General features: G+C 43.5%; 1 non-coding gene across 1 annotated transcript; it reads left to right on the top strand.

Annotated features, from left to right (window-relative positions):
- Positions 1-57,947: 57,947 nt before the first annotated feature.
- Trnat-ugu (transfer RNA threonine (anticodon UGU)) lies at positions 57,948-58,022 on the top strand. Its single transcript has one exon. It is a non-coding gene; the product is annotated as a tRNA-Thr (tRNA).
- Positions 58,023-144,179: the final 86,157 nt, after the last annotated feature.

Below are 144,179 nucleotides of genomic sequence, written 5' to 3'. Positions count from 1 at the left end.
GCTATGTCGCGTGCTGCGGTATGCGGAGACACTAAAACCTCCATAATAGAACACAGAAGAAGCTTCTAAGTTGATGTGATAGCCAGTTAGATGCAGTACAATTCCAGTTTTAGCTATCGATTATTGACTTTTTAGACGGCTTAGGTGCCTTGGACATGAGCTAGGACCTTAAAATTTTGCATGAAGGGAGATCCAGCAGCCGCGTTGCATGGAGTAATGTGAAGAGTGTTCATATGTAGTGAAAACCTGATAAACCCGCCCGTTTTCTTCATTTGCTATCGAATCGACTTAATGCCAGATCGTCATATTGGACGTACTTCTCTCTGAAACGGTTACATTTATAGTGTGCGAAGCTATGTCACGTGGTGCGGTATGCGGAGTCACTAAAAGCACCATAATAGATCAAAGAAGAAGCTTCTAAGTAGATGTGATAGCCAGTACGACGCAGTACAATTCAAGTTTTAATTTTTGAGTATTGACTTTTTAGACGGCTTTGTTGCCTCTGACGCGAGGTAGGACCGTAAGATTTTGCATGAAGGGAGGTCTAGCAGCCTTCATGCACTGGGGAATGTGAAAAGTGTTCATATGTAGTGAAAACCTGAGGAATCCGCCCGTTTTCGTCATTTGCCATCGAATCGACCTAATGCCAGATCGTCATATTTCGCGCTCCTCTCTCTGAAACGGTTACATTATTCGTGTGCAAAGCCATGTCGCGTGCTGCGTTATGCGGAGACACTAAAAGCACCATAATGGATCACAGAAGAAGCTTCTAAGTTGAAGTGATAGCCAGTAAGAAGCAGTACAAATCAAGTTTTAGTTATCGATATTGACTTCTTAGACGGCTTTGGTGCCTTGGACATGAGCTAGGACCTTAAGATTTTGCATGAAGGGAGGTCTAGCAGCCGTAATGCACTGGGGAATGTGAAGAGTGTTCATATGTAGTGAAAACCTGGGAAATGCACCCGTTTTCGTGATTTGCTATCGAATCGACATTTGCCAGATCGACATATTTTCGGCTCTTCTCTCTGAAACGGTGACATTTATCGTGTGCAAAGCTTTGTCGCGTGCTGCGGTATGCGGAGACACTAAAAGCACCATAATTGAACACAGAAGAAGGTTCTAAGTTGGTGTGATAGCCAAAACGAAGCAGTACAATTCAAGTTTTAGTTATCGATTATTGACCTTTTAGACGGTTATGGTGCATTGCACATGAGCTAGGACCTTAAGATTTTCCATGAAGGGACGTCTAGCAGCCGCGTTGCACGGCGGAATGTGAAAAGTGTTCATATGTAGTGAAAACCTGAGAAATAAGCTCGTTTTCGTCATTTGCTATCGAATCGACTTAATGCCAGATCGTCATACTGGCCGCACTTGTCTCTGAAACGGTTACATTTATCGTGTGCAAAGCTATGTCGCGTGCTGCGGTATGCGGAGACACTAAAATCACCATAATAGAACACAGAAGAAGCTTCTAAGTTGATGTGATAGCCAGTACGAAGCAGTACAATTCAAGTTTTATCTATCGATTATTTTCTTTTTAGACGGCTTTGGTTCCTTTGAAATGACCTAGGACCTGCAGATATTGCATAAAGGGATGTCTAAGAGACGCGTTGCACGGGGGAATGTGATATGTGTTCATATGTAGAGAAAACCTGAGATATCCGAGCGTTTTCATCATTTGCTATCGAATCAATTTCAGATCGTCATATTGCACGCTATTCTCTCTGAAACCGCTACATTTATCGTGTACAAAGCTATGTCGCGTGCTGCGGTGTGCGGAGACACTAAAAGCACCATAGTAGAACACAGAAAAAGCTTCTAAGTTGATGTGATAGATAGTACGAAGCAGTAAATTTCAAGTTTTAGTTTTAGATTATTGACTTTTTAGACGGCTTTTGTGCCTTGGACATGAGCTAGGACCTTAAGATTTTGCATGAAGGGAGGTCTAGCAGCCGCGTTGCACGGGGGAATGTGAAACGTGTTCATATACAGTGAAGCAGTACAATTCAAGTTTTTGTTATTGATTATTTTTATACGGCTTTGGTGCCTTCGACATGAGCTCGGACCTTAAGATTTTTCATGAAGGGAGGTCTAGCAGCCGCGTTGCATGGGGGAATGTGAAAAGTGTTCATATGTATTGAAAACCTGAGAAATCCGCCCGTTTTCGTCATTTGCTATCGAATCAGCTTAATGCCAGATCGTCATATAGCCCGCTTTTCTCTCTGAAACCGTTACATTTATCGTGTGCAAAGTTATGTCGTATGCTGCGGTATGCGTAGACACTAAAATCACCATAATAGAACACAGAAGAAGCTTCTTAGTTGATGTGATAACCTGTACGAAGCAGTACAAATCAAGTTTTAGTTATCGATTATTGACTTTTTAAACGGCTTTGGTTCCTTTGAGATGAGCTAGGACCTTAAGATATTGCATAAAGGGATGTCTAAGAGAAGCGTTGCACGGGGGAATGTGAAAAGTGTTCATATGTAGAGAAAACCTGAGATATCCGAGCGTTTTCGTCATTTGATATCGAATCGACTTAATGCCAGATCGTCATATTACCCGCATTTCTGCCTGAAACCGTTACATTTATCGTGTGCAAAGCTAAGTTGCGTGCTCCGGTATGCGTAGACACTAAAAGCACCATAATAGAACACAGAACAAGCTTCTAAGTTGATGTGATAACCAGTACGAAGCAGTACAATTCAAGTTTTTGTTATCGATTATTGACTTTTTAGACGGCTTTGGTGCCTAGGGCATGAGCTAGGACCTTAAGATTTTGCATGAGGGAGTACTAGCAGCCGCGTTCCACGGGGGAAAGTGCAAAGTGTTCATATTTAGTGAAAACCTGAGAAAACCGCCGATTTCGTCATTTGCTATCGAATCGACTTTTGCCAGATCGTTATATTGGCCACTCTTCTCTCTGAAACGGTTACATGTATCGTGTTCAAAGCTATGTCGCGTACTGCGGTATGCGTAGACACTAAAAGCACCACAATAGAACACAGAAGAAGTTTCTAAGTTGGTGTGATACCCAAAACGAAGCAGTACAATTCTAGATTAAGTTATCGATTATTGGTTTTTTAGACGGCTTTGGTGCGTTGCACATGAGCTAGGACCTTAAGATTTTGCATGAAGGGAGGTCTAGCAGCCGCGTTGGACGGGGGAATGTGAAAAGTGTTCATATGTAGTGAAAAAATGAGAAATCCGCCCGTTTGCGTCATTTGCTATCGAATCAGGTTAATGCAAGATTGTCATATAGCCCGCTTTTCTCTCTAAAACCGTTACATTTATCGTGTGCAAAGATATGTCGCGTGCTGCGGTATGCGGAGACACTAAAAGCACCATAAAAGAATACAGAAGAAGCTTCTAAGTTCATGTGATAGCTAGTAAGAAGTAATACAATACAAGTTTTAGATATCGATTATTGATTTTATAGACGGCTTTGTTGCGTTGGGCATGAGCTAGGACCTACAGATTTTGCATGAAGGGAGCTCTAGTAGCCGCGTTGCTCGGGGGAATGTGCAAAAGTGTTCATGTGTAGTGAAAACCTGAGAAACCCGCCCGTTTTCGTCATTTGCTATCGAATCGACTTATGCCAGGTCGTCAGATTAGACGCTCTTCTCTCTGATACGGTTAAATTTATCGTCTGCAAAGCTATGGCGCGTGCTGCGTATGCGGAGATACTAAAAGCACCATAGTAGAACACAGATGAAGCTTCTAAAATGATGTAATAGCCAGTAAGAAGCAGTACAACTCAAGTTTTAGCTATCGATTATTGACTTTTTACCCATCTTTGGTGCCTTAGACATGAGCTAGGACCTCAAGATTTTGCATGAGAGGAGGCCTAGCAGCCGCATTGCACGGGAGAATGTGAAAAGTGTTCATATGTAGTAAAAACCTGAGCAATCCGTCCGTTATCGTCATTTTTTATCGATTCGAGTTAAAGTCTAATCGTCACATTGGCCGCTCTTCTCTCTAAAACGGTTACATTTATCGTCTGTAAAGCTATGTCGCATGCTGCGGTACGCGGAGACACTAAATGCACCATAGTAGAACACTGAAGAAGCTTCTAAGTTGATGTAATAGCCAGTAAGAAGTAATACAATACAAGTTTTAGATATCGATTATTGTGTTTTTATCCTTTGGTGCCTTTGACATGAGCTAGGACCTTACGATTTTGCATGATGGGAGGTCTAGCAGCCGCGTTGCACGAGAGAATGTGAAAAGTGTTAATTTGTAGTAAAAAACAGAGAAATCAGTCCGTTTTCGTCATTTGTTATCGAATCGGCTTTTAGCTAGATCGTCACATTGGCCGGTCTTCTCTCTGAAACGGTTACATTTATGGACTGCAAATCTATGTCGCGTGCTGCGGTATGCGGAGACACTAAATGCAGCATAGCAGAACACATAAGAGGCTTCTAAGTTGATGTAATAGGCAGTAAGAAGTAGTACAATTCAAGTTTTAGTTATCGATTATTGACTTTTTACCCTTCTTTGGTGCGTAGGACTTGAGCTAGGACCTTACAATTTTGCACCACAGAAGAACTAGCAGCCGCGGTACAAGGGAGACTGTGTTCACAAGTAGTAAAAACCTGGAAATCCGTCCGTTTTCGTCATTTGTTATCAAATCGACTTAAAGTGAGATCGTCATTTGCTATCGAGTCGCCTTTTGCCAGATCGTCATATTGGCCGCTCTTTTCTCTGAAACGGTTACATTTATCGTCTGCAAAGCTAAGTCGCGTGCTGCGGTATGCGGGGACAATAAAAGCACCATAACAGAACACAGAAGATGGTTCTATGTTGATGTAATAGCCAGTAAGAAGTAGTACAATTCAAGTTTTAGTTATCGATTATTGACTTTTTAGCCGGCTTTGGTGCCTTGGACATGAGTTAGGACCTTAAGATTTGACATGAAGGGAGGTCGAGCAGCCGCGTTGCACGGGGGAATGTGAAATGTGTTCATATGTAGTGAAAACCTGACAAATTCGGCCGTTTTCGTCATTTGATATCGAATCGACTTAATGCCAGATCGTCATATTGGCCGCTTTTCTCTCTGCAATGGTTATATTTATCTTCTGCAAAACTATATCGTGTCCTTCGCTATGCTTAGACACTAAAAGAACCATAGTAGAACACAGAAGAAGACTCTCTGAAGATGTAATCGGCCAGTACGAAGCATTACAATTCACATTTTACTTATCTATTATTGACTTATTAACCGGCTTTGGTTATTTGTACATGAGCTATGACCTTGAGATTGTTCATGAAACGAGGTCTGTCTGCCACGTTGCGCGGGAGAATGTGAAAAGTGTTCATATGTAGTAAAAACCTGAGAAATCCTCCCGTTTTCGTCATTTTCTATTTAATCGACTAATTGCCAGATCTGCAAGCTTATGTCGCGTGCTGCGTTATGCGGAGATAGTCAAAGCATCACAGTAGAACACAGATGAAGCTTCTCTGTTGGTGTAATCAGCGAGAAAGAACCAGTAATAAGTTGTACAATTCAAATTTTAGTTATCATTTATTGACTTATTAGCCTGCTTTGGTACCTTGGACATGAGCTAGGGCCTTAAGATTTTGCATGAAACGCGGTCTGGACGCCACGTTGCACGGGATGATGTGAAAAGTGTCCATTTGTAGTAAAAACCTGCTGTCGAATCGACTTATTGGCAGATCGTCACATCGGCCGCTTTACGCTCTGAGACGGTTAAATTTATAGTCTGCAAACATATGTCGCCTGCTGCGGTTTGCGGAGACACTAAAAGCACCACAGTAGAAGACAGAAGAAGGTGTTAAGAAGATGTATTCGGCCAGTAAGAAGCAGTACAATTCAAGTTTTAGTTATAGATTACTGACTTATTAGCCGGCTTTGGTGCCTTGGACATGATCGAGGACCTCAAGCTTTTGCATCAAACGAGGTCTGAACGTCACGTTGCACGGGGAAATGTGAAACGTGTTAATATATATTAAAAACCTAAGAAAACCTTTCGCATTTATTTAAGTTCCTTTAGTACAATAAGAATCTGTTAAAAAACTGACTACAATAATCATAATCTTGCTGTACAAGGGAAGTAGCTACTATTATTAACAGTATTTATCAACAGCAAATAAAACAAAAGGTAAAACAGAAAGATTATCAAACGTCTAATGGCACAGTAACGAAACTGAAAACAGTTCGTGACAATTTCTTCTGAAATTATTTCACCAGGAAACAACAAGAACACCGATTGAAGACTACTAAAGTTCCAAAATAAACCACTATACACAAACAACTAATTAGTACTTAGCTTTGGATGCGCCGCTACAGCTGCAACTGGTCAGCGCTGAATGTAAACACAGGTAAGAAGTTAAGTTGCTCGATACGAAACACTCGCAAATATCAGGTCACAACCCAAGAAAGGCGGAGGTGAATGAAGAAACCATTAATAAGTATCTTATATAGTAAATATTATCACAAAAACCGTTAAAATATGTATCTGAAACCTATAAATGTATGAAAACTTAGAGAGCGATTTCACACGCACTCACGCGCCTAATCGTAATGCCAGATCGTCGCAGTGGCAGCTTTGCTCACGGAACTGTTTACATATACATCTGGAAACTTACGTCATGTGCTGAGGTATGCGGTCGCACCACAAACAACAAAATAGGGGCTTCTAATTTGATGCAATCGGCAGGTAAGAAGTAGTACTACTCAAGTTTTAGGTATCGAAAATTCAACTGTAGGCCGGTTCTGGTGTCTTGCAGTTGATAGAGGACCTTGGAACATGCCTGTCTTTTTACCCCCCTCCCCCCTCGTAAGATGACTGTCTACGTACACCCGCCACCCCCCCCCCCCTCTCGTAATATGTCTGCCTACCTACTCAATCCTTCTGAAAATGTGTGTCTACCCACTTCCCCCTCAGAAGATGACTCTCTACTTATCCCCCCAACCGGAAAACGTCAGTTTTCCCACCCCCTCCCCCCTCAGAAGATGACTGTCTACCTACACACCCTCGGAAGATACCTATCTACTTAACCCCCCCCCCCCCCTCGTTTGGAACATGTCTGCCTACCTACCAGCCTCTCAAAATATGTCTTTCTATCTACATCCCCCACCCCCCTCAGAAGATCACTCTCTACCTACTCCGCACGTGGATGATGCCTGTCTCCCTAACCCACCCTTCAGAAGATGTTTGCCTACATACCCCTTCTTGGAAGATGTCTGTCTACCTACACACCTTTGGAAGAGGCCTGTCTACCTACCCCCTCCCCACCCCTTGGAAGATGTCTGCCCAGCTACCCTCCATCTAAGAAAATATTTGTCTACATACACCCCCTTCGGAAAATGTCTGTCTACCTACTACTGCTCTGATGATGTCTGTCTCCCTACCCCACCCTTCAGAAGATGTCTGCCTACCTTCTACTCCATGGAAGATGTCTCTATACATACCACCTATCGGGTGATGTTTGTCTACTCGCCCCCCCCCCCCACCCCATAACATGCCAATCTAACATCCCCCCCTGTGAAGATGCCTATCTATCGCCTAGCTCGGAAGCTACCCCAACTCAGAAGATTCCTATCTACCTGCACTTGGAAGATGACTATCTCTCCATCACCTTCAGAAGACTCTTATCTACCCCCTCAGAAGGTGGCTGTCTACATACCCCACCCTCAGAATATGACTGTCTCTGATCTCCCACACTATCTGTCTGTCTACCATTCTCACACATCGAGAGAGGTGGTACAGTGGTTAGCACACTGGACTCGCATTCGGGAGGACGACGGTTCAATCCCGTCTCTGGCCATCCTGATTTAGGTTTTTCGTGATTACCCTAAATCGTTTCAGGCAAATGCCGGGATGGTTCCTCTGAAAGGGCACGGCCAATTTCTTTCCCAATCCTTCCCTAACCCGAGCTTGCGCTCCGTCTCTAATGACCTCGTTGTTGACGAGACATTAAACACTAACCACCACCACCACCATTCTCACAATCAGAAACTGTCTGTCTACCTACCTCCCCCCCCCCCCGAAGATGTCTGCCTATCTTCCTAGGTACCGCCATTTAGAAGGTGTCTGCCTACCTACACCCACTTCAAAAGATGTGTAACTGACTACCCCACCTCCGAAGATCTCTGTCAAACCCTCCTCCCATCCCTGGAGGATGTATGTGTGCAGACCCCCCTCTTGGAAGACATTTGACAACCGAAAAAACCGCTTTGGAAGATGTATGACTTCCTACCACTACCCTCGGAAGGTGTATGTCTACCTAGCACCCCCTCGAAGATGCCTGTCTATCTACCGAACCACGGTATATGCCTGCCTCACCCTGTCAGAATATGTCTGTCTACATACCCCACATGGAAGATGTCTGTCTACTTACCCCCCCCCCCCCCTTGGAAGATGTTTGTCTACCTAGCCCCTCTTGGAAGATGTCTGCCCACATAAACACACACTCGGAATATGTATGACTAGCCACCACTCCCCTCGGAACATGTATGTCTACCTACCCCACCTCCGGACATGTCTCTCTACCTACGCCCCCACTCATAAGTTGTGTGTCTACCAACCCGCCATTTGAAGATGTCTGTCAACCTGGCCCTCCCTCAGAAAATGTCTGTCTACCTGCCCACCTTGGAATATTTATGTCTACCAAAACCCGGAGGATATCTGTCTACCCAACACCCCCTCAGAAGATGATTGTCTACCTACCCCCGGAAGATTTCAGTCTACCTGCACCCCCTCACTTCTGAAAGATGCCTGTCAATCAACCCCTCCAACAGAAAATGTCTGTCTACCTACCGCCCCTCGAAAGTTGTATGTCTACCACCCCTCCTCGGGAGATGTCTGTCTACCTACCCCCCTTCAGAAGATGTCTATCTACCTACCCCCCATCCCCTCGGTAAATGCCTGTCTACCCAACCCCCTCTCGGGAAAAGTATGTCTACCTATCCCCACTCGGAAGATGGCTGTCTACCTACCACCTCCCTCGGAATATGTCTGTATATCGAACCCGACCTCGGAATATGATTTTCCACCTAATGCATGGGAGATGTCAGTCCACCTGCACCCCACATTGTAAAATGCCTGTCTACTTTCCACCCCTTTGGAAGATGTCTATCATCCCACCTCGGAAGATGTCTGTCTACCTACCCCCCTCTGAACATGATTGCCTACTGAACCACAACTCAGAAGATGATTGTCTACTGACCACCCAGAAGATGGAAGCCTACCTGCCCCCTCCCACTACAACAGAAGATGACCATCCATCTAACCCCCTTGGTGGATGTCTGTTCATCTCCCCCCCCCCCCCCTTGGAGGACTTTGTCTTCCTACCCCCTCGGAAGATGTATGTATTCCATTCGCCCCTCAGAAGAGGTCTATCTTCCAACCCCCCTCAGAAGATTTTTGTCTACCTACCCTGCCTTGGTATATGTATGTCTTCCTACACCCCCTCATATGATGTCTGCATACCTACCCCCCTCGGAAGAAGTCTATCATCCCTCTGTTAGAGAATTTCTGTCTACCTTGCCCCCCCCCCTCGGAAGATATATGTCTTCATATCCTCTACCCTTGGTGCCTACATACTCAACCTCAGAAGATGTCTACCAACCTACCCCACCTTATAAGAAATCTTTCTACCTACCCCCCCCCCTCATAATATGTGTGTCTACCACCTCATGGAGGATGTATGTCTACTCCCCCCCCTCGTAAAATGTCTATCTTTCCCAGTTGGAAAGATGTCTATCATCCCACTCTTAGAAGGTGTCTGTCTACCTGTCCTCCCACTCTGAAGATGTCTGTGTACCTACCCTCCCTCAGGAGATATCGGTCTAATTGCCCACTGGGACTATGTCTATCTACATACTCTCAGCCTTGGAAAATACGTGCCTACCTACCCCACCCCCTGTAAGATATCTGTCTACCTACAACCTGCCCTCGGATACTGTCTGTCTACATACACCCTCTAATAAGATGTCTGTCTACCTACCCCACACTGTCTGTCTTCCTACCCCAACCATCCTCGGAAGATGTTTGTCTACCTACCCCTCCTTGGAAAATGCCTGTCTACCTAAATCTCGCTTGGAAAATATCTGTCTACCTACCCCCCATCCTTGGAAGGTGTCTGTCCACCAACTCTCCTGTCGGAAGATGTATGGCTACCTAACCCCCCTCAGAAGATGTCTGTCTATCTATCTGCCTGTGGAATGTGTATGTCTACCTAACTCCCTTAGACAATGTCAGTCTACATACCCCCCTCGGAAGATACCTGTCTACCAATACTCTTCCCTCTACATGCCAAAACTAATAAGATAGCTGCCAACCTAACCCACCTCAGAAGGTCTCTGTTTATGCACACAAACTGAACATGTATGTCTATCTACCCCCCAGAAGTTGTCTGTCTACCTGCCCCCTCAGAAAATGTCAGTCGACCTACCCCCCCTTGGAAGATTTCTGTCTACCTATAACACCTCACGGAAAATATCTGTCTACCAGCCCCCTCTCAGAAGATGTCTGTCTACCTACCACCCCCCTCAGAAGTAGTATATCTATCTACCGTACCCTTGGAACATGTCTACCTACCCCCCCTCCCAGTCAGCAGTTGTCTGTCCACCACCTACATAAGTTGTCTATCTACACCCCCTCGGAAGATGTCTGTCCAATACACCACCCTCAGAAGATATCTGTCCTACCCCTCTCGAAAATGTTAGTCTACCTACACCCCAGATAATGAATGTCTACCAACCCCACCTCGGAAGATGTTTGTCTACCTACCCCATGGAAGATGTGTTTACCTACCACCACTCGTAGTATGTGTGTCTACCTACCCCCATTGGAAAATATCGGTCTACCAACTGCCCTTGAAGGTGTATGCCTACATACCCAACACCCTCGGAAGACGTCTGGCTACCTAGCTCCCCCCCCCCCCCACGAAGATATCTGCCTTCATACCCACTTCTCTTGGAAGATGTCTGTCAACGGACCCAAATTCAGAAAACGACTGCCTACCTACACCACCTCAAAAGATGTCTGCCTACCAACCACCCCTCGGAATATGTATGTCTACCTACACTCATTCGGAATATTGCTCTCTACCACCCCTCCCTCTGAACATGTCTATCTACCTACCTCCCTCAGAACATGTCTATCTACCAACATCCCCCACCTCTTATGAAGTCTCTCTCACTACCCCCCCCCCCCTTCGAAAGTGACACCCTACCTAGCATCCTCAGGAAATGTCAGTCTTCCTACTCCCCATACCTCAGAAGGTGTGTCTAACTATCCCCATGGACAATGTCTGTCTACATACCCCTAGCCTCAGAAAATACTTGTCTAACTACACCCCTCAGATTATTTCTGTCTACCTACAACCCAGCCTTGGATAATGTCTGTCTACCTACCCCTCACTAATTGTCTCTCTACCTAAGCTACCTTAGAAGATATCTGTCTACATATCCCTCATCCTCTGAAGCTGTATGTCTACTACCCCTGCTCAGAAGATGTCTGTCTACTTAAAAACCCCTCAGAACATGTCTGTCTAACAACCCCCCCCCCCCCCCAGTTGTCTGTCTACCTACCCCCTTGAAGATGTCTGTCTACCTACCCCCAGTAAAATGTCTCTGTACCCATCTTCCCCTCAGAAGATGATTGTCTACCTACCCCCGTACAGAAGATGCACCCCTTTCAGAAAATGTCTGTCTACCTACCCCATCCACACACGGAAGATTCCTATCTACCCACTTTGGACAATGCCTTTCTACCCCAACTCAGAAATGTCTATCTACTACCATCTCAGAAGATGTCTGTCTACCTACCCTCCATTGAATATATCTGCCTACCCAACCCATCTTTGGAAGATGATTGGCTACCTACCCCATGGAAGATGTCAGGCAACCTGCCCGCTCACTTAGGAAGATGCCTACCTCCCCCTTGGAAGTGGTCTATTTTCCACCACTCAGAAGATGTCTGTCTAACTACCCCCTCTGAATGTATATGTCTATCAACTATGTCTGTTTACCTACTCCCATAAGATGTCTATCATCCCCCTCAGAAGGTATCTTCCTATATACTCCCTCTCCTTGGAAGATGTCTGTCTACATACCCAAACTAAGATGATGTCTGGCAATCTACTCCCCCACAGAAGATGTCTGTCTACCTACCACCCTTGGAACATCTATGTCTTTCTACTCCCCGGAAGATGTCTGTCAGTCTGCCCAACTTGGAAAATGTCTGTCTACGTGCCCTCCTTCGGAAGATGTCTATCATCCCCAGCCTCAGAAGAATTATGTCTATTTGTCCCGCACCAACAGTAGATGTCTGTGTACCTACCCCCTTAAGAAGAAGTCTGTTTACCAACCCCCCTTCAGGAGATTCTCAAACCACCCACCAGGAAAGTCTCTGTCTACCTATCCCTCCCCCCCCCCTTTGGGAGATATGTGTCTACCTACAACACAACTCGGTAAATGTCTGTCTACCTACCCCTCAGAAGATGTCTGTTTATCCACACCTCCACAGATGATGTCTATCTACCTACCCCCTGCCCCCATCCTCCGAGGATGTCTGTCTTCCTACACCCTCAGAAGATGTCTGTCTACCTACCCCCCTTGGAAGATGTTGGTCTACTTACCCCTCTAGATGATGTCTGTCTACGTACGCCCCTCAGAAGATGGCTGTCTACCAATCCACCAATGGGAGATGTCTGTCTACCAACCCCCTCGAAAGGTGCCTTTGTGCCTACCCCCTCAGAAGATTGTCTACCTACGAACACTCAGTAAATGTATGTATACCTACCCCCCCCCCCCCCTCGGAAGAAGTCTGTCTAATTATTCCCCACCCCTTGGTAATTTCTGTCTACATACCACTCCCTTGCAAGATGTCTGTGTACCTACTCCCTCTTGAAAGATATCTGTTTACCTACATCTTCTGTGGGGAGGTAGGAAGACACACATCTTCCGCGAGGGGTAGGTAGACAGACATATTCCAAAGCAGGGTACATGGTCAGACATCTTCTGAAGGGTGGTAGGTAGACAGACATCCTCCAAGAGGGGGGGAGACATTTTCTGTGGTGATAATGGTAGACAAACAATTCCAAGGAGGGGTAGTTAGACAGTCATCTTCTGAGTGGTTGTTTCTTAGTCAGACGTCTTCAAGGGGGAGGATTGGTAGACCGACAGTTTCCAAGGGGGGACACATTTTTCGATTGGGGCCAAATAGGTAAACAGATATCCTTTGAGAGGGAGGTAGACATTTTCCGGGGGGGGGAGATATTTTCGAGGGGGAGAGTAGATTGACATCTTCTGGGAGGGGGGAGATAGTATTCTTCCATGGGGGGAGGTGAGTTGTCAGACATTTTCAAAGGTTGGGGGGGGGTCGGTAGACAGACATCTTCCAAGAAATGTCGGTAAGTAGACAGACATCTTCTGTGGGAAGTGATGGTATGTACACTTACATCTTCTGATGGGTTCGGGTAGATAAACAGGCATCTTTCATGATGGGGGGATAGAGCTCCTCGAAGATGGGGTGTAGATGTCTTTGGCAAGGAGGGTAGATAGACATATTCCGAGAGGGGGTTAGATAGATTTCTTCCATAGCGGGGATAGATAGACTTGTCCCGAGTTTGTGAGGTAGACAGACATACAGACATCTTCCTAGAATTTGGAGGTAGACAAACATATTCAGAATGGGCAGTAGACACATTCCAAATGAAGGGAGGCTGTAGAAATCTTCTGAGTCTGGGATAAATGTTCTCTGAGAGGAGGGGCTAGATGGAAATCTTAACAGGGGTGGGGTAGGTAGTCAGACATATTCTGAGAGGAGGGGGTTGATAGACAGGCATCTTTCATGAGGTGAGTTATAGACATCCGCCTGGGGGATAGACATCTTCTGAGGTGGGGATAGGTATCTTCTAGTGGGTGTAGATATCTGTGGGTGGGGTAGATAGACATCTTCTGAGGTGTTGGTTGATAGTCACCTTCCTAGTGGAGGGATACAGATATTTTCCGCCTGGGCTGGGTAGATAATCTTCTGAAGGGGGGTAGACGTCTTCCAAGGGGGGTAGAGAGACAGCTTCTGAGGGGGGTAGATAGACATTTTCCAAGGATGGGGGCAGATACACATCTTCTGAGGGGGTAGATACACTTCTTCCGAGGAAGGTATGGATAGATAATCTTATGAGGTGGGTGTTGGTAGGCATCAGCTGAAGGGGGCTAGATTGGCATCTTCCGATGTGGAAGGGTTTAGGTAGGCATTTTTAGAGGGAGGGATTTCTTCCCAGGGGTTTAGATAGGCATCTTCCAAGTGGGTGTAGAATGACATCTCAGAGAGGGGGTAGACAAAATCTTCCGAGAGGGGGTAGGTAGAAAGACATCTTTCGATGGGAGAGTAGGTAAGCAGACATCTTTTGAGTGGGGTTGGTAAACTGATATCTTCCAAAGGGGCAAGGTAGACATATAGCTTCTGAGGGTGGGGCATAGGTAGACTGACACTTTCCGATGTGTGGTAAGTAGAATTACATCTTCTGAAGTGATGGGGTAGGTAGACAGACATTTTCCAAAGGGGTGTAGGTATACAGACATATACCTAGGGGGAAGGTAGACAGACATGTCCCGAGTGGTGGTAGGTAGACAGCCATCTTCCAGTTGGGTAGGTACACAGACATCATCCAAGGAGGTTAGAAGGACAGACATTTTCCATGTGGGGGTTGGTAGACATAAATCATCTGAGGGGGGAGAGACATCTTTTGAGGGGAGGGTACATAGACGGACATCTTCAGAGAGGAGGTAGTCATCCTCCGAGAGGGAGATAGTCATCCTCCGAGAGGGGGAGTAGATGTCTTCCGAGATGGGAGGCAGTTGTACATCTTCCACTGGTCTTAGCTAGGCAGACATCTTCTGAGGGAGGGTATGTAGACAGACATCTTCTGAGGGGGATAACGTCGACAGTCATCTTCTGATCGGGGTGGGTGGGTAGACAGACATCTTCCGAGTGGTGGTAGGTATGGAGACATCTTCTGAGGCTGGATTCGGTAGACAGGCATCTTCCAAGGGGGGGTGTTGGAAGACAGATATTTTTCAAGGGGTGGGAAACATCTTCTAAAGGATGCAGTTTGGTAAGCAGTATCCTCCGAGAGGGGTCTAGACATTCTGTGAGGGGGATAACGTCGACAGTCATCTTCTGATTGGGGGGGGGGGGGGTAGGTAGAAAGACATCTTCCGAGGAGTGTTAGGTATGGAGACATCTTCTGAGCCTGGGTGCGGTAGAAAGACATCTTCCAAGGGGTGGAGGGGGGTGTTGGAAGACAGACATCTTCCAAGGGGTGGGAAGCACCTTCTAAAGGATGCAGTTTGGTAGACAGACATCCTACGAGAGAGGATGTAGACATTCTCAGATGGGGAGTGTATATCTTCTGAGAGGAGTGGTAGATTGACATCTTCCGAGAGGGGGGAGATACTTTTCTTCCATGGCGGCAATAGATAGATATCTTCCGAGAGGAGGTACATAGATAGACATGTTTAAATGTGTGGTGAATGTACACAGACAACTTTCGAGAAGGGGGGTAGGTATACAGACATCCTCAGAGGGGGTGGGTTGGGAGACAGACATCATCCGAGATAGGGATAAGATAGAGACAAATCATTCAAGGTGTGGTAGATAAATATACAGATTCTGAGGGGTTTAGGTAAACATTCATATTATGACGGGTTGTGGGGGTAGGTAGACAGAAACCATCCGAGGAGGGGTATTTAGGCAGATAATGTCTGAGAGGGTTTATGTAGACTGGCATCTTCTGAGGGGTTGTAGGAGGACAGATATCTTCCAAGTGGAGGGTTGGTAGACAGACATCTTCAGATGTGGGGTGGGGTAGGTAGCCAGACATCTTCCAATAGGGGGTTGGTAGGCAGACATATCATGTGAGGGGATGGTTTAGACAGCCTTCTTCTGATGGGTGGGTGGGTAGACTGACATCTTCCATGATGGGGCGTAGGCAGAGAGACATTGTCTGAGGCAGGGTGACTATAGACATTTTTCGAGAGGGGGGGTAGTTAGACAGACTTCTTCTGGGGGGTTGTAGGTAAACTGACCTCTTCAGAGGGGTGGCGTAGAATGACATTTGCCAAGAGGGGTAGGTAGAGAGACATTTTCCGATGGTGGAAAGTAGACAACATCTTCTGATGAGTGTAGGTAGACAGACATCTTCCGAGGGGGATGTGTAGGTGGACATACATCTTCCGATGGTTGGTGGGTACATAGACAGACATATTCCAATGGGTGCGGTAGGTAGACAAACATCTTCCAAGTGCGGGCATCGTAGACAGATATCATACAAAAGTTCATGTAGGTAGACACACATCTTCTGAGGGGGTGTAGGGAGACAGACATTTTCCGAGGGGTGTACATAGACATACATTTTCCACGTGGGGTCTAGGTAGACAGACATCTTCAGATGAGGGGGTAATTAGACAATCATCTTCTGGGGTAGGCTGACAGACATATTCAGAAGTATGGGTTGGTAGACAATACTTTATGACTGGAGGGATGTAGAGAGACATCTTCCAAGGGGTGTAAGTAGGTAGACAGACCTCTTCTGTTGTGGGATTTGTAGGTACGCAGACATCTTCCGAAGCAGAGGTGTTGGTAAACAGACAATTATCATGGACAGGGTTAGGTAGGCAGACATCTTCCCAGTGAAGTTTTGTAGACAGACATCTTCCAACGAGGGGTTAGGTAGACTGACACCTTCTGAGGCAGGGTAGGTAGATAGTCATCTTCGGAGGAGTGTTTGGTATACAGACATCTTCCGAACGGGTGTAGGTATACAGACATATACCTAAGGGGGAGGTAGACAGACATCATGGGAGTGGGGGTACGTAGACAGACAGGTGGGTAGGTATACAGACATCTTCCGAGGGGGATTAGGAGGACAGACATTTTCCATTTGAGGGTTGATAGACTTACATCATCTGAGGGAGGAGAAATATCTTTTAAGAGGAGGGTATGTAGACAGACATTTCAGAGAGAGGGTAGACATCATCCGAGAGGGAGGTAGTCATCCTCCAACACAGGGGTAGATATCTTCCAAGAGGGGTGTAAATAAATATCTTCCAAGATGCGAGGTAGATGGACCTCTTCCGAGGGTTTTAGGTAGGCAGACATGTTCCGAGGTGTGGCATGTAGACATACACCTTCTGAGGGGAATAAGGTAGACAGTCATCTTCTTATGGGAAATGGGTAGGTAGACAGACATATTCCAAGGGAGGGGGGGTAGGTAAGGAGGAGATATATTCTGAGGGTGAGTTCAGTACTCAGACATCTTCTGAGGGGTGTTCATGGTAGACAGACATCTTTCAAAGGGGGGGAGACATCTTCCAAAGTATGCGTTTTGGTATACAGACATCCTCCAAGAGGGGTGTGGACATTCTCTGATGTGGGAGTAGATATCTTCCCAGAGGAGTGGTAGTTTAACAACTTCCGAGAGGGGGGGGGGGTTGGGTAGGCAGACAGATATCCTCAGAGGTAGGGGTAGGGAGACAGATATCTCCCACAGGAGGGATAAAATCGAATCATTTGAAGGGGGTAGATAGGCATACATCTTCTGAGGGGTTTAGGTAGACATTCATCTTATGACAGGGAAAGGGGGTAGGTAGACAGATCATGCGGGGGGGGGGGGGGGGGATATGTAGACAGATATCTTACGAGAGAGGGGTAGGTAGGCAGACATATTCTGAAGAGTTGTAGGAGGACGGACATATTCCAAGGGGGTAGGTAGACAGGCATCTACAGAGGGGGTTAGGTAGACAGTCTTATCAGAGGTGTATAGGTAGACAGACATCTTCTAAGGGGTTTGGTAGACCAACATTTCCTAAGGAGTGGCAGGTAGACAAACTTCTTCCGAGTGTGGGTGGGTATGTAGACAGACACCAGTAAGGAATTGTAGGCTGACAGACATCCTTTGTGATAGATGGTAGGTAGGCAGAAATATTCCGAAGGGAGGGTTGGAAAACATACATCTTCCAATGGAAGGGGTAGGTAGTCATACATCTTCTGAGGGCTGGGTTTAGGTATACAGAGATCTTTCCAAGGGGGGGGCAGGTAAGTAGACAGACATATACTCAGGGTAGGGGGATGAGAGACAGACATTTTCCGAGGGGGAGGGGTAGGTAGACAGACATCTTCTGATGGTTGGGTAGGTAGACAGACATCTTCCGGGGTGGACAGCTAATCGGACATGGTTTGAGGGAGCTTAGGTAGACAGACATTTCCGATGGGGAGTGTAGGTAGACAGACATATTCTAAGGGTGGGGAGATGAGAGACATTTTCTGATGTGGAGATAGGTAGACAGACGTCTTCTGAGGGGTTGTAGGTAGACAGACATCTTCCAAGCGGGAGCTGTAGGTAGACAGACATCTTCAGAAGGAGATTGTAGGTTGATGGACATATTTTGTGCAGGTAATGATAGATAAACAAATTCCAAGGGGTGGTAGTTTAACAGACATCTTCCCAGGGGGGCTGAGTAGATAGACAGACATCATCCAACGTGGGTAGACAGACATATTCCAGGTGGAGTAGACATCCTCCAAGGGGTAGACATCTTCGAATGGTGGTGAGGGTAGGTAGACATCCTATGAGAGTGGGGTTAGAGATTCTCTGAGAGGGAGGTGTAGATAGCTACCAAGAGTGGAGGTAGATAGACATATTCCGAGTGGGGGGGGGGGGTTGGATGGAAATCTTCTGGGGGTTGAAATTTGGCAGTTGGTAGACTGAGCTTTTCTGAGACTGTGTTTGGAAGACATTTTCCGAGGTGGGAGGTAGACAGATATATTCCGAGGCAGTTGGTAGGTAGACAGACTAATTCCAGGGTGGTTGGTGTGCTGACAGACATCTTCTGAGGGGGGGGGGGGGGTAGACAGACATCGCCTGAGGGGCTGGAAGACACCTTCCAAAGTTTGGGGGTCTCTAGACATCTTCCGAGACAGGGGTAAACAACTTCCGAGTGGGGGGGCTGAGTAGGGGTTGGGATAGGTAGACAGACAAATTCCGAGAGGGCAGGTAGGTAGATAGACTTCTCCTTAGTGTGGGGGGGGGGGGGGTGTTGAGAGACATCTTTCAGGGTGATAGACATCTTACGAGGTGGGGAGAGAGTTTTTGTGGGGGTATAGATAGACATCTTCACAGGGTGAGGTAGGTGGACAAACATCTTCCTTAGGGGGGTGAGGTAGGCAGACATCTGACGAGGGGGCAGGTAGACAGACATCTCCTGTGGAGAGTTACGTAGACTGACATTTTATAAGGAGCAAGTAGGTAGAATTACATATTAGGTGGTGGGGCAATGAGAGACAGACAGCTTTCGATGGGGTAGAGGTAGTATGAAATCTTCCGATGTGGGAGGTGTAGGTAGATATCATCTGAGAGGGGTAGGTACACAGACATCTCCCGAGGGGTGGGGTAGGTAGACATTCATATTCTGTGGGGAGGGGTAGGTAGTCATACATATTCTAAGGGGGGGGGGGGGTTAGGTAGACAGACATATTCCAAGGGTGTGGGTAGGTACACAGACATCATCTGAGGGGGGAGGGGAAGTGCAGGTTGACAGAGATCTTCCATGGATGGGTAGCTCGGTAGATATCTTCTGAGGGGGATAGATAGGCATATTTCGAAGGTGGGGTAGATAGCCACCTTCCCAGGGGGGGGGGGGGGGGGGCAGATCATCATGGGTGTGACGTCACGTGAGCTGCACTGCTGTTGAAATAGCTTGTTAATGTTTTATAAATTTTAGACTTCATTTACGTATTTTAAAGTTTTTTTGTGTTATTATTTTTGCCGTAAAAGCAAATTATTAGTGGATATTCATTTATCTCAGTGTTTCTTCCTGTGGTATTGACTCGAGTGGTCTATTATGTGTAAGTGTGCTTCCATGGTTCGTCTAAGCCTCGCGCCTCATCAGCGTGTTTACATTTTGCGGCGTGCACTGCATCTGCAGCGGTTATAAGCTAAGTACTGACGAACTTGTTTGTGCTCTGTAATACGTTATTAAACTGAATAGATTGCAGTGGTGTTGCTTGCCATTTTTGGCGAAATAATGACTTAATAAACCCTTGTAATCGTTCGCTCGCTGTGTTTTATAGAGTTTTCAGTGTGTTGAAGTCGTTTAGTAAATTTCGTGCTTTAGTTTTCAACTGGCGTTTAGTTTAAATTTTTTGGTTTTAGCCAATAATTTTGTGAAATTTTGCTGGTATTGGTATCGGCTGTGTTGTAGTAGTATTAATACAAGTAGCTGCTTTCTTAGTAGGCAGAGAATTTCGAGACCATAGTTGTTAGTTCTTAAATAGTGCTGCTTTTGTAACTGAACTTTGGTAACGTAGACGTATAGTTTTTTTTAGTAACTGTAAAATTTTATCGTGAGTGAGAAGTGATTGCTATGTCGTAGGTTTCTGAGTAGTGGATTAAGCTGTGGGATTTGTTCAAAGTATTTTCATTGGGGGGAATGCGGTGGGGAAGCCAGTGGTCATTTGAGGGTGATCCTGTCCTGGGAATGTAGAATCTGTAATAGAAACAAGTTAATAGAGGAGCAGGAGCGTAAGATCTGTGCCCTTCAGGTGCAGTTACAATGCGCAAAGGAGGAACTAGATAAGTTGAGGAGGGTGAAGGGTGCTGGGGAATGGGAACTGGCAGTTGACAAGAAGATAGATAGGAAAAGGAGGTAGTCAGACAGTTTTACTTTGCATACATGCAATAGATAAGACAAACTGTCAAAGTTGAGTGGAGAGGAGCCTCGTGTAGCTGTATATGGAGGTAACTTGCAGCCGTCCTCAGCAATTAGGAGGCCTAGGTTCTGCTGCTAGGTAGTTACCGGGTAGAGGTGTGGGCCAGCATTTGCAAGAAGTTTTGTGGAGTGAGTACCAGGTCACAAGCATTGTGAAGCCTAATGCAGGGTTGGCTCAGGTGGCTGAAAGCATAGGGGAGTTATGTAAGAATTTTACAAAGGAGGATCAGGTAGTGATAGTGGGTGGTGCTGGGAGCAGTCGCAATAGGGACAGGGGGTATGATGTCAGTGGTGACTTGGTTAAGATAGCTACTCAAACTGGTGGCACTAATGTGCTTTTCGTGCAACTGTTTCAGCATAATGATCGGCCACACCTTAATGCGGCTGTTGGGGGCGTAATTGTGGGGCTGGGGAGTGCAGTGATGGGAGAGGGCATGGATCACATCTCAGTGGTGCCAGTTGGGTCTATCAGTAGATGGGGTTTCACTAGGCATGGCCTGCACCTCAATAGGTATGCGAAGGAGAGGCTACCTAAGCTTATAGGTGACAGTGTAGTGGGTGGTGGTGGCGGTAGTGGTGTCACTCATGGAAAAATTCCTGTAGTATTTGGTGTAAGAGCTGCACCTTTTTAATACTGAAGTCAGCTGATTGGTATACCAGCTTAAAGGAAGTGCCTCTAAGGTTCAAAAATGGTTCTAATGGCTCTGAGCACTATGCAAATTAACATATGGGGTCATCAGTCGCCTAGAACTTAGAACTAATTAAACCTAACTAACCTAAGGACGTCACACACATCCATGCCCGAGGCAGGATTCGAACCTGCGACCGTAGCAGTCGCGCGGTTCCGAACTGAGCGCTTAGAACCGCAAGACCACCGCGGCCGGCGTGCCTCTAAGGGCTCTCCTCCAGAGGATGTAATGTTTCCAAGTAGAGAAGGAATTGGCATATTTCATCAGAATATAAGAGTTATTAGAGATAAAGTTAGTGAACTGCTAACAGATGTTAACGCTGAAATTATTTGTATATCAGAGCACCACTTCAATAAATTGATAATTTATAGGCTTCCTTTACCAGGCTACATATTACCTGGCTGTTTCTCAAGGAGTTCCTTGCGGGGTGGGGAGGTGTCTCCGTACATAAAAAACAGTACGTTATTTGAGTCCATAGACTTATCACGACACTGCACTGAACAGATATTTGAAAGTTGTGCAGCATTTGTTGAATTTAGTGAAACTCAACTTCTAATTGCTGGTGTTTATAGGGCCTCTAACTCAAACTTCAGAGCATTTTTGCTTAAGCTAGAGAGGGTTCTTGATTCACTTTGTAGGAAGTACCAGAAAGTAGTTATATGTGGGGACTTCAATATTAATTTTGTATATGATTGTGCAAGAAAAAGGGGGGTTGGGTTGTTTGGGGAAGGAGACCAGACAGCGATGTCATTGGTCTCATCGGATTAGGGAAGGATGGGGAAGGAAGTCGGCCATGCCCTTTGAGAGGAACTAACCCAGAATTTGCCGGGAGTGATTTAGGGAAATCACGGAAAACCTGAATCAAGATGGCTGAACGCGGGACTGAACCGTCGTCCTCCCGAATGTGAGTCCAGTGCCTTAACCACTGCGCCACCTCGCTCGGTCCCAAGAAAAATGATTTTGGTAGATCTCCTAAATTCATATGATCTGATGCCAACTGTGTTTTTTTTTTTTTTTTTCAAACTAGGGTGCAGGCGAATAGTAGCACAATTATAGACAATATTTTTATTCGTTCTTCAATACTAGATGGGCATCCTGTTAGTAAAAAAGGGAATGGCCTTTCAGACCATAATGCACAAATTTTAACACTAAAAGGTTTTTGTACTCAACCCAATGTCATATTTAGTTACAAAGAACCTAGGAAAGTCAATCCAACAGCAATAGAGTGTTTTTAAAACTTGTCAAGGAACAAGAGTGGCAAGATGTTTATAGTGCCAATAATACAGATGATAAATACAATGCTTTCCATGGCACATTTCTCATGCTCTTTCAGAGTTGTTTTCCACTAGAACATTCTGAATGGGGTACTAGCAGTAATAGACAGCACAGTTGGCTGACTAGTGGGATAATGATTTCATGTAGAACATAGGGCGAATTATATCAAAATGTTAGAAGTAGTCACAATCAAGCTAAATAAAAATTTAGTTTCAACAGGAAATCATACAAATTTCTACGCAAATACCTTTCTGAGATTGACGTCTGAAATACTCCTCTGTGATACAAACAAGAGAGAGATTGAGTCAATAACTATATCACTGAAGACTAAGGACTCTCATGGATATGATGGAGTGCCTAGAAGCATATTAAAGTACTGTGCTGCACATGTTAGCCCTGTATTTAGCCATATTTGCAATTTTTCCTTTAGAGTTGGTCAGTTTCCTGACCGATTAAAGTACTCATCAGTAAAGCCGCTTTATGAAAAGGGAGAAAGGGATAATATAGATAATTTTAGACCTACTTCTATGCCATCAGTGTTTGCAAAAGTTACCGAAAAGGCTGTGCATGTAAGGTTAATTGATCACTTGATATCACACAATTTGCTGTCAAATGAACAGTTCGGTTTTAGAAGCCGTCTGACAACTGAAAATGCTGTATTATGGCGTACAGACGTACTTTTATGCAAAATCGTAAGGTCCTAGCTCTTGTCCAATGCACCAAAGCCGACAAATAAGGGAATAACCGATAACTAAAACTTGAATAGTACTGCTTCTTACTGGCTACTACATCTTCTTAGAAGATATTTCTGTGTTATAATATGATGTTTTCAGTTTTCTCCGCATACCGCAACACGCGACATAATTTTGCAGACGATAAATGTAACCGTTTCAGAGAGAAAAGCGGCCAATGTGAAGATGTGGCAATAAAGTCGATTAGATAGCAAATGACGAAAGCGGGCGGATTTCTGAAGTTTTTACTACGTATGAACAGTTTCCACATTCTCCCGTGCAACGTGGTTTCCAGACGTGGTTTCATGCTGAATCTTTAGGTCGTCGGTCATGTGCAATGTACCAAAGCCGGCAAATAAGTGAATAACCGATAACTAAAACTTGACTACTACTGCTTGTTACTGGCCGATAACATCTTCTTAGAAGCTTCTTCTGTGTTCTACTATGGTGCTTTTAGTGTCTCCGCATACAGCGGCAAGAGACATAACTTTGCAGACGATGTATGTGACCGATTCAGAGAGAAAATCGACCAATATGACGATCTGGCGTTAAGTCGATTCTTTTGGCAAATGACGAAAACGGGCGGATTTCTCATGGTGTTACTACATATGAAAGCTTTTCTCATTCTCCCGTGCAACGTGGCGTAGAGACGTACTTTCATGCAAAATCTTAAGATCTTAGCTCATGTCCAATGTACCAAAGCCGGCAAATAAGTGAATAAACCGATATTTAAACTTGAATAGTACTGCTTCTTATTGGCTATTACATCTTCTTAGAAGCTTTTTCTGTGTTCTAATATGATGTTTTCAGTTTTTTCTGCATACCGCAACATGCGACATAATTTTGCAGCCGCTAAATGTAACTGTTTCAGAGAGAAAAGCGGCCAATATGACGATCTGACATTAAGTCGATTCGATGGAAAATGTCGAAAATGGGCGGATTTCTCATGTTGTTACTACATATGAACATTTTTTATATTCTCCCGTGCAACGTGGCGTACAGACGTACTCTCATGCATAATCTTAAGGTCCTAGCTCATGTCCAATGCACCAAGGCGGCAAATAAGTGAATAACCGATAACTAAAGCATGTATATTACTGCTTCCTACTTTCGATTATATCTTCTTTGAAGCTTTTTCTTTGTTCTAATATAATGTTTTCAGTTTTTTCCGCATACCCCAACACGCGATATAACTTTACAGACGATAAATGTAACCGTTTCAGAGAGAAAAGTAGCCAATATGACGATCTGACAATAAGTCGATTCAATGGCAAATGTCGAAAACGGGCGGATTTCTCATGTTGTTAGTACATATGAACACTTTTCACATTCTCCCGTGCAACGTGGCGTACATACGTACTTTCATGCAAAATCGTAAGGTCCTAGCTCATGTCCAACCGTGCGACTGCTAAGGTCGCAGGTTCGAATCCTGCCTGGGGCATGGATGTGTGTGATCTCCTTGGGTGAGTTAGGTTTAAGTAGTTCTAAGTTCTAGGGGACTAACGACCTCAGCAGTTGAGTCCCATTGTGCTCAGAGCCATTTGAACTGATGTTTAATGCACCAAAGCCGGCAAATAAGTCAATAGTATAGTTCTGCTTGCTACTTTCGATTACCTCTTCTTAGAAGCTTTTTTTGTGTTCTAATATGATGTTTTCAGTTTCTTCCGCATATTACAATACGCGACATACATTTCCAGACGATAAATGTAACTGTTTCAGAGAGAAAAGCGGCCAATGTGAGGATCTGGCATTAAGTCGATTCGATGGCAAATGACGAAACCGAGCGGATCTCTCAAATTTTTACTACATATGAACAGTTTTCACATTCCCCCGCGCAATGTGATTTCCAGACGTCGTTTCATGCGAAATCTATAGGTCGTCGGTCATGTCCAATATACCAAACCCGGCAAATAAGTGAATTACCGATAACTAAATCTAGAATAGTACTGCTTCTTATTGGCGATTACATCTTCTTCGAAGCTTTTTCTGTGTTCTAATATAATGTTTTCAGTTTTTTTCCATACCGCAACACGCGACATAATTTTGCAGACGATGGATGTAACCTGTTCAGAGAGAAAAGCGGCCAATGGGACGATCTGGCAATACATTCGACTCTATAGCAAATGATGAAAGCGATCGGGTTTCTTAGGTTTTTACTACATATGAACGCTTTCCACATTCTCCCGTGCAACGTGTCGTACAGACGTACTTTCTTGCAAAATCTTAACGTCCTAGCTCATGTCCAAGGAAGAAAAGCCGGAAAATAAGTGAGTAACCGATAACTAAAACTTGACTACTACTGCTTGTTACTGGCCAATTACATCTTCTTAGAAGCTTCTTCTGTGACTACTATAGTGATTTTAGTATCTGCGCATACCGCGGCAAGAGACATAACTTAGCATACGATGAATGTAACCGTTTCAGAGAGAAAAGCCACCAGTGTGACGATCAGTCATTAAGTCGATTCGGTGGCAAATGACGAAATCGGGCGGATTTCTCATAGTGTTACTACATATGAAAACTTTTCTCATTCTCCCGTGCAACGTGGCGTAGAGACGTACTTTCATGCAAAATCTTAAGAACTTAGCTCATGTCCAATGTACCAAAGCCGGCAAATAAGTGAATAAACCGATATTTAAACTTGAATAGTACTGCTTCTTATTGGCTATTACATCTTCTTAGAAGCTTTTTCTGTGTTCTAATATGATGTTTTCAGTTTTTTCTGCATACCGCAACACGCGACATAATTTTGCAGCCGCTAAATGTAACCGTTTCAAAGAGAAAAGCGGCCAATATGACGATCTGACATTAAGTCGATTGGATGGAAAATGTCGAAAACGGGCGGATTTCTCATGTTGTTACTACATATGGACATTTTTTATATTCTCCCGTGCAACGTGGCGTACAGACGTACTCTCATGCATAATCTTAAGGTCCTAGTTCATGTCCAATGCACCAAGGCGGCAAATAAGTGAATAACCGATAACTAAGCATGTATATTACTGCTTCCTACTTTCGATTATATCTTCTTTGAAGCTTTTTCTTTGTTCTAATATAATGTTTTCAGTTTTTTCCGCATACCCCAACACGCGACATAACTTTACAGACGATAAATGTAACCGTTTCAGAGAGAAAAGTAGCCAATATGACGATCTGACAATAAGTCGATTCAATGGCAAATGTCGAAAACGGGCGGATTTCTCATGTTGTTAGTACATATGAACACTTTTCACATTCTCCCGTGCAACGTGGCGTACATACGTACTTTCATGCAAAATCGTAAGGTCCTAGCTCATGTCCAACCGTGCGACTGCTAAGGTCGCAGGTTCGAATCCTGCCTGGGGCATGGATGTGTGTGATCTCCTTGGGTGAGTTAGGTTTAAGTAGTTCTAAGTTCTAGGGGACTAACGACCTCAGCAGTTGAGTCCCATTGTGCTCAGAGCCATTTGAACTGATGTTCAATGCACCAAAGCCGGCAAATAAGTCAATAGTATAGTTCTGGTTGCTACTTTCGATTACATCTTCTTAGAAGCTTTTTTTGTGTTCTAATATGATGTTTTCAGTTTCTTCCGCATATTGCAATACGCGACATACATTTCCAGACGATAAATGTAACTGTTTCAGAGAGAAAAGCGGCCAATGTGAGGATCTGGCATCAAGTCGATTCGATGGCAAATGACGAAACCGGGCGGATCTCTCAAATTTTTACTACATATGAACAGTTTTCACATTCCAGCGCGCAATGTGATTTCCAGACGTCGTTTCATGCGAAATCTATAGGTCGTCGGTCATGTCCAATATACCAAAATCGGCAAATAAGTGAATTACCGATAACTATATCTTGAATAGTACTGCTGCTTATTGGCGATTACATCTTCTTCGAAGCTTTTTCTGTGTTCTAATATAACGTTTTCAGTTTTTTTCCATACCGCAACACGCGAAATAATTTTGCAGACGATGGATGTAACCTGTTCAGAGAGAAAAGCGGCCAATGGGACGATCTGGCAATACATTCGACTCGATAGCAAATGACGAAAGCGATCGGGTTTCTCAGGTTTTTACTACATATGAACGCTTTCCACATTCTCCCGTGCAACGTGTGGTACAGACGTACTTTCTTGCAAAATCTTAAGGTCCTAGCTCATGTCCAATGCACAAAAGCCAGAAAATAAGTGAGTAACCGATAACTAGAACTTGACTAGTACTGCTTGTTACTGGCCAATTACATCTTCTTAGAAGCTTCTTCTGTGACTACTATAGCGATTTTAGTATCTGCGCATACCGCGGCAAGCGACATAACTTAGCATACGATGAATGTAACCGTTTCAGAGAGAAAAGCCACCAGTGTGACGATCTGTCATTAAGTCGATTCGATGGCAAATGACGAAAACGGGCGGATTTCTCATGGTGTTACTACATATGAAAACTTTTCTCATTCTCCCGTGCAACGTGGCGTACAGACGTAATTTCATGCAAAATCTTAAGGTCGTAGCTCATGTCCAATGCACCAAAGCCGGCAAATAAGTGAATAAACCGATAACTGAAACTTGAATAGTACTGCTTCTTACTGGCAATTTCATCTTCTTTGAAGCTTTTTCTGTATTCTAATATAATGTTTTCAGCTTTTTCCGCATACCGCAACACGCGACATAATTTTGCATACGATAAATGTAACCGTTTCAGAGAGAAAAGCGGCCAATGTTACGATCTGGCATTAAGTCGATTCGAACGCAAATGACGAAAACGGGCCGATTTCTCATGTTGTTACTATTATGTACACCTTTGTCATTCTCCCGTGCAACGTGGCGTACAGACGTAATTTCATGCAAAATCTTAAGGTTATAGCTCACGTCCAATGCACCAAAGCTTGCAAAAAAGTGAATAACCGATAGCAAAAACTTGAAAGTACTGCTTCCTACTTTCGATTACATCTTCTTAGAAGCTTTTTTGTTTTCTGATATGATGTTTTCAGTTTTTTCCACATATTGCAAACACGTGGCACAAATTTCCAGACGATAAATGTAACCGTTTCAGAGAGAAAAGCGGCCAATGGGACGATCTGGCAATACATTCGATTCGTTAGCAAATTACGAAAGCGATGGATTTCTCAGGTTTTTACTACATATGAACACTTTCTACATTCTCCCGTGCAACGTGGCGTACGGACGTACTTTCATGCAAAATCCTAAGGTCCTAGCTCATGTCCAATGCAATAAAGCCGCAAATAAGTGAATAACCGATCGCTTAAACTTGAATAGTACTGCTTCCTACTTTCGATTACATCTTCTTAGAAGCTTTTTTTGTGTTCTAATAAGATGTTTTCAGTTTTTTCCGCATATTGCAATACGCGACATACATTTCCAGACGATAAATGTAACTGTTTCAGAGAGAAAAGCAGCCAATGTGAAGATGTTGCAATAAAATAGATTCGGTAGCAAATGACGAAAGCGGGCGGTTTTCTCCAGTTTTTACTACATATGAACAGTTTCCACATTCCCCCGTGCAATGTGGTTTCCAGACGTCGTTTCATGCAAAATCTTTACGTCGTCGGTCATGTCCAATGTACCAAAGGCGGCAAATAAGTGAATAACCGATAACTAAAACTTGAATAGTACTGCTTCTTATTGGCGATTACATCTTCTTAGAAGCTTTTTCTGTGTTCTAATATGATGTTTTCAGTTCTTTTCCGCATATTGCAACATACGACATAAATTTCCAGACGGTAAATGTAACCTTTTCAGTGAGAAAAGCGGCCAATATGACGCTCTATCATTAATTCGATTCGATGGCAAATGTCGAAAACGGGCGGATTTTTCATGTGGTTACTACATGTGAACACTTTTCACATCCTCCTGTGCATCGTGGTTTCCAGACGTCGTTTCATGCAAAATCATTAGGTCGTCGGTGTTGTCGAATGTACCAAAGCCGGCAAATATGTGAATAACTGATAACTAACACTTGAATAACACTGCTTGTTACTGGCCGATTACATTTTCTTAGAAGCATCCTCTGTGTTCTACTATTTTGCCTTTAGTGTCTGCGCATACCGCGGCAATCGACGTAACTTTGCAGACGATGAATGTAACATTTTCAAAGAGAAAAGCGGCCAATGTGACGATCTGGCATTAAGTCGATTCGAAGGATAATGTCGAAAACGGTCGGATTTCTCATGTTGTTACTACATATGAACATCTTTTACATTCACCCGTGCAACGTGGCGTACAGACGTACTCTCATGCAAAATCTTAAGGTCCTTGCTCATGTCCAATGCACCAAGGCGGAAAATAAGTGAATAACCGATAACTAAAGCTTGTATATTACTGCTTCCTACTTTCGATTACATCTTCTTAGAAGCTTTTTCTGTGTTCTAATATAATGTTTTCAGTTTTTTCCGCATATTGCAATAAGCGACATAAATTTCCAGTCGATAAATGTAACTGTTTCAGAGAGAAAAGCGGCCAATGTGAAGATCTGGTAATACTTTCGATTCGATAGCAAACGACGAAAGCGATTGAATTCCTCAGGTTATTACTACGTATGAACACTTTCCACATTCTCCCGTGCAACGTGGCGTACAGACGTACTTTCATGCAAAATCTTAAGGTCCTAGTTCATGTCCAACCGTGCGACTGCTAAGGTCGCAGGTTCGAATCCTGCCTGGGGCATGGATGTGTGTGATCTCCTTAGGTGCGTTAGGTTTAAGTAGTTCTAAGTTGTAGGGGACTAATGATCTCAGCAGTTGAGTCCCATTGTGCTCAGAGCCATTTAAACTGATGTCCAATGCACCAAAGCCGGCAAATTAGTAAATAACCGATAGCTAAAACGTGAATAGTACTGCTTCCTACATTCGATTACATCTTCTTAGAAGCTTTTTTCGTGATCTAATATGATTTTTTCAGTTTTTTCCTCATATTGCAATACGCGACATACATTTCCAGACGATAAATGTAATTGTGTCAGAGAGAAAAGCTGCCAATGTGAAGATGTGGCAATATAATAGATTCGGTAGCAAATGACGAAAGCTGGCGGTTTTCTGTAGTTTTTACTACATATGAACAGTTTCCACATTCCCCCGTGCAAAGTGGTTTCCAGACGTCGTTTCATGCAAAACTTTAGGTCGTCGGTCATGTCCAATGTACCAAAGGTGGCAAATATGTGAATAACCGACAACTAAATCTTGAATAGTGCTGCTTCTTATTGGCGATTACATCTTCGTAGAATGTGCTTCTGTATTATACTATGTTGCTTTTGTGTCTCCACATACTGCGGCAAGCGACATATCTTTGCAGACGATGAATGTCTTTACTACATATGAACACTTTTCACATTTTCATATGCAACGCGTCTGCTAGACCTCCCCTCATGCAAAATCTTAAGGTACTAACTCATGTACAAGGCACCAAAGTCGGCTAAATATTCAATTTTCGGTAATTAAAACTTGAATTGTATTGCTTCTTGCCGGCTACTACATCAACTTAGAAGCTTCTTCTGTGTTCTACTATGGTGCTTTTAGTGTCTCCGCATACCTCAGAACGCAACATAGCTTTGCACACGATAAATGTAACCGTTTCAGAGAGAAGAGCAGCCAATGTGACGATCTGGCATAAAGTAGATTCGATAGCAAATGACGAAAACGAACGAATTTCTCTGGTTTTTACTACATATGAACACTCTTCACATTCTCCCATGCAACGTGGCTGCTAGTCCTCCCTTCATGCAAAATCTTAAGGTTCTTGCTCATGTCCAAGGCACAAAAACCGGCTAAAAAATCCAAAATCGATAACTAAAACTTAAATTGTACTGCTTCTTACTGTCTATTACATAAACTTAGAAGTTTCTTCTGTGTTCCACTACTGTGCTTTTAGTGTATCCGCATATCGCAGCACGCGACATAGCTTTGCACACGATACATGTAATCGTTTCAGAGAGAAGTGTGGCCAAAGTAAGGATCTGACATTAAGTCGATTCAATAGCAAATGACGAAAACGGGCGGATTTCTCAGGTTTTTACTACATATGAACACTCTTCTCATCGTCCCGTGCAACGTGGCTGCTAGTCCTCCATTCATGAAAAATCTTAATGTCCAAGCTCATGTCCAAGGCACCAAAGCCGGCTAAAAAGTCAAAAATCGATAACTAAACTTGAGTTGTACTGCTTCTTACTTGCTATTACATCAACTTATAATCTTATTCTGTGTTCTACTATGGTGCTTTTAGTGTCTCCGCATATCGCAGCACGCAACATAGCTTTGCACACGATAAATGTAACCGTTTCAGAGAGAATAGCGGCCAATGTGACCATCTGACATTAACTCGATTCGATAGCAAATGACGAAACGGGCAGATTTATTAGGTTGTTTCTACATATGAACACTTTTCACATTCCCACGCGCAACGTGGCTGCTAGTCCTCCCTTCATGCAACATCTTAAGGTACTAACTCATGTCCAAGTCACCAAAGCAGGCTAGTGAGTCAATAATCGGTAACTAAAACTAGAATTGTAGTACTCCTTACTACCCGATTATATCAACTTAGAAACTTTTTCTGTGTACGACCATGATTCATTTAGTGTCTCCGCATACTTCAAAACGCTACATAGTTTGGAAGACGATAAATGAAACCGTTTCAGAGATATGAGCCTCCAATGATTCGATCGTTCATTAAGTCGATTCGATAGCAAATGAAGAAAACGGGAGGATTTCTGAGGGTTTTACAACATATGAACACATTTCACATTCACCCGTGCAACGCGGATGCTAGTCCTCCCTTCATGCAAAATCTTAAAGTCCTAGCTCATTTCCAAGGCACCGAAGAAGGGAAAAACGTCAGTAATCGATAACTAAAACTTGTATTTTACTGCTTCTTACTGGCTATTACATCAACTTAGAAGTTTCTTCTGTGTTCTACTATGGTGCTTTCATTGTCTCCGCATTCCGCATTTCCGAGAGAAGAGCGGCCACTGTGACGATGTGACATTAAGTCGTTTGGAAATCTAATGACGAAAACTGGCAAATTTTTCAGGTTTTTACTACATATGAACACCTTTCACATTCTCCCTTTGCACGTGGCTGCTATTCCTCCATTCATACAAAATTTTAAGGTCCTAGCTAATGTCCAAGGCACCAAAGCCGGCTAAAAAGTCAAAAATCAATAACTAAAACTTGAATTGTAAAGCTTCTTACTGGCTATTACATCACCTTAGAAGCTTCTTCTGTGTTCTACTATGGGTCTTTTAGTGTCTCCGCATTCCGCAGCACGCGACATAGCTTTGCACACGATAAATGTAACCGTTTCAGGGAGAAGAGGAGCCAATGTGACGATCTGACATTAAGACGATTCGATAGCAAGTGAAGAAAACGGGCGGATTTCTTAGGTTTTTACTACATATGAACAATTTTCACATTCTCCCGTGCAACGTTGCTGCTGGTCCTCCCTTCATGCATAATATTAAGGCCCTAGCTCATGTCCAAGGCACCAAAGCCGCCTTAACAGTAAAAAATCGTTAACTAAAACTTGAATTGTACTGCTTCATATTGGCTATTACATCAACGTAGAAGCTTCTTCTGCGGTCTACTATGGTGCTTTTAGTGTCTCCGCATTCCGCAGCACGCGACATAGCTTTTCACACGTTAAATGTAACCGTTTTAGAGAGAATAGCGGCCAATGTGACCATCTGCCATTAAGTCGATTCGATAGCAAATGACGAAAACGGGCGGATTTCACAAGTTTTCACTACATATTAACACTTTTCACATTCTCCCATGCAACGCGGCTGCTAGACCTCCCTTCATGAAAAATCTTAAAGTTCTAGCTCATGTCTAAGGCACCAAAGCCGGCTAAAATATCACAAGTCGATAACTGATTTTGAGTCGTACTTCTTCTTACTGGTTATTAATTCAACTTAAAAGCTTCCTCTGTGTTCTACTATGGTACTTTTAGTGTCTCCGCATTCCGCAGCACGCGACATAGTTTTGCACACGATAAATGTAACCGTTTCATACAGAAGAGCGGCAAATGTGACTATCTGACACTAAGTCGATTCGATAGCAAATGACGAAAACAGGCGGATGTCTTACGTTTTTACTACATATGAATTCTTTTCACATTCTCCCGTACAACGGGCTGATAGTCCTCCCTTCATGCAACATCTTAAGGTTCTTGCTCATGTCCAAGGCACCAAAACCGGCTAAAAAATCCAAAATCGATAACTAAACTTGAGTTGTACTGCTTCTTACTTGCTATTACATCAACTTATAATCTTATTCTGTGTTCTACTATGGTGCTTTTAGTGTCTCCGCATATCACAGCACGCGACATAGCTTTGCACACGATACATGTAACGGTTTCAGAGAGAAGTGTGGCCAAAGTAAGGATCTGACATTAAGTCGATTCAATAGCAAATGACCAAAACGGGCGGATTTCTCAGGTTTTTACTACATATGAACACTCTTCACATTGTCCCGTGCAACGTGGCTGCTAGTGCTCCATTCATGAAAAATCTTAATGTCCAAGCTAATGTCCAAGGCACCAAAGCCGGCTAAAAAGTCAAAAATCGATAACTAAACTTGAGTTGTACTGCTTCTTACTTGCTATTACATCAACTTATAATCTTATTCTGTGTTCTACTATGGTGCTTTTAGTGTCTCCGCATATCGCAGCACGCAACATAGCTTTGCACACGATAAATGTAACCGTTTCAGAGAGAATAGCGGCCAATGTGACCATCTGACATTAACTCGATTCGATATCAAATGACGAAAACGAGCGGATTTCTTACGTTTTTACTATATTCGATCACTTTTCACATTCTCCCGTGCAACGTGGCTGCTAGTCCTCGATTCATGAAAAATCGTAAGGACCTAGCTCACGTCCAAGGCACCAAAGCCGGCTTAAAACTCAAAAATCGATAAATAAAACTTGAATTGTACTGTTTCTTACTGGTTATTACATCAACTTAGGAGCTCCTTCTGTGTTCTACTATGGTGCTTTTAGTGTCTCCGAATTGCGCATCACGCCACATAGTTTTGCACACGATAAATGTAACCGTATCAGAGAGAAGAGCGGCCAATGTGACCATCTTACATTAAGACGATTCGATAGCAAATGACGAAAACGGGCGGATTTCCTAGGTTTTTACTACATATGAACACTCTCCACATTCTCCCGTGCAACGTGGCTGCTAGTCCTCCCTTCATGCAAAATCTTAAGGTCCTAGCTAATGTCCAAGGCACCAAAGCTGGCTAAAAAGTCTAAAATCGTTAACTAAAACTTGAAATGTACTGCTTCTTATTGGCTATTACATCAACATAGAAGCTTCTTCTGTGGTCTACTATGGTGCTTTTAGTGTCTCCGCTTTCCACAGCAAGCGACATAGCTTTGCACACGTTAAATGTAACCGTTTCAGAGAAAAGAGCGGCCAATGTGACCATCTGACATTAAGTCGAATCAATAGCAAATGACTAAAACGGGCGGATTTATTAAGTTGTTATTACATATGAAAACTTTTCACATTCACCCGTGCAACGTTTCTGCTAGTCCTCCCTTCATGAAAAATCGTAAGGTCCTACCTCATGTCCAAGGCGCCAAAGCCGGCTAAAAAGCCAAAAATCGAAAACTAAACTTTAATTGTACTGCTTTATACTGGCTATTACTTCAACGTAGAAGCTTCTTCTGTGTTCTACTATGGGGATTTTGGTGTCTCCGCATTCCGCAGCACGCGACATAGCTTTGCACCCGATAAATGTAACCGTTTCGGAGAGAAGAGCGGCCAATGTGACGATCTGACATTAAGTCGAGTCGATAGCAAGTGACGAAAACGGACGAATTTCTCAGGTTTTTACTACATATGAACACTTTTCACATTCTCCCGTGCGAGATGGCTGCTAGTCCTCCCTTCATTCAAAATCGTAAGGTCCTAGCTCATGTCCAAGGCACCAAATCCGGCTGTAAAGTCAACAATCGATAATTAAAACTTGTATTGTACTGCTTCTTACTGGTTATTACATCAACTTAGAAGCTCCTTCTGTGTTCTACTATTGTGCTTTAATGTCTCCGAGTTTCGCAGCACGCAACAAAGCTTTGCGCACGATAAATGTAACCGTTTCAGAGAGAAGAGCGGCCAATGTGACGATTTGATATAAAATCGAATCGATAGCAAACGACGAAAACGGGCGGATGTCTTAGGTTTTTACTACATATGAACACTTTTCACATTCTCCCGTGCAACGTGGCTGCTAGTCCTCCCATAATACAAATTCTTAATTTCCTAGCTCATGTCCAAGGCACCAAAGACGACTAAAAAGTCAATAATCGATAGCTGCAACAGTTATTTTACGGCTTCTTACTGTCTATTACGTCAACTTAGAAGCTTGTTCTGTGTTCTACTATGGTGCTTGTAGTGTCTCCGCATTCCGCAGCACGCGACATAGCTTAGAACACGATAAATGTAACCGTTTCAGAGAGAAGAGCGACCAGTGTGACGATCTGACATTAAGTCTTTTCGATAGCAAATGACGACAACGGGCGGATTCCTTAGGTTTTTACTACATGCGATCTCTTTTCACATTCTCCAGTGCAACGTGGCTGTTAGTCCTCCCTTCATGCAAAATATTAAGATCCTACCTCATGTCCAAGGCACCAAAGCCGGCTAAAAATTCAAAAACCGATAGCTAAATTTGAGTTCTTCTGCTTCTTACTGGCTATTACATCAACTTAGAAGCTTGTTCTGTGTTCTACTATGGTGCTTGTAGTGTCTCCGCATTCCGCAGCACGCGACATAGCTTAGAACACGATAAATGTAACCGTTTCAGAGAGAAGAGCAACCAGTGTGATGATCTGACGTTAAGTCTTTTCGATAGCAAATGACGACAACGGGCGGATTCCTTAGGTTTTTACTACATATGAACACTTTTCACATTCTCCCGTGCAACGTGGCTGCTAGTCCTCCCTTCATACAAATTCTTAAGGTCCTAGCTCATGTCCAAGGCACCAAAGCCGGCTAAAAAGTCAATAATCGATAGCTAAAACTATTATTTTACGTCTTCTTACTGGCTATTACGTCAACTTAGAAGCTTCTTCTGTGTTCTACTATGGTGCTTGTAATGTCTCCGCATTCCGCAGCACGCGACATAGCTTTGCACACGATAAATGTAACCGTTTCAGAGAGAAGAGCGGCCAATGTGACGATCTGACATTAAGTCGGTTCGATAGCAAATGACGAAAACGGGCGGATGTCTTAGTTTTTTACAACATATGAACACTTTTCACATTCTCCCGTGCATCGTGGCTGCTAGTCCACTCTTCATGCAAATTCTTAAGGTCCTAGCTCAGTCAAGGCACCAAAGCCGTCTAAAAAGTCTAAAATCGATAACTAAAACTTGAATTGTTATGCCTCTTAGAGTTTTTTACATCAACTTAGAAACTACTTCTGTGTTCTACTATGGTACGTTTAGTGTCTGCGCATGCCGCAGCACGCCACATAGTTTTGCACACGATAAATATAACCGTTTCATTGAGAAGAGCGTCCAATGTGACGACCTGACATTAAGTTGATTCGATATCAAATGACGAAAACGAGCGGATTTCTTACGTTTTTACTATATTCGATCACTTTTCACATTCTCCCGTGCAACGTGGCTGCTAGTCCTCCCTTCATGCAAAATCGTAAGGTCCTAACTCATGGCCAAGACACCAAAGCCGGCTAAAAAGTCAAAAATCGATAACTAAACTTGAATTGTACTGCTTCTTACTCGCTGTTACATCAACTTAGAAGCTTCTTCTGTGTTCTGCTATGGTGCTTTTAGTGTCTCCGCATATCGCAGCACGCAACATAGCTTTGCACACGATAAATGTAACCGTTTCAGAGAAAAGAGCGGCCAATGTGACGATCTGACATTAAGACAAATCGACAGCAAATGACGAAGACGGGGGGATTTCTTAAGTTTTTTCTACATATGAACACTTTTCACATTCTCACGTGCAACGTGGCTGCTAGTCCTACTTTTATACAAATTCTTAAGGTCCTAGCTCATGCCCAAGGCACCAAAGCCGGCTAAAAAGTTAATAATCGATAGCTAAAATTACATTCCTGGAAATGGAAAAAAGAACACATTGACACCGGTGTGTCAGACCCACCATACGTGCTCCTGACATTGCGAGACGGCTGTACAAGCAATGATCACACGCACGGCACAGCGGACACACCAGGAATTGCGGTGTTGGCCGTCGAATGGCGCTAGCTGCGCAGCATTTGTGCACCGCCGCCGTCAGTGTCAGCCAGTTTGCCGTGGCATACGGAGCTCCATCGCAGTCTTTAACACTGGTAGCATGCCGCGACAGCGTGGACGTGAACCGTATGTGCAGTTGACGGACTTTGAGCGAGGGCGTATAGTGGGCATGAGGGAGGCCGGGTGGCCGTACCGCCGAATTGCTCAACACGTGGGGCGTGAGGTCTCCACAGTACATCGATGTTGTCGCCAGTGGTCGGCGGAAGGTGCACGTGCCCGTCGACCTGGGACCGGACCGCAGCGACGCACGGATGCACGCCAAGACCGTAGGATCCTACGCAGTGCCGTAGGGGACCGCACCGCCACTTCCCAGCAAATTAGGGACACTGTTGCTCCTGGGGTATCGGCGAGCACCATTCGCAACCGTCTCCATGAAGCTGGGCTACGGTCCCACACACCGTTAGGCCGTCTTCCGCTCACGCCCCAACATCGTGCAGCCCGCCTCCAGTGGTGTCGCGACAGGCGTGAATAGAGGGACGAATGGAGACGTGTCGTCTTCAGCGATGAGAGTCGCTTCTGCCTTGGTGCCAATGATGGTCGTATACGTGTTTGGCGCCGTGCAGGTGAGCGCCACAATCAGGACTGCATATGACCGAGGCACACAGGGCCAACACCCGGCAACATGGTGTGGGGAGCGATCTCCTACACTGGCCGTACACCTCTGTGATCGTCGAGGGGACACTGAATAGTGCACGCTACATCCAAACCGTCATCGAACCCATCGTTCTACCACTCCTAGACCGGCAAGGGAACTAGCTGTTCCAACAGGACAATGCACGTCCGCATGAATCCCGTACCACCCTACGTGCTCTAGAAGGTGTAAGTCAACTACCCTGGCCAGCAAGATCTCCGGATCTGTCCCCCATTGAGCATGTTTGAGACTGGATGAAGCGTCGTCTCACGCGGTCTGCACGTCCAGCACGAACGCTGGTCCAACTGAGGCGCCAGGTGGAAATGGCATGGCAAGCCGTTCCACAGGACTACATCCAGCATCTCTACGATCGTCTCCATGGGAGAATAGCAGCCTGCATTGCTGCGAAAGGTGGATATACAATGTACTAGTGCCGACATTGTGCATGATCTGTTGCCTGTGTCTATGTGCCTGTGGTTCTGTCAGTGTGATCATGTGATGTACCTGACCCCCAGTAATGTGTCAATAAAGTTTCCCCTTCCTGGAACAATGAATTCACGGTGTTCTTATTTCAATTTCCAGGAGTGTATTATTTTACCGCTTCTTACTGGCTATTACTTCAACTTAGAAGCTTCTTGTTTGTTCTACTATGGTGCTTGTAGTGTTTCCGCATATCGCAGCACGCGACATAGCTTTGCACACGATAAATGTAACCGTTTCAGAGAGAAGAGAATCCAATGTGACGATCTGACATTAAGTCGATTCGATAGCAACTGACGAAAACGGGCGGATTTCTTATGTTTTTACTACATTTGAACACATTTCACCTTCTCCCGAGCAACGTGGCTGCTAGTCCTCCCTTCATACAAATTCTTAAGGTCCTACCTCATGTCGAAGGCACCAAAGCCGCCTAAAAATTCAAAAATCGATATCTAAATTTGAGTTCTACTGCGACTTACTGGCTATTACATCAACTTAGAAGCTTTACTGTGTTCTACTATGGTGCTTTTTGTGTCTCTGCATATTGCAGCACGCACCATAGCTTTGCACACGATTAATGTAACCGTTTCAGAGACAAGAGCGGTCAATTTGACGATCTGATATAAAGTCGAATCGATAGCAAATGACGAAAACGGGTGGATTTCTTAGGTTTTTACTACATATGAACACTTTTCACATTCTCCCGTGCAACGTGGGGGCTAGTTCTCCCTTCATGCAAAATCTTAAAGTCGTAGCTCATGTCCAAGGCACCAAAGCCGGCTAAAAATTCAAAAATCGATAACTAAAACTTGAATGGTACTGCTTCTTACTGGTTATTACATCAACTTAGAAGCTACTTCTGTGTTCTACTATGGTGCTTTTAGTGTCTCCGCATATCGCAGCTCGCAACATAGCTTTGCACACGATAAATGTATCCGTTTCAGAGTGAAGAGCGGCCAATGTGACGATCTGACATTAAGTCGATTCGATAGCAAATGACGAAAACGTGCGGATTTCTTAGGTTTTTACTACATATGAACACTTTTCACATTCTCCCGTGCCACGTGGCTGCTAGTGCTCCCTTCATGCAAAATCGTAAGGTTCTAGCTCATGTCCAAGGCACCAAAGCTGGCTAAAAATTAAAAAATCGATCACTAAAACTTAAATTGTACTGCTATTTACTGGCTATTACATCAACTTAGAAGCTTATTCTGTGTACTACTATGGGGCTTTTAGTGTCTCCACATATCGCAGCACGCCACATAGTTTTGCACAAGATAAATGTATCCGTTTCAGAGAGAAGAGCGGCCAATGTGACGATCTGACATTAAGTCGATTCGATAGCAAATGACGAAAACGGTTGGATATCTGTGGTTTGTATTACATATGAACACTTTTCACATTCTCCTGTGCAACGTGGCTGCTAGTCTTCCATTCTTGCAAAATCGTAAGGTCCTAGGTCATGTCCAAGGCACCAAAGACGGCAAAAAATTTAAAAATCGATCACTAAAACTTAAATAATACTGCTCCTTACTCGGTATTACATCAACTTAGAAGCTTCTTCTGTGTTCTACTACGGGGCTTTTGGTGTCTCCGCATTCCGCAGCACGCGACATAGCTTTGCACACGATAAATGTAACCGTTTCAGGGAGAAGTGCGGCTAATGTGACGATATGACATTAAGTCGATTCAAAGACAAATGACGAAAACTGGCGGATTTCTCAGGTTCTTACTACATATGAACACTTTTCACATTCTCCTGTGCAACGTGACTGCTAGTCCACCCTGCATGCAAAATCTGTAGGTCCTAGCTCATGTCCAAGGCGCCAAAGCCGGCTAAAAAGCCAAAAATCGATAACTAAACTTGAATTGTACTGCTTCTTACTGGCTATTACATCGACTTAGAAGCTTCTTCTGTGTTCTACTATGGTGCTTTTAGTGTCTCCGCATTCGGAAGCACGCGACATAGCTTTGCACACGGTAAATGTAACCGTTTCAGGGAGAAGAGCGGCCAATGTGACGATCAGACATTAACTCGATTCGAAAGCAAATGACGAAAACGGTCGGATTTCTTTGGTTTTTACTACATATGAACACTCTCCACATTCTCCCATGCAAGGTGTTAGCTAGTCCTCCCTTCATGCAAAATCTTAAGGTACTAGCTCATGTCAAAGTCACCAAAGCCCCCTAAAAAGGCAAAAATCGATAACTAAACTTTAATTGTACTGCTTCTTACAGGCAATTACATCAACTTCGAAGCTTCTTCTGTGCTCTACTAAGGTGCTTTTAGTGTCTCCGCATATCACAGCACGCGACAAAGATTTGCACACGATAAATGTAACTCTTTCAGAGAGAAAAGCTGCCAATTTGTCGATCTGACATTAAGTCGATTCGATAGCAAATGACGAAAACGGGCAGATTTCTCAGGTTTTTACTACATATGAACAATTTTCACATTCTGCTGTGCAACGTTTCTGCTAGTCCTCCCTTCATGCAAAATCGTAAGGTCCTAGCTCATGTCCAAGGCACCGAAGCCGGCTAAAAAGTCAAAAATCGATAACTAAATTTTATTTGTACTGCTTCTTACTGGCCATTACATCAACTTAGAAGCTTCTTCTGTGTTCTACTATGGTGCTTTTAGTGTCTCCGTATATCGCAGCCCGCGACATAGCTTTGCACGCGATAAATGTAACCGTTTCACAGAGAAGAGCAGCCAATGTGACTATATGACATTAAGTTGATTCGATAGCAAATGACGAAAACGGGCGGATTTCTTAGGTTTTTACTACATATGAACACTTTTCACATTCTTTCGTGCAACGTTGGTGCTAGTCCTCCCTTCATGCAAAATCTTAAGGTCCTGCCTCATTTGCAAGGCGCCAAAGCCGGCTAAAAAGCCAAAAATCGAAAACTAAACTTTAATTGTACTGCTTTATACTGGCTATTACTTCAACTTAGAAGCTTCTTCTCTGTTCTACTATGGTTCTTTTAGTGTCTCCGCATTTCGCAGCTCGCGACATAGCGTTGCACAAGATAAATGTAACCGTTTCAGAGCGAAGAGCGGCCAATGTGACGATCTGACTTTAAGTCGATTCGATAGCAAATTTATTTATTTATTTATTTATTTTTTTATTTAACCTGACAAGATTAGGGCCATCAGTCCCTCTCTTACATCTAACCAGGCATTCTACTTATTTTACAGTCATATGTTGTAGTAGGCATGTTAAACTACATCTAATACAAAAAGTGAGATAAACAATTAGAAAGGTACACCTCGAAAAATACATTATTGAAGAGAAAGATTTCAGATAGGAGTGCTGGCAGCAGGGAGTGTGGGGGGAACTCATGGTGAAGGGAGGAGAGGAATAGAGGGACATGATGAAACATAATTAAGGAAAATATAAAGGAAAAGAAGACTGCGTGGCTAATAGAGATAGATGAAGAGGAAGGCATCTCAGAAGCAAGATAGGAGATGCTAGCTTTGCTATTTGACATATGAGAGGATTGGCCTTGCACATTAATTTTGTGGAGAATTTTCATGCGGATGATAGTAGGAAATGCTTCAACTTCTTCTTAAAAGCAACAGGAGATTGAATTTTCCTCAAGGTGAGGGGCAGTTTGTTCCAGAGGCGAACAGCGGCAACTGAGAAGGAGTTTGCAAAAGTTTTTGTTTTGTGAGTGGGCACAGCTAGGATACCAGATAAGAGCGACCTCGTGTTTCGATTATGATGGCATTACACGTTTTTAATCTCTGAAGCTAGGTACTGGGGTGCTTTCGCGACGAGGAGTCGGTGAAGTAGACATATAGTGTGGTAGTCACGCAGTTTGTCCGGCCGCAGCCACCCTAGCTCGGAGTATGAAGCACTAACATGATCATATCGGCGAATGTTGCAGGTGTAACGCACACAGGCATTCATGGTTAGCTCTAGCCGTCTTTTGTTTTCACTACTCATGCCTTGTTGAATCACATCACAATAGTGGAGGTTCGGTAGAACGAGTGCTTGCACGAGCTGGCGTTTCAAGTTCTGTGGGAATATGTTCCGAAACTTTTTGAGAGCATAGAGAGAAGCAGACGTCTTTCGGCACACTGCGACTGTATTCTCCGCCCAGTTGAGATGCTCGTCCAAAGTTACACCCAAGTTTTTCACTGTTTTCTGATATGGTATTGGAGTACCTTCGAGCAGAATAGGAGGTAGCCGTTCGCGGAAATCTGAACTTATTAATTTCTGATGGGCTATTAAGATTACTTGCGTCTTTTTTGCGTTTAATTTAAGCCCCTGGTTTTTCGCCCATGTCACTACTGAAGACAGATCATCATTCATCAGAGCGATTGCAGTGTTTACGTCTTCAGGTCTGACGCTTAGGTAGAGCTGGAGGTCGTCGGCATATGTTTACAGGAGGACAAAACCGACGACAACAACAGTGGTCCTAAGACTGATCCTTGTGGCACTCCCGAAGAAACATGTTTCGAGGAAGATTTTTCATTTGCGCAGAAAACACATTGCTGTCTGTCTTTTAAGTAGCTTTTCAAACCATCTCATTGCACTATCAGAGAAATTAAGCTGTTGCATTTTTCTGAGTAATATGTCGAAGTTAAGAGTGTCAAAAGCTTTGCTGAAGTCCAGTAGCGTCAATATTGTTGCCTTTCGATTGTCGATGGCATATTTCAGGTCATCAGTTACTTTAATTAGAGCAGTGTTTGTGCTGTGATGTTTACGGAAACCAGATTGAAATTTGTCATATAGACTGAATTCATGCAAGTGTTCAGTGATTTGGTCATGAACAATATATTCAAGTGCTTTGGAAACAGCTGGCTGTATGCTAATTGGTCGGTAATCACTAGGCAGTTGCGGGTTTTCGATCTTAGGGATGGGTCGAATTATGCTTCTTTTCCATGCAGTGGGGTATATTCCGTTCACGAGGGAAAAATTAAATATGTCAGTTAAGACAGGTACTAAGATATCGGCAACATTCTTAATCATGGTTATACCGATAATGTCGTTGCCTATTGCATCAGAAGAGATTCTCATTATTGCTATTCTTGCCGTATTTGTTGTTACATGTTTTAGATGGAAGGTATCGTTGTTAGTTATCCTGTTTGGGGATTCTTGTGGGCGGTAATTATCAGCCGTGCTGGTAATCAGAGGTGCAGGGAAGAATTCATTTAATTCGTTAGCTGACACATGAAAAGTAGTTTCCGATTTTGCCTTTCCGACCCCCAAGCTACGGAGATTCTTCCATAGAGTCGTGGGTTTCAGATCGCTGCATACAAGGGAGCGAGCGTGCCTGATTTTGGCATTGCGAATGCATTGTTTCACTCTGTTCCGTAGCTTTCTATATTCTTCGAAACGCTCGGTTTTCGGATCTGCCTTGAAACGCCTGTGGGCAGCATCATTATTAGTCATCCTTTGACGTAATTCAGCTGTCAGCCATGGAGCAGGAGATTTTCTTACACGGACTGTGTGCGCAGGTGCATGTTTGTCATAGAGGGCAAAGAGTTTATCACCAAGTTCATTAATTTTGCCGTCGATTGAAGGTTCTCTGATTATTTGATGCCATGAGATTTCTGAGCAATCGGCTGTTAGAGCGTCAAGGTCAATACTTTTCATGTTCCTACAAGTTATGTAACGCGTAAAGTCAAAAATCGATAAATAAATTTGAATTGTACTGCTCCTTACTGGCTGTTACATCAACGTAGAATCTTCTTCTGTATTCTACTATGGTGCTTTTTGTGACTCCGCATATCGCAGCACGCGACATAGCGTTGCACACGATAAATGTAACCGTTTCAGAGTGTAGAGCAGCCAATGCGACGATCTGACATAAACTCGATTCGATAGCAAATGACGAAAACGGGCCGATTTCTTATGTTTTTACTACATATGAATATTTTTCACATACTACCGTGCAACGTGGCTGCTAGTCCTCCCTGCATGCAAAATCTTAAGTTCCTAGCTCATGTCCAGTGCCCCAAAGCCGGCTAAAAAGTACAAAACCGATAACTTGAATTGCACTGCTTCTTACTGGCTAGTACATCAACTTAGAAGTTTCTTCTGTGTTCTACTATGGTGATTTTAGTGTCTCCGCATTCCGCAGTACACGACATAGCTTTGCACACGATAAATGTAACCGTTTCAGAGAGAAGAGCGGCCAATGTGACCATTTGACATTAAGTCGATTCGATAACAAATGACGAAAAGGGGCGGATTTGTTAGGTTTGTACTACATATGAACACTTTTCTCATTGTCCCCTGCAACGTGGCTGCTAGACCCTGCATGCAAAATCTTAAGGTCCTAGCTCATGTCCAAGGCTCCAAAGAAGGCTAAAAAGTAAAAAATCGATAACTAATCTTGAATTGTCCTGCTTCTTACTGGCTATTACATCAACTTAGTAGCTTCTTCTGTGTTCCACTATGGTGTTTTTAGTGTCTCCGCATATCGCAGCAAGCGACATAGCCTTCCACATGATAAATGTAACCGTTTCAGAGAGTAGAGCTGCCAATGTGACGTTCTGTCATTAAATCGATTCGATAGCATATGACGAAAACGGGGCTGATTTCTTAGGTTTTTTCTACATATAAATAGGTTTCAAATACTCCCGTGCGACGTGGCTGCTAGTCCTCCCTGCATGCAAAATCTTAAGTTCGTAGTTCATGTCCAAGCCCCAAAGCCGACTAAAGAGTCAAAATCGATAACTTGAATTGTACTGCTTCTTACTGGATATTACATCAACTTAGAAGCTTCTTCTGTGTTCTACTATGGTGCTTTTAGTGTCTCCGCATATCGCAGTACGCGACATAGCTTTGCACTCGATAAATGTAACCGTTTCAGAGAGAAGAGCGGCCAATGTGACCATCTGACATTAAATCGATTCGATCGCAAATGACGAAAACGGTCGGATTTGTTAGGTTTTTACTACATATGAACTCTTTTCTCATTGTCCCCTGCAACGTGGCTGCTAGACCTCCCTGCATGCAAAATCTTAATGTCCTAGCTCATGTCCAAGGCTCCAGAGAAGGCTAAAAAGTAAAAAAATCTATAACTATACTTGAATTTTACTGCTGCATACACGCTATTACATCTACTTAGTAGCTTCTTCTGTGTTCTACTATGGTGCTATTAGTGTCTCCGCATATCGCAGCACGCGACATAGCCTTCCACACGATAAATGTAACCGTTTCAAAGTGTAGAGCGGCCAATGTGACGAACTGACATAAAGTCGATTCGATAGCAAATGACGAAACCTGGCGGACTTCTTAGGTTTTTACTACATATGATCACTTTTCACATTCTCCCGTGCAACGTGGCTGCTAGTCGTCCCTGCATGCAAAATGGTAAGGACCTAGCTGATATCCAAGGCACCAAAGAAGGCTAAAAAGTCAAAAATCGTTAAATAAACTTAAATTATACTGCTTCTTACTGGCTATTACATCAACTTAGAAGCTTCTTCTGTGTTCTACTATGGTGCTTTTAGTGTCTCCGCATATCGCAGCACACGACATAGCTTTGCCCACGATAAATGTAACCGTTTCGGAGAGAAGAGCGGCCATTGTGGCGATCTGGTATTTCGTCGATTCGATAGTAGATGCCGAAAACGGGAGGATTTCTTAAGTTTTTACTACATATGATCAGTTTTCACACATTCTCGTGTAACGTGGCTCCCAGACCTCGTTTCATGCAAAATCGTAACGTCGTCAGTCGTATCCCTGGCGCCATAGGCGGCTAATAAGTCAATAATCGATAGCTAAAACTTGAATTGTACTGCTTCTTACTGGCCGATTACATCAACTTAGAGCCGGCCGCGGTGGTCAAGAAGTTCAGGCGCTCAGTCCGGAACCGCGGGACTGCTACGCTCGGAGGTTCGAATCCTGCTCGGGCATGGATGTGTTTAATGTCCTTAGGTTAGTTAGGTTTAAGGAGTTCTACGCTCTAGGGGACTGATGAAAACAGATGTTAAGTCCCATAGTTCTCTGAGCCATTTGAACCAATAACTTAGAAGCTTCTTCTGTGTTCTATGGAGTTGCTATTAGTGCCTCCGCATGCCGCAGCCAGGGACATAAGTTTCCAGACGATAAATGTAACTGTTTTATAGAGAAAAGCATCCAATGTGACGATATGTCATTACGTCGATTCGACGGCAATTGACGAAAACGGGACGATTTCTTAGGTTTTTACAACACATGAACACTTTTCCAATCCTATCGTGTAACGTGTCTTCCAGACTTCGTTTCATGCCAAATCTTAAGGTCGTCGGACATGTCTGAGGCACCAAAGCCGGATAATAAGTCAATAATCGATTACTAAAACTTGAATTTTACTGCTTCTTACTGGCTGATTACATCAACTTATAAGTTTCTTCTGTGTTTTACTGTGTTGCTATTAGTGCCTCCGCATACCGCAGCACACAAAGTAAGTTTGAAGACGATGAAGGTAACCGCTTCACAGAGAAATTTCAAATTCTGTGTCTGTGTCTATTGCCTGCTCATATTGTTTAAAGCAGGTTGCTCTAAATGCCCAGTGGATCTGATTCCATTGATACCTATTCTAAACAATCTCGGATTGGTAAAGACCAAGCTCTGCTTATACTTATAGTCTGGGAAGTTGACAGTAAAATATGATGGTTAAAGATGTCCACTGAGTATTCCCATATACACTGAAGTTAGCTTTGAACAACAAATTATTAATTGGCCACCTACTCTTGACTCAATAGCTACTAAGATCTTTCACTAGTGAAGGAGGTGACGACGTTGTTACGTCCACTAGAGGCTTCTGTAGTTTGCTGAAAATGATGTGATATAATTGTGCCTTGTGATTTTCTGTGGAGTTCCAGAGTAAGTTCTATACTGGTGCAGGACATTCATTCGTGCTGTTCTCATTCGAGGCAATCCTGGATTCTGAATCTCAAGCACCAGAGGATTATAAACAGCAATGCAACCTCTGTCTTCCTGGCTGTGCACTATTTCAAAGTGCTCTGGTTGACAGTCTCTTCTCATTGTGCAGTGCTTGTAGATTATTGTAAATGGATTATCTGCATTATTTAGAACATCTCATTCTAAACTTTCTAAAGAACGAGACTTTTCTGTCATGACCACTTTTTGTGTGAGGTGATAAATACCAGGAATTTGATTGCATTTTGAGAACCTAATGGTAACTAACATTATTGTCTATGTAAATTAATGGAACTGGATTTTTCCTGATGTCAGCAGTTTTCCGAAGGTCGTCGTTTTTCCCGAGGTCGTCGTTTTTCCCAAGGTCGGCGTTTTTCCCCGAGGTCGGCGTTTTTCCCCGAGGTGGGCGTTTTTCCCCGAGGTCGGCGTTTTTTCCCAACAGCGGCGTTTTTCCCCGATGTCGGCGTTTTTCCACGATGTCGTCGTTTTTCCCCAAGGTCGGCGTTTTTCCACGATGTCGTCGTTTTTCCCAAGGTCGGCGTTTTTCCCCGAGGTCGGCGTTTTCCCCCGAGGTCGGCGTTTTTCCCCGAGGTCGGCGTTTTTGCCCCGAGGGCGGCGTTTTTCCCCGAGGTCGGCGTTTTTGCCCTAAGGTCGGCGTTTTCCCCCGAGGTCGTCGTTTTTCCCAAGGTCGACGTTTTTTCCCGAGGTCTGCGTTTTTGCCCCGAGGTCGGATCAAAGATTTTTTTTCCCGAGGTCTAGAAATCTATCGATATATTGAAAATCCAAAGTATTTTCATGTATGTAGACTATACTGTTATGTCATGTCATCTTGAAACATTTATCCGACCACTAGATAATGGTATTTATCAAGATAGCGATATATTTCGTTATATCTATTTATTTCGATAATCGTTTTCTTAGGGGTACAGATTTATTTTGAGACGTCCATACTTTTCCCATTATCGATTCAATTCGATATATCGACTTACGTAGATGCGCACATTAAATCATGATATCGATTTATTTCGAGATATCTATCTATATTGAGGAGTCTATTTATTTCGAGATATCTATTGATTTAGAGTATCCGTTATATCGAGATATCGATTTATTTTGATATACCGACACAATTAAGGTTGTCTATATATTTCCAGGTATCGATATATTTCCATGTATTGGTGTACTACAGATATCGATTCTTATCGAGATATCGATATAATTCAAGGTACCTCCATATCTCTAGTAATCCATAAATTTCTAGATATCGCTATTTTGAGAGATATCTTTATATTACGTGGTACCAATATATTTCGAGATATCGATATATTTCTGTACCTCAATTTATCTCGATATGTCGACTAGCATCGAGATTTCGGTCTATATGGTAAGCCGAAATGCGTCTAGATGTCGATATACTTCGGGATATCGACTCATTTCGGTGTAGCGGTTTTTTGCAGGTGTCGATTTATTTCGAGGTTTCGATTTATTTCACGGTGTCGATTTATTTCGTGGTTGCGATTTTTCGAGGTTGCGATTTATTTCGAGGTGGCGATTTATTTCGAGGTGGCGATTTATTTCGAGGTGTGGATTTATTTCGAGGTGTCGATGTATTTCTAGGTGACGATATATTTCGATGTTACTTGTCGACTGCATCAGCTTAGAACCTATTTCGTACAGAGTGGTGCGACTGCATACCTCAGCAGGCTACATTGATATCCAGACGATGAATTTTACCGTTTCCGAGAGAAAAGCGTGCGATGTGATGAATTGGCACTACTTCATTATGAAAACAAATGACGAAAACGTGAGGTTTTCTTCGGTTTTTCTGCCACTGCTGCCAACTTTCAGCCCACCCCCTCCTCCCCTTCCCCAGTCGTGGCGATCAGCTTTTGTGATGGAAATGGACACAGGAAAGTAATAACGTTCCATGAAATCCCATTCTAGGGACGTTCAAGGGTAAATGTTCCAGACGGTTTATTTGCATTAAGACACGCATACTGCGCATCTACAATGTCACATCTGCCAGATCGTTTCTATTGTCAACAGTGGAAAACAAAACAGCGTACTGAAGAAGCCATAGTGAGACGCGGTTTTTGGTAGACGAAATAATAGGAATACTCTAGCCATTGATAATGATGATCTAATGAGAATTCTGTTATTGTTTTGAAAGATGCATTTAAATATGCATTGAACGTAGCTCCAAATTATTTTGAGAATTATAATTGCGGTATTATGAATCTACATTGGAGATTTTGTAATGCAAAACATTTCGATCTGAGAATACTTTACGTGATAGTACGGCATTGACCTTGTGTGTCATTAGGGTAAAGTTAATTTGCCGCCATTCACATAAAATTTATCCGCCATTAACATAAAATCTATTTTTCAGCGTACTGCAATAAGGACTCACTTCAGATGATTGGACAATTAAAGAGAACTCAAACCGTTATTTTAATAGTATTCGTAGGTCCATTGCAGCATTTACCGTGGACAGTCCCTGAGCCTAGACTGTCAGTTTTATGTAGGGAGTACTACTTTAAAAAAGCACTCCGTGTTCAGGTCACAAGTGGCCAATCAGGACCATCCGACCGCCACGTCATTCTCACTGAGGGTGGAGGAGGAGCTGGCTCTCCCACTCGTTGTGGTAGTTTCCTTTGACTGGAGCCGCTACTATTCGGACGAGTAGTTCCTCAATTGGCATCGGAAGGCTGAGTGCAACCCGAAAAATGCCAACAGCGCATAGCGGCCCATATGGTCACCCATCCAAGTGCCGACCACGCCCGAAAGTGCTAAACTTCAGTTATCTGACGGGAACCGGTGTATCCACTGCGGCAAGGCCATTGCCCCTACCACTTTTTATGATATTTTTGATCGTAGTTCAGGTCTGATGGCTGGGAAGAATGGACGTTTACCATGTTATGCACATTTATATTTTCACTACGTCGACACAGCTGGTCCAATTACGACCACAGGTGATGGTAGCCATAATGATCGTGCCAAGCATCCCGTGTACATTAGTTACACCCAAGTGTGTGGGCATCACAGCATTCGTGACATTTAAATTTGTTACTTCTTTGCTACTATATTCGCAATAAATTTTGCAGACAGTATCCGCATATGACGCTGAATGTACCTACAAAATTATATCATTGTACGACACATGTTTCGGGAGATACGTCATAAAAACTCAGGACAAGGCCAGACGCTGCATAGTACGGACGTGGACGCACAGCTCTAAATAAATGCCTGGTCAACACCAAGCTTTTCCGCTAGTCATCTATAAAGATAAAAAATCCCCAATATTGTCTACCAGCGTATTTTTGAAAAACCTTTATTTTGTCATCCATTTTTTTCCTGTAAAAATCGTAAAAGCCGTGCATCATTGTGTTTTTAAAAAGCGTTTCTTATTGTCATCTCTTTTTATGTATTTTAAACCATCTATCGCTTGTGTAACCTGTGGCTACAAGTCCATTCCCTTTATGGTGTAATCGAAATAATAAACAACGCAAAAAAGTGTGGGTCAATTTCTTCCTCATTTTTCGGAACTTCTGATAATAGTAAATCGTTGGCTCTTTGAGGGCGTGGTAGGTACATACAAGAGATTAGTGTAAGATTAGAATTTGGGTTAGATGCAGTGCCAGGAGGTTCTGTTTCTATCTGGCTAGCTTCAGAGTACTTCACCATCTACTAAGTGATGCGTTTCATTGTGAATGGTGTGTTCTGTGCTAGGTCTACCCTTTTACTGCACAATGCTGTTCCTTCGATGCTATTAAAACCAGGATGTTATCAAAATATATGCACAGTGGCAGACTGGAGCCTGCAGAAATATTTCCAGTGGTGGGGAGGGGGGAAGGCGGGTCGGGGCTGGAGTGCATGATTCTGAAACTGGCACTCTGTGTACAAATCAGCTGGTCAGTTACGAGGTGCATCAAGCTACAAGACCCTAACTCTATAAGCGCTACAACTGGTCAAAGCTAAGGTTTAGCAGTATTGTGGAGAATTCTTATCTGGAAGAGTATGAGTATACTGTAACGAATAAAAACTCTTTACTCCAGATTCCAGGGAGGGTTGGGGGCGATGGGTGAAAGTGCCCTTTTGCCTATCCTCCCCTCCCGACCTCCTCCCCTCCCCCTCCCCTTCACCCTCGCAGACGCCAATGGCTGGCCCGTTCATTTTGAGAACATCAGAGCTCCAGTAACCTTTCTGAGAAACTGTTCTTGTTGTCCTTGTGCGTCAATCTTACCACTCAGAACACCAATGGGAATGTTGGTTATCGCTGAAATAACTGGTTTTCGGCTCTTATCAGTTTCCCAACCCTTCTTTAAGCTAATTGTTAAAGCCCGTCACAATACCAGTTCTTGTAATAACCGATTTTCAGTCTTTTATTTACATTATTTTCTCTAGTAAACGTAGAAATCAAACAAAGATTAAACAATTTTTACTTTCTCAGTTTCTTGATAAATGGAATCAAAATGTCAAATTAAATACCCTTATGATGACCTGCAGCCGTTCAGAACGAAATTAGAATTATATTAATACCGTCAGCTGCTCACGTGTGTCGATATATATCAACGGCGACAGGTGACAATGTGTGCACGTCTGGGACTCGAACGCGGGATCTCCTGCTTACATGGCAGGTGCTCTGCCCATCTGAGCCACCGAGGGCACAGACGATAGTGTGACTGCAGGTACTATCTCGCGCACGCCTCCCGCGAGACTCACATTCTCACCTTGCATGTCCACACACTACATTCGTAGTGTCCCACACCGACACACTCATTACTCGTGGAACACATTCTTACCAAGTCCAGTTCGGGGAATACGTGTGCATCTTCACAGAAGAAGGTCATGGCTGGTATTGCCAGAACCATATACTTATATTGATATGGACATGTCTTCCACGAGGAATGAGTGTGTTGGAGTGGGACTCTACGACTGTAGTGTATGGACATTCAAGGTGAGAATGTGAGTCTCGCAGGAGGCGTGCGCGAGATAGTCCCTGCAGTCGAACCATACACTGTGTCCTCTGTGCCTCAGATGGATAGAGCGTCTGTCATTTTAGCAAGAGATCCCGGGTTCGAGTCCCGGTCGCGGCACACATTTTCACTTGTCCACGTTGATATTTATCAACGCCCGCGAGCAACTGACGGTATTAATATAATTCTAATTTCTTTAAATTAAATAGTCAAATAAAACTTTGTCCGATCTTCGCTGCTGGCGAGTGCTTCTATACTACAGAAAACTGGCAATATTATCCTAGTGATTATAGTTTTTAGAAGCTCTGCTCAAAAATTATATTGTAATCGGTTATCACAGCACTATGCAGGCATTACGTATAGTCCAGCGATAAAGAGTGAAAACTGCGGCAGGAGAACTCTCTTTTTCGTTTTAATTTCTCTGTTTATAAGGGCTAAAAGCAGATAACGGCATACTACGTAGACACAGCAGCAGATCAGGCACTTTCTACTTTTATCCAGAACTATGAATGATTTGTTAAATTTAAACTTTTTTCCTTGTATGATGTCGCAAGTCGACCAAATCTAACTTTGTTCTTCACTCGTACCGCATATCGTAAAATACTTCCAGACTTCCAGATGGTGCCATTCTATGTTACAACTGACGTTCGACAACAGCGAGAAACTGTGTCCAGTCTCGCGCTCTGCTTGTATAACAGGCACAGTATTGTCTCGGCAATGTTGGACCAATCCATTTGTTGCTCGTTTCTATCAGCAGTGTTATTAAAGTGGCATACATAACTTTTCCCATTTTTTTCTGTAATAACGCCGTATTTCAGTGCTATGGAAATCTTACGAATAAAAATTACTCGTCTTTTTTTAAAAAGGTTTATTTGAAAACTAAAAATTTTACTACGACATCTGTGGCTAATTGATATATCTGTTTTTACGTGGTTATCAGGAAAAAATGAAAAGATACTTGTTATAATCGAGAGCAAACAAATACTGAAAGACATCGGATATTCAGAACTAAAATACCCATGTCGTTTTAACTGATCGGTTTTTCTATCTATAAACTGCAGTGTCGCCATAGAAAAGTGTGTCGCTCCATCAATGTCCATAGCAACTTTGAGATATGTGTTTATGCGCAATATCGGCAAATGGAAACACGAAGAGGTAATAAGCACCTGAGCGATAGAATTTATTTCACAGTCAGAAAAGTCGAGTGACAGGCAAGACTGAATCACTGTAATAGAAATTATATGGAAAGCTGTGTAAAGGAAAATTTCCAGTTCTTTCGTGGATTCCAAAATTGAAGCAAATTCCGGGACACCAAGGTGACATAGTCTTATACGGATAGTATTCCATGACTAACGTAATTGGCCCATATACTGTACTGGTATACGGATAATATTACACGACTAACGTAATTTACCTGAAATAATTTACAAACATGTTACTGTAACATTCGCTACTACTCATTACGCTAATTCACCTTCAGCCATTAAGCGCAAATCTCAGTTATGATACGTGCGCCAAACAAAAATTTATCAACCTAGTAACTCAAGACAACTACAAACGATCATTGTGTGCAAAATAAATAGAACACTTCATAAGAAGAACATGACGGGTTTGAATCATTCCCACCGCAAAGGATGAAAAATTCAGGCTCGCACACAAGACCACTTGATAACTAACCAGAAATTCAGATTAGTTGTAGCTTCGGTGACAATCGCCTTTTTTACATTTTCCCCGTAAACTAGATAATTATGAAACGTAAGCAACTACTCTAAAATATCTGCGGCAACGGCCTTGCCGCGGAGGTTGCATCGGTTCACGTGGGATCACCGAAGTTAAGTGCGTTGTCGGGCGTTGAAGGCACTTGGATGGGTGATCATCCAGGCCGCCATGCGCTCTTGCCATTTCTCGGGGTGCACTCAGCCTCATGATGTCAATCGAGGAGCTACTCGACCCAATAGTAGCGGCTCCGGTCAAAAAATACCAACATAACGACCGGGAGAGCAGTGTGCTGACCCCCGCCCCTCCTGTTCGCATCCTCCACGGATGATGACACGGCGGTCGGATGGTGCTGTCCCTGTAGGCCACTCGTGGCCTGAAGACGGAGTGCTTACAAAGCAACTACTCTCCAGTGCATGGCCGTACTACTGAGACCTTGATGCCTGGCATCAACAACAGATGGCAGCACAAGAGGTTGGCTTACGCCTACTGCCGAATTTTGCGATCTGTCGTAAGCCTGCGTAAGCACGTAGGGCCTTCCGTCTTAAGTGCAAGCATATCCATTGCGTTTTCTGTCAAGCGACTTGAGTGGAATATTTCATTATTTCTGAAATTTTATAGAAATGTTTTTCGTTGTATATCCTCACCATCGGTACTGAATTTACTGTAAAATTATTTGCTCACTTTTCGGAACTTCCGTTCATAGTAAATCGATACTATTTGAAGCCGTGGTAGACACGAGTCTAGTGTGCTTCACCTTCAGCACCTTCTGTGTCAGTCTCGGTTAATATGTCGCTGATTTCACAACGAACAGTTCGTTGTCTACTGAGTATACTGTCATTTGCACGACACTATCCCTCCCACGCTGCTAAATGTAGGTCGTCGGCAAAATATGACTGCAGTGGAACAAGGGCGTCTGCAGAAATTTCCCCAGGAGGTGGTGGTGGTGGCATTGGTAGTGGTGTGTGTGTGTGTGTGTGTGTGTGTGTGTGTGTGTGTGTGTGTGGAGGACTATTACTATGAAACTCACACAGTCCAGACCGCCAAGGAAAATAAACCTTGAGATTTGGAAAGAGTGTTGATCTTATACCGCTTATACTGCATATTTCAAAATTCCACCTCTAAGGGGGAGACGCAGGACATGAAAGGATTTCTGAATCATGTAGCTATTAAGGTAATTTTGAAGCTAGGCATACGAACATTTGTATCTGGTTTCTAGGTCAGAAATAAAGAAATATGTGTTCCAGTATCTTTGGGAATTTAACCTCTATGAGGTGAAATAGTGGATGAACATTTTATTTTGAGATAAATAATTATGGAAGAACTATGAAAGTATTTTTAAGGCTACATCTACGAAAATTGGTATTTGACTTCAAGGCTACAAATAAGAAAATACGTGTTTCGGTGTTTTTGGAAGTTCAACCCCTAAGGGGATGAAATAGAGTGAGCTGGTGCGTTTCTGGCGCCAGTTTCCGTCGATCGTTGTTTCGATCTTTGAGTCGCGGTCCAGAGGACACTGCTCCCTAAGCGACTGTAGTAGTTCTCTGTGCAGCCCAACATCGGGCTTACCACGCTTACACTGGACACAGTTGCCAACAAATCGCCTGCCATCGCGATATAGGTTGGGCCAAAACATGTATTCCTGAACTCGGTTCAAGGTCTTGAAGAACCCCAAATGACCCCCGTCCGCCGACTCGTGGAAATATCTCAGTGCCATGCTAACTCGTTCCTGTGGAATACAGACCTTCACTTGGCCACGGTTGGCTCCCCCTTTACACAAGAGGCCCGCACGAAGGCAACAGCTAGTGACGACGTCGCCATCCACAAACTGCTGCATATTCGGTCCCCACCCGGCGTCCTCGGCCTGTTTGCCGGCTAAGTCGAAGAAGAAGCCGGGTGTCTCGGAGAGAAGGAAATTCACTCCCAGATCCGGCTCCACGTTTCTGAAAATGGTTCATTATGAAAGCATTATGAAAGCATATCTGACAATTCGTATTCGGATAATCTGTTACAATTTTTAAAAACTACGTGTTTCACTGGTTTTTAACTTCGAGCATAAGGGGATGAAAATTTTAATGAAATATTTATTGCGTTATATTAAAATATTTTAAATCTGCATCTACGAAAACCGGTATTTCACTTCTCAATTAGATATAAAGAAATATGCGTTATACAAACAAGAATACAAACGGCTTGATTAACAAAAACCTTGGACCCCAGCTGTCAGCATTGCTTTTTGGTCATTCAGCAAAAGACCATGCTTCAACGGCGTTAAGTTTAGAAAAGTTTAGAAAGTGTTGCAGTTTATAAAATACATAAAAAAACGATTAAAGAAAAAATGCTTTGCAGACCATGAACGGTCTAAGTAAGTAAAGAAGCGGATGATAAGCTAGCTCTTTATGCAAATAAGTTGGTCAGTTTAAGTTCCGAGACATGTCATGCAGCAGGAACGGAATCCTGTAGTTTCTACGATTGGCTAAAGGAAAAGTTTTGCAGAATCACGCGAAATCACTTCTGCAAGTGGCTGAGAATCTCGTAATGAATAAAAATTCTGTACTGAGAATTCCAAGGTGGGAGAGGCGAGATTCCTCCCCCCCCCCCCTTCCCCCTTCTCAGAATCCTATCCTTCTTTACCTACAGCAAAAAATAAATAAATAAATAAAACTAGAGAAATTTCTACTGTGAAACTATTTGCATACAAGAGAACGGCCATTAAAATTTAACTCTTCAAAGTTTTAAGCCCTGGCCCGTTCGAAAATTCAATTTCTTTGTAGTTGCATTTTTTAAAGGTGTACTTGTCTAGACTCCTGGAACGGAAAGGTTTTTTTTTTAATCCGTGCTTTACAAAAGTTTCTACAGTCTATTGTTTGAAGCAGTGTCACGGCTGCCATGAGCCTCGCGGGGTACCCGCCATGTGTCCAACGCCTTGTCACGGTTCGCGCGGCTCCCCCCGTTGGAGGTTCGAGTCCTCCCTCGGGCATGGTTGTGTGTGTGTTGTCCTTAGCATAAGTTACTGTAAGTAGTGTGCAAACATACGGACTGATGGTTCAAATGGCTCTGAGCACTTTGGGACTTAACATCTGAGGTCATCAGTTTCCTAGAACTTAGAACGACTTAAACGTAACTAAATTAAGGACATCACACACATCCATGCTCGAGGCAGGATTAGAACCTGCGACCGTAGCGGTCGCGTGGCTCCCGACTGAAGTGCCTACAACCGCTCGGCCACATCGGCCGGTCTATCATGTATTCTAGAAGAGCTGCACGGTCGTCAGTGGCGCCTGTTCTTTCTAGAACAGTTACTATCTTCATATCTATGGTTAAACGTCACCCAGCCATTGACCTTCGTCTGTGCGAATGCGGACAGGCTACCGGAAATCTTACGGGAATCGTCACCTTAGTGTGAGCCAGTAATGAGTGGATGGACAAATACCTATTAAGTACATTACGTAATCGGATTGTGGGCGGTTCGGGGTGTGAGTCTCACGGGAAGCGTGCGAGGGATAAATTCCTGCAGTCGTGCTGTTCATTTGTGCCCTCGATAGCTCAGATGGATTGAGCGTCTGCCTTGTAAGCAGGAGATCCTGGGTTCGAGTCCCAGTAGCGGCACACTTTTCAGCTGTCCCCATCGAAGTATATCAACAACACCTGTCGGCAGCTGAGGGTTTCAATTAATTATCAGTTGTGTAGGTGATTCGATGAACCCTTTGCCAGGCACTTAAATGTGTTTTGCAGGGTATCCATATAGATGTAGATGATAACTCGTCCCGTGTCGCACGTGCTCAAAAGGATTCATACTGCAGAATGCATGCAAACATACTCACCGAAAATACGGACGAATATCAAGTGCAGGCTGCCGAGTGCTGCATATCCAGCTTAGACAGATCGGCTTTTCCTGCCAAGAAGAACAGGAAGTTGCTGTCTAGGAACAATCAGAGGTAGAGGAAGGGCTGATAAATACTCCTTGAATTGCAGACTAAACGTAAATAACGAAAATACATTTTTGGTAAAAATTGGTCAAAACATAATCGTTTGCCCTCCGTATTGGATTAGCTGTTTTGAATATTGAAAATCTGACTTCAGATTCGTTTTCAGCGACATTAAGAATATATGTGTAACACTCAGTTCATGCAAATCGAAGTAATAATATAACTAAATGTTTTCCCTAAACTTTGAACACTTTTTTTTTTCGAGTAACGATTTTCTCAGAACGGCATGCAGCATAAATTAAAAGTGGTTCGATCTCTTAACTTCTACCTCTGACCCCTAAAAGTAAACACTTTTCTTAGGAACTTATAGCTATAATATGACATTTGTTAATATTAACTAATTTTTGTGTAGGCATAAGGAGTGAAACAAACCCCTCAAAATCGAACTCAAAGTTCGAATTAGCACTGTATCGTTAAATTTAAGGTTGTTTCATTGCGGTTAGGTATACGCTCCCATTAATTTTATGTATTATCGACTGATGTTATCCATTTTCAAGTTCAGAGAAATAATGTAGTATCAACTGATGTTACCCATTTTTGAATTCAGGTAACATCTGAGGTGCCACACTGCACGCACTCTGCGTACTCCAGTCTCGCAAGCCCTTGATCAAATCATAATTACCGGCGCCATTTTTTATTGAAAATCTAAAATTAAGCTCATAGTATTGTCACTCGTAATTCCCAAACAGATCTTTCGAATGTATTTTCATTGTCTCAAAAAAAATTTCAAATTTACCCTTTTTTGCTCATTTGTATGAGAACCTGGCCGTAACGCCGGAATATAGTCACTAGATTTTTTTTCAGAGACGCTGTACGTTCGCGAGAAGACTTTCGTTCTGCGCGTGTCGAAGGACATTCCTCAGATATTACTGTGTGTGTGCTACTCAGTCGTGCCATTTAAGTGTACATCTTTGCATAGTTTTCCTTTCACGATGTAAACAGTGTTCCGCTCAGTTGCTAACTGGCCAGTGAGTGGTTCCGAAGGTGTCGGATTTGCGGTGCGTTCGGTTTGCTAGGACAACAGCAGACTGGCGTGGTGCGATGGCAGAAGCAGACACTGAGGGAGCTAGCTGCTGGGACGCCAGCGAACAATTTATGCCAAGTAAGACGAAGAGGACTATTCTAAAATTACGAGCCGTCTAAAAAGTGTTTATCATTGGTAAATCTTGCTGTTGAGTCTGACAAAACTGACAGTTTTTCCTAGAGATACAGGAAATCCCCCCACCCCCACTCAATGAATATTTGGTTGTGATGACAGGCCGATTGGTAGTGTAGCCCGAGATCTAAGTTAGGTTGGAAGGTGGTAATTTGATTGAGAGTTGTTTACGCCAACGATTATGAATGCCGACTAAACGTTGTGCGAGCAGATTGCCCTGTAGCGTAGCCAAGTGTTTCCGTCCGCGCCACATTTAACACACTTTCTCTAACTGTGTACAAAAGTCTCACAACAGCCACGATAACTACGTTTCTGGTGGGGGGAGGGTAGAGTCCACTATGTAACTTTCACGGCAAATTTTAGTAACCGCATAAACTAACCGAAATAGAAGCGTCATTTTAACTATATTTCCTTTTGTGGGAAAATAATGGTTCTCCTCTTTTGGCAGCAACTGTAATATGTAGGCGACTTATTAGTTTTTTTTAAACTCTGAATCATGATCTCAATAGACGCAGTGCTTTTTTTACGTTACTTGATTTGTGGTCTATAGTAAACAATGCAACGAATTGGTAAATTCCTTGAAGTTTGACATGTGTTACATAGACGACGTCTGCAATGTTCGTAAGGCCAAGTTTGCATATATTCGGTGTCTGTTTTTTTGGCCATGTACTGTATAATTAAGGGGAGGAGGATTATGTTCAAGGAGCAGTGCATTAGCAGTCTATGGAGAAATTGAGAATTTGGATCTAACGAACGGCATGCTCGGGCAGTTCGTGATATTCTGTTGACCACTGTGTAATTCGGACACAGTGATCATTGCCTCTCCCTCGTAACCAGGGGACTCGGGTGCTAATCCTGGTCTGGCACAAATTTTCAACAGTGCCCATTGACTAAAGTCTGTGCCCATTGTCAGCTAATATCATTGTTTCGGTGTTAAATAGTATTTTGTTCGCGATACGTGGTTTAGCTTTTTCATGGATAACAGCTTTGAAAAGCGTACAGGTTATATTGATATTCGCTCGTCGTTAGTCCAAGGCAACTATAGCGATTTATAAACACAGTTGTAGTTCGTATTAAGCCCACATACGTAATTGTGTCCTGTGTTTCTTTACCAAGAACTACTCCGTAAGTAATTCCCCTGTAGTGGTATTTTGTTATAGTATTTTGTTTAAATATTTATAGACTGCAGGCTTGGATGAAATATGAAACACATGTCCGAAGTTCCTGTTGATATTGCAGATACTGTTTCATCCGTACTAGGGGCCAAAACATTTCATCAAATACAGAAGGACACAATTTGTCTCGAGATTTAGCAATTTTTCGTAATAGAGGCCTTGCGTCGATATGTTTTTCTCTAATTCTTGTTTGGATTTAATCTTAAAACACACTAACTCTTCCACCACTTATTCGATATGTGTTTTCATCCCTTTCGTAGCCTAGAGTTCCTAAACGGTCGATAATATTAATAATTTCCTTTCTCAATTTTATTTTCTGTAAAATCTCCTGTTTATGGTTATTGCTAACATGTTTCACGTTCTCACTTTTATTATTTTTATTTTTCTAGTTTTGTGCCTTGTAGCCAAATTTTCTTTGAATCTGGTTTTCAATTCTGAAATAGTAACAGTTGAAGGTCAAGAGAAGATTGCGGTCTATTTGAGGAGAGTGGCTTGGAGATTTTTTATAACAGACGTATACAGGTCATGGGGATCCTTACCTATATACATTTACTTCGAGTGTGATGTAGCCCATTCTCTTGTCATGATCTCGGCTGTATCGTAGCACATTGTCTCGGTTAGGTTGGAGATTTCTGTTGAGAGTTGCCGAAGTCAACGAAAGTGATTACAAAGTAAAGACTGTGCTAACAGAACGATCTGTAGCGTAGTCCAACACGTTCTTTCTGTCCTTTTAAAGCCTCTTTTAATTAAAAATAACTAAAGCTGCAAGATACAATCACAAAAACTGTATTACGTAATAGAGTAATCCCAGACTATTGTTGTGTAAGTTGTGTGCGTACACTATTTTTTTTTTGTCAGTGAATATACACTTTTTTACTCATTTGCTGGGTTTCAGTTTTCCCCGTTTTCTGGCAAAAAACCTTTTCCTGTGAAGGGCCCATTAGCTTGTCGGTTATATTTGTGACATTCTCGACGGTCAGTAATTTCGTGATAGTCCATCCACCGGCGTCATTGTTAACATCGGATATAGATTTAAGTATTAGGAAGGCTAATATGAAGCTAATGCATGAGTAGGTCTAATAATTAATAAAAATAGGAATGCGGGTAAGCTACTACATACAGCATAGTGAACGCATTGTTGTGGCCAAGATAGCCACGAATCCCACGCCTACCAAAGTCGTAAAAGTAGTCTTCAGATGATGAAGAAATTGATGGAATGTGTGATGAGATAAAAGAAATCATTCAGATAGTGATGGGAGATGAAAATTTAATATTAATGGGTGACTGGAATTCGACAGTAGGAAATGGAAGAAAAGGAAACGTAGTAGGTGAATATGGAATGGGGGTAAAAAATTAAAGAGGAAGCCACCTGGTAGGCTTTTGCCCAGAGCATAACTTAATCATAACTAACACTTGGTTCAAAAATCATGAAAGAAGGTTGTATACGTGGAAGAGACCTGGAGATACTGCAATATTTCATATAGATTATATAATGGTAAGACAGAGATTTAGGAACCAGATTTTAAATTGTCAGACATTTCCAGGGGCAAATGTGGACTCTGATTACAATATATTGATTATGAACTGTAGATTAAAACTGAAGAAACTGGAAAAAGGTGGGAATTTAAGGAGATGGGACCTGAAAGAACTGACAGAATCAGAAGTTGTACAGTGTTTCAGGAAGAGCATTAGGGAACGATCTACAGGAATGGGGGAAAGTAATACAGTGTGATGGGGGATCTGAGTGGTGTACTGTCAAGGGGGAGGGGGTTCCTCAGGGATCAGTGTTGGGGCCGCTCCAGTTCCTTATTTATATAAATGATATGCCCTCAAGTATTACGGGTAACTCTAAAATATTTTTGTTTGCTGATGACACTAGCTTGGTAGTAAAGGATGTTGTGTGCAACATTGACTCCGTTTCAAGTAGTGCAGTACATGACCTCAGTCCATGGCTTGTAGAAAATAAACTAACGTTAAATCACAGTAAGATTCAGTTTTTACAGTTTCTAACACACAATTCAACAAAACGTGACGTTTTAATATCACAGCATAGGCATATGATTAGTGAAACTGAACGGTTCAAATTCCTAGGTGTTCAAATAAATAGTAAGGGGTTGTGGAAAGCCCACGTTCAGGATCTTGTTCAAAGACTTAATACTGCCATTTTCACTATTCGAACGGTACCGAAAGTGAGTGATACTTCGCCAAGTAAATTAGTCTACTTTGCTTATTTCCATTCACTTATGTCGTATGGTATTATGTTTTTGGGTAACTCTTCCCATTCTAGAAGGATATTTTTGGCTCAGAAACGAGAGGTTCGGGCAAAAAGTGGTGTGAGTTCACGAACCTCTTGTCGACCTCTGTTCAGGGAGTCTGGGTATTTTGACATTGGCCTCTCAATATGTATATTCCTTATTGTCGTTTCTTGTTACCAATATTAGTTTATTTCCAACAATAAGCAGCTTTCACTCGGTTAATACTCGGGAGAAATCAAACCTCCATTTGGATCGGACTTCCTTAACTCTTGTGCAAAAATGTGTGCAGTATACTGCTGCATCCATTTTCAATAAGCTGCCACTCGAATTCAAAAATCTTAGCAGTAATCCACGCGCTTTCAAATCGAAACTGGAGTGTTTCCTCATGGGTCACTCCTTCTATTCTGTCGAGGAGTTAATTGAAAAATTAAGCTGATTCTCATTGTACTGCTGATAGCGTTTGCTTAAACTTATGGACTGATTTTCTCTCAGGTTCATGAACATGTATTTCTATCTGTTATTACTTTTATGTTGTAAGTTCATGTGTCGCCCTAACCGCCGTCTGCTTCACGTCTGCTGTGCAGCGAGCTACCTTAATTTAAGTATTAACTGTATTTTTCTTACTTGTCACTTCTTCTTCCGTGTGTTTTTGCTTTTGCTGCCTCGGAGTGTAGCGGCAGTGGGGAGTCTAGTGCGTCGCATGGTGCACCCCAGGTGTTAGATGCTTCACCCACTGTCCCTGCTGTCGAGACATCTTCGCGGGTACCGGGCGCGGCTGGTTACCCTCTCCCCAAGGGGAGTGGCGGGTTCAGCGGCGTTCGCGGCGCACGAGGCGGAGGGTCAATGTGGAGGCTGGCCGTGTGGCATCGCCCGCTCTGCCTGTGAATGGACATGTGGCTGCTCCTTCAGCAAGGTCCGAGCAGGCACACGGGGGGAGGGGTTTATTAGTTATTGGGAGCTCCAACGTTAGGCTGGTGATGGAGCCCCTTAGGGAAATAGCGGAAAGGTCGGGGAAGAAGGCCAGTGTTCACTCTGTGTGCTTGCCGGGGGGTCTCATCCGAGATGTGGAGGGGGCCCTACCGGCGGCGATAGAGAGCACTGGGTGCACCAGACTGCAAATTGTTGCTGATGTCGGCACCAATGACTCCTGCCGTCTGGGTTCAGAGGTCATCCTCAGTTCGTACAGGCGGTTGGCGGAGTTGGTGAAGGCGGAAAGCCTCGCTCGCGGGGTGGAATCAGAGCTAACTATTTGTAGTATCGTTCCCAGAACCGATCGCGGTCCTCTGGTTTGGATCCGAGTGGAAGGCTTAAACCAGAGGCTCAGACGATTCTTCGGAGAGCTGGGGTGCAAATTTCTCGACCTCCGCAATGGGGTGGAGAAATGTATGTTCCCCCTGAATAGGTCAGCCGTGCACTACACGCCGGAAGCGGCTACGAGGGTAGCGGAGTACGTGTGGAGTGCACATGGGCTTTTTATTAGGTTAGAGAATTCCCTCCCTAGGCCCGACAAGACGCCTCCTGAGACGCGGCAAGGCAGGAGTAGGCAAAATGCGACAGGGAATAACAATATTAATGTGCTAATAGTAAACTGCAGGAGCGTCTATAGAAAGGTCCCAGAACTGCTCTCATTAATAAACGGTCACAACGCCCATATAGTACTAGGGACAGAAAGTTGGCTGAAACCACATGTAAACAGTAATGAAATCCTAAACTCCGATTAGAATGTATATCGCAGAGAAAGGCTGGACAGTAAAGGGGGAGGCGTGTTTATAGCGATAAGAAGTGCAATAGTATCGAAGGAAATTGACGGAGATTCTAATTGTGAAATGATTTGGGTGAAGGTCACGGTTAAAGCAGGCTCAGACATGGTAATTGGATGTCTCTATAGGCCCCCAGGCTCAGCAGCTGTTGTGGCTCAGCACCAGAAGAATAATTTGGAAAATATTTCGAGTAGATTTCCCCACCATGTTATAGTTCTGGGTGGAGATTTTAATTTGCTGGATATAGACTGGGAGACTCAAACGTTCATAACGGGTGGCAGGGACAAAGAATCTAGTGAAATATTTTTAAGTGCTTTATCTGAAAACTACCTTGAGCAGTTAAACAGAGAACCGACTCGTGGCGATAATATATTAGACGTTCTGGTGACAAACAGACCCGAACTATTTGAATCAGTTAATGCAGAACAGGGAATCAGCGATCATAAAGTGGTTACTGCAACGACGATTTCAGCCGTAAATAGAAATATTAAAAAAGGTAATAAGATTTTTCTGTTTAGCAAAAGTGACAAAAAGCAGATTACAGAGTACCTGACGGCTCAACACAAAAGTTTTGTCTCAAGTACAGATAGTGTTGAGGATCAGTGGACAAAGTTCAAAATCATCGTACAATATGCGTTAGATGAGTATGTGCCAAGCAAGATCGTAAGAAATGGAAAAGAGCCACCGTGGTACAACAACCGAGTTAGAAAACTGCTGCGGAAGCAAAGGGAACTTCACAGCAAACATAAACATAGCCAAAGCCTTGCAGACAAACAAAAATTACGCGAAGCGAAATGTAGTGTGAGGAGGGCTATGCGAGAGGTTTTCAGTGAATTCGAAAGTAAAGTTCTATGTACTGAATTGGCAGAAAATCGTAAGAAATTTTGGTCCTATGTCAAAGCGGTAGGTGGATCAAAACAAAATGTCCAGACACTCTGTGGCCAAAATGGTACTGAAACAGAGGATGACAGACTAAAGGCCGAAATACTAAATGTCTGCTTCCAAAGCTGTTTCACAGAGGAAGACTGCACTGTGCTTCCTTCTCTTGAAGTCGCATAGTTGACAAAATGGTAGATATCGAAATAGACGACAGAGGAATAGAGAAACAATTAAAACCGCTCAAAAGAGGAAAGGCCGCTGGTCCTGATGGGATACCAGTTCGGTTTTACACAGTGTACGCGAAGGAACTTGCCCCCCTTCTTGCAGCGGTGTACCGTAGGTCTCTAGAATAGCGAAGCGTTCCAAAGGATTGGAAAAGGGCACAGGTCATCCCCGTTTTCAATAAGGGACGTCGAAAAGATGTGCAGAACTATAGACCTATATCTCTAACGTCGATTAGTTGTAGAATTTTGGAACACGTATTATGTTCGAGTATAATGACTTTTCTGGAGACTAGAAATCTACTCTGTAGGAATCAGCATGGGTTTCGAAAAAGACGGCCGTGTGAAACCCAATTCGCGCTATTCGTCCACGAGACTCAGAGGGACTTAGACACGGGTTCACAGGTAGATGCCGTGTTTCTTGACTTCCGCAAGGCGTTTGACACAGTACCCCACAGTCGTTTAATTAACAAAGTAGGAGCATACGGACTATCAGATCAGTTGTGTGCTTGGATCGAGGAGTTCCTAGATAACAGAACGCAGCATGTCATTCTCAATGGAGAGAAGACTTCCGAAGTAAGAGTGATTTCAGGTGTGCCGCACGGGAGTGTCATAGGGCCGTTGCTATTCACAATATTCATAAATGACCTGGTGAGTGACATCGGAAAGTCTCTGAGGCTTTTTGCAGATGATGCTGTGGTGTATCGAGAGGTTGCAATAATGGAAAATTGTACTGATATGCAGGAGGATCTGCAGCGAATTTACGCATGGTGCACGGAATGGCAATTGAATCTCAATGTAGACAAGTGTAATGTGATGCGAATACATAGAACGATAGGTCCCTTATCATTTAGCTACAAAATAGCAGGTCAGCAACTGGAAGCAGTTAATTCCATAAATTATCTGGGAGTACGCATTAGGAGTGATTTAAAATGTCGACTGTCAATGGTAAGAAAAGTGTTTCTAAAGAAGAAAAATTTGTTAACATCGAGTATAGCTTTAGGTATCAGGAAGTCTTTTCTCCGAGTATTTGTATGGAGTGTAGCCACGGATGGAAGTGAATAATGGACAATAAATAGTTTGAACAAGAAGAGAATAGAAGCTTTCGAAATGTGGTGCTACAGAAGAATGCTGAAGATTAGATGGGTAGATCACATAACTAATGTGGAGGTATTGAATAGGATACTGGAGAAGAGAACTTTGTGGCACAACTTGACTAGAAGATGGGGTCGGATGGTAGGACACGTTCTGAGACATTAAGGAATCACCAATTTAATATTGGAGGGCAACGTGAAGGGTAAAAATCGAGGAGGGAGACCAGGAGATGAATACACTAAGCAGATTCACAAGGATGTAGGTTGCAGTTGGTACTGGGAGATGAAGCTTCCACACGATACAGTAGCATGGAGAGCTACATCAAACCAGTTTGTGGACTGAAGACAACAACAACAACAACAACAACAACAACAACAAGGTATTTGTCTCATGTGTAACCTTCAACAGAAGTGGGGCAGACAAGAGGGTTAGATTATATGTACTTTCCATTGAAATTGATCCATAATGGGGAGATACTCAATGGGAAAATAATATGCTAATTTATTATCCACAGACCGCAAATGGACTGATCATGAACGAGGAATGAAAATTTGGTCACACTTCTGATTGTACACGTATTATTTGACCCCCCCCCCCTCTCTCTCTCTCTCTCTCTCTCTCTCTCTCTCTCTCTCTCTCTCTCTCTCTCTCTCTCTCTCTCTCTCTCTCTCTCTCTAACACACACACACACACACACACACACACACACACACACACACACTCACTCAATCGCGCGCGCGCGCTTGTTCTACTAAGTAATTCAATTCATTAATGGTGTCGGAAGAGATGGTTAGCAAGAAATCCTTTAGGCTCCTCGTAAACTGAAATCTGTCAGTAGTAAAGCTTTTTATGGCTGCCGGCAAGTTATTGAAAACATCGTTCTCCTTAATGATGGAGACTTTCTTGCACCAAAGTAATTAACTTACCAATTTTTGTGGAGATTATTCACTTCTAGTTATGACTTCATGAAATGAGCTGGTGATTTGAAAATATTCATTTGTTTTTAAACACAATATTCACGGGGAGAACGTATCTTCCATCTCCACCATGTTAACTGATCTATTTATATGACCCTTATCCTAAGTTGTGTTATATTAACGGTAAAACACAAAACATTTCTTACATGCATTTCCACTATTTTCCAACAAGCTGACAATTTTTCATGAATAATATATTAATAGTGAAATTTTTAGAAAAATTTTGAAAGACAGGTTTTGCGGGCAAATTTCAAAAATTAAAAGACCATAGTGTTCATTATAATACAATTTCTCCATGGTTTTTAATTCCTACTCCGAAGTTTTCTTTTGTTTCCTTTACTGCTTGCTCAGCAAACAGATTGAATAACATCGGGGATAGGCTACAACCCTGTCTCACTCTATTCCCAACCACTGCTTCCCTTTCATATCCCTCGACTCTTCATGCCCTCGAGTAAGAAAACTGGTCGTTAGAATTCCATGGTTCTGGGATAAATGGTTTGAGAGGAAAGGTACATTTAGTTAGAAAAGTTACGGAAAATTTAAAGTTGTATTGCACTTACCGTCGTACATGCACTCATTTAAATTCATAGTTTCTTTCACTTTCCAATAGTACGCATGCTGTACATAAACATAACATTTGTTTCATGATATTTACTTTTTTATTTCTTGCAAGTCTTCTAGAACTTCTTTCGAAAACTTTGTGGGTAGATCTTGGCATTTGTTTTGTTCAGAAACGTTATTACTCTAGCAAACAACTGACTACGAGACAAGAAAAAATGTATTCAATAGGTGAAAGCTCAAAGCTACGGGTAAAATGTCCCTAGGCTTATCATCTCAAAGAAGAGATGGCACAGAGAAACAAGTGGGCATGTCTTACATAGCAAGCTGCCATTTAAACCGACATTTAGAACCTTCAAATACGTATTTGGACTAAAATACTTTCATATTCACACTAAGTGTAAATAAAACTGGTACAATCACCAATAAACAGAATTATTTTCATTGTTTTCGGGGTTCCTTTTGCCTTTCGGAATAAATATATTGCGAATCAGTAGTTAACATGCCTGGTTCCCCAAACAGGAGACGACTAGAAACTTCCGAAATGTGGTGGTGTAGAAGAATGCTAAAAAAGTTTTGATCGAATAGCTGATGGGGAGATACGAAATCAGATTAGGGAGCAGAGAAATTAATGGCACAAATTGACAAAAAGAAGCGATCGTGGGTAAATGTCATATTTCGATTCCACCCATCCGCTGTGACCCACGACGTTCTGCATGACGTTGATTAGTTGCATTTCGAAGGATACCAGTGGCCTTATTAAATGTTAACTGCGATTGCCTTCGTTTCTAGAGCAATTTATAATGTTCGTTAACTATGATTTTTTTCGGAATATATCGTGATGAACTCTGGGAGGAACCACAGAACACAGCTTAAATTGTCGTTGAAGAAACGAGTAGTGATTGTATTTTTATCTTTCTTATCCGACACGTTGGGGAATCCAAGGTATAATGGGGTACACAGTTGAAATCTTTGATTAAATGTACAAAATTGATAAATAAGAGAGTTACAAATTTTTATATGAACACATTATGATGTATTAATCACAAAAATACAAGAACATTGCCATAAAATAAAACAACAATATTTTCTCACTCAAAAACAGAAATTTATAACATTTGCACGCGTCACAATGGGGTGGTAAATACAAGTGATTACAAAAACGTATAAAATTATCCGAAATGCAGAAAATATTGGCTTGCTCGTTATTTTTTTTAGTTTAAAGTGAGTATTAATGTCAAACTACAGTTTTCATGAATCGTATCCTTTTCTTGAGGCTGTTTACAAAATTCACACACGGGGAGACACTCATCATCTTCGCTATCTATTCCTGCACAAGAATCGTGTGTCAGTTTTTTGCAGGTGGAACAAGCGACCCAACTTCCAACTGATTTTGAATATAACCCACCACAATATACACATTGACAGTCAGAACTTTCCTCATAATCACTCTCGTTAGTATTGTATTCTCTCTCCTTTTTTCCATTTACCTTCAGAATCTTTCTCTCTTTTTTGAGTTCTTAATTTTATTCTCTTTCGCAGAAAGTTTTCTGTTTGCTCTTTCTTCTTTGTCAATGTTCTTTTTTCTATTTCTCCCATTAATGACTTTTAACTCTTTTTTTGTACGGCGAATCAGTTAAAACAACGTTGTTCCCCCTTTTCAGTCTCGCTCTTTTCTTGCTTTCGTTAACTTTTGACAAGAAAATCAGAATCTCAGGTGAAATATGAAATGAGGAGGTTGTGTTGTCAGTTGTCATCCAAGACCACCCAAGATTAGAACAATTAGCCCCAATAACTTTGTTATTCTTAGGCGGCAGTTCATTGTAACAATTCGCTGAAACCTCGTCCCCTTGATTATCCAGCCAGTTTGAGTCGTCTTTTTCAGCTGGTGTGCTAGGTGAAGGCAAGTCCAATTGTTCAGATATAATAACCTCTTTATCTGACGGCCTATCACGTCCGCTGTCAGTTGTGTGTGCCGGGAGGAAGTGTGCGTCGTGAATATGGATGGGTCCGTGGGCCATATTGCAGTAGCTTCGAAACCTTTAATAGCGGTTTTCATTGTTGCGCTTTAGACGAAAGCTGAACCAAAAAGCGTTGAAATTTGAAAGATAGTTACGACTTTCGCTGCATGGTTCCGTAGCCATTTTCGAAGCTGATCACTATAACGAGGATTTATAAAACAAACATCAAGCGGCTGAAGTCTGTGAGAGCAATGTGGTGGTAAAGAAACGCCACTCTCCCTCGCGTAGTCCATAACGTCAATGTTCGTGGTATGTGCTGAGTGGCCATCTGATATAAGGAGAACTGGGACCTGCTTTGATGCCTTAGAAAATACCACTAATTGTGGAAACCATACAAAGAAGGACTCTGTGGCCATACATCCTGTGCTGTGCACCTCAGCGCAACCTCCTGCTGCCTGTCCTAACTCTAATTCTTTCTGCTTCTTCTTTCGTGGAAAAATAATCGTAGGAGGAATGTCAGCTCCGCTTGCTGACGTACTAATGAGGCTGGTTGCAGTTTCGCCCCTTTCTGCAGATGTTAACGATCGCACTGGACGGTTCCCTTTGCAAGCTGCGATGTTCGATTAGTTTTTAGCATTAACCGAGACGCCTGTTCCATCACAATTAGTTATTTGAGAAGTCATTAGTTTGTGATTGTCAGTTACATCTGTAAGCAACGAAAAAAACCTATCGACAGCTACTTTATTAAAATCCATGATTCTTGTACCAGATGTTGCTTCGGGCTTGCGAACAAACCCGCATTTGCTTCTTCATTGTTTCATGATGTAATAAAGATTTCGATTTGTTTTGCTCGAAATTTTCGAAAAGGTATCTGTGAAACGTGCAAAAATTGAAATGGCAAAACTGTGCACCTGCCGAAATACGAGTGCGTATACTCATTTGAAAAAATGTTCCTAAACTGCTTCTGATACGCTAGAGGTTACCTCACAGTAAACAGCAATTGTAGTTGACCATTTGCCTGCACCGTATATAGTACGGCCAATAAAATATTTTTGTAGGGAGGACACATCATCTCATCCTAAATGGAGAGTTCATCTATACGTGTAAAAGTAACCACTTGTGCCAGAGGGAAGCGTGTTGGGAGCCTTACTGTTCATGTTGTATATTAACATTACAGATAATATAAGAAAGCTCACATATTTCGAAAATGATGCCGATATCGACATTGAGGTAACAAAGGTCGTGTGAAGCGATATGCACATACAGGGGATAGTAAAAATGTGACCATCTATACTTGCATCTACATGGATACTCTGCAAATCACATTTAAGTGCCACCTTCATAAGTCTCTATTATTCCAATCTCGCATAGCACCCGGAAAGAATGATCACCTGTGTCTTTCCATACGAGCTCTGACTTCCCTTATTTTATCGTTGTGGTCGTTTCTCCCTACGTAGGTCGGTGTCAACAAAATATTTTCGCATTCGGAGGAAATAGTTGGTGATTGGAATTTCGTGAGAAGATTCCGTCGCAAAGAAAAACGCTTTTCTTTTAATGATGTCCAGCCAAAATCCTGTATCATTTGTGTGACACACTCTCTCATATTTCGCGATAATAGGAGGACGTGCTGCCTTTCTTTGGACTTTTTCGATCTACTCCGTCAGTCCGATCTTTTAAGGATCCCACATTTCCCAGCAGTATTCTAAAAGAGGACGGACAAGCGTAGTGTAGGCAGTGTCCTTTGTACGTCTGTTACGTTTTCTAAGTGTTGTGCCAATAAAACGCAGTCTTCGGTTAGCCTTAACCGCGACATTTTCTGTGTGTTCTTTCCAATTTAAGTTGTTCGTTATTGTATAATAATAATGGCGTGTGACGAGGGCCTCCCATCGGGTAGATCGTTCGCCTGGTGCAAGTCTTTCGATTTGACGCCACTTCGGCGACTTGCGCGTCGATGGGGATGAAATGATGATTAGTACAACACAACACCCAGTCCCTGAGCGGAGAAAATCTCCGACCCAGCCGGGAATCTAACCCGGTCTTTTAGGATTGACAGTCTGTCGTGCTGACCACTCAGCTACCGCGGGCGGACGTTAGTTATTGTAACACCTAGTTAGTTAGTTGACTTTACGGCTTTTAGATTAGACTACAACTTCTCTGATAGTGATTCGTCCATTCTGCTTCACCAGCAATATTGCGGGATCAGTAACGACCTGATTTGCGGATATTGCGGGCGTACCTTAACTGGCTTCTGTCTTCATTGATTAGCGGCTACCTTTGAAATGGTTGTACCACTCCTTTAGCCCTGCAGTACCCATTACTTTGTCCACAAACACACGATGGTTTCAACTTGAGAATCGCCAAGCTTGGAGCCAAATGTGATGTAAAGACGTCATTTTGCTCAGAATACTAAATCCAACGTGTACGACTTGCAAGTGTTCCGAAGTAGTGGAGAAAATCAGGTATGTGTGCTAAATATGCCTGAAAACATGAGCCCATGCGCGCCCTGATACCATTGTTGATTTCAACAATTAAAAAAGGTCGGATATTTTTTGAACAGCTCATGTATATAAGCCATCGCCAGTGATGTCGAAAGAGCAAGATACCCCTAACTACGCCAGTTGTATAGGTAGTTCGAATGGAGCGGTCTATTGTCTGACGTATCTCCATAACAGCTCCGAACCGAATACCCCAAAGTTCGACAAATGGTTCAAATGGCTCTGAGCACTATGGGTCTTAACATCTATGGTCATCAGTCCCCTAGAACTTAGAACTACTTAAACCTAACTAACCTAAGGACATCACAAAACACCCAGCCATCACGAGGCAGACAAAATCACTGACCCCGCCGTGAATCGAACCCGGGAACCCAGACGCGGAAAGCGAGAACGCTACCTTCATGTCAGGAATCAAGCTGAGCTCAGAAGGGCGCAATTCCGGGGCTGTCTCAGGCCGATACTGATCTTCGGCCTGACGTGGCTGCTTGTCCTGTTCCAGGGGTTGCCCCTCAGTCTGCAAGATCCGAGCAGTCGCAGAGGGTGGTCTTACTGGTAGTTGGGAGCTCCAACGTCAGGCGCGTAATGGGGCCCCTTAGGGATATGGCAGCAAGAGAGGGGAAGAAAACCAATGTGCAATCCGTGTGCATACCGGGGTGAGTCATTCCAGATGTGGAAAGGGTCCTTCCGGATGCCATGAAGGGTACAGGTTGCACCCATTTGCAGGTGGTCGCTCATGTCGACACCAATGATGTGTGTCGCTATGGATCGGAGGAAACCCTTCCTGGCTATCTGATTTGGTGAAGACTGCCAGTCTCGCTAGCCGGATGAAAGCATAGCTCACCGCTCACCATCTGCAGCATCGTCGACAGGACTGACTGCGGGCCTTTGGTAAAGAGCTGAGTAAAGGGTCTGAATCAGAGGCTGAGATTGTTCTGTGACCGTGTGTGCTGCAGATTCCTCGACTTAAGCCATAGGGTGGTGGGGTTTCGGGTTCCGCTGGATAGGTCAGGAGTCCACTACACGCAACAAGCGGCTACACGGGTAGCAGGGGTTGTGTGGCGTGAGCTGGGCGGTTTTTTAGGTTAGATGGCATTGGGCAAGTACAAAAAGGGCGGCAGCCTCAACGAGTTCGGGGCAAAGCAGGACATGAGGGGACCAAGCAGCAATCGGTATTGTAATGGTAAACTGTCGAAGCTGCGTTGGTAAAGTACCGGAACTTCAAGCGCTGATAGAAAGTACCGAAGCTGAAATCGTTATAGGTACAGAAAGCTGGCTGAAACCAGAGAGAAATTCTGCCGAAATTTTTACAAAGGTACAGACAGATATAAAGGATAGATTGCATGCAACCGGTGGTGGAGAGTTAGTCGCTGTTAGTAGAAGTTTATCCTGTAGTGAAGTAGAAGTGGATAGTTCCTGTGAATTATTATGGGTGGAGGTTACACGCAACAGCCGAGCTAGGTTAATAATTGGCTCCTTTTACCGACCTCCCGACCCAGCAGCATTAGTGGCAGAACAACTGAGAGAAAATTTGGAATACATTTCACATCAATTTTCTGAGCATGTTATAGTCTTAGGTAGAGATTTCAATTTACCAGATATAGACTGGGACACTCAGATGTTTAGGATGGGTCGTAGGGACAGAGCGTCAAGTGACATTATACTGAGTGCGCTATCCGAAAATTACCTCAGGCAATTAAACAGAGAACCGACTCGTGGAGATAACATTTTGGACCTACTGATAACAAACAGACCCAAACTTTTCGACTCTGTATGTGCAGAACAGGGATTAGTGATCATAAGGCTGTTGCAACATCCCTGAATATGGAAGTTAATATGAATATAAAAAGAGGGAGGAAGGCTTACGTGTTTAGCAAGGGTAATAGAAGGCAGATTTCAGTCTACCTAACAGATCAAAACGAAAATTTCTGTTCTGACACTGACAATGTTGAGTATTTTTGGAAAAAGTTCAAGGCAATCGAAAAATGCGTTTTAGACAGGTACGTGTAGAGTAAAACTGTGAGGGACGGGATAAACCCACCGTGGTTCAACAACAAAGTTAGGAAACTACTGCGAAAGCAAAGACAGCTTCACTCCAAGTATAAACGCAGCCAAAACCTCTCAGACAAACAGAAGCTAAACGATGTCAAAGTTAGCGTAAGGAGGGCTATGCGTGAAGCGTTCAGTGAATTCGAAAGTAAAATTCTATGTACCGACTTGACAGAACATCCTAGAAAGTTCTGGTCTCAATTTAAATCAGTAAGTGGTTGGAAACAGCATGTCCAGACACTCCCCCCCCCAGGGGGCTCGCGGTCCTTTCGTGAGTACGTGCGTGGCGAGCACGGGGCCCCGAGCTATTGCATCCTTCCTTCCTTTTTCCGGGCTGCATTTCCTTTCCCTTCCCCTCCTTTCCTGTCCTTCATCCTTCCCTCCGAGCTCTCCTCTCCCTCTCTTGGTGTCCCTACTTATGGTGTCCTTCCTTATGTTGGCCCTGCTATTCTCCTGGTTCTGTTGACCTTGCAATTCGGCCTTGTTCTGTAATTCCTTCATCCGTTTGGTATTCTCTGGTCCCCTCTGGGGTTTGACCTCCATCACTAAATTTTCTTCCGTAGTGTGAGCCATTTGGGGAAGAGCACCTTACCTAGTGTCTCCGGCGTGTGCCATCATCATTGATTCCATCGTTTCCTTTACGTCGTTGTTTGACGCTAGGGTCCATAGCCAGCATGGTAGCCAGCCCGTGTGGTGGGGTCGCTATGTATCCTTTTGGTTGAGCCCCCTGAAAACACAGGGATCACACGTCTGATACCTGAGCTGTGACCTCCTCATGTAAGCCTAGGAGTGGTTGCTTGTCGTCCTGGAGCATCGGAACTCCCAGCAATGGCCGCCGTGCCAGACGGTCCTTGCTGTGGCGCCCATGAGAGCCCCTGATCGGAGTGGGTGGTATCAGGGCGGACACTATGCTCATGAAACGCATAAGAGTCCACAACTCTGGCCGTTCTCCGGCCGTCTCTTTGACTGGAAAAGATTCTTCACGTGCTGCTTCCTCTGCCCCTTCCGCCTTCCCTTCCGTGGCTACCCCCTGGGAGGAGGGCCAGGCTCGTCGGCTGGGGGCGAAACCTTTCCCTCGCTATCTGGTTTGCGCCAGAACTGATGGGGATACTTTTACTCATACGAAACCTATGTTTTTTGTTGAACACATCGAAGACAAGTTTGGCGAGGTGGACTCTATCAGCAAGATGCGGTCTGGGTCACTGTTGATTAAAACCGCTTCAGCTACCCAGTCTGCAGCTCTCCGTGCCTGTACCCATCTTGGTACGATTCCTGTGTCAATTACCCCACACCAGTCCTTGAACATGGTGCAAGGTGTAATTTTCCATAGAGACCTCCTCCTTCAATCTGATGAGGAACTTCGGGACAATCTAAGCCGGCGGGGGGTTCACTTTGTTCGGCGGGTTCAGAGGGGTCCGAAGGACAACCGCGTTGACACTGGTGCCTTTATCTTGGCCTTTGAAGGGGACACCCTCCCTGAGAAGGTCAAGATTATGGTCTATCGGTGTGACGTGAAGCCATACATCCCACCACCTATGCGATGTTTCAAGTGTTTGCGTTTTGGCCACATGTCTTCGCGCTGTTCGCAGGCCCCCCTCTGTGGTGACTGTGGACATCCGTTCCATGAGGGAAGTTCCTGTGTTCCCCCTCCTGTGTGCGTAAATTGTCGTGGGAATCATTCTTCACGGTCACTGGATTGCCCAGTGTATCAGAAAGAGAAAAAGATACAGGAGTATAAGACTCTTGATCGTCTCACCTATACCGAGGCCAGCAAAAAGTATACACGCCTTCATCCAGTGACCCTGACAACTAGTTATGCTTCAGTAGTATCTTCACCTCCTCCTCCTCATTCCTTACCCCAGTCCCGAACCCCTTTCCTCCCCCCTCCCCCTGCGGTTCCCACACCATCCCCCCCGGGCACCGCTTCCTCTCCCCGGCTGGAGAAGTGTCCTGCTTCTTCGGCGTCTGCCGGTCATGGGCGCCCCTCGCGGGATCCCCCTTCCCGGCACCTTCCAGGCCAAAGGTCTGCTGCCACGCGGCCACCACGAGAACCACGGTCTGCGGGCCCCCAGATCGCCCGCTCTCTTTCTGTTCCCGATCTTGCTGTGGCTGGCTCCATTTTGTTGCACAGCCCTCCACGATCCCAAACAGAAAGAAAGAAGAAGCACAAGTCCCGGGACAAGGAGTCTCTGGTATCGCCAGAGGTCTCGTCCCCATCTTCACAACCTAACTCTGACCTGTTATTCATGGATGTCGCCCCCTCCTTGTCGGTGACGGGTGGTGACCCACCGGCATGACTGACATTAGCCTGTTCACCCCCCAATTGACTCATCGTTCTTTGGCTATCCAATGGAACTGTAATGGCTATTACCGTCACCTACCGGAGTTGCAATCCCTTCTTTCGTTTTACTCTGCGGCTTGTGTGGTTCTACAAGAAACTCATTTTACTGGTGGTCACTCACCAACCCTCCGTGGCTTCCGTGCTTTCTGTCGAAATCGGGTCGGCCCCCTACGGGCGTCTGGCGGAGTTTGCACGTTGGTCCGAACGGACATTGCCAGCACGTGGATTCTTATCCAAACTACATTGGAAGCAGTTGCTGTTAGGATCCACCTGGACTCTGGGGTCACAATTTGCAATTTGTATCTCCCTCCTGACAGAACTCCTACACCTGCCTCCTTAAGTGCCCTCCTTCAGCAACTTCCTCCTCCCTTCCTTATACTTGGCGATTTTAATGCACATCATCCCTTGTGGGGCAGTGCATTTCCATCTAGTCGGGGTCATCTCATTGACCAGTTTATTACCGACCACGACTTGTGCCTTCTTAACGATGGCTCCCCTACCCATTTCAGTGCCGGTCATGGTAGCTTTTCTGCCATTGATCTTTCTCTCTCTTCTCCCTCCCTCCTCCCTTCACTACAATGGTCACCGCACGACGACCTTTGCGATAGTGACCACTTCCCGTTGATTCTCTCGCTCCCTTCCCGCTCCCCTATGGACAGATCACCTCGTTGGTCCTTCAAACGTGCCAATTGGCCTCTGTATGCTGCACAGGTCGTTTTTTCTCCCTCATTGTTGGATGGTATTGATGATGTCATACGTGACATGTCTGACGCGATTGTTCACGCTGCTAGCCTTGCTATCCCGCGCTTATCTGGACCATTTCGCCGCCGGCAGGTCCCTTGGTGGAGTTCGGACATTGCCGTTGCCATCCGTGATCGCCGTCGAGCTTTGCAACACCTTAAGAGGCATCCATCCGTTGCCAATCTTATTACCTTTAAACGCCTTCGCGCAAAAGCCCGTTACTTAATCAAACGGAGCAAACGGATGTGTTGGGAATGCTTTGTTTCTTCCCTCGGTTCTGCTGTCCCTCTGTCGCGGGTATGGGCTACGCTTCGCTCTCTCCAAGGTTGCCATCGGCAGTCTACCCTCCCGGGTCTTCACCTCCCGGATGGCCTTTGCACGGACCCGTTGATTCTCGCGGAACACCTTGCGACCCATTTTGCAACAGCGTCGGCATCAGCCTCCTATCCGGCTGCTTTCCTTCCCCAGAAACAGCGGGCCGCAGCTTCCGCCTTATGTTTTACCCCCAGCCAGTCAGAATCATACAACGACGCTTTTACTGAATGGGAACTTCTTTCAGCACTCTCCTCTTCTCATGATACGGCCCCTGGCCCAGACTCCATTCATAACCAACTGCTTCAACATCTCAGTGCTCCACAACAGCGACATCTTCTCCGGGTATTTAACCGTATTTGGCTCCAGGGTGACTTCCCTTCTCAATGGAGGGATAGCATCGTGGTTCCCGTCATTAAGCCCGGTAAGAACCCCCTGTTCGTCGACAGCTATCGGCCAATTAGTCTGACGAACGTTGTTTGTAAGTTACTTGAACGGATGGTAGCCCGTCGGCTCACTTGGGTCCTCGAATCTCGGCGTCTGTTGTCCCCTTACCAGTGTGGCTTCCGAGAGGGATGGTCTCCGATCGATCATTTACTTCGCTTGGAATCCGCAGTTCGGCAGGCCTTTTCCCAGCGCCGCCATTTGGTTGCTGTATTTTTCGACCTTCGCAAGGCCTATGATACGGCTTGGCGCCATCATATCTTACTTACACTTCATGAGTGGGGTCTTCGGGGCCCACTCCCGATTTTTATCCGCCAGTTCTTGTTTCATCGTTCGTTTAGGGTTAGGGTTGGTACAGTTTTAAGTTCTCCGCGAACCCAGGAGAATGGCATCCCTCAGGGTTCCGTATTGAGTGTACTTCTGTTCCTCATTGCTATAGATGGACTTGTGGCCTCCGTCGGTCCTTTGGTCACTCCTGCTCTGTATGTGGATGATTTCTGCATTTGGGTTAGTTCCTCTTCGATGGCCGCTGCAGAGCGGCAGCTCCAGGGTGCTATACGGCGTGCCTCTGCATGGACCATCTCACACGGATTTCAGTTTTCTCCTTTAAAATCGCGAGTGGTCCACTTTTGTCGCCGTGTGACAGTCCACCCCGATCCAGAGCTCTATCTCAATGCACAACGATTACCTGTGGTCCCACAGTTTCGTTTCCTTGGCCTTCTTTTCGACAACAAGCTCACTTGGCTGCCTCATATCAGACGCCTGAAGATAGGATGTTTCCGTAAACTAAACGTCCTTCACTTCCTTGCCCACACCTCTTGGGGTGCTGACCGTTCCACTCTCCTCCACCTTTATCGGGCCTTAGTGTTGTCTCGCTTGGACTATGGTTGTCAAGTTTACGGTTCAGCTGCCCCTTCTACATTGCGCCTCTTGGATCCGGTCCACCATCGTGGTATCCGTTTGGCCATCGGTGCCTTCCCGACTAGCCCTGTTGATAGTCTCCTGGTTGAGGCTGGGATCCCCCCCCCTTTCCGTTCGGCGCTCCCAGCTTCTGGTTTCGTATGCAATCGCTGTCTGTTCCTCTCCCACTCATCCTTCCTATTCTATCCTGTTCCCTGCCCAAGGAAGTCGCCCACCTGACTCCCGCCATTGGGCGGGTTTACCGGTTGGGCTCCGCCTAGCGTCTCTTCGCCGTGATTTTCAGCTTCCTTCCTTTTCCTGTATCCCACGTTCCCTCCCCAACACACCGCCTTGGTTAGTTCCTCGGCCCCGAGTTCGGATGGATCTCTGCCGAGGTCCGAAAGATTCCGTTCCCCCGATGGTGTTCCGTTGTTTTTTCTGCCGCATTTTATCTCAGTTTCGGGATGCTGTTGTTTTTTACACTGATGGCTCTAAATCTGCTGATCGTGTGGGCTATGCCTTCACCTCCTCTGTAGGCATGGAAAATCATCTCCTGCCAAATGCATGTGGGGTGTTCACTGCGGAATTGATGGCGGTCTCCCGGGCCCTGGCCTTTATTAAACAGTCCAAGCTCAATCGCGTTTTGTTATGTACAGACTCAATGAGTGGCCTTCAGGCACTTGACCAGTGTTTCTCCCGTCATCCCTTGGTCTCCTCCATCCATGACCATCTCGCTGATCTCCACCATGCTGCTTGTTCTGTTAGCTTCCTTTGGGTCCCTGGCCATGTGGGCATCCAAGGAAATGAGCTTGCTGATCGTTTGGCTGGGGGAGCAGTCACTTACCCCCCATTCCCTGTCACCCCTCCTGTGGCGGATTTACGGCTTCATCTCAAATCCCACTTTGCGCAATCATGGGCCACATCCTGGGAGGCTACCTCCTTGTCTAATAAACTTCATGCGATTAAGGTGACACCTGTCCCATGGCGTTCTTCCTTACGCCTCTCGCGAAAGGACTCAACCACCCTCTGTCGTCTTCGCATCGGCCATACCAGGCTGACCCATGGTTTTCTTTTGCGTGGTGAGCCACCCCCACTTTGTGGTTGTGGAGCTTTCCAGTCAGTGGCCCACATTTTGGTGGAATGCCCCCTTCTTTTAGCTCTGCGTACTAAGTACAGACTTCCCTACACATTACCCTTAATATTAGCAGACGATTCCCGGATGGTTGAACTGGTTCTCAGTTACCTCCGTGAAAGTGGTTTTTATTCTCAGTTTTAAGGATTTTCATCTCCCTCTGGAGTAGGGGCAGGGCGGTGAGGGTTGGGATGTCTCCCACTGTAGGCTGTGCTTGGAGATTCCTGACTCCCCTCCCTGGCCATGTTCCTTCCTTTTTCCCTTTTACTGTTTTTATCGCCTTTTAGGTTTGTTTAATCCCTTTTACAATCCGCCCTTTTACACTCTGGCGGTTGAACGCTTTTAAATAGCATGTGGTCTTGCTTGTACTGCATCACAGGTGGGATATTTCCTCTCTTGAGGTTGCCCATTTACTGACTTCCCTCCTTGTGTTTTTATCATTGACGACACAACTGCACTTTTTTAGCCTTTTTACCTTTTACCGTTTTTGACTCTTCTGAGCTGTCCCTCTGTCGGAACTGAACGCCTTTGTAACAAGGGACTGATGACCTTGCTGTTTGGTCCCTTCAACCCCAATCAACCAACCAACCATCCAGACACTCCGGGGTGATGATGGCATTGAAACAGAGGATGACAGGCGTAAAGCTGAAATACTAAACACCTTTTTCCAAAGATGTTTCATAGAGGAAGACCGCACTGCAGTTCCTTCTCTAAATCCTAGCACAAACGAGAAAATGGCTGACATCGAAATAAGTGTCCAAGGAGTAGAAAAGCAACTGGAATCACTCAACAGAGGAAAGTCCACTGGACCTGACGGGGTACCAATTCGATTCTACACAGTACGAGAAAGAACTTGCCCTCCCTGCTAACAGCCGTGTACCGCCAGTCTCTAGGGGAACGGAAGGCTCCAAATGATTGGAAAAGAGCACAGGTAGTCCGAGTCTTCAAGAAGGGTCGTAGAGCAGATGCGCAAAACTATAGACCTATATCTCTGACGTCGATCTGTTGTAGAATTTTAGAACATGTTTTTTGCTCGAGTATCATGTCGTTTTTGGAAACCCAGAATCTACGCTGTAGGAATCAACACGGATTCCGGAAACATCCATCGTGTGAGACCCAACTCACTTTATTTGTTCATGAGACCCAGAAAATATTAGATACAGGCTCCCAGGTAGATGCTATTTTTCTCGACTTCCGGAAGGCGTTCGATACAGTTCCGCACTGTCGCCTGATAAATAAAGTAAGAGCCCACGGAATATCAGACCAGCTCTGTGGCTGGATTGAAGAGTTTTAACAAACAGAACACAGCATGTTGTTATCACTGGAGAGACGTCTACAGACGTTAAAATAATATCTGGCGTGCCACAGGGGAGTGTTATGGGACCATTACTTTTCACAATATATATATATATATATATGAGGTAGTAGATAGTGTCGGAATTCCATGCGGTTTTTCGCGGATGATTCTGTAGCATACACAGAAGTTGCAGCATTAGAAAATTGTAGCGAAATGCCGGAAGATCTGCAGCGGATAGGACCTTGGTGCAGGGAGTGGCAACTGACCCTTAACATATACAAATGTAATGTATTGCGAATACATAGAAAGAAGGATCCTTTATTGTATGATTATATGATAGCGGATCAAACACTGGTAGCAGTTACTTCTGTAAAATATCTCGGAGTATGCGTGCGGATCGATTTGAAATGGAATGATCATATAAAATTAACTGTTGGTAAGGCGCGTACCAGGTTGAGATCCATTGGGAGAGTCCTTAGAAACTGTAGTTCATCAACAAAGGAGGTGGCTTACAAAACACTCGTTCGACCTATACTTGAGTATTGCTCATCAGTGTGGGATCCGTACCAGATCGGGTTTGCGGAGGAGATAGAGAAGATTCAAAGAAGAGCGGCTCGTTTCGTCACAGGGTTATTTGGTAACCGTGATAGCGTTACGGAGATGTTTGACAAACTCAAGTGCCAGACTCTGCAAGAGAGCCGCTCTACATCGCGGTGTAGCTTGCTCGCCAGATTTCGAGAGGGTGCGTTTCTGGATGAGGTATCGAATATATTGCTTCCCCTTACTTATACCTCCCGAGGAGATCACGAATGTAAAATTAGAGAGAGGCTTTCAGATAGTCTTTCCTCCCGCGAACCATACGCGACTGGAACAGGAAAGGGAGGTAATGACAGTGGCACGTAAAGTGCCCTCCGCCACACACCGTTGGGTGGCTTGCGGAGTATAAATATAGATGTAGATGAGTGTGGTGCGTGATGCGGCGCTCCCCATCCCTATATACCCATCAAATCAGTCACGACTTGAACCGAGCGTGCCCGAACATTGTCCTACAAAATGATGGCCGCCTCCTGCAGAAACCGACGCTGCTTCTTTCTCTCAGTTGCTTTTCAACTTTGTAACACAGTCTGTTTCGTTTTAGAGTCCAAACCGCTTAACAGATATTGTTCAAATTTGTCATGGAGACAGTTTGAACCCTTAGAAAGAACATAGCCCACTTTAAAAAGCAAGAATTTTTTTTTGCATCAGTGAACGTAAACTACATTAAAACTTACTTATTTTGGTTGTATAACTTAAGAATTCTATAATGTATAAGTACTTCAGTAGTCGCCGCGCGGGATAGTCTCTCAAACGAAATTGCTCCCACGTCCGAGGCCTTTCAATATCACGTCTTCCATTCCGCTTGTAGTTCAGAATATTTTGGGGAAGTCTGGGACGTAGCATTCTCACCAGTCTTCACGATATTTTTGAATTTTTTAGTTTCTGTTGAAAATACTTAATTTTTCTCTAGTATCTTCATTCCTAATCATTTCTTGTTGTGCAGCTCTTCGAATTTCTTAGGAACCTCATCTCTGCCGTGTGATTTTTTTTGCTTTTTTTTTAACCATGTTTTCGCTTTCATAGCATAATACAGGAACCGCGACCACGTTATAGAATTTCGGGACAATCTTTTTGTACTTTATTGCCCAATATTCAGATAATAGTGTCACAAACAGCTTAGAATTTGTGTAATTTATTTTAAGTATCAGAGTAAAAATCAGATCTTACAGCGTAGCCTAAATGAAAGATTAAGAGACCAGTTCTAAAGCAGGATTATCCAAAACTAGTTTTAAACTGACTGAGTATTTTCCTCGGAGTGCACTTATTTTCGTTTTGTTCCTAGAAATTTTAAAGTTGTATTCATTGCATATTTCGTTCAGGTGGTATATAGATCTTTGGAGGTCATTTCGTGAACGTGAATCATGTCATCTACAAACAGAAGCACAATCAGGTATTTCTCATTCGTTATCCCAATTCCTTTGTCTTGTCATAGTTCCTGCTTTCATTTATGAAGAACGAAGTCAATGTAAATACTAAAAATGCTGACTTAATCTGCTCATTTAAATGTATACCGAACGAGCTGCCGCAGTGGTTATTACATGGTATGATGATGATGATGATGATGATGATGATGATTGGTTTTTGGGGTGCTTAACTGCACGGTTATCAGTGCCTGTACAAAGCCCCAACCTTTACACAGTCCAGTTTCGCCACCTTCACGGATGATGATGAAATGATGACACCACAGACACCTACTTCCCGGGCGGAGAAAGCAACCCAGCCGTGAATCGAACCCGGAATCCCATCACCAACAACGCTAGCTTCTACACGACGAGCTGTCAACTAGTACACTAGACTCGCATTCGGGAGGATGACGTTTAAATCCGCATCCGGCCATCCTGATACGTTTTCCGTAACTTTCCTGAATCGCTCCAAGTAAATGCTGGGATGGTTCCTTTGAAAGGGAACGGCGGACTTCTTTTACCCTTCCCTGACGCAGTGCCAACTCCTGCTCCGTCTCTAATGACCTCGACATCGATAGCACATTAAATGCAATCCTCCTTCCGTCCTTCATTTAAAGGCATAGGTTTACGCAATACGTCGGGCGTTAAAAGTTAAAAACTGCGTACTCGTCTAAGGCAGCATAATTTCATGGCGCGCAAATTATCGAGACTATATTCACCGAGCATTTGTGAAAGGCAGCACGTGGCGACTTCCAACAAACTTCACACATAATTTCGAAACTTGGCGAAACTTTTTTTCCCCTCTGACATCCCTGACATAATGATGAAAGGAAAAAGACTTTTATCACTTCTACATTTTCGCTGATCGTGCAGTAAGGTGTCAGCATCAGGCTTGATGTTTCACTTTATTACTTCTTTACTACTCACTTTATTCGCAACACATTTGTCAGACAGTATCCATAAACGTCGCCGAATGTACCTGAAAATTATAGAATTGTACAACACCTAGTTCAGTACATAAATATTGAGACGTTTTCGAAAAACTAGCTTCTCTTACAACTGAGCGTCTTCAACTGCAAAGGGTTATGTTTCTTCAGGTCAAGTTTTTAACACATTAACTGATACGGAATGTGAACGAACTTCTGAAGGTGTTTTACAAATGGGACTTCCAGTTTTCAGACAGCAATTTGGAGGGGAGAAGGGGGCCGTGGTTACGCGGTCTATTTGGAACTTCAGTGTTTTCGCAAATGATGCTGTTGCCTGTAATAAAGTTTTGTTTGAATGAAGTCACGCCTTCATAAGATTTCAGTGTAGTGCAAAGCATGACAACTTAGTTTAAATGTTCCCGAAATGTAAAATTGTTCGGTTCACAAAACGATATAACCTTATCCTACGAGTATAGTGCAGCGAGTCAAATTCGCTATCGCTCAACCCACATGAATACCTGGGTGTAAAAATTTCTAGAGATTTGAAATGGAACCGTCACATAGTCGCAGTCTTAGGGAAATACGGTGGATGGCTGCAATTCGTTGGTAGAATTCTAGGAAAATACAATCCGTGTACAAAAGAAATTGCTTACAAATCACGCTTGCGACCCATCCCCGAATATTGCTCGAGATTCTTGGATCCTAATCAGATACAACTGCCCGGCGATACTGAATGTATACAGAGAAGGGCGGCACGAATGGTCACAGGTTTTTTGACCCGTTGGAGAATGTCACACAGTTTCTGATCAAATTGAACAGGCAGGCGCTTGGAAAGAAACGTAAAATATCCAGAGAAAGTCTACTTGGAATATTTCCGGAGGAATCCTTAACTGTTGAATATAGGCGAATGGTAGTCAATGGAGGGAATGACTGCGAATGATCGTTCGATTTGCGTTTTCTTCCGTAGGCTGCGATGCAAACCAATCCTGGTCATATTCCCGGTGTGAGATGTAGTTGGCAGCTCTGTAAATGCTGACCGGTGAGTCGCTTAAAGCCCAGGTGAAATTAATCTCGGAGGGACACATCACGCTCTCAACCGACTAAGCTTGTCCCCTAAGGATCGCCTAGAGCCTGTGACTAGTGCATTGAATGTAAATACGGAAAACTGCAAAAACTCACTTTTTCAACTATTTGTAATTCCATTAACTAGTTTTGTAACCTTTACAGACTCATCTTCAAATGTGGCACACAGAATTTCCGTCTCTCTGGCGTGGAGACAGAGCGACAGTTACATGGCGACATGTGTCGGAAAACCAGTTATTCCACTTACTGACTAACGGACAGTTCATGGTAGACACAGACTATCCCGTGGAAGAGTAAAGTATCTCGAGGAGACCTAATTAGAAAGTTTCTAGAACTGACGTTACATGATGAAAGTAGGAATGGAATATACTGAAACCGCCTACGTATTGTAACTGTAGGAAGCGTGAAGACCAGAAGAGACTAAGCACAGCACGCACAGAGGCTTTTAAGCAGCCACGGTTCGCACGCTCCATACGTCAGTGGAGTGGGAATAAGTCCTAATAACTGGTATACTGGCAAGTTCCATCTGTCACGCAATTCACGGTCGGTTATAGACTACATATTATAAGCTGCCTATGTTTTGTTTAAATTTGGATTACAAGAAAATGGGCGTTTTGCAAAATGTCCTACATAAGTCTCCTCTTCATCAACACCACCACCATGAGTGTTCTGCCCTAGGGCAGGTCTTCACATGTAGTTCTCCATGCAGTCCCATCATTTGTTACCCTCTTGTTTTCTCACAACTATTTTCTGTTCTTACGCTGTCCACCACCTGGTATGTTCTGCGTCTTCTTCTTCTTCTTCTTCTTCTTCTTCTTGCATTCACCATTTCCTTCATACCATCAATAAACAATCTCTTCTCATTCAGTGTCCATGCCAATTGTGTTTGCTCATCCTGCTACCTTTAAAATTTCTCTCTGTTCTCCCAATCAACACCACCTCATTTCTCACTGTGCCTGCCTATTTTATCCCCTATCAACGCACACACATAAAAGCCTCCTGTTATGAAACGTCTCGTTGGCAATTGCTATACGTATTTTCACCTCCTTATTACTTCCAATGTCGTCCATAATAGCACGTCGCAGTTATCTAAAAACACTAAATTGTTGTGTATCTTCCTGCCTAACATTATAGTTGTTCTTGCTTTTCTTGCACCTATCACCGGACATTTTGCGTTTTTCTTATTATTTCTCATTCCAATTTACTCACGTCTCTTGTTCAATTCTTTTAATATTTCAGTCATACTTCTTTCGCTCTCTGCCAATAACACCACATGATCCGCGAGTCTAATACATTCTGCTCTCCTAACAACAACCCGCTCCCGTCTATGTCGTTTCAAACGTTTTTGAATGACATGCTCCAAATATATTTACACACTAAGGAGAATAAACGTATCCCGGAGGACTTACCCCAGCGCGATGGAAATCGATACACGTGATGTTCATTCATGCCCAATAGTATTCGAACGACCTGAATTGAATTTCGCCTGATTCACATGCAACCCACATAGCGCAACTGTCTAGCAGGTCTCCTTATCGCTCCTTGGTACAGTCGTTTGACTATTGAAAGTGGTTCCAACAAGTCACCACGAGAAAAAACTGTTCTGTATTGCAATAACTCAAGATGCAAAGTAATACCACGATACTACAAATATCACGGAACACCTTATCACAGATAAGACTGCCCTTAAGGCTTGTAGCTCACATTTATTACAATAAATGACATACCTGACATTTTACCACTCTCATTATTACGTCAGATAGGTAATGCACGTGGTAAATTCGTCGTATTCATGATTTACTCTTCAAAGTAACATACCGTACTTATTATTTAACACAAAATAAGATTAAAAATTAAAGATATTCACGAGCAGCTAATTGAGAATAGTTATGAACTTCAAATGACACGACGAACCGTCTCGTTCTGCATATGGATGCAAACTCAGGTCATGCAGACTAAGCAATGATTTCGTGCCTGACGGATACTGACTGTCACTCCTGATTAGGCATACAGAGAGTGATATACCTCGATTTTAGACAGAGCCAGTTTGCAAATTCCAACTTTAAATTACATATCGCAAGTATTTTTGCCGGACGCGAATTCCTACCCAGCACCTATTGTCCCTGTTAACGAACGACGAGAGATGTTGAATCTTGGTTCTTAACAAGTAACTTATTTGAATTGCCGTGAGGTAAGGCTTTGTGTTGGACAGGGGTTCGAACTCAGAACTTAATCGGATAGATATCGACGCACAATCAACTGTGACATTTCGGGTTTTCTCGGCAGTAGCTAGATGTTTTAACTGAAATGACGAGACGAAACATACATTTGTTTTCCTTCCCAAGACTCCAACCCGGCATCTATCGCTGTTATATTCTAGAGAAAACGAACGTTAAATATGGGTTTGTTGCACCAGCAGCGACATGTGAGCGTGTTTGAACTAGAAATAATATGACGAAGAGTTCAGTGCTCACTGGGAATACAGCTCCACACATCATATCGGTTTTGACTACACACAAAGATACGTCAGCTTCCGAATTTTTGTCCAGTTCGGACTAACATCTTGAACTTACAGTGATCTCGCAAATAGTTCTGTGTCTCACTGGGTGTCAAAAACGTCACATATCGTTAGTGTTGACAACGAATGAAAATACATTAAACATTAAAATAATTATCCACCAGCAGATAGGTGTTCTCATGCTAGAGCTTGATAATACATAATGAAATCTATAGTGCCGGGCCAGGATTCGAACCCATTCACGCGCAGTATGTGGAGATGTTGAGGAATCTGCAGTTCTGAACAAACAACAAATTGTAGACGTGCTATATTCTCACGAAGGTATCAAATTCAGCGTTAAGTACGGTCTAAGTTGCATTCCCAGATCAGAACCGATTTTATCGACATACAGAAGCTCATATAAAATATGGACTAAATGTCCTGTGAGCCTACATAGCGTTTGTTTCGTCACTAGAAATAAATAACAAGTATAAGAAAGGTTTCTACGTGTCGCCGCTCCAGTCTTTATTGTGATTCATCCTAACGTCTACTTTGTAGTAAAGGAATATCATTTTTCATGTTAATTTCAGACCACAATGTCATTATATCTTCTTCACTTGGTGTAGCCAGAAGAGAATGGAATCTGTCTCTCCTTATCTAAAATCATTGACAGAAGTTGGAATCGAACCCAGTCCATAGATATACAAGCATATTATAAGTATGTGGCTCATTTTTCTATCGTAACGCCGTTGCACCTCTCTGGATGAGAATTGACACACAGGCTTCCTGTAGTAATTTGCAGCAGGTTCAGTAAATTCATTTACTTGGTTGACCGAATCACAATGAACTAGCTGCCTCGACTACCCAGTGCATAAATTCGACTTTATTTTGCAATCACCGAAATAAAATCACGTACCTGCCACCTACACAGAACAGCCAACAGTGTAGGATGCACAAATTTGAAAAGAAAGTGTTTCTTTCCACTTGAGCTACTGTATTGCGCCATCTCTTTGTTGAAAACGTTGTGCATTGCAAATGTCGCATTTCATAAGTAAAGTTTTGTATTCCTAGAAACCCAAAATTTGTTTGTCAGCTGCGGGAAGAGGAGTTACCTGTTGTGCAGCATTGTAAGTTTTCACCATTGCACTATGAGCCGAAAGTATTTTTTTGCGATTTCCTTATCGATGTTTTATCTGACTGCTTGTAGCTCTTTCACAGAAGGGATAAAAACGTTACAGTCAGCGAGACTGGAAGTGCGAACCATAACAGATGCTATTTCTCAGGTCAGCGCATTACCATAGAGCTGGCGTAGAAGTACGTGTCTTAGCTTACTCTTACGAGTTCGATAATGTCTAGCACTCGTAAACCGCTATTTAAAGGACGAGATTAGTTGCGATTTCCACGTGCAACGACTTTCCTGGGGTGAAAACCGTAAATTTACAATCTTTTGTTACACCTAACGTGATAATAAATCAGATTATTCAATGGAAATGACAGGTAAAATCAAGTGAACTTTGAGGATAAATTCCGTGCGCACCAGGAAGGAACTCGTCGATCACAGAGTTGCCAAACATACGTTGCCTTGTTGTCAAATCTCAGTTACAGTACCAGCAGAAAGAAGACGAACCGATGTGATCGTACAGCGGGCTGGGAAGTGACCATAGCTGGTGTCTCCAAGTCGCGGTTGCTACGGCCTGGAATACGTAATGCGTCTGATTCGCATTTCTGTAACTAGGTTTAGGGACTGGAGCGTGGTTACTAATAATACTCCAAACTGACTGAAAACTAAGCATCATATACCAGTAACTCTCACAGTTGTTTTTATATTTATTTCGTAAGTGTACTAAAAACTAAGAAGCTCATTCAGAGACGTTTTGATGCCTCGCCGATAGTCGAGCAAAACAAACAAATAAAGAAAAAAAGAATGTGTGTGTGTATGATAGAGAGAGAGAGAGAGAGAGAGAGAGAGAGAGAGAGAGAGAGAGAGAGAGAGAGAGAGAGAAATCAAAAAGAATGAGAGAGAGTAAGAAATTGTTGTAAAGAAATTGAATCATGGTATGTAAAGAAATCTTTCATTAAAATTACACGTTACACATCATTACGAAATATCGTATTCATGATCTATGAAACAAGAATTGATCTAATGTAATCTAATCATATCATATTCATGGCTATCCATGAAGAGTCATGAATTACCGAAATTTTTGCCAATACCAGTAATGAAATCTAAACTTGAAAATAAAAGACGACAATTTTTGTAATAAACCTGGACTCCTAACAAGACAATTTCGTCCCTGTTAACTAACCACGAAAGATGTCTGATATACCTCCAAGCTCAAGTAACAAAGTGCGCATGCATTTAAAGATTAAGTGCATGATGTGAAGTTATATGACGGAGATACGAACCCAACACGTAATCGTATTGTTAATTAAGTAAAATCAAATGTTACGTATCGGTTTTCCTTACCAGCTGCTAGGTGTTTGAATCTAAACTAAGGATACAAACTTTTGTACCTAAGTGACAATCTAACTACACGCCTACCGTGCATCCACAAATATAGCTTAAATATCAGTTGCTTACTCACCAACGGTAAGGTGTGTGCGTGTTTGACAAGAAATAATGACACCTATTGCGATTGTTGGCAACACATGAATAGACATTAAAAGCGCACGTTGGTTTTCACTAGCGGGACGGTGTGCACGTTATAGGGCTTGAACTGAAACTATGAATATTTTTGTATGGGATCAGGATTCGGACCCACATCCTTACCTTTGGAGGAGACCTAGAGAAGGTTGCAGTCTTGCGAAAAGGGACGAAATGGTTGAACTATAATGTCCCGAGAGATTCAGATCCTCGAAAGAGGAGAAACGAATTCGAATCACAGTCCAGCACCAAATTTTTCAACGTCTCTAGTTGAATCAATTACAAGTAAAATAAGAGCCCCATCCTTTAAATGGCTATCGGTTCATAAAATAAAATAAAATTTTCTAATGTAAGTAAGTTTACTGGCGACTGTATTTCTGTTTACGATGACTTCCGCTATGTCATTTCCCAACGTAACCTGGCTCTGCCCAGTTGGTAATGATGGAACGTGATTTGTATTGCGAATTCTGGATTATAACGTCTTTCTTTTGAGGTTACCAGACGCAAAGTAAATCTGTTTGTGCTTCTTAAAAGTAAATGTCTGAACCCACGCATTGCTCCTGTGATAGTTCCACCAGGCCACTGTGCCCACATTTCCCAGCCCCAGGAGTGAGCTGCAACGGATGATGTGCTGAGCTTACAAAAGTAGTCACGGTGGATAAAACGCGAGTCTATTAAATGTTTAAGTAGAAAAAAGCTTCTGACGCGGAGATTATGCTATTCTCATGTCAGCAGGATGTAAAGACCCTTGTAGGCATCATAGGCTCGATGTGAAGCCATTTTGAAATGTTCACAAATTCAGATATTTTCTTAGTTCGTGAAGATCCACTGGGAAGTGTGAAGTTACCGGATAATTGGATTATTACCGACATTATTACTATCATTTTCTTCATGCCGCTGCTGGAACACTGTACTTGAATATAAGTTCGTGCCTTTTGGTCACTATACAAGTAGTTTCCCAAGAAGAGGTTCTTTCTCTGTCTACAGAATTCTTTTCATGTTAATATCAAACATCAGCAATTACTCATAGATTACATTAAAACTAAAGTAATCGATGAAGACGTTACTTGATAACAAAAACGCGCTGCCATTCTTCTATTACTTGCACCTAGATATGGCTGTCGAGTGCTGCCAAACCAAAAGCTAAGAGATGTTACTGCCTGCCGATATACGTTCGAATCCCTGCCCAGTACAAAGCCTTACCTCACGGCAATTCAAGTAAGTTACTTGTTAAGAACCAAGATTCAACATCTCTCGTCGTTCGTTAACAGTGAAAATAGGTGCTGGGTAGGAATTCGCGTCCGGCAAAAATACTTGCGATATGTAATTTAAAGTGGAAATTTGAAAACTGGCTCTGTCTAAAATCGAGGTATATCACTCTCTGTATGCCTAATCAGGAGTGACAGTTAGTATCCGTCAGGCACGAAATCATTGCTTAGTCTGCATGACCTGAGTTTGCATCCATAAGCAGAACGAGACGGTTCGTCGTGTCATTTGAAGTTCATACATATTCTCAACTGGTTGCCCGTGAATAACTTCAATTTTTAGTCTCATTTTGTGTTCAATGATAAGTACGGTATGTTACTTTGAAGAGGAAATCATGAATACGACGAATTTACTACGTGTATTACCTATCTGACGTAATAATGAGAGTGGTAAAATGTCAGGTATGTCATTTATTGTAATAAATGTGAGCTACAAGCCTTAAGGGCAGTCTTATCTGTGATAAGGTGTTCCGTGATATTTGTAGTATCGTGGTATTACTTTACATCTTGAGTTATTGCGATACAGAACAGTGTTTTCTTGTGGTGATTTGTTGGAACCATTTTCAATAGTCAAACGACTGTACCAAGGAGCGATAAGGGGACTTGCTAGACAGTTGCGCTATGTGGGTTGCATGTGAATCAGGCGAAATTCAATTCGGGCGTTAGGATAGTTTTGAGCATGACTGTACGTGTAGGGTCAAATGAATGATTAGAGTTGAAGAAAAACTGGATGATTAATTCAAGACAAAGAGCTTCACAAATTGATAAGTCGATAACGTGTTGGGCCACCTCTGGCCTTTCCGCGGTCAGTTACTAGGCTTGACATTCACTGATAAAGTTAGTTTATACCCTTCTGACGGATATCGTACCAAATTCAGTTCAGTTGGTTCGTTACATCCTCAAAATCGCGACCTGCTTTAAAGAACCTGCCCATTGTGCTCCAGATGTTGAAAATTGATGAGAGATATGGCGATCTTGCTGAGCAATTTATTGCCTTGCGTGTACAAACACGTAGATACGATATCCGTGTGTGGTGCGTAAATTGTCGGTAGGCACCTCACTTAGTGTCCCGAGCAGAGTTCAAGCCGCCATAAAGACAAAGGGTGGACGCACTGCATATTAATGTCCACTAACAGGTGTCTGTACACTCACTGATAGGATAGTGTATTTCGAAATGTTAGCAGAGGCCAGAAGTTGGAGCATTTGGTCTTCCTTTTTAAAGCTTACGTGGGGCGAGTCGTAGAATCTCTAAAAAGAGACACCTCTGGCAACACTAGTTGAAAGTGGCCTTCAAACTAGCCGTCAGAGCTGCCGTAGCCGAGACGCCCCCTGGGTAAACGCTACGGATTTCTGCAGTCGCGCCTCGCGATCTGTCACGAATTATGGAATGTATTCGCAGATACCAATTGTAATACGACAACGGCTATACAGTTTGCTGGAAACGTACAGGATGTTCTGAAATTCCCATCACTACCTGCTACAACTTGTAGAGGGGACTGAGTACATAATACTCTTATTTTAAATTGTAACCTGTCTCCCGAGACGTACCGTATACTAGAACCACTTGAAAACATGTTGGTAACGCTGTCACTTTGATAAGTAATTTGTTACATTGAGGAGCCAAAGAAATATCGTTTAAGGTCCCCGCGAGCACGCAGAAGTGCCTCAACACGCCGTGGCATGGACTCTACTGATGGCTGAAGTCGCGCTGCAGGGAACTGACACCATGAAACCTGCAGAGCTGCCCATAAATCCGTAACAGTAAGAGGGAGCAGAGATCTCTTCTGATCAACACGTTGCAAGGCATTCCAGATATGCTAGTTAATGCTATAAAATTTACTAGAAACGTACAGTATGTTTGGGGAGTTTGGTGGCCAGCGAAAGTGTTTAGGCTCGGAAGAGTGTTCCTGCAGCCACTCTGTAGCAACTGTGGTTGTGTGGGCCGCTCCATTGTCCTGCTGGAATTACCCACTTCCGTCGGAATCCACAATGGACACGAATGGATTCAGGTGATCAGACAGGATGTATCTAGACGTATCAGGGATCCAACATCACTCCGAATGCGCACGCTCTACAACGTCACAGTCCTCCACCAGATTGAACAGTCCGCAGTTGACATGTGGGGTCCATGGAGTCATGATGTTGTCTTCATACCCATACACGTCCATACTGTATATACATTTTGAAATGAGACACGTCCAACCAGGGATTATGTTTCGAGTCATCAACAGTCCAATGTTCGTACCGATGGGCCCAAATGAGGCGTAAAGCTTTGTGCTGTGCAGTCAGCAAGGGTACACGAGTGGGCCTTCGGCTCTGAAAGCCCATGTAGATGATGTTTCCATGAATGGTTCGCATGCTGATACTTGTTGATGGTCAAGCATTGAAATTTTCAGTTATTTTCGGAAGGGTTGCACTTTCGCCACTCTGAACGATTCTCTTCAGATTCCATTCTTGCAGGATTTTTTTTCTGGCCGCAGAGATGTTGGAGATTTATTGTCTTACTGGATTGCTGATATTCACGGTGCCCTCGTGAAATGGTCGTACAGGAAAATCCCCACTTCATCGCTACCTCGTAGATGCTGTGTCCCATCGGCCTTGCGCCAAGTATAAAACCACGTTCAAAGTCACTTAAATCTTGATAACCTGCCATTGTAGCAGCAGTAACCGATCTAACAACTACGGTAGACACATGTCTTACATAGGCGTTGCCGGCGGCAGCACCATATTAAGCCTGTTTACATATCTCTGTGTTTGAATACGTATTATTATAATAGTTTCTTTGGCATTTCAGTGTAGATGTGACCGAGTACATCTATTGTTCTACAGTTTCACTCTTTAATAACCAAAGAATCAAAAAAATCGGTCTTCAGAGACACTGGTTTTACAGGAGGGCGTTTTCCAATTTGAAATTACAATGATATTATTTCCTTCAGCTGCTGACGGGCGTTAATAGATATCAACGAAGACAGGTGAAAATGTGTGCCCCGACCGGAACTTGAACCAGGGATCTCCTGCTTAGATGGCAGTCGCTCTATCCATCTGAGCCACAGACGGCACAGAGGATAGTGAGACTACAGGGACTGTCTCGCGCACGCCTCCCGCGAGACCCACATTCTCACCTTTGTATGTCCACACACTACATTCGTAGCGTCCTTTCGCACATGTCCGGAAGAACAGACACAATATCCATATAAATATATTTTCCAATTCGCGTGCGCTGCGTCTCCACGGGGCACCACAGACGCACCTGCTGACGGTGAAGACACCCATAGTCGAAGACGTTGTGCAATGGCAACGAAAAGCGTGTGGGGAGGTGTCAGACGTTGTGGACAACGATCTTGATAAAGGCGACCAGCAGCTCTTCCAGTACTGTGCGCTTTGGCCACACAGGATACTCGTGTCGGTGTATTCGGCAAAAGTGTGCTCAGAAATGTTGCTCTAACACTCACAGACACATGAACGAGACTCGATCCAGGTCAGAGAGGAGACAGCCGTCAAATGACATCATAGGATCAGACGTAAGTAACCCCCCCCCCCCCTCCAGTGATAATAACCCTGTTGCATACCACATTAGCGAAGGTGTATTTATACGGCTGTAGCACGGATATACCTTTCCATACATGGGCTCCTCTTCAGAATATCGTCACTCAGTTCCCTAGAAGTTTTTAACGGGAATTTTGCAACATCCTGTATCTCTCCACTAACTATACAGTTCTTTCCAGAATTAGATCCCTCTGCAGTGGAGTGTGCGCCGATATGAAATTTCCCGGCAGATTAAAACTGTGTGCGGGACCGAGACTCGAACTCGGGACCTTTGCCTTTCGTGGGCGAGTGCTCTACCATCTGAGCTACCCAAACACGACTCACGTCCCGTCTAAACAGCTTTACTTCTGCAGTACCCCGTCTCCTACCTACAGCTGTTGTACGACATTCGAAATATACGGATGTATTTCAGAATTTCGGCGTAATGCAACTTCGCAGAAACATGGCTGAATTTTCCTGTATATTGTTATCATTAAAACCAAGCACCGTCTCAGTACCTAATACTTTTTGATATGGAGACAATTTTCATCATTTCAAGCACTATTAAAGTTGGTAGGTGTAGGAAAAAAAATACCAGTACCATACTGAAAATATCGGTGAGAAGCGATAGAATTCCTACAAACAACTTGGAGAAAATCATTTTGGGTTCTAGGCCATGTCATTATAAAACAGTGAAACAACTAAAATAACTACATTCCGACCATCGTTTGAACGATCCTCTTCAGAGCGAATAAATGCCACGAAATTTCAAATCAGCAGCAGTGAAATGAAAGGTCGATTTGGAAACAGATCCTATTTCTTCTTTCTTATCTTCGATTAATTTCCCAAATATCTTGTTCATTTCGTATGTTGCTTTCTTTATACAAGGTGTTTCACATTTCTAGAGCTTGCAATTTTACCTAGTAACTCATGCATGCAAACGTCATCTAACGAGGCTACAGAGCATCAAAATACAGGCACCAGCCCCGGCGAATGTATGTAAGTAGAGTGTGATGCCGTGATTATTTATCAATTTGATCATGTATCATGTTCCGGAAGTTACAAGGGAATATCGTTATCATACCTCTGACGGCGGAATACAAGTACTGGTACTGTTGTTGCTAACTTTCATAGGTGGTAGTATGGATCAAAGTAAGAAAAAAATGTCCGGTAAACATGGGCTACAAAATGCATACCTGAGGCGCTATGAGCACTTGTTCAACAGTGGAGATATGTTTTATGCTAGCGAAGATGAACAAGTCCTCACAGCTCTTAAGGTATGCATTTTACAGCCCATGTGTACTGGACATTCGGTCCATACTACCACCTCTGAAAGTTTCCTGCCCTACATCTTAGCTGCAACACTACTGGTACATACTGTCACACGCAACAGGAATGTCTTCTCTTCCAATTTTCCGTTATAGGGACATAACCTCAAATTTATACATTTATCCATCTCCATCATCATAGAAAATTGGTAACATCTTCATTGAATCTTTCTGTGTACACATATTTTACAGACTCCAGCGCCTGTAACTTCGATACCCTGTAGCGTCGCTGGATGACGTTTCCAGACATCGATTCCTATGTAAAACTTCATCTGGTAGGTCCCCTCTACAGACGCGATAAGTGTGTAGCACGACGTGTGAAACATTCTGTATGCAAAGTGAATAACATGGGTGAATGGGCTAGAACCGAACCGCCCCCCCCCCCCTCCCATTATCTCTCTCTCTCTCTCTCTCTCTCTCTCTCTCTCTCTCTCTCTCTCTCTCTCTCTCTCTCTCTCTCTCTGTGTCTCTCTCATTCTCTCACTTTCATTCTCTCACTCTCTCTTCTCAACTATCAACTGCCAGCTTTCCTTTATGTCTTTTAAGTCTTAAAATTGCTGTCTGATTTCTGGCAGAGCTCTAGATAACATGCCGCTCACTGTATTTTATCGCTGGTTGCATCATCTTAAATTCAAACTGTATATTTTGCTCAAAATTGTCAGAAGTTATTTTGTAACATCTATAGATGTTATAAATATGGGTTGAATTTCTTCAACCGATCTCTAGCGGCTAGTGTGTTCTCTCAAAATCGATTTTCCTCTAGCTCGTCTCCTCTAATTCCTGTGTAAATATTTTGGATCAGTATTTTCAGCCAGGACGTATGAAAGTGATGGTTCGATAGTATCCGCACTTATCACTATTTGCCTTATTTGGTGTTGGTGTTATTTTTTTCGTTTAGTCTGAAAATTTAGCAGTCACGTCAGTTAGCATAGATGTTGAGGAGTGAAGCAGCAAACGTCGACAGAGTGAGTCCTCGCCGGTGCTGATAGAGCCTTCTGGTGGCGAAGCCCTGCACTACAGACAACTGAGTGTGTGAGGAACTAGTAGCGACATCTAGCAGCGAAGTGATGAACAGCAAAATGGCCGCGAAAATTGAGTGACTTAAATGTCTAGTTGCTGTTTATTTCTTCCTTTACACTATTATTACAAAACAGATTACGGCATCACTGCTCGGTTTGTCTGTTACCGTATTTTTGTGTATTTCACACATTACAAAATAGTTCTGTTCTGATAACATATAATGCAAACTACATCTCGAGCGACATTAATGTACGCAGCATGTTACATTCATCATTCCCTCTTCGTAATTTAGTATTACTAATAGTTTTGTCCACACTTTTAAGCATTAAAAATGGATATGTGGCTCGGAACAGGACTACTGTTACATTAAATGTTAACAACATAATCGCACGGTATAGTGAGTTAAAGAGTATTGAACAGCAACGAGAACTGTAAGTAAGTTTATGCAGTGCAACGTTAGTGATATAATAGTACAGCAGTAATAGGCGTTTTTCAGCCCTTATTTCTATTTTACAGTTTCACTCATTACTGATGGCAAATGCCTTGCAGAGAACGTAATATTCTGCATCTTCAGTACGGCCTTTACAATCTCTTTCATTGAACTGCACTTAACCCGGAGAGGTAGTAATACAATTTTTTCTCTGATCTACAAGATACTTTTACAAAAAGTAGAGGCAGAGAGGTAGTCATGTAACTATTAATCGAAATATTATATGAACTATATGGGCGTGTTAGTAAAATCACCAAGAAATTCCTCTTATTAATTTTAAGTGTTATCTGTTTGATTCAGCATTCAGCTCACATAAAACCACGAGAAATATCGTTTTTATAAAAAAAACAGTTTATGTCATTAGTGACCTGTGTAAAATCAAACATCTCATTTTGACACTAGAATAATTTGAGAAAAAAAGGCCTGTTTTAGTTTTTGAAAATGCAATAAGTGAAAACAATGTATTTTTAAAAGGTATTGTCAATTGTTACGAAACGATTTATTATACAGAATTTATTAATCGCATAGTAAATCATGATACAAAAAAGAACACCTTGTTGGCTTGTGATACAATATTTTGCATTTTCTTATGACTTTGAAATAATTACTGCTTTTTCAGCACTGAGAATGAGTAAAATACATTATGTAATATATGAATCAGTATGATAAACTTTTTTCGAATATTCATTGTTAACTACAAGAAAATGGCAGATGTTTGGGTATTTACCTCAGAAGTATTCAGCACACGAAGGATAACAAAAATCATTTTTTTGGTAAGGTTTTTGTTTCATAGTTTCCTACAAATATTACTGATACCATAGTGAGGTATATTAAGTACCTTAAAATATATATAGATGTGGTCTGGTGAAGAAAGTGTGTGAATTAAAATTTAAAATGCTTGCACCAGCATAACCAGGTTTAGTTTGTAGTGTGGGAGTGAGCTCCACGTGGGACCCGAAGCACGGACCCCACGGGGGTACCCGGCATGCGCCACATGCCAAGGCAGAGGTGGAGGCTAGTGTTCGGAAGTCTGAAAATTCCAGCGCCGGCCGGGGATTGAACCCCGGCCCGGCTGGGGCGAATAGCCCCAGCCGAGGCGCTGGAACGTTCCAGACCCCCTTGCCACTAGACCACCGGGGACCCCGGCTGTTTCTTGCTCCATAGTCCAGCTACTGGTCGTAGAGCACTTCCTGTTGTCCTCCGTGTTTACACCGAGGCAGTAGTGGCGTGGTGTAACAGGAAGTGTTTACTTGCGTCCGCTGGATGTCCACTTAGTGTACGACTTATTTACCCGGCTGACGTTCGTGTCGCTATAATCTCCTTAGTTCCGTTACAATTACATGCAGGGACTGAAAATCTGCCTATGCAGTTGCACGCAGTCGCATCTCACTATTTGAACCTCTGTAATTCGATCGTGTTGTCAAGACCCATGTCAGAACTGTTTATCGAAGAATGCTCATGTGTTCGGTACATTTCATAAACGGAAGCGACTGGGATAACAGACAGCCCGTAAACATTTTGTAATGAAGTGTCAGCCGGTACGTAATACTCGATATCTGGAGTTGTTTTATCGGTTATTAAGATAATCGTTTCACCCCTATACACTTACAAAATTCCCGTGTTTTCTTAATAAAGCATAAGCACAGTACATAAATCCCTCGCGAAAATGACATCGGAGAAGTACAAGTGTTCGAGTGCCACAGAAAACAAGTGGGTCCTTGAAGGTGTGGAACGGAGAGCACAACTAAAATAAGATGTAACGTTTCGGGATTCCCTCATAGTCGCGTAGACACTCCAGAAGCAGGAAGATCCGTTTGATGACGTCTCTTGAGGAGCGAGGAAAAAATTCACTCTCAAATAACTACTGTACAAGATGCCTCGCCGCCTCTTGAAGGGTGTCATGGGATTCTGCAGCCGTGGACTCGGCGACCTGTGAGCCAACGCGGTGTTTCTGACCACATACATTTTAGCTGCGGGTTCTCCGACGTGCAAAGGAAGCCGCGACAATGGGGAGGCTCTGCGTGCCGTTTTGTAATAAGAACGCCTCTCCACATTTTATCGTAGGAATGATATAAATTTTAAACTTCTTAGATCCACCGAGTCATTATGTATTCTTAAAATATCTTTTAACTCTTTTTCAACACATATGTATCTTTTACCTCTTTCACTGAAGAAGCTGACCAACAGATTTTTTTTCAATTTCAGGTATTGGTTTTATTGCATTCTCCTTTAGCGTATTGATCAGAAATTGTAGGTTAAGATACCTTTGCCTTATTGAGTATCGTTTGCTATGCCAAACTTCGACAGCATTCATGGTCCTGTGCATCGAATTGATGACGGTAGATAGCTGACCGAAATCACTTTGAAATAAATTCTCTGAACGCAGATAACTTTGATACAGTAGTGTTAGGTATCGAAGTATTATCTAACGCAACTGAAGCCAACCTAAGAGTGAATTTATTTCGAAATAATTTTAGTCGACTGTCTGTCTTCACCAATTCCACATTTCAGGTTGTGTACTAGCATTTTCCATCTATTGACTGATTAAATAGTCTACGCCACTGGGCACTTGCTACGCTGTTACTCTCCATGCTTCATCAAGGCAGTCCGGTGGAAGATGGACTCTACAGCACACGTGCGGCAAGACAAACGAACTACTTCTTCATCCCTGTATTGCTCCACTAATCGCAGTTCTTGTATGTCTTCCACAGGCATTGCTTGAAATGAAAATTACAACTGTAAAATAAATGTCTCGGATAACACTGTTTTCATAGTTTAATTTGCAATCATTTCGAAGTAAAGCAATGCAGTTTTAAATGACAACCAAGTTATGACATTTCTCGGTTGAGAAAAAATATTTCACAATTATTTTGACTTTCCTCTGGTAAAAAAGCTAGTCATCCGTGCTTCAGGTATCAACAAGTTGTTTCGAACACCTCTGAAACGTCCGTCCATAAGAAGAGCTTTATTTTCAAACATTTTCTCCCCTTCTTCGTAACTGATCACCAGGATTCATTTATCAGGAACAGGGTTATTATCAGTCTCCAAAAAAACTTCAGTCACTTTCAAAATATCTTCGTGCTGCCGAATCCCTGAACTACTGCCACGGTTATGGGACATCCCAGAAGCTTCCCTTACACAGTGCAGTCTTTCTCATAATTCGTTATACTTGCGACGTAATCTAAACCTTTATCTCGCAAATCTTGAAATTGCTCTTTAAACCCTCCGAAAAAAGGCACTGTCTACTCACCGCAGACTGTTTCCCAGCAGTTATGCATTCGTTTCTCAATATCCACATCTGTTTCGTCAGGTTGGGCGAGAAACTTACTGTTGAGCCGTGATTCTACCATTTACAATTTTTAAACTGCCGCTGCTCCTATTCCGTTCGGAGTTCCTGTACAAGCAATTCGTATAATTACCACATTTCCGGTGCTCCTGGCACCGCTTACCATCCTTTCCCCTTTCTGTTTCCTTTTCCTTTCCTTTTTCTAACCACAGGCTCCAGTCACATTAACGTGATCACCGCCTGTGTCCGACGCTAATGAGTAGGGTATGCGTAACGCGGAAACTCAGCCACTTATGTGACATCCAAAAGGACGTGATCATTGCCTTTCGGGCCACAGGTGGATGCATTTTCGAAACGGCAGAGTTCGTAAAATGTTGGCGTGTTGCCATATTTAAAGCACGCCGCGCATGGCGCTGTCGAGAGCCGACGCTGAGGCCGTTGTGGTGCCCCACGGTCCACAGAGGACAGGAGTTAAAGGAGACCGCAGGTGAATAACGTGCAACTGCTGAGCAACTGACCATGCACGTGAACCGAAGAGCCTACCGACAGTGTCTCCTCTAAGACCACTCAGCGAAAAATGCTATGTGTGGGTCTCCACAGCAGACTCCTGGTCCACACACCTATGCTGACTGCTGTTCGTCCTCGACGAAGGCTGGAATTTTTACGCCAGTTCTGCGACTGGGCGTCCACTGAACGGTGACCTGCGGGCTTTCCAAGTGACAGACAGACGATGGCGTGTAGGGCGCGATTCACCTGAAAGTGAACACCCTGCAACAGTCGGCGGCAGGGTTAGGACAGGAGGAAGGATCGTTACGATCTCACAAACGTTATCGTGACACTCCCGTCGTTCTGGAAGGCACAGTGGATGAGCAGAAATATCGGTCGGAACCGTTGCCACACCTACATCGAGTCTTTTTTCCCTCGGAATCTACCAGCAGAACAACTAAATCTGTGACACAGCTTGCAGTGTGAAAAGCACCAGGATGAGTTTGCTGTACTCCGCCGACCACCAGGCTTCCCGGAATCGAGAATATGTGGGACCACCTCGATGAAGCTCTTCGTATCCTGGGTCCTCAACCGAAAAACGTAGCGCAGCTAACTAAGGCACCGGCGTCGGCATGGCTCAGTACCTCACTGACTTCTGCGCGTTTCTCAGTTGTCCGCGCTTCCCGTTAATCGTACCCCCCTACAGTGACTCAATGACGACACTCTCCCGTACACGTCAGCATCATCAACAGCCGCAGACTGCTGTTCCCTCAGCCTGTCACCTCATTTATGTCTATACAGCATAACAGCTGTCTGTTACACTTCCTGGGACACTCCTGACGATATCCTTGTGTCTGATCAACGCTCGCCGTCGAGAACGTACTGGTATCTGTTGTAGACTTGAAGCCGCTCTCATATCTGGGAACCGACTCCGTATGCTCATACGAGGCCCTTGGTTAACAGTGTGCAGTGGAGCACCGTGCCAAAGGCTTTTCTCAAATATAGGAGAGTGCAATGTGCTTGGGACCCTTCATCCGTGGTTCGCAGTATATAATGTGCGAAAAGGGCAAGCTGCGTTTCACACGAGCTTTCTAAAACCGTGCTGATTTCTGGACGTAAGCTTTTCGGTGTCTAGGAAATTTATTATAATCATATTTAGAATACGTTCTAGGATTCTGCAGAAAATCGATGTCTGTAATTTTGCACATCCTTTCTGTTACTCTTCTTTTACACGAGTGTCACCTGCGATTTTTTAAACTGCCTTAGGTTGGACCCATTACAGGTGTAATATTCAGAAGGCAAATGTATATTGATCTCGTTATATACGGCTGCAACTTGCGCTTTTGCCAGTCCTTTGCGAAATACTGCTGGGCAAGAGAAAGGCGATAAATGCGAATGAAGTAAGTAAAACTGAAATTGTTTTAACTTCTTCGCTGTCGCCGAATCCTTTCCAAGCGATGCGTCCTTGAGCGGGTCAAACAGGTAGCAATAAATGCTCTACAAGTGAGGTTGACTTTTGAAGTTTTTCTTACCAGTCAAGTACAATGCAGACAGCTTCCATTCTGCATAATATCAGCAATATGAAAATGAAAATTCACGAAAGTCAAATCTGGACTGTAGCGATAATGACGCAGAGTCTCCCAACCCATTACTGTTTCTTTTCCCTTCCAGTGGTTTCTTGGATCAGCTGCGCTATGTTTGGGCGAGCGTTGTTGTGTAATAGTATCACGTCTTTTCTTTGACATTGGCGACCCTTTCCTCTCGTTTTCGGCTTTACTTTGCTCATCACTATGTGTGAGTGGTCAGCGCTGCATCCTGTACGCTGATCTTCCAAATAATCACCAAAATACAACTACTTTGGCATCCAAATGATGGCCAGCATCACTTTCCTCGCTGATGCTCGAGTTTGAATTCCTTTCGGACAGGTGAACTAGTGTGCTTCCATTTCACTCCTTGTCTTTTCGAGTCGGGTTCCCCATTTTGAACGAAAGTTTAATCGCACGTTAAAATCTCGTTCGAAAAAGGTTCACCTTCACGTTCATAGCACTCTTTGTTTCCTTGTGTTGTGTGAATTCTCTCGGGACCCACGTTGGACTTGTTTCGCTGTACTTGAGCATGTCAATGACGACGTTGTGGACTGTGCCACTACCTGTTGCAGCTATTTTGCTATTCAGTTCTACTGCAACACGTCGGCCATCAGGAGTAATGTCGTCAGAGCCGGCTTTAAGCGAAGGAGGAGACATTTCAATTGGCCGGCCACGGTGTTTTTTTATTAGTCACTGAAGTTAGATTGTTTTTGAACTGTCCTACGTATTTATCAAAAATTTCCGTCTTTCGCACAGCTTCGACCCTACTGAAAAAACGTTAGAGAAAATATTTCGGCCGTTTTCTGCCTTCTGAAAGGGAAAACGCATCGTTGAACGTTGCTCAGTTAATGTGGAAACTTCAACCAGACACGCCATTCTCAATTGCTACATTAAGGTTATAAATAAAACAATTATTTTTTGTCAGCCGCTCTTAGCTCATCACAGTCATGCCATCCTAAAGTCATGAAACTACAAAAATTCTTCCTACGGACTATTCGACTTCATTAATTTGCTTTGCAGGGGAAACTCACGAAGGAGTATGCGCTTAGTATTTAGTCGGTCATTTCTAGTTGATGAGAAAGTTAAAACAAACAAGTAGCAAACCATTGCTCATTTATTTAGGAACAACATTTATCAGATACAGCTGAGTAACGTTTAACCCAAACCTTAAATGTCATATATATATGACACTGCTCGTAGCTGCATCATCTGGCAAGAGTACGCACTAACACCAATAACAAGAAAATGCACCATGACTTTCGTAAACTGTGCATTCTTCATGCCACTGTTGGGAGCAGACATCACACTCAATACAGTCTTCCGTGACAGACTCGTTTTAGTCTTCACCACACCTTGGGCAGTTCAAGACATGAAGTTGGAATAATAGACAATTGTGAAGGTGATTCGATAAACCCTATGCCTGGCACTTAGATATGATTTGCACAATATCCATGTGGGTGTAGATCCCTCCTTGGATTGTGCCCTGGTTGTTGCTGAAGATGATGGAGCAGTTTAATCCAGATTAGCCACAGAGATTCTACGTTGTTCGTTACTGATATTTTGTCCCTCCTTGGTTTAATTTGTTTTCCTAACAATGCATTTTTGTACGTAGACTCAAACAGAATTCCGGATGTTTTTGCAGCTTGCTTTAGATGTTCGAAAACCTAAAATTGTGCAGTTCACAAAACGAAAAATCATAGTGTCCTATGACTACAGCATCAATAACTCTCATTTTCAGTCGGTCAGCTCACACAAATACCTCGGTGTAACACATTGTAAGGATACGGAATGGAAGCAGGACTGAATAAAACTCAAACGATTTCTACACCTGGATAAGCGTTCGACAATGTAAAATGGTGCAAGATCGAAGTTGTGAAGAAAATAGCTCTAGGCAGAGACGGGTATATATTAGTACAAGACCCAAGAGGAAGTAAGAGTGGAAGACGAAGAACGAAGTGCAAGGATTAAAAAGAGAGTAAGACTTTGATGTAGTTATTCGCCTATACTGTTCAATGTTTGTATCAAAGAAGCAATGAAGAAAATAAGAGAGAGGTTCAAGATTCGCACTGAAATACGGGTTGAAAGGATATCAGTGACAGTGTTTGCTGATAATATTATCGTTGTCAGTGAAAGTGAATTACTACAGGATCTGATGAATGAAATATACAATATAATGAGTGTAGAATTAGGGGTCAGAGTAAATCAAAGACAATAGTGATGAGATGAAGCATAAACGGGAAAAGCGAGAGTCTTAACATTGGTGATAACGAAGTAAGAAATGGAACCATCACATCGTGTCGGTCAAAGATAAAGGTGGTGGCGAACTGTAATTTATTGTTAGAATTAAAGAGAAATATAATCAGTGCACAAAGATGATCTTTTTTGAACTATTGGTGCGACCCATACTCTAATATTGCTCCATGGTGTGGGACCTGTCCCATATACGAGTAGCAGGGGATATTGAACTGTTCATAATAAAGACAGCACAGGTTTGTTTGGCTCACAGGAGAATGTAACAGAGATGCTGAAGAAATTGGGAGATGCCTGAAGATACACATAAGCTATCCCGAGAAAGCTTACTTGCCAAATTTCTAGAACATACCGTAAATTTTGAATATACGAGGTGTGTTAAAAAAAATTGGGAACGTTCGTAATTTCGCGCCAATGGCGTGTTGGGGCGAAATGCAGTTGACATCCCTGCACGCGCGTGTGCTTAATGTGTAACTGCGGGAAGTTTCACTGTTGTATGTCTGTTAGCTTATTGTTCAGTGCTGTATTGACTAGAACGTTGTGTCGCACAGTTGGCGAACTTCGAGAGGGTATAGTTAGAGGAGCAATGCGCCTGCAATAAATTTTGCGTGAAACTCAATAAAACCGCCGCTCGGGGTAGCTGCGCAGTCTAGGGGCCTTGCCACGGTTCGTGTGGCTCCCCTCTGTCGGAGGTTAGAGTCCTCCCTCGGGCGTGGGTGTGTGTAAGTGGTGCAAGCCTAGGGACTGATGACATCAGCAGTTGGTCCCATAGGAACATAAGAGCTAAACTCAAGAACACCTCTACAGAGACACGCCAAATGATGCAGGAAGCCTACGGTGATGAGTGCTTAAGCCGCACTCGGTGTTACGGATGGTTCACACGGTTTAAGAACGGCCGGACGGAAGCTAAAGACGACGCTCGTCCTCCGACTTCTGCCAGCAACGCTTGTGTCAGGAACGTCAACGATCCTGTGCGTGCTGAACGAAGACTGACTGTCCGAGAGATTGCAGAAGAATGTAACATTGCAGTTGGATCGTGAAATCCTAATACAGCATCTTGCAATGTATCGTGTTGCCGCCAAGTTTGTGCCACGGCTCACGAGTCAAGAGCAGAAAGACCTCCACCTCCCTATCTGAGAAGAGCCTTAGGATCACCCAAATGAGAACGAGATGTTCCTTAAGAAAATTATAACTGGTGATGGGTCTGCAGTTATGACGTTGTCATGAAGGTTCAATCTTCACAATGTGTAGGGAAATGTTCTGAACGATCAACATATAAAATAGCTTGTCAGGTCAGCTTGGCCCTTGCAGACATTTATTTTCAAAGTTGAAAACCAAGTTGAGAGGACGAAGATTTGTAACGATAGACGCACGGTCCAGCGAAAGGCGAACCAAGTCTGCTCCCAGAAGTGGAAACGGTTTATCAGTCGTGGGGGTGATCATATACAAATATGTGAAGGTAAGCGTAGAAAATTTTTGTGGACAAAGTTCCGGAATTTTTTAAACAGACCTCTTAGACGAAAGGTAATGAATACAGGCAAGTGGTCTGCAAATGTTCGTACGCTTGAGTTCGCTTCCATTCGCTGCTGTTGAAACTGGGCTTAATAATAATATTCCCTGTGTGAGATGTAATTGGAAAACTATGTAAACGCTGAGCTGTGCGCCGCTTACAGCCCACGCGAAATTATTCTCGGAGGGACACATCATTATCCCCTTCGTGCCTAAAGTTGCTTCGGCCAAACTCAAACTCAATTGCCAGGCCGATAGCTCGTTATCCTACTGCTCTGCAAGTAACACTTGGTCTGAAACCATCTGTACGGTTATGTAGGTTAAGACACTGCAGCCACTCAAAATGGTGGCTCCACGTTTGCGAGTAACTGACGAGAAAAGAAATTCTGAATTTTGTGTGACACTCCGTAGCATTAAGAAAGCTGAGTGACGTTAGTTGGTTGTGAGGTGTAATGGAAAGGATAATAGCTTCACATGTTGTGTTCGGATACCAAGATTTAAAAGCCTGAAGTCTTATATTTCAGAAGCAAGGAGCGTAACAATCAAGTGATTTATGAACAGTACGTGCACACATTTTTGCTCGGTTGATTTTAATTGAGGTTGCAACGTGCAGATCAAGCAAGTACCGTACTGTAGAGAGGTTGAGCAAGAGAAGCGTTTGGAACATGTGTTTATCCTTATTTTGGATAGTTAGCTTTCTTATCTGAGAAGTAATTGTGGCTAGCCCTTGACATGCATCACGAATTCCTTCGTCGTTCAGTCTAATATCGCCTTCCCCCCCCCCCCCCCCCCCCACACAATACCCTCCACCTCTCATGATTTTGAAAATAAAAGTGTTCCTAGAAAAGTTGTTCACTGTACAGTTTATTTATGTGCCAAAGTTAGTGATAATGTGGGGGAGGGGGAGGGAAGGCCACAGACCTCAGGGAGGGGGGGGGGGGGGGTAGGACAGGGGGTACTGGCAAATGTCTGATGACACTCAGGAGCAACGGTCTAAGAAAGGCTGGGAACCACTGTTCAACTGCCTGTGAATGTATACTGAACATAAATGTGGAAAACTGACACAACCCACTTTTTGAATTTTTTTAAATTCGAGTTAACTAGTTTTGGAACCGTTTGAGGGACATCTGAAAATGTGGCGCACAGAATTCGCGTCTTTATTTCTTTAGATTGAATCTGGGTACTGGCTCTTTGACAATAAGACAGAGCACTCTTTAATGTATCGCCACGAGCGGCAGTTAAACGGCGACATGTATCGCGAAACCAAAACACCTACTTACCGTGGCAGCGTGGGCGCTATTGCAGTTAATATCCATCTAGCAACTTGCGTTTTAGTTGTCTGTTGGCCACTGGTCAATCTCTTTCCATTGTAAATATAAATACGAATTGTCACCATATATCACAAGCATAACGTTTACCACAGATGTACGTTACAAAGATCTTCACTTAAAAATACAGCATACTTTGCTCTGAAACAATTTTTTGGATTTTTGTGCTTATAACACGACGGCGTGCTGAGAAGATAATGACTCGGTCTGTTTTATTTGAAGTCAGTAACATTCTACATCTTTACTATGGATATCTGCAGCCCTCTGCTTCGTACCGCGTTACATAGCGGTGTGTGACGTGACTATGTTGGGGGTGAGAAAAAGCTCACAACACTAAAAGCACGAATTCGAAGACTTCGTCCGCATGTGGAGCACACTCTCCTTGAGCACGGCAGTGCCAAACTACACACGATCGCTGCGGCATCTGCAGCAAGCCGACGTCCTTGGTTCACTGCCGTCGATCATCCTACACACAGTCTCGATTTTCGTCTATGTGCAAAACTAAGAAAACCTTCGAGCACTTCAATTATTTCAAGCGGTGCAAGCAGAGGTAAGGTTGTGGCTCTGTTAACATAGTCGAACAATATACTGTGACGGTGTCAACAAAATAGTATCTAGTTGGGGAAATTGTGCTGGTTCCGAGGGTGAGTGTGTTGAAAACTAAATTTATTGACGTGAAGAATACCGATGCAGAATGTTCATGAAGTTTGTTTTATTTAAAAATCTTTGTGACTTTTCACTCAAAACTTGTCAACATTACTTTTCTGTACGTCCTCGTACAATGGATGTCTCAAAAAATACGTACATTGATCAAAATAAGTGTTAACATGAATGCTTTTAACAGCACTAGGTTCAAAAAATTTTAACTGTATGCCAATTGCAGATTAATTTTAATGGCAGCTAGCGCGATTATATGAGTGGACTATTAGATTTAATGGTGAGCATTTATGTAATTTTTAAACATTCTCTGCCTTGTCATTCTTCCTCTCTTAAGTGCCTCGTCTTCCAGTAACACTGTCGATCGATAGCATGATCTGTTGTCCGTCCATGGTTTTTCAGACCATTGATTCAGTGCTGAACCCAAACTGCTGGTCTGAGTTATTTAGCCTGGATAATCCTGTGCGTCGTGGGTCACGTATGCCATTAATCTTTCAAAGAAATGGTTCAAATGGCTCTGAGCACTATGGGACTTAACATCTGAGGTCATCAGTCCCTTAGAACTTAGGTTTAAGTAGTTCTAACTAACCTAAGGACATCACACACACACACACACACACACACACACACACACACACACACACACACACACACACACACACACACACACACACACACACACACACACCCGAGTCGGGATTCGAACCTGCGACCGTAGCGGTCGCGCGGTTCGAGACTGAAGCGCCTAGAACAGCTCGTCCACAATGGCCGGCCATTAATGTTTCATTGAATTATTAATTTCAACAAGTTTTATTTATTGTTGCGAAATTGCGCTACCAAAACAATCGAGTTTTGCTATGTGGATGCTGTTGAGAATTTCTGCATTTTCGTACCGCTATATTTTTGACTATATCTGTCGATGGTGTTGTTGTTGTCTTCAGTCCTGAGACTGGTGTGATGCACCTCTCCATGCTACTCTATCCTGTGAAAGCTGCTTCATCTCCCAGTACCTACTGCAACCTACATCCTTCTGAATCTGCTTAGTGTATTCATCTCTTGGTCTCCCTCTACGATTTTTACCCTGCACGCTGCCCTCCAATGCTAAATTTGTGATCCCTTGATGCCTCAAAACATGTCCTACCAACCGATCCCTTCTTCTAGTCAAGTTGTGCCACAAACTTCTCTTCTCTCCAATCCTATTCAACACCTCCTCATTAGTTACGTGATCTACCCATCTAATCTTCAGCATTCTTCTGTAGCATCACATTTCGAAAGCTTCTATTCTCTTCTTGTCCAAACTAGTTATCGTCCATGTTTCACTTTCATACATGGTTACACTCCAAACAAATACTCGGAGAAACGACTTCCTGATACATAAATCTATATTCGATATTAACAAATTTCTCTTCTTCAGAAACGCTTTCCTTGCCATTGCCAGTCTACATTTTATATCCTCTCTACTTCGACCATCATCAGTTATTTTACTTCCTAAATAGCAAAACTCCTTTACTACTTTAAGTGTCTCATTTGCTAATCTAATCCCCTCAGCATCACCCGATTTAATTTGACTACATTCCATTATCCTAGTTTTGCTTTTGTTGATGTTCATCTTATATCCTCTTTTCAAGACACTGTCCATTCCGTTCAACTGCTCTTCCAAGTCCTTTGCCGTCTCTGACAGAATTACTATTTCATCGGCGAACCTCAAAGTTTTTACTTCTTCTCCATGAATTTTAATACCTACTCCAAATTTTTCTTTTGTTTCCTTCACTGCTTGCTCAATATACAGATTGAATAACATCGGGAGAGGCTACAACCCTGTCTCACTCCTTTTCCAACCACTGCTTCCCTTTCATGCCCCTCGACTCTAATAATTGCCATCTGGTTTCTGTACAAATTGTAAATATCCTTTCGCTCCCTGTATTTTACCCCTCTGTCGATGGTATCCTTAATATTTTTCGATACGATCGCATTTCAAATGCCTAATAGAGTCCATGACTCAGCTCCATAGAGTAGGACACCGAACGTGTAACATCGAAGTAGTCGACTGCTCTGAAGGTTCTCAGCAGTCGCCGCGGACTAAATGACTGCAGGGGACTCGATGCATTGGCCATAAGTTTTCTAGTAATTCTGGAGATTTTCCTTTGGACTAAGTATGAAGTCGTTCCTTGTTGCTTAGATCGTGCAGGTTTCAGACCGATTGTGTTAGTATTGCTACACTACTAAATGTGTATCCACCACCATATCAGGGTATATAATGAAACGGCGGCCCTCTTTCGTCATGCCTTACAAGGAGATATCTCCAGCGGTAGGATCGACTTTCTGGAACCATCTATATGGTTATGTAGGTTAAGCACCCAAGTATCGCACACTGCAGCCATTCATCCTGGTGAGTCGACGTTAGCGAGGAAGTGACGAGAAAAGAAATTCGGAATTTTGTGTGAGACTCGATAGTATGAAGAAAGCCGAATGACATAAGTTGGTTATGAGGATAATTGAAAGGATACTAGCTTCACATGCATGAGGTTGTGGGTTCGAATCTCACCAGAGAAATAAATCTATTTTAGGTCTTTATCGAAGTGACATTGATAATCATATTCCTTCAACTGATGTAAATATATATATTTATTTTTTTAGTTCCACTCCTGGGGCACGTGATTCAATAGTGATATGAACTTCTTCATTTGGTCTAGTTTTTCTTCTTATCATCCCTTCTCCACTGGAAATATTTGTTTGTGAACTTTTAATTATCTTCATGTATCAATTCCGATTTAATGTCTCCTGTTTTTATTACCCTGTATTTTCGTCTACGTTATTGTGTACATTATATCGATTTCTCACTTTGCTTGAATTTTATTTTACTTAGAAAACATTCTCTCATTTATGTCCTCATCTACACTATAATTTCCATAGTGCACAAAGATTTTATGTTATGTTTTAAATATTTGTATATCGATTACCATGCAAAAAAGGCACGTCTCCCAAAGAAAAACGTTTTTCACATTAATGCACAGTCAATATAAATAGATTATTTCGTCTTTTGTTTTTTAATTCATTTATCGGAGTTTTGAAGTAATTCAATAGTCAAACAGATAGGTATAATAAATTACACATTCACAAAAATTCCGATTGGAAGAAAAATTAAACAAATGGAAAAGTTCATACGGTGACTAAAACGATGTGACAAAAGAATAGAACGAAATAAATTACATTTAAACCAATAAATAGAATACAAATAAACATCAAAGTCATTTCGATAAAGATTTTTAAAAAAATTTACTGCACCTGACGAGGCATGGTTAAGCTTCTATCGTAACCATTATGACACGTAACCAGACTGTGGAATACGACTTCCTTCACGCTATGTAGCATCACGCAAAATTTTGAAATCTTTTCCGTCAGTTACTTTCAAACCGAGGGCCACCTGGATGCAGGGATCTTAAGTTGCACTACGGCTTATTTGGATTCAAAAGGTCGATCCCACCGCTGGGGGCTCTCCTTGTTAGTTTTAAGAGTAACAAACGGCTCATTTTGAAATAACAGTAATATCGCAGTCCAGTAGCGCCGGACCCTGCAAACTTGAAAGACAACTCCAGCAAAGGCAAAGAAAATGTTACTGTAGCAAGTAAATTACTGTAGGCAACTGAACAACAACGAAATAATAACAATAATTGGTTCGCAGGAGAGCTTCTGTAAAGTTTGCAAGGTAGGAGACGAGGCACTGGTAAAGCTGTGAGGACAGGGCGTGAGTCGTGCTGGGGTGGCTCAGTTGGTAGAGCACTTGCCAGCGAAAGGCAAGGGTCCCGAGTTCGAGTCTCGGTGCGGCACCCATTTTCAATCTGCCAGGAAGTTTCAATAATAATAATAATAGATCCAGTCATATTAATATGACCAACTCCTATTTTCGAGGTCAACGTGTAATAACCCATAGACTCCAGGAGATAGCATTAGTAGGTGATGAATGGGGGTGGGGGGAGGAGGCTGGAAACAGTGAAGTCGTTGTCATAATGCGTAAAAGGGGCGATTTATGTGACGTCCAACAGGGCATAATCGTTGGCTTTCTTCCCAAGGGTGGAAGCATTTCCGAAACGGCAAAATCTGTAATCTTTTCACATGCCACTGTATGTAAAGTAAACCGTGAGTGGCAAAATCTCGGTATTCTAATCCGGCTCCAAGGCAAGTGTGTTGGACTACGGGCAGTAGGCGACACAGGTGAACGATAGCTGCAGATGTGTGTGCTGGCGAGAAGACGTGCAACTTTTGTGCAGCTGACAGCCCAGGCGAACCGAGGGCTGCCACCAATGTTTCCTCAACAACTTATGGGCTTCCGCAGTGGGCACCTGGTCCCTGCACCCACGCTGACTGCTCTTCATTGGCGTTGAAAGCTTGCATTTGCACGCCGGTACCACAACTGAAAGTCCACTGAGTGCTACAGGTGGCCTCTCCATATTCATCACATTTTGTGCTCCATCGGACAGATTGAAAGCAAACGCCCTGCAACCCTGAGGGAGTGTTATGGTGTGGGCAATGTTTTCGTGGCACTCCCTGGGTGATCTCGTTGTTCTGAAAGGCACAATGGATCAACCCTAGTACGCACCTATCCTTGGGGACCAAATCCACCCCTAGATGCACGTGTAACATAGCTCGCAGTGTATGTGCGTGGTTCTGAAAGCTCTAGGATGAATTTACCGTACTGCCCTCACCACCAAATTTTCCGCCTTTAAACCCAATCGAGAATCTGAAAGGTCACCTCGATCGAGTAGTTTGTGCCACGGATCCTCAATCGATAGAATTCTATCGCAGCATGACAAGTACTGGGGTAGGAATGGCTTCTTATGACTGTCGTTACATCATTGACTCTATTCCTGTACGTCTCGTGCTGCAGAAGGTGTTTATTCGGTATTTTAACACGTGGTCAGATTACTGCGACTGGACAGTGTAATAATAATAATAATAAATTTCGCTTATTTCAGTGCCCTCGTTTAAGTCTTTCAATTGGACGGCACTTTGAAGACATGCTTATCATTAACGTACTCCAGTTGTCCAACCGGGGAAAGGGAATCGGCAGTTTAACGTGGAATCCGCACCACATGTTGTTTCTACCGACTCCTCATATCATTGAGAGGTGAAGGCTGTATTAAAAGCAGACAGAAAAATTTATTTGTTCATCTGGGATTCGATCCCGAGATTCTCGATTTGCAGGCACGCGCTGTGCCGGTAGACCACCAGGTCCAACAGTTACGAGACGGTAATCGAACTGTATTGGCAGAGTATTTCGTCGTATTTTGCGTCAAGTAAATGTGCTGTGGTGCAAGCCAAAGTACATTCACGCTAAGGGCATCAGTTCCGATCCCAGAAAAATGTGCAGCCAGAGCAGTATTGTAAGTAAAAATCAAACTGTTCCATTTTTCTTACCGAATTGCTATACATCTAGAAAACAAACCAAAATTGTGAAAACATTTCATACAAGATTACTGACAAATTTTTATGAGTAAAAATAAACGGGTATGGTAATATACATGGAGGTGAATGAAAAGTAGTGGCAGTTTGGCTATAATTCATGTCAGTCTTCATTGACTAAAATTCACTTTATCACATTTCCGTCTCGCGTCTCGATCACTTTCCACACCCACATGAAAGATGTCATACACTGTCTGTGCATCCATCTGTGATGATGTCTCGCTAGGACCGCCATATGGTGTCTTATCATTTGCTGTAAGACGTGCCACGAAATACTTCGTTCATTTGGGTGATCAGGCCATAATTGGGGGGACTCTAGCGGATGAATACGGTGGATGTCCCAGTATGTCCCGCTGCCACGTATGCGGTGCTCCTGCACAGGGCTCGTCGTTTGGCGTCGTGTAAGTTGGTAGAATGCAGCACTGGAGGGAAAGATTGTTGCGCGCTCCGACCACGTGCCCTTCCAGTCTGCACCCAAGCACGTTTTTCGTGTTTCCCAAACATACTATTAAGGCACTCGAGCTAGCCTCTCCAACTCTGAGAGAGTACACACTGCAACTGACTCAAACACGACTTGTGCTGCTGACTTTACTACTTCAGCCCACCATCTGTCAGCAACAGAAAGTGTGCGTACCGAATGACTCACATCCGTCATATTATGGCATTGTGCTACCACTTTTTATCCAACACATGCAAAGACGCATGTGTGACTACTTGTTGTCTCCCATCTTGGTAGTGGCCTAATTATTGGGAGGTTTTGAAGTGCATTATCTATACGTGGTGTATCAAAAACAATCATCCGACCTGGGCCGTCTATATTTCTGGAACTAAGAAACATATACAATGAATACAATGAATTTTGTCCTTTTATGTACGAAAACTAAAAAAGTTATTTTCATCCTTTTCATTGGTGTTCAATATGCATCGTTGAGATGCACGGAACATGTCAATGCGGTGTTCAAATTGTACCAACACTGCAGCAAGCATGTCTGGAGTTACAGTTTCCACAGGTGCTGTTATGCGATGTCTCAGTTCATTTATTGCTGTTGGTAATGTAGGTACATAAAGAGTCTCTTACAAAACCATACATATATAATCACATATAGTCGGGTGCGGTGACCTTGGAGTCTAGTAGTCTAAGGGTGAGTGATTTAGTCCAGTGTGAACGATCCATCGTTCAGCAATCGTTTGATTTAGAAATTCCCACACATCCAGATGCCACTGTCGCGGTGCCCCATCGCATTGGAAAATGAAGTCGTTCGAATCAAACTGTGGGAAGAGAAAGTTTTCAGGCATATCGAGATATATGCTTACTGTAACAGTGTTTCCGGCAAAGAAATATGAATCATACACATTTTCCCTCTAAACTGTACAAAATACATTAAATTTAGGAGAGTCTATTTTATGTTGTACACCTTCATGTGGTTGTCCCGTACCTCATATTGTCACATTATGACAGTTCACCTCTCTGTGTAAATGGAGTGTTGCCTCGTCACTAAACACTAACTGTGGGAGAAAACGGCCATCCTCCACCTTGACAAGAGTGAAATTATGGAACTTCACACGATGTATCGCCCTCACGAACAGCTCGCATTAGCTGAATTTAATATTGTTTGATGCATAAACGTCGACGCAGAGACGCCAGACGGACATCGGGGACGTGCTGAGCTCTCGAGCTGCACGGCGAACGGATTTCTGCGGACCCCTCGTGAAACTGTGGCGGATGCGTTTGACGTCTGTGTCAGGCATTCGGGGACGGCCCGGCGATTCGCCTTTCCGCAAACCTTCTCTTTCTCTTAATCGTTGATGCCATCATCTAATGCTCTGTGCTGTAGGAGGATCATCATCGTACCTCGTACGAAAGTCACGTCGAACACTTATTACTGCCCACACTGCGCAAAATGCAGAACACAAAACGCTTCCTGTCGCCGCGACACCATTTTTACTAGGACTGAAATGGTCGGACAGTGCTGCTGCCAAGCGGTAACCATGTAAAGCCGTAGGGTTTGCTCTTTCCAGCAGTACGCTATTCACGCACATATGTCGAATAACATAATAGTTACTTTTTTAAAAAAAATCGGTTGATCCTTTTTGATACACCCTGCATATTTACACCCTAAGCAGTACCACCAATAAATTATCCCAGTGTGAAGGAAATCGTTAGATGTGATGTACGTGTAAAGGCAAACAAATGATAACAATTGCTGTTAAATTGGGTGACTCATTCAGGAGAAAGTCATAACGCGTTGGGCCACCTCTGGCCCTTAAGGAAGCAGCTATTCGACTTGATCTTTATTGATAAAGTTGGTGGATGTCCTCCTGACGGATGTCGTACCATATTCAGTTCAATTGATTTGTTACATCGTCAAAATCTCGACCTGGTTGCAAGGATAATCCCATATAGCTCCAAAATTGGGGAGAGAGGTGGAGATCTTGTTGGCCAGTGTATTGTCACGTACGTACACACAGATGAAACTCTCAACATGTGTGATGCATAAAATATCGTCTACACTGAAAGCGTTCCCAGCAGAGGTTAACCCCTCGTAATGGCAAAAGGTGGTCATACCGCATATTGAAGTCCACTACCAGGTGTCTGGATACTTTTGATCCGATAGTGTATTTCAGAATGTTAGCAGTGGCCAGAATTTGGGACATTCGGCTTTGAGCTTAAAGCTGGTGCGAGGCGGTTCAAGATACCTCTAAAAATAGACACATCTGGCAGCATTAGAGTGAAATGTCCATCAAAGAAGCTGTGTTGCGCTCTCTACCTACAGTTGTTCTCGTGGGCGTCGGAGCCCCCGTACGCAAGAGGCCCCCTGGGTTTTATACTGCGGACACGGTAGTCGCGCCTGATGAGCTCTCAGAAATTATGAAATGTATTCGAAATTTCTATTATGGTGGAACAACAACTGTACAATATACCGGAAACATGCACGATGTTCCGAAATTTCCGTTACAAACTCCTAGTGTAGATGGGGAATGAGTACACAATACTCGTATTCTGAATTGGAACCCATCTCCTGTAACGCACCGTTTCCTCGCTACAGCCGTCGGAAAACATGTTAGTAACGCGACCACTTGTACAAGTAAGTCATTAGCTGTGACCCAGTACATCGATAGTTCCACAATTCCACTCATTGAAAGGAAACTTGATAAGTTTTTAGAAACACTCTTCTTTACAATACGGCCTTTTGAAACTTAGGTGCGCTGCGTCTCTTTGTAGCACTGCAGTCACCCGTGCTGACGGTGAACGCACCATTATCTCAAAGTCGTTGCGCAGTTGTGGCGAAAAGCGTATGCCGTGAAGTTGGACGCTGCTGAGAACGAGCTTGATAAAGGCGACGAACTTCGCCATACAGTAGGATCATATCGGTGTATTCGGCAAAAGTGCACTCCGCAATATTGCTCTAATACTGACAGACACTTGAGTGACGCACGAGCCTTGTCAGAGTGGCAGGGCTGACGGTGAATGACATCCGACGTAAGCATCTTCCCCCACCCCTTCCGCCATCCCACGATGGCTACCCTGTTGCATACCCACCTAGCAAACATGTATTCAAACGGCTGTAGCACGGAAAGTATACGTTTCCGTACGGGGTTCAAATTAAAAATATTGTCGCTTAGTTCCCTCTAAAAGTGCTAGAATTTCGGAAAACTCTGTATCTGTCCAGTAAACTGTACAGCTGGTGTCGTACCACATTCGAAATATCCGATTATGTTTCAGGATTTGGGTGTTATGGCATTTTGCAGAAACATTACTGAATTTTGCTGTATATTGTTATCATTAAAGTGAACTACCGTTTCTGTCTCCATACCATAAATCATAAGTACCATTTATATCGTTTCAAGCACTATTCATCTGCTAGGTTTTAGGAAAAAATAATTGTATCATTCTCAAAATATCGGACAGAAGCGATATAGTTCCCACAAAGAACGCTAACGAAGATGAACAAGTGCTCATGGTTCCTGATGTATGCATGTAACAGCCTATGTGTACTGCACATTGTTTTCTTCTCTCGTTCCGTACCACCACACCTGAAAGTTTCCTGTCCTACATCTTAGCAACAACGATAACGGTACATACTGAGGTAACAGAAAGGTTCTCTGTTATAATTTTCCGGTACAAGGACATAATCTCAAATTTATGCATTTTTCCATCTGCATCATCTTAGAAAGGTTGTAACATCTTCGTGGGATCCCTCTATTTTTGTAGGCACCGGTATCTGTAACTTTGACGCTCTGTAGCGTCGCTGGCTGACGTTTTCAGAAGTAGATTCCTATGTAAAACTTCATCAGTTACGTCCCCTGAACAGCCTTGAGTAGTGTGAAGCATGATTTGTGAAACACCCTGTATAAAGAATGAATAACATCAGGGAATGGACTAGAAACCTGTCTCACTCACTTGTCACGTATTTCCTTTCTTTCATGTCCTTCAACTCGTACAGCTGCTGTCTCGTTTCTGGTGGAGTTCTAAGTAATGCTTCGCTCGCTATATTTTATTCCTGGTTGCATCTTAAATTCAAACTGTATATTCTGGTCAACATCGTCAAAAGTTTTTTCTGTATCGAAAGATGTTATAAATATGGGTGCTGTACCCTCCAAATTGATTTTCCTCTAAATCAGCTTCTGTAAGGTGCTCCATTCCTCTGCAAATAGTTTGTATCAGTATTTTCAGCTAGGAGTTATCATAGTGGTGGTTTGAAAATATTCGCACTGACCACGAGTTGCCTTATTTGGTATTGGTGCTATTACGCTTCTCGTTTAGTGTGAGGATTTAGCGGGTATTTCAGCCGGCGTACTCGTTCAGGAATGAAGCAGCAAATCCCGGCAGAGTGAGTCGTCGCCAGCTCCGCTAGAGTCCACTGGTAGCGAAGCCCTGCGCTACAGACAACTGACTGTGTGAGGGACCAGTAGCGACACCTAGCAGCGATGTGGTGAAAAGGAAATAGTATTGCTAAAAGTTTATCCACGATTTTTAGCATTTAGAATGGAGATATGGCACGGAATTTGATATAATATTTTGCATTTCTTTTGACATTGAAACAATTTATCCTGTTCCTGCACTGAGAATGTACTAAGTAAATATGTAATATATGTATCAGTATTATAGCCAACTTTATTTTTCTAATTACTGATTATTAAATACCAAAACAGCTTCCAATTTCTTGTAGTTATCTTAGCAGCATTTAGAACAAAAAACGAAAATAAAACGTATTAGTTTTTTTGGTAAGGATATTATTTCATTGTTGTAATCCTACAAATGTTCATGATACTATGCTGTTTCTTTTGACAGTGAGATATAACATGTAGAAAGTACCTGGAAAATATATGCAGATGTGGTCTGGTGAAGAAAGTGTGCGTATTAAAATTTAAAATAAGTGATTGCAGCAGCATAATGAGGTATATTTTGTAGTGTGGGAGTGAGCTCCACGTGGGATCCGAAGCACGGACCCCACGGGGGTGCCCGGCATGCGCCACATGCCAGGGCAGAGGTGGAGGCTAGTGTTCGGAAATCTGAAAATTCCAGCGCCGGCCGGGGATTGAACCCCGGCCCGGCTGGGGCGAATAGCCCCAGCCGAGGCGCTGGAACGCTCCAGACCCCCTTACCACTAGACCACCGGGGACCCCGGCCGTTTCCTGCTCTGAACTCGGTCTGGTAGTCCTGTCACACTTCCTGTTGTCGGCTGTGTTTACATTGGACGCTGAGTGGCATAGTGTAGCCGGCAACATTAGAACGCTGTGAGGGGGAAGTGTTTACCTCCGACTAGTAGCTGTCCCCCCTACCCAGGTGAAGTAGCTTTACAGTTACCAAAGACATTTGAAATCAGCCTTTGCGACTGTATGCAGTCGACGGTTGTTAATCGTTTGTTTCAACCTGTTCCCAAATGCCTCGAGAAAACCGAAGCAACTTCTTCACTAATCGAGTCGACTGTCATAACAGAGCGACCCGCAGACATTCTGTAATTACAAGTCAACGCCTAGCTTACACCAGATAATTCTGTCTGTTTCATCAGTTGTTTTAACAGTGCACGAAATACCACAGCATATTATTAATCCGTTGCAAATAAATTTCTGTGTGTGCAGTTCAGGTCTGCGCCGTAGATTTTTCGTGAAAACGTCGGGATAAAATCGTAACATGTGTTTCATATTAATATGAAATTTAGTTATCAATATCTTTATCACAGTGGTCACACTCACAATTTTGGACTTTTCAGTGGCTGGGGTACGATATAGCCTTTGAGTACGTTATCGCGTTGCGCAATTTCTTCCTTTTTTTCCGACTCTGAGGGAGCTGTCGCCTTCTCTCAGCGCTGCCCTTTTTAGGCTTTTCTCGCGTTTTCTGTAATTTAGAGCATATTTACAAGTCCTGAGACGAACTCTTCCTGTGTGTCGTAGGTTTAAACTCGATATAGATTTTCGTTTATATTCCGGCAAATACTTTTATTTTCTATTACTCCTAGCGGCGCTCCCTAAGCTGTTCATCGCAATGACACACGAATGAGAATCCTAGCTTACAACTTTACACAAAGATGATTCCTAACAATGACCCGCATATGCCAACACAGGCAATAAGCGACAACCACGTGACTTAACCTTTGTTTGCGCACTGTCGGTCTCGTAATTAATAGTGATTCAAATCTGACGCCATTTTGTCATATAAGAAACTCCGACCAAGGAGAAACTAGACGTTTTCACGTCAGAATACCTTCCAGGAAGTTTTCGACTTTCGTAAAACAGAAACGAGTTTCGACGCTGTGGAATGCTTCGAGAAGTAGTAGGTGACGAATTGTTTCGGGATTTTACTATCCATGCTGCAAACGATCATCGAGCAGAAAGATAATGTTGCTGATAATTGTTAAAAGGCGGGAGCAAGCAGACCGGCGAGGCGAGTTCCCGCCTCTTGCTGAAAGCTTATGGAATTGGCTTACTCAATGCAGGGTAGCAAGGGTATTTGTCTGAGGTTATAGCTTAACGGAACGCTAAATCATTAACGGTTAGTCTGGGAACCGAAGTCTCAGATACAAATAAGAAGTGACACGCTAAATCCAAAGACATAAGGTGGTTTATAAGAAATTTAGTTCACAAAATGCATCCATTCGTAACAGTTTGTTCAATATTGAAAAACGAATGAAGCTGAATTTATGTATTTTTGAAGATTTGTGCGTGCCTTCCGTTTCAAATACAAAAGGAAATAACATGTAAGAAAACTGGGGATACAATAGAAAAAAAGTCGCAATTTTATTTCGATTTTTCCTGATTCCATCTGGAATAAAGGCGAGTTAAATAGAATAATTAATTCTAACTTTTTCTTACATCCTTCGAATTGTGCGGACTCGATTGTAACTGGCCCTTGGGCTTCGAATTTTCTAGAGTCTGCAAAGTAAAAATAAATCTCCTCGTGCTACTATCCACTTTTCAGCGGATGCTGATTTGGTTGTCCTTCTTAGTATATCAATATGATTCTAGAGTCCTAATCCACGTACGCAACGCTGTTACGGTATAAACGTACGTTTATTTTTACCAAATTTGCGTAAGAATGCGCTTTTGCTATGCATACCCACTCCTTAAATCCGCCATCAGGCAAAAGAAAGTGAATACCCTTTCCTTTGTTTTTCACCCTTCATCGATGACAAGTGATAATGACTTGGCAGCAGAGACCTGTTTAGCTTGAGTGAGTGCTTAAACGAAAGGCATGGACGAATAAAAATACAAAACAGATATATACGTAACGTCACGTAACCATGAAGAAAAGCAGACTTGGTTTATTTTACCATATAAGTTAATTCTTTTAAAACATCGTAAGTAGAATTAACAATTTCGGTCGCTTTCTACATCTAGGAACGTTCTTTATAATAGATAAGTCTCTGATATTCACTTACAGCATTGTTGTGTCTTTTCCCCTTGCATTTGTGAATTGTCTTCTCAGACTGCAGATTTCTGAGCAGCACTAGTGCCATTAGCCTAAATTTATGTTGGTCTACAGCGCTGAGGTTGATGCCTCACCTGTGGTCGAGTGAGAGATCATTCCAAAGTGTGGCAGGCAGCGAACGACTTTGCGAGGGGCTGATCGTAGGGCCTCCAGAGGAAGCTTCTTGGAACGCAAATTCTGGGCGTTCACAGAAGGTGAATTTGCTGGTAGTTCGGAACTCCAATAATAGGCGAGTAATTGGGCCCCTTAATAACATGGCTGCCAAGGAGGGGAAGGACGGCAGTGTGCACAAGGTGAGGGAGTCATTCCTGATTTGTAAAGAGTGTTCCGGATGCCATGAAGAGTACAGGGCGCAGCCAATAGCAGGTGGTGGCCCCAGTCGGTTCCAGTGGCGTGTGTCGCTTTGGATTGGAGGAGATTCTCTCTGGTTTTGTTTAGCGGATATGGTTAAGCGAGTTTAAGGCGGAGCTCACAATCTGCACCATCATCGACAGAACTGACTGTGATCCTTCGGTGCAGAGCCGAGTGAAAGGTATGAACCATAGGCTCGGGTGGTTATCTTACTGTGTAGGCCTCAGAGTCCTTGACTTGTGCCATAGGGTAGTGGGTTTCTGGATTCCGCTTAATAGGTCAGGAGTCCACTACACGGGTAGTGGGGGCGGCTGGGGTGTATTTTTAGGTTAGAGGGTCTCAGGAAAACATAGAAATGGCGTCTGTCTAAAAGGGGGCAGGTAACACACAGTAAGGTGGTTGTAGAAACGATCGGTGTTGTAAATTATCGTAACTGTGTTGGGAAAGAACCAGAGCTCCAGGCCCTAATAGAAAGAACTGAAGCTCTCAAACAGTTATAGGTACGGAAAGCTGGCTAAAGCCGGAAATAAGTTAAGCCGAAATTTTTTCAAACGACCTAACAACGTTCAGAAGGGATAGATTAAACATAGTTGGTGCTGGAGTATTTATTGCTGTCAGAAGTAGTTTACCTTGTAGTGAAACTGAAGTAGATAGTTCCTGCGAAATAGTTTGGGTAGAGGCTGTACTTGTCAATCGGACTAAACTGGATCGTTTTACCGACCCCCGAGTGAGAGGATATAGTTGCTGAACAGTTCAAAGAAAACGTGAGTCTCATTTCAAAAGGTACCCCACTCACACAATTATAGTCGGTGGTGATTTCAATGTATCCTCGACATGCTGGAAAATTTACACGTTTAAAGCCGGCGGCAGGCTTAAAACGTCACCTGAAATAGTACCGAATGCTTTCTAAAAAAAAGTATTTTGAACTATTAGTTCGTGAGCCCACTCGAAGCATAAATGGTTACGAAAGCGTACTTGACGAATACAGGGATTAGCGACCCCAAGTCAGTTGCCCGTACACTGAATAGTGTAATACCTACAACCATCAAAAAGAAACTTAAAGTACATCTGTTTAAAAAAAGCTGACAATGCTCTAAACGATTTTTAAGGAAACAGCCTCCACTCCTTCCGATCTGATCATGTAAGCGTAGAAAAGGTGTGGAATGATTTCAGAGAAATAGTATCGATTGCAATTGAGAGATATACATACCACATAGATTAATAAGTGATGGTACTGATCCCCCATGGACAAAACGGGTGAAATCGCTGTTGCAGAAGTAACGAAAAAGCATGACAAATCTAAAAGAATCCAAAATCCGCAAGACTGGCAATGTTTTGAAGAAGTTCTAAATATAGCGGTTACTACAGTGCGAGATGCTCTTGATAATTTCCGCAACAAAACTCTGTTTCGAAAAACCCAAAGAGATTCTGGTCATGCATAGAGTACACCAGTGTCAAGACGCAATCAGTACCTTCACTGGGCGAAAGTAACAGTGGAGTCACTGATGACAGTGCCACTAAAGTAGAGTTAAGAAACGTGGTTTTCCGAAACTCCTTCAGCAAAGAATACGAATTAAGCATTCCCTAAGCCCAGTCAACAGAAAGTGCCAAAATGAGAAGCATATATCCTCGGTGTAGCAAAGCAGCTTAAATCACTTATTAAAGGCAAGGTTTCCGTTCCAGATTGTATACCAGTCAAGTTCCTCTGAGTGTGCTGATATAATAGCTCCATGTTTAGTAATTATATACAACCGCTCACAGAAAGATCCGTACCTAAAGACTGAAAAATTGCTCAGGTGACACCAATTTCTTAAAGTACTGCCTTTGGTGATGTTTAACAAAACTGTTGCCAAGCGTACTTGTTATACAAATGGGCACGGCAAAGGCTTACGGTCGTAAAAAAAAAAAATATTCAGCGTTAAACTGGAAATAGTTGTAGGAGAGTATCAGAAGTAATAACTTAATGACATCTTTAATTTCTTGTACATTAGGTTTTTGTCTTGGAGAAGATTCTCATCAGTAATTTTAATAGTCTCATAAATGTGAATGTTCATTTACTTGTTAACTACGTTAAAGGATACGCAATTACCATCATCAGAAATGGAAAAGTTTTTAATTTTAGCTGTTAGTTAAAGGGAATTTTTGACAGTGTAGTTTTCTTCAAAGACATAATACTCTTTAAATGGTGTACGAGATTTTTTGCCGATTTCGTAGAAGCGCCGTCTGTATAGTTAACACTGTGGACAGGAAGCGAAGGCGGCGTGCAGTCGGAGGCGATGCTGGGTTCGTAGCGGTGGGCACCAATTGTCGGCTACGACGGGACTGCCCGGGAGGCATACTCACACTCCAGTGGCCGCACGTGTCACGGTGAATGCAGCAGTGACCCTGTCGCGGATGCGTGCACCACCTGTTCTAGTGTCTCGTGTACACGAAGGACCTCTGCGGACCGAGTTGCAACTTTCTTAGCTCGCTGGACTGTGCAGTTACTGATTTACAGGGTCTATGCAGCCTGCCTGGCAGAGGTGTGTTGCAGGGTGGCATCAGAGCCTGACGGCTTCCGCGACTGGACAAATGAACTCGCGATAAAAAAAAATCACAGAAACAAACGAACAAAAAATCATGTAGAGTAATGAAATTTCGGGAATACGTCTGTCTATGTAGGATATTTAAGTAATTAACATTGCAGCATCACAGGGCAACGTAAGCGCGAAATAAGCCGTTGCAAAAGTGACATGCTGGTAAGTTAATAACAGATGTAACGATCAGAAAGTTGAATGCAAACATTGAAACGGGCACGCATTGTGTTGTAATGGTGTGCGATGTCAGTTTTGTGTCGCAAATGCCGGTGGTTTGGGGGTCAGTGAAATGCATGCTACTGGGCGCCTTGGCTCGGGGCTGTCCCTGAAGTAATCGATTTTTATTTCGTTATGTCGTCGACTGCTGTTCGAATTGCTACTGCAGAAGAAATGTGATGTGCCAGAGACGTACGCCAGACACGACTGCCTTCCCTCTTGGTAGCGCCACGTGACCGGTCGGAGCCCGAGCTTTTTGCAACCGTACATTCTCGCGGTCACCGCTGCCAGTATACAGTGCTACATTTCTGCCAAGTCTCCTGCGAAATCGCTGGAGGAACATCCAGCTTCTCGTGTCCCTATTACACGACCTCGTTCAAACTCGTTAAGATGATCGTAATGGCGTCTCTGTCTCCTCAAAGGCATTCTTGGCTAAGATCGAACCACCACGTCCAATCTAGAAGGTAACTAACGCTCACAACCGCCACGGCGTGTATTTACAGCAGACCTGATCTGCACCCTCACAGTGCCCCCCCCCCCCCTACTAACACCATTCTTATGCGACTGGCGCGAAATTTAAATCGACACTATTTTTCAATTGTAGAAACACGCCTACCAACTTTCGTTTATCTCTCACAACTGCTTGTGGTGTTGCGATTTTTTCCGTCGTAGCACATCTGCAATGTAACGTCCACTGTTCAAAGTGCCGCCAATGCGGACAAGAGGTGACCGAGACGTGTAACCAATTGCTCCCCATACCATCACGCGGGGTGATACAGCAGTATGGCGATGACGAATACACGCTTTCGTGATGCTGTAAACAGAACCTGCATTCATCCGAAAAAATGACGTTTTGCCATTCGTGCAGCCAGGTTCGTCGTTGAGTACACCATCGCAGGCGCTCTTGTCTGTGATGCAGCGTCAAGAGTAACAGAGCTCATAGTCCATGCTACTGCAAACGTCGTCAAACTGTTCGTGCAGATGGTTGTTGTCTTGGAAACGTCCCCACCTGTTGACTCAGGGATCGAGACGTGGCTGCACGGTCCGTTACAGCCATGCGGATAAGATGTCTGTCACCTAGACTGCTAGTGATACGAGGTCGCTGGGATCCTGCACGGCATTCCGTATTACGCTCCTGAACCCACCGATTCCATATTCTGCTAACAGTCATTGGATCTCGACCAAGCTGCAATGTCGCGCTCCGATAAACCGCAATCGCGATAGGCTAGAATCCGACATTTATCAAAGTCGGAAACGTGATGGCACGCATTTCTACTCCTTACACGAGGCATGACAACAACGTTTCACCAGACAACGCCGGTCAACTGCTGTTTGTGTATGAGAAATCGGTTGAAAACTTTCCTCATGCCAGCACGTTGTAGGTGTCGCCAATGTTGTGTGAATGCTCTGGAAAGCTAATTATTTGCATATCACAGCATCTTCTTCCTGTCGGTTATATTTCGCGCGTGTAGCAGGTCATCTTCGTAGTATAGCAATCTTAATGGCCATTAGTGTACATAGGAGTCACTTTTTTCCAGTCACTTGGGACTTTGCGTTATGCGAGAGATTCACGATAAATGCAATCTAAGTAAGGGGCCAATGCCGTAGAGTACTGTTTGTGAAACCGAATCGGTATTCGGTCAGGACCTGGCGACTTATTTGCTACCAAATGTTCCAGCTGCTTCTCTAGGCTAGGAATGTTCATTACCGTGGTGTCGACACGAGAGTGTAACGACTGCATGTTTCTACGATTCTGCTGCGTGAAATATTCCTTAAACATGAAATTTAAAACTTGAGCATTCCTTTTGTTGTTTTCTACTAGCACACCAGGCTGAAGCTTCGCCCCCCACTCAGCGGTTTTACGCAGGACCAGAATAGTCTCGCGATCTCTTCAAGACAATTTGTTGAGGTATGACGGCGGCAGCTTTATGCTCGAGCTTCGATCTTTCCACAGACGCACGAATCTCTACTAACCTTGAATTGTTGTTAGCGTGCTCCTGTTGAACTGAGAGTGCAACAGTCTCTGCTTCCTCATCATTTTCTGCAATGTATCTTCTCCATCCTTCATTCGCTTACTAGGCACATACTTTTCCACGGCACGATTTAGAATCTGTTCAGACTTGGCTTATAATTACTCTACACCCATCATACTGGAACTAAATAATGTCCATTCACTGTTTGAGATTCTAACAACCGCTTTTCTGCTCAACTAATCTCCTAGCTTTCTTGATTGATTTAATAACTTAAGTAACCATCGTCGCTACGGCGACGTCATTATCACTAACGCCTGTCTCTGTAGCGACACCCTCGGTGAGTCCAGGCATCTTTGTAGCTACATGCTCTAAAATACTTACATCAAAAAAAGTTTAGCATCACTTCGGTTGGTTCCGGAAACTATTCCAATTTTTTGTACAGAGATCGATATAAACATCGTTTCCGCCCTTATTATTGCTCATAAAAATAGCACATGGCATGTTGTACCACCGTATAGCGAGACCTTCAGAGTCGGTTGCCCAGATTGGTGTACACACCGGAACCTGTAATACCCACTACCACGTCCTCTTGAATTAATGCACACCTGTATTCGTCGTGGAATACTATCCACAAGTTCATCAAGGCAGATTGTCCCATTCCTAACGGTGATTCGGCGTAGATCACTCAGTGTGGTTGGAGGGTCACGTCGGCCATAAACAGCCCTCTTCAGTCTGTCCCAGGTATGTTCGATAGGGTACATGTCTGGAGAAAAATGGTTCAAATGGCTCTGAGCACTATGCAAATTGACTTACGAGGTCATGAGTCGCCTAGAACTTAGGTTTAATTAGTTCTAACTAGCCTAAGGACATCACACACATCCATGCACATGGCAGCATTCGAACCTGAGACCGTAGCTGTCGCCCGGCTCCAGACTGTAGCGCCTAGAACCGCTCTGCCACTCCGGCCGGCACATGTCTGGAGAATATGCTGGCCACACTAGTCGGGCGATGTCGTTATCCTGAAGGAAGTCAGCCACAAGATGTGCACGATGGGGCCGCGAATTGTCGTCCATGAAGACGAATGCCTCGGCCATATACTGTATACTGCCGATCTCGTTGCACTAAAAACGAAATTAAAAAATCGGTCGGAGGATGGCATTCACGTATTGTACAGCCGTTGCGGCGCCTTCCATGACCACGAGAGAGTACATCGGCCCCACATAATGCCACCCCAAAACAGCAGGGAACCTCTATGTTGCTGCACAGTGTATTTAAAGCTTTCAGCCTGACCGGGTTGCCTCCAAGCACGTCTCCGACGATTGTCTGGTTGAAGGTATATATGAGACTCATCGGTGCAGAGAACGTGATGCCAATGCTGAGAGGTCCATCCGGCATGTTGTTGGGCCCATCGGTACCGCGCTGCACTGTGTCGTAGTTGCGAAGATGGACCTCGCCACGGACGTCGGGAGTGAAGACGTGCATCGTGCAGGTTACTGTGCACTGTTTGAGTCTTAACACGACGTCCTGTGGCTGCACGAAAGGCATTATTCAACATGTTGGCTTTGCTGTCGGGGTACCTCCGAGCCATAATCCGCAAGCAGCGGTCATCGATTGCCGTAGTCGCCCCCGGGCATCCTGAGCGAGACATGTCATCGACATCGCTTTCGTTTACTCCGACTCGCCTTGACAATTCACTTGTTGAGAGCCCTTCCTGGCACAAACGAACGGTATTGACGGTGTAGGCACGGTTGAACTACAGACAACACGAGCCGTGTACCTCCTTCGTGGTGGAATGACTGGAACGGATCGGCTGTCGGACCCCGTCTGTCTAATAGGCGCTGCTCATACACGGTTGCTCACATCTGTGGTCGGGCTTAGTGACATCTTTAAAAAGTCAAAGGGACTGTGTATCTGATACGATATCCACAGCCAACGTTTATCTTCCCGAGTTCTGGTAACCGGGGTCACGCAATTTTTTTTTATGTGTGTATTTCCATTGTATGTGCTCTCTCGAACTAGGTGCTCAAGACGTTTTTTCGAAAACTATGTTCAACAGTACTCTGCAAGGCTACTTATGTGGAAACCTTGTAATGAATCCATCGGTGTCCTTGTCTATGCTCGGAACTAATACTGCACGATTTGGGTACTTCCGCACTACTGAGCGTAGACTTTCTTTGAATAACTCTGTCTCGACGGAATCGGGAGGCCGTTAATAACATCCAACAATTACCTTCTTTTCACCTAGACCTGTTGTGCGTTACCAGATAACTTCACAGCCACACTGAAATCCGACTTGAGTAGAAACAACATTTTTGTCGCCCTCGGTAAACGCTTCCCCATCAGTGGCGTTTAACATGTCTTTTCGTTACACGTTTCACGAATCGCTAAACATTTCAGAGCTTTATACAGCTCTCGGTCCCGAGAATAATTTGTGTGTGACGAATTTCAGAGAGGGCAGTAAAGGCGAAATATTAGGGATACGCGATGTCTGTTCTTTGTGACATGTTTGAATAAACGGACAGCACGCTTTCATATAACTGATTCGCCTCTACGAGCAATGAATCATGTAGCAGCGGACCCCGGGTTGCATACATTTTTTCTCATTGCCGCTGATTCCGCGCAAGGTCTCAGTGCAGCTTACCTTAATAGTTCCTTCCGTTTCCTTTCTCCTCGCTTCAGTCTACATAAAAAGGAAAAATAGCCGGCGGCGAAGATGAGCCGGAAGACACAGATGACCTCATTATACAGGTTGCACGAGAAATATTAGGCATTGACATAGGTAAGGTAGACACTGGATGGTACGTGGATTATAAGGTGCTTCGAAATCTCATCCAATAATTGTCAAATTTGTCTCACACCGAAAAAGGACGCAGATCTTCAGCCACGAGAAAAAATAGTTAGCAAGGGCAGGGCTTACAATAAGACAAGATCTTACACTCCTGGAAATTGAAATAAGAACACCGTGAATTCATTGTCCCAGGAAGGGGAAACTTTATTGACACATTCCTGGGGTCAGATACATCACATGATCACACTGACAAAACCACAGGCACATGGACACAGGCAACAGAGCATGCACAATGTCGGCACTAGTACAGTGTATATCCACCTTTCGCAGCAATGCAGGCTGCTATTCTCCCATGGAGACGATCGTAGAGATGCTGGATGTAGTCCTGTGGAACGGCTTGCCATGCCATTTCCACCTGGCGCCTCAGTTGGACCAGCGTTCGTGCTGGACGTGCAGACTGCGTGAGACGACGCTTCATCCAGTCCCAAACATGCTCAATGGGGGACAGATCCAGAGATCTTGCTGGCCAGGGTAGTTGATTTACACCTTCTAGAGCACGTGATACATGCGGACGTGCATTGTTCTGTTGGAACAGCAAGTTCCCTTGCCGGTCTAGGAATGGTAGAACGATGGGTTCGATGACGGTTTGGATGTACCATGCACTATTCAGTGTCCCCTCGACGATCACCAGAGGTGTACGACGAGTGTAGGAGATCGCTCCCCACACCATGATGCTGGGTGTTGGCCCTGTGTGCCTCGGTCGTATGCAGACCTAATTGTGGCGCTCACCTGCACGGCGCCAAACACGCATACGACCATCATTGGCACCAAGGCAGAACCGACTCTCATCGCTGAAGACGACACGTCTCCATTCGTCCCTCCATTCACGCCTGTCGCGACACCACTGGAGGCGGGCTGCACGATGTTGGGGCGTGAGCGGAAGACGGCCTAACGGTGTGCGGGACCGTAGCCCAGCTTCATGGAGACGGTTGCGAATGGTCCTCGCCGATACCCCAGGAGCAACAGTGTCCCTAATTTGCTGGGAAGTGGCGGTGCGGTCCCCTACGGCACTGCGTAGGATCCTACGGTCTTGGCGTGCATCTGTGCGTCGCTGCGGTCCGGTCCCAGGTCGACGGGCACGTGCACCTTCCGCCGACCACTGGCGACAACATCGATGTACTGTGGAGACCTCACGCCCCACGTGTTGAGCAATTCGGCGGTACGTCCACCCGGCCTCCCGCATGCCCACTATACGCCCTCGCTCAAAGTCCGTCAACTGCACATACGGTTCACGTCCACGCTGTCGCGGCATGCTACCAGTGTTAAAGACTGCGATGGAGCTCCGTATCCCACGGCAAACTGACTGACACTGAAGGCGGCGGTGCACAAATGCTGCGCAGCTAGCGCCATTCGACGGCCAACACCGCGGTTGCTGGTGTGTCCCCTGTGTCGTGCATGTGATCATTGCTTGTACAGCCCTCTCGCTGTGTCCGGAGCAAGTATGGTGGGTCTGACACACCGGTGTCAATGTGTTTTTTTTCCATTTCCAGGAGTGTACAAAGGACCATCTAAGGATTTAAAACAACGCCACACCCCATTTCGGCCTTCAGAATGTATGTACTCTGGGCGGCAGCATAATTAAGACCGCCCCCCCCCCCTGAAAAGAATGCGTTTAGAAACGTGTCAGAACTGAACAGCATCAAGAGAAACTATGCGAGCCAAAGCGAAAACCTAGCACCTCTCACCTTAATTTAATACTAATCTTTTGCAACATCTCTCCTTCTCTGAATGCTATCTTGAAATTGCATCTACTCTCCAACTATCTCTGTTTCTGTGCCTTTACCTATTGTTCTTGTAACTGTAATTCCGTAATTATCTTCCTGCTAGTGTCTTCGACTGTTACCGTTAACTGTAGTATTACTTGATCTGAAACTATTTGCCTGAAATTCTTTACATTGTATGCTATAGCATACAACTGTAGCTATTGTTATTTTCCTGGTTACCTACTCGGTTTAAACTGCCGAGAGAAATATCGCAGTCACTATTATTGTAGTAATTCCTAACTTGTTGGCATTCTTCGTTAATTTTATAGCGAACTGCTTTTCGTCCCCTGACACATCGTATCTATTCTCGACGGCACCCCTTCACAACGAATACTCTCCGCTCCTCTCTACTCCGTACTGTAACTGGGTTTTCTCTGTTTGTGATGGTCATCTGTCAGGATGAGCACTACTGCAAAGGGCATTTGATTCTAAAGCATTATGTCAGGGTGAAAAACACTAAATAAATTACTTTTTCTCTCTTAACAACATTTTTGCAGGGTGGGTTCATCCTTGGCTCAGGTATGAGGTAGAATGAAACAGCAGTTTTACATAAGATAACTTTTATTGAAAGTTTTGTACAAGGGTTTCTGGCTGGGATACTGGCAACTGTGTCGTTTGCGAAGCCTTCTGCTTGCGTGAGCGGCGGCGTCTGATTACGCACGGCGGTGTGTATCTCGTGTCGCCGTTTCGCCCAGTTGACTGGAGACGCGCATCGCGAGGTGGTCCGTTTAATTATTGAGGAAGAAGTCGTGAATCGGACGGTGACGACTCGGATGTGCGCTGTCTCCTTCCCGTCCTCACGAGTCACTCGGGTACATAAAAATATAAAAATCTGGCCTCAAATACCTTCTGTCTTCTGGCGCCGAGGCTGCTGCTTGCTATTCCATTACAGCGGCGGACTCGGTGCTTCTGTGTACGATGTAGTATCTTCCTGCATGACGGTCTTGAGCACCGACTGTACCGGAACTGAACTGAAAGCTACTCCTGTCGGGCCCACTGCGTCTCGCGTACTTATTCACTTCACTTCACTGGAGGTGAACAACATCGCTGTCGTTGCCTCTTTTGTCACGTCGAAAAGCTTCGCGAAGAATCTTCTTAACGTCGGTCATTGGCTCTCGGAATGTAGGCGAGAGCCTTTGATCACGTGTGACAATTGAGAAACACGTGAGCCGGACGGGCGATGCCCTGACGGCTGAATCGACAGCTTCTGCTTACGTGGGGGAGGACGATAGCTTCTCCTGAATGTGCTGACTTCGCGGTCATTGCCTCTTCTGCTCTGCCCGTTGTTTGCCAGAGTGTAACTCTTCTAAGCTAAACGAAGTTTCTCATTAATTTTAAATTTCTACTTCACTTCACCTTGATTTCACTAATTTATTTCCCTATCTTAAGTACCACTCAACAGTATTTGCGCCGATCTCCGTGCACTGTTTTAGGAAAGTGTAATGCCGTCACTACACGGACGGTGTTGTGAACATCAGTCTTGAGCGTGCCAAGTTGAAAGTGCTGCCGAACGCTCTGACTTGTGCATAAAGCATGTGCGTGTCAACGTGGTACACGCGACCGCAGCGGCAGCATCTGGGTCACACATCACCCGGTTGTCCGCCCCGGTAGCTGAGTGGTCAGCGTGACAGACGGGTTCGATTCCTGGCTGGGTTGGAGATTTTCTCTGCTCAGGGACTGGGTGTCGTGTTGTCCTAATCGTCATCATTTCATCTCCAAGGACGCGCAAGTGGCGTCAAGTCGAAAGACCTGCACCAGGCGAGCGGTCGGGAGGCCCTCGTCACACGTTTCTCTCTATCACCCACTTTACAAAATGCATGGGCGTAAAATTCTTAAGCTAGCGCTATTAAAACGCGCCTTTCCTCTCTTGTCCACGTGAGAGTCACGTTGTTCTGCGTGTAGTGTCCACGGACATGTTATAAGGCAGAAAGAGAAGCTCCGTAACAAATAGCGCGATTCAAAGTCTTACTTTATATTTGTTCCTATTCAGCAGCAGAATCTTCACAACATGTGAAATAAAAAAGGATTGTTTTACACTTTCTTGTTATATCTTACTGCATGTAGTGCAATCTGTCTTGTAAATTAAACCATTCGAACAAACTCCATCCTCAGATGGAACGTACATATGTAACATCGAATATTAGAGAATATACTTTTATTGCACTGAAAAGAAAGTATCAGATCCTAACAGAAAAAGCGAAGACTAGTAATAAAAATATTCGGATCCACTGAGGCGCAAACAAGAATCACATTACCAGCTACCTCATCATTTCGCTCTACCGACTGTGACTGTCGAATGGCCATACATTGAATCTGACCTACTGAAAGTTTTAATGGTGGATACGTTATTAACTGACACTGAAATATGACAGATTGTATCAACGACAATGCGTTTCTTATGGATCCTCACTGTGCCCGTTTACAGTCTGTCCCCACTCTGGCTACCCAGCCACGTCACGGGGCGCCTCCACAGGCTGTCTCACGACGCAGTACCGCCCTGCCGCGGCGACGCCGTCTGCATACACGGCCCGGCAGCTTTAATTTTTAGACAAGTGTTTTAGTACCGTAAAGAATACAAAAGACGATAACTTCTTCCGAAACATAACGCTATAGAGTAAATAATATTAACATATGAACGTAAGTCGGGATTTTACTACAAACATGGAACCGAATGCCTGTTCATGTGAATGTACGTTCCTCTACTGCTACCCCATAAAGCGCAATGAAACTGTAGAATTTAAGAATTATTCTCACTTTGTGTTTCTACTAAAGGATAGAAGTTTTCTTTGAAGGATTGCGTTGAAACTTAACAGGTCTTGCAACACGATGAGTGTTTAAAAAGTAACAAGAAATTTACAATTTCTTGTGTTGTACTAGTCCGATTTGCACTACATTTTTTGTCACTGCCTTCGTAAACGTACGTGAAAAGTATGTGGACAATGTTATACCCATTGGCTATTTGCTCTATTGTCAGCTGTCAAAAAGGATACATGTGTTTTGGTAGCATCAACGATTATTTGTTTTGTGTAAAAACAGATTAGAGAATCTTTCTTACATAAAGAGTATGGAATTTTAGAAAAGTTAAATATTCCTTTTGGCGAGCCTGTTACGAGTAAAACTGGAGTTTTTTGTTTCACGACAATTTGTAGTTTCCGTAATGTCGGCACTATTTTTAGATTGATGTAAAAGCCCTCCATCGTTTGTGGAAGGATCGATTTTATGAAATTGTCTACGACGACGGGTTTCCTCCCAAAATTACTAGTTTTCCTTCGTGGCGATCCCTGTAAACCACGCGGTTTATTTTTGCGTTCCTTCCTTAGGCGTGACAGACGTTTGCATAAATTGGAGCCCTTTGCTTGGAACGGGTAACAGTTCTTTTCGTGTCACCTCCTTAACACACGCTGTAACATAACAGACGATCGAACGCTCGTTACATCTACATCTACATCCATTATCTGCAAGCTACCTGACTGTGTGGCGGAGGGTACCTTGAGAATCTCTATCAGTTGTCCCTTCTATTCCAGTCTCGTATTGTTCGTGGAAAGAAGGATTGTCGGTATGCCTCTGTGTGACCTCTAATCTCTCTGATTTTATCCTCATGTCTCTTCGCGAGACCTACGTAGGAGGGAGCAATATACTGCTTGACTCCTCGGTGAAGGTATGTTCTCGAAACTTCAACAGAAGCCCATACAGAGCTACTGAGCGTCTCTCCTGCAGAGTCTTCGAGTTTATCTGTCATCTCTGTAATTCTTTCGCGATTACTAAATCGTCCTGTAACGAAGCGCGCGGCTCTCCGTTGGATCATCTCTATCTCTTCTATCAACCCTATCTGGTGCGGATCCCACACTGCTGAGCAGTATTGAAGCAGTGGGCGAACAAGGGTACTGTAACCTACTTCCTTTGTTGTCGGATTGCATTTCCATAGGATTCTTCCAATGAATTTCAGTCTGGCATCTGCTTTACCGACGATCAACTTCATATGATCATTCCATTTTAAATCACTCCTAATGCGTTCTCCCAGTTGCTGACCTGCTATATTGTAGCTAAATGATAAGGGATTTATCTTTCTATGTATTCGCAGCACATTACACTTGTCCACATTGAGATTCAATTGCCATTCCCTGCAACATGCGTCAATTCGTTGCAGATCCTTCTTCATTTCGGTACAATTTTCCATTGTTACAACCTCTGGATATACTACAGCGTCATCCGCAAAAAGCCTCAGTGATCTTCCGATGATATCCTCAAGGTCATTTATGTATATTGTGAATAGCAACGGTCCTATGACACTCCCCTGTGGCACACCTGAAATCACTCTTACTTCGGAAGACTTCTCTCCATTGAGAATGACATGCTGCGTTCTGTCATGTAGGAACTCTTCAATCCAATCACACAATTGGTCTGATAGTCCGTATGCTCTTACTTTGTTCATTAAACGATTGTGGGGAACTGTATCGAAAGCCTTGCGGAAGTCAAGAAACACGGCATCTACCTGTGAAACCGTGTCTATGCCCTTCTGAGTCTCATGGACGAATAGCGAGAGCTGGGTATCACACGACCGTCTTTTCCGAAACCCGTGCTGATTCCTACAGAGTAGATTTCTAGTCTCCAGAAAAGTCATTATACTCGAACATAATACGTGTTCCAAAATTCTACAACTGATTGACGTTAGAGATATAGGTCTATAGTTCTGCACATTTGTTTGAAGTCCCTTCTTGAAAACGTGGATGACCTGTGCCCTTTTCCAATCTTTCGGAACGCTACACCGCTGCAAGAAGGGGGGCAAGTTCCTTCGCGTACTCTGTGTAAAATCGAACTGGTATCCCATAAGGTCCAGCGGCCTTTCCTCTTTTGAGCGATTTTAATTGTTTCTCTATCCCTCTGCCATCTCTTTCGATATCTACTATTTTGTCATATGTGCGACAGTGTAGAGAAGGAACTACAGTGCAGTCTTCCTCTGTGAATTAGCCATTTAGTAGTTCGGCCTTCAGTCTGTTTCAGTACCATTTTGGTCACAGAGTGTCTGAACATTTCGTTTTGCTCCACCTACTGCTTTGACATAAGACCAAAATTTCTTAGGGTTTTCTGCCAATCAGTACATAGAGCTTTACTTTCGAATTCATTGAATGCCTCTCGCATAGCCCTCCTCACATTACATTTCGCTTCGCGTAATTTTTGTTTGTCTGCAAGGCTTTGGCTATGTTCATGTTTGCTGTGAAGTTCCCTTTGCTTCCGCAGCAGTTTTCAAACTCGGTTGTTGTACCACGGTGGCTCTTTTCCATTTCTTACGATCTCGCTTGGCACGTACTCATCTAACGCATATTGTACGATGGTTTTGAACTTTGTCCACTGATCCTCAACACTATCTGTACTTGAGACAAAACTTTTGTGTTGAGCCGTCAGGTACTCTGTAATCTGCTTTTTGTCACTTTTGCTAAACAGAAAAATCTTCCTACCTTCTTTAATATTTCTACTTATGGCTGAAATCAGTGATGCAGTAACCGCTTTATGATCGCTGATTCCGTGTTCTGCGTTAACTGTTTCGGGTCTGTTTGTCGCCAGAATGTCCAATATGTTATCGCCACGAGTCGGTTCTCTGTTTAACTGCTCAAGGTAGTTTTTCAGATAAAGCACTTTAAAAAAATTTCACTGGATTCTTTGTCCCTGCCACCCGTTATAAACGTTTGAGTCTCCCAGTCTAACGGGTGATCAAAAAGTCAGTATAAATTGGAAAAAGTGATAAACCATGGAATAATGTAGATAGAGAGTTAAAAATTGAGACACATGCTTGGAATGACATGGGGATTTATTAGAAAAAACAAATTCACAAAATGTCTGACAGATCTCTTATGCTCGTCGTTTGGTGATGATCGTGTGCTGAGCCGCCACTTTCGTCACACTTGGCCTCCTAGGTCCCCAGACCTCAGTCCGTGCTATTGTTGGCTTTGGGGTTACCTGAAGTCGCAAGTGTATCGTGATCGAGCGACATCTCTAGGGATGCTGAAAGACAACATCCAACGCCAATGCCTCACCACATACTCCGGACATGCTTTACAGTGCTTTTCACAACATTATTCCTCGATTACAATTACTGTTGAGGAATGATGGTGGACATATTGAGCATTTCCTGTAAAGAACATCATTTTTGCTTTGTCATGCTATTCTGATCTGATGAAGCGCCACCTGTCGGACATTTTTTGAGCTTTTGTATTTTTTTTTTGTTCTAATCAAATCCCATGTCATTCCAAGCATGTGTGTCAATTTGTACCTCCCTATCTACATTATTCCGTGATTTATTCAGTTTTCAAATTTATACTGACTTCTTGGTCACCTGGTGTATCTGGCAAATTAAAATCTCCACCCAGAACTAGAACATGATGGGGAAATGTACTCCGCAAATAGCTCCTCTTCGTCTTCTGCAATTTTCTTGCAATGCAACGCTGTTATCCAGCACTTCCAGATACCGAAGTATGTCAGTGACTGATGCTGGCAACAAGGATCTCACGAACAGAAACGACGTATTGTACACCACTGCACGCCGATCTACGCCGCTAGACAGGTAACAGGCAACTGATTTTGGGTGCCCCTGGTGAGACAAGCCTCTACATCCTTACATTTGTCCTCTATCCATCCCTGCTTAGCCATTTTGCACTTCCTGTCGATTTCATTTTTGAGACGTTTGTATTCCTTTTTGCCTGCTTCACTTACTGTATTTTCATATTTTCTCCTTTCATCAGTTAGATTCAATATATCTTCTGTTACCCAAGGATTTCTACTAGCCCTCGTCTTTTTACCTACTTGATCCTCTGCTGCCTTCACTATTTCATCTCTGAAAGCTACCCATTCTTCTTCTACTGTATTTCTTTCCCCCATTACTATCAATTGTTCCTTTATGCTCTCACTGAAACTCTGTACAACCTCTTGTTCTTTCTCTTTATCGAGGTCCCATCTCCTTAAATTCCCACCTGTTTGCAGTTTTAATCTACAGGACATAACCAATAGATTGTGGTCAGAGTCCACATTTGCCCCTGGAAATGTCTTACAATTTAAAACCTGGTTCCTTAATCTCTGCCTTACCATTATATAATCTATCTGATACCTTTTAGTATCTCCAGGGTTCTTCCATGTATACAACCTCCTTTCATGATTCTGAAACCAAGTGTTAGCTACGATTAAGTTGTGCTGTGTGCAAAATTCTACCAGGCAGCTTCCTCTTTCATTTCTTAACCCCAATCCATATTCACCTACTACGTTTCCTTCTCTTCCTTTTCCCACTATCGTGTTCCAGTCACGGCGTAGCGTGCCATCATCATCATCATCAGATTACTCCTGTTGACTGACGTCCTATGCCGGCGGGCGGTGTGGTATATATACCTGTCGCCTCTCCCCTCCAACGACTCCGCGTATGGACCGAGGGATGTGCAGGCCGCGGTGGTCTTTCAAATTTCAACGCTTTTTTCATCAAAAGTGCAACAATGCTATTTGCTATTAAAGGTTTGAAAGCTACTGGAGTATGGCCCACGGACCAGTCCGTATTCACCGATGCAGATTTCCTCCCGGAAGACAAAACTGACATCGGACTTGAGAGGCCGTCAGATAAAGAGGTTATTGTATCTGGAGCTGAACGATTGGAGTTGCCTTCACCTAGAACACCAGGTAAAAAAGACGACGCCAACAGGTTGGGTGATCAAGCTGGGAGGTTTCAGCGAATTGTAACTATGAACTGCCGCCCAAGAATGACGAAGTTATTGAGGCTAATTGTTCTAGTCCTGCAACTGCTAGATCGTACATTTATGGGTGCACTTAAGACTCACTACAGCGAGAATATTTGGCAGTGGATGCTCCATGAAAGCAAACTTGTTGGATCCTATGATATAGTGTGTTTCTTTGGCAAGGGAAGGAAATACAGTAGAAGGATGAAGTAGTGAAGGCAGCAGAGGATCAAATAGGTAAAAAGACGAGGGCTATTAGAAATCCTTGGATAACAGAAGAGATATTGAATTTAATTGATGAAAGGAGAAAATATAAAAATGCAATAAATGAAGCAGCCAACAAGGTACACAGACATCTCAAAAATGAGATCGACAGGAAGCGCAAAATGGCTAAGCAGACATGGATGGCTAGAGGACAAATGTAAGGATGTAGAAGCTTATCTCACTAGGGGGTCTTTGGCAAAGTTCTTTTCCTCTCTTTTCTTTAATAATGACTTCTAACTCTTTTTTTTTACAGCAAATCAGTTGAAACAATGGTCTTTCCCCTCATCCATTCTCGGGAATACGAACATCAGGGCAACATAAGAACCTCCTGCACTCAGCAAACAGATGACCATTACTAGAGACCCACACTCAGCAGCAGTCAGAGAACAAATTTGGCGTTTACCTCTGCTTGCAGTATCAGTCTGAACTACACTAAGGCCTGTTTCCTCAACGTTCCATACACGATCTTCTGGATATTTATGTTTCCAGAATTCAGCTTATAGCAAGTCGTAGAATGAGTTAACTCTCTCATGCGAAAAGCGTTTTGCTCGAGCATATGATGTTCCAGTTGGCTTTCTAATCGAAAGCTTATCTTGATGACGTCGAAGAAAATGGCCAAGACAAGCCCTTCCATTCACAACTGCAAGTTGGTAGGCCATTTTTCTAACATCCATACTAGTAAAAGCATAGAATTTGGCCTCCATATAGTGTATGTAAACCACTAGTTCTCTTTCCAGGGCAGCTGGTTTTCTTCCAAACTTTTTAGTTTCAACATCTGTCAGGTATTAGCCTCATACACATACTGGCACAGAGTTGTTTTTGGGACAGCGCAATGTTTGCTTTTTTAACTCCCATGATTTTTAGTACAACAGCAGACACTGCCTCTCGCATTTTGTTTTTATCCCACACCTGCCTTTTACGGGTTCATTTAGGTGCCAGATTAGTCCTAGGCATCTGAAAACAGAAATAAAAACATTTTACGGTCTGCTTATAATATGGACCCTGAGGTCCACATTACAGTCACTTACACCTTGTAAACTAGTGTAGACAGCTTAAAAATGCAATAATACCATACTTTTAATCTATTTGAAACTGTTGCCAATACTTAGTAGGTTGCATCTAAGTATTAACCAATAATGGTATGTTAATACACTACTAGAGTTCAGCTAAATATTATTAAGATATTAAGGGGGGGGGGGGGGTGCATATTATCACCACTTACTCTACATGGTAATGCAAAGCAGGTGAAACATTTGGATAAAGGTGTACTTGCATTCACGTTGCTTGTAACAGCAAATCTGTTTGACAGGCTCATTGTCATTGTGAAAGCAAAACTAACAAGTAAAATGAAAACATCCACCATAAGCACGAATCCAGTATTTTGATGAATAAGGACTCAACTAGAAAGGTAGGCTGAGGTTGGAAAGTACCAGCCACAAAATCACTTGAAGTTTACCTTGTGGAAGAAAATATTATCCACTGTAACTCCAAATTAGTGTGCACTGACTGTAAAGTAAGAATTAATAGATATTACTATGCATGTATTGGTTATAGCATTAAGTTAAATACGTGCAAGCATATACATAATGTTTATGAAGTAGAGAGTATAGAAGAAAAACTGTTTGAAATTTCTGAATTACCAGATGTACTACTTATGAATGTTGGAGAGGAAAATTCTGAAGCCAGTTTGTTCCTGTGACACAGAGGTACTGGCAGAAATTGTTTCTGGTATTTCAGTTACTGAAGTTTAGCTGGCCAACAAAATGGTAACTTCACTGAAGGCTAGTGTAGGTGCTGTTCATGCCAGTAGTGGCGTCTCTTTCAATAGCCCACAAAGGAGTCACAAGAGAAAACTTGCAGTACAGAGGAGACTGTTTTGAGCAAAGAAAACAAATTCCTCAAGCTGCATACTCATGGCAGTTCCTGATACAGAAGAAACTGTGAACACTTCTGGATGAAGGTTTACACCACATTAGCTAGTGTGTTGATCTCACATTCAGGAACATGATGGCTTTATTCCGTGTCCTGCCATCCAGTTTTAGGTTTTCCATTATTTCCCTAGATCAATCAAGGCAAATTCTGGGATGGTTCCTTTGAAAGGCCAAGGCCAATTTTCTCCCCCATCCTTGAAACAGTCAGAGCTTATGCTCTGTCTCTGACGGCCTCACTGTTGACAGAATGTCAGATGTCGATATTCCTTCCTTCTTCACTGGCCTCTGGTGCGGCAGTTCTGCTGACACGTGGGACCACCAGAAACTGCTGCGGCTTGTGCCAGCAGCCTAGAATGCTGGCATCACTGGGTCAGCCCCCTCCCAAGCCGTGCTGGGCAGTGATGACTGTGACTGAGGCTCAGCACACTGCTGGTGATGGCCACACATTTGACAACTGTCCCAACGTGACAACAGAGTGAGTTGCAATCGTCAACTTGTAATATATATTTATTTTTGATCTAGCTAGATGGGTAACACTAGTGCAACTGTTAAACAGATTAAATATTTTCATATTCTAGCAAAGAATACACTAACATCTGATTGTTCACAATCAATTTTCCTGATAATGTAACTCATTTACCAAAAAATAAATTTGGTGAATAAATAATAATTTCAATATCAGTACAAACACATGCAGTTGGAATTAGGAATGAGTAATTATGAATTAGCAATATAACCCAACTGAAAGCCTTTCACGTTCCAATTTGCAGTATAATTTTACTTTTTAAAAAAATCCCCCTTTTTGAAAAGTTACCTGTAACCAAATAACTCATATTCCAGAATTTTCTGTTTTTAGCGGGCCATTATTTCCTAAATTTAAGCATATAATTTTGTAGTTCTAGTTCACCAGGTCACCAAAGTGGCTGTTTTTATTTGGAAACAAGTAATAATTTCAAACTTGTCATTAATGCTAGTAACACCCTGACACAGATGCTAAGAGAGCAGATACCAAGTCTCACTGCTTGCCTGCTGGTGGCAGATGTTGATTGATTGTCTGAATGAGGAGAGGAACGAAACAGTGACATCATTTGTCCCAAGATCCAAAGTGGCAGAGACTGTGGGAGCAGC

Source organism: Schistocerca gregaria, unplaced genomic scaffold, assembly GCF_023897955.1.
Source record: "Schistocerca gregaria isolate iqSchGreg1 unplaced genomic scaffold, iqSchGreg1.2 ptg000378l, whole genome shotgun sequence".
NCBI classification, from domain to species: Eukaryota; Metazoa; Arthropoda; class Insecta; order Orthoptera; family Acrididae; genus Schistocerca; species Schistocerca gregaria.
The sequence above is the reverse complement of the archived record's forward strand: the minus strand, read 5'-3'. Positions and strand labels throughout refer to the sequence as shown.